This window comes from Rhopalosiphum padi, chromosome 1 (genome assembly GCF_020882245.1).
Source record: "Rhopalosiphum padi isolate XX-2018 chromosome 1, ASM2088224v1, whole genome shotgun sequence".
Lineage (NCBI taxonomy): Eukaryota > Metazoa > Arthropoda > Insecta > Hemiptera > Aphididae > Rhopalosiphum > Rhopalosiphum padi.
The window spans coordinates 10,098,982-10,243,160 of record NC_083597.1 but is presented as its reverse complement, the minus strand read 5'-3'; the positions used below and the strand labels follow the sequence as shown (position 1 = coordinate 10,243,160).

Sequence of the window (144,179 nt, the reverse complement as noted above, 5' to 3'; positions counted from 1 at the left end):
ATACATTCATCGATTCATCACTCCGTTCAGAATCTAATAAATTTTTTTTATAATTTTATAATTTAAATAAATAGCAAAGTCTGGTTATCAATCATCAGTATTGTATAAGGAAAAATTACTTGTCAATTTTTTTTTTGTTAGCACTTTAGCACCCCCCCCCCCCTCTGTATCTGCGCCTGATGATACCAAGAGCGAGAGCCAACATATTTTTAGATAACTATGATTGATAATTGTTTATAAATGTAAACCTAAAAATTTAAATACATAATAATACTATAATAAGTGATATGTCGTACACTTTAATTTTATAAATAAGACGAGAGCCGCATCTGACAATGACGAGAAAAAACCGCAAGTTGGCCACCCCTGGAATAGATTATAGACATTATAGAGACATATTAAAAAATAAAAATACTTATAATAGTACAATGTTTAAATTAATTGTACATAAGTACACTTTATACAGCGATTTGTTTAAAAGTAGAATATATGACAATTATATATTTATATGGAATTATATAGCATGACAAAATTTATAAGTACATACAACTAAAGTACAACTATTAACTTTTTGAAATTATCATTTAATATTGGTTAAAAAAAAAAAAAAATTATAAATTTAAGTAAAATTCGAAAATATTACTGAAACTTGTACTAAATAGTAAATATTATAATACATTTGTTAATATTTTTACTATAATATTCTAATTATAAAAAAAAAAAATCAAAAATATGATTTTAATAACAAACTTAAATGATTTATTTTATTGAAAATAATAAGTAAAGTGATCCCTAAACTTCAATAAAATTGTACATCTCACAGAATAGTCAACAATATTTTTTCGTTTTAAATATTATGATTTATGAGCGCTTATATTGTGAATTAATTTATACTGTGAAAAGTAAAAAAATAATAAATATCTATAAATACTAAATAATGCTTAATGATCGATTGTACCACGCAGCCATTAGTAATTATTTTTATACAAAATTAACTATGTAAATTAAAAATTTTAGTTCCTAAATAAATAAACGTTATTGCTAGCTTTCAAATTAACACTATACCGACATTTTGCCACCTACGTCATTACCTAACTAAATTGTTAAAAATAAAAGATAAAACAGATTTATTAATTAAATATGTTTGATATGTCTACGTTAATAAAATATGTAATAATTAATACGTTTACTTTTATTAATTATTATTATTATGTTGATCTAATTCAACTGACAAACACGCGATTTAATATCTAGTTTAAATTTATTATTTTTTACTGTTAAATGCTAAAAGAGCCAATCTCCGTGTATACCTACATTTTAACGGTACAATAGGTTTATATTATGCAAAATGTATTTTGCATGTCTTTCTCAAACACAAAGTTCATTATTTAATACGTTCACAGCACGAATCATATTGTAAATTACGACGCGCGTAAAATTGAAAGCGAAAGCTGTATTATTCGAGAGATTTTCTACATGAATTTAATAAACAAAAAAAAATCTAATACAATTTTAATCGATTCGATGTATAGCATTATACACACACTGGTGTAAATAAATAACTCGAATTTGCACGAACGTATAATATCCTGTAAGTACTTATGTAAGAGTAATTTCAAATTAAATTTTGTAGATTTATTATGGATATGTTATTTATTATACACAACTTCACAAGTAATATTTGAACGCATACTCTTTATTATTATATTATTTTTTTGATTTCTTGGAACATAATAGATCTTACGTCGGTAGGTATTTAATATAATATATATTAATATCATATATATGATAGTTTAAAACTGATGATGATTTGAACAAATAAGACATGTACATTATTACATCGCTGTGTTAAAAGATATAATATATTTGGAACTATATTATTTGTGTTTTGGCATATTGACACACGCTAAATATGGCGATTAAAATATTTAACTAAATATATATATATATACACTTCCTGCATTGATTATCTATATGTATAATATATATTAATTTGTATTTTGGTTAATTATTGCTTACGAGCTATTAAGAAATTCCAACACTTGAACTATTTACTATATCACCCGATGGTTTATATTATAAGGTGGGTACAAAAATTTCTTTATGGATCACAATTAGAGTTAAATAAAGTGAATTAAAAATATTTATTAAAAATAAAATTGCAGAAACTTCGTAGATTTCGTAGGTTTTTTGTTATTGAATAGGTTTTACATTAATACAATAGTCACTAATCATTGCATTACAAATATTATATAAATGCATAAAACGAAAAAAAAAAATATAGAAAATTTCAATCATAAATTAGGTTAAATTGATATCATGGCTAAAATTTGCTAATATTTGATCAAAACTTTTAAGTTTCTACCGCAGTGTTTCTTAAACTTTGTATTATGGACTATGGTGACACATAATTAAAATATTTTATACTTTGTGATACAAAAAAAAAAAAAAAATAAGAATAATGGAAAGTATTAATATTTAATTTTAATCGGTAATGTAAAATTAAAAATAACAAAGAAAAAATGTAATAAAAATAAATGTTAAAACTTATTATAACCATCATAGAAATTTATTAATACTATAATTTATTAACAAAAAAATAATTTTTTAAATCATATTAATAATGTTAACACATTTTATGTTATTTAATATACTTCACGATACATGTGGACTTATCTCATGGTGACAAAGTGGTTTAAAGAAACTGTTCTACAGTAATCTTATCTGAATTAAAAAAAAAAAAAATTTATTTTGTTAATAACTGCTGTAGTGTAAATATGATCGTTTCCAGTTGTTTTTTTATATTATTTTTTTCAAATTATTTACGAAAGTCTGGAGATTATTTTTTATTTTTGATCTTGAAATAAAGTACCCAATATAGATTCAAAACGCCACAGCCCACAGTTCCACCTATACCAAAAACTATTCTGGAATCTCGGTGTTTATGATCGGAGAACTTTTTTGTTCCAAAACGTGAAGACAAACGTAAACAAATATACCTAAAAAACACTTCACTGTCATATTAATGCATTTCTTGCTTTACTCAGAATTTAGTGCCCACCTAAAATATATATTATATTGTAATATTGTACCTATTTTATAGATGTAAAGATGATGAGAGGTCGGTTGATCAGGGATTCGGGGAGCACTGATCTGCGCACAAGATTATTATGTCAATGGACTTACATTAAGCCTGCACCTCGACTTTGTCTGGTTAAATTAAAATCCAAATACCAATAGTTACAACAATTTGAAATATTGGTTTTGGTTTCTTTATTTTTGACGGCGTAAGAAAAGTGTTAAAAATTGTTGCAAATAATATGTAAAACCCTGAACCAGTTTGGATTTGATCAGACAAAATCGGGTAACCAACTATATGGACGTTTATTTATGGAACATGCAGTGATTTTGTAATCGACAGTAGAATATAAATCATTGGATATGCGGTCATGCGGACAGCGGATTTTGACACTGTTGCTAACACTTTCTCGACGGTACAGTTTTTCCCAACGACAATAGAATGGTTGATGTGTCTTTGTAGAAAAAAAAATTATACTAAATTATATTTGGTACTTATAATAATATGACATATTAGTCATGGTTAGTACTTATAAGTTATAGTATACTTATCTAGAATAGGTATGAAACAAGTGAGATATTGGTATTTTGCAAGGAACGAAGTTAATTAGGTACACAGGATTTATTTAGATTCTATTTCCTGAAATGATTTTTTATACGCGTTTCTATGTCCTCGACCCATCCGTCTTGTCAACGACAAAAAATGGCATTTTCTGCGTCGAACCGAATGAAAAGAAATAAATTGTAAATATAAAGAGGAATATAACGCACGGTGGATTTATCTGGTGATAATAATAATACTATATACACTAATAATAATAATAATAATAATAATAACAACAACAACAACAACAACAATAAAGTTTTCGGGCACTTTTTGTCAAGTGCCTCCCCTCCACATATAAGAGGACTTTTCATGCGCGTCATATAATATAGTGGCTCGCTCATGGCTGCGTCGCGGTCGTCGTCATCGTCGTCGTCGTCGTCGTCGTCGTTACCCGTCACTGCCACCGCTGCTGCTGCACGAGTGTTGGAAATACTCGCTCTTGTTTGTTTAGGGTCTATGGCCCCATCCATCAGCCGAACGTAGGCGCGGCCCTGCCTGTTATGTTTACATTCTGTTTAATATTTGTTTTATAAACAAACATTTTTATTTACTTTTCTAGCGACAAATAATTGCTGGTACTGGTCGGCGGCGGCCACGGTTTTTATAGGTGGCTCTCTTTCTCCTACCCACACCCACCCACCCAATCACCCTTATCCCCCCTTCCCCATCACTACGCGCCCGCTAACGACCCTCCCTCGTCCGCGCGTCCTAGCAGTCTGCAGCAGAAGCGGCAAGCGCGTATAATATAATATACTCGTATATGTATATAATTCTTCTACGTGGCAAGCTAAACATTTACACGTAAATACGTACACGTACACACGTCGAAAACACCCGGTCCTTTGGCCTAAACCAAACATGCGCAGGGCAACGAACCCGCGAGAAGCTTTTTGAGAGAGATCATAAAATATTACAATTATTGCCGACAAACATACCATATATACACCAATATAATAGCTGCGCAGGTACAGAATAATTATTAAAAATAATAATCTACCTATAACATGTTATGAAATAACTCTTTTTGCTGATGATGATGACGATTTGTCCACAAAATGCGAACCAAAAGCGTTTTTTTATAATTTTTATATAGTTATAGTTATAAGTTATACAAAACTAACTCATGAACTTTATGGGTTGGTTAGTATTGGTGTATAGTCGTGAAGACTTTGGAAGGGGACATATAAGAATAATATAAGTAATAACACTTGTATATAGGTAGTATGTATCTACTCAAAAATATTGATTTGCTTTTATATTATGATCCCACCGTGCTTAAACTATTATATGTTTCTACTCTAACCAATAAGAGTTTCGACCAGAGGTGGTCCTATGCCTCTGTCCATGTTGACTCGTGCCTATTATATATATATATCTTATAGCTATGTACATAATACATTTATATATATACCGTATACGTTTATCTTAAAACATAATTCGCTCATCCCACGCCGTAATTATTCATTACCGGCTCGAAAATGTGTGCACTGAACATTTTTATTGAGATTAAAATATCAATTATTATAAATTAGTACATAATACTACAAGTACGAAATATTGTTTGCACTATACGGTGTACGCAACCAGAGGGATGACCCCAGGTCTGGCTAATTCGCCGTTGGTTATAGTAATTTAAATATTAAATTAAATTATAGCAACTAGCATTCATACGAGTATCTTTCAATACTTTAAAATTTATTGAATAATATATAATATAAGAAAAGGTCTGCAGGGACGCAGAATGCAACTGAAATAAATGATAATTCATTGTTGTTTCTCTAGCTTTTACAAATAAAATGCTAAATAATAATAATTTAAATTAATTCATTACATAAATTAACTAAATAGTTTTTTTTTTAATGCTACTAATACGAGTATAAAGTTATTTTTCGCTGGATAGACATTTTCACGCGTTCGCTTCCTTTCTCATGATCTATTTTATTTTATTTTATATCGCCGTTTTAACTACGCTTCTTCATGATTTCATGGCAATAATTAGTTGTTCTCCATTTCTTACTTTCGGGAGATTGAGATCTTTTCTGACTTGGTTACTCTACCCGTTTTTTTGGTCATCCTATCGGTATTTTTTTTTTCTAGTGTTTACATTGTGATCTCACGTATTCATTTATTCTTACTCGCCAGATATGCCTGTTCTAGCTTGTTCTTATGGGAAAATTGGTTAATTAAATATTGTTTTCTCATCTTCGTTTTTCAGACACCATTGATTTTATGTAAGATTTTTTTTTTAAATTCTATCAATTTCTTTTTGACTCGCTTAAAAGTTAAAACCATATTCCACTCGCGAACATATTATACAAGTCTAATGAGTTATTTATACAGTATATTATGTTTGTTAATTTTAACAGTAATTTTGATTTTAAATAATGATATTAATGAAAATTTCAAGTCGTTATTCTCTGGTTAATCATTTCCTCGTGGCTTATTGATTACCATATAAACTTTTAAGTACTTAAAATTTGATATACTTTTGATGATTATAAATTATCAACTTATCATAGTTGATATACTAGTAGTTAATTATATATAAAAAAAAATAAGTTTCCAACTATCTGAACATCTTGTATACTGTGTATAGGTATGCATTCTTTTCGATATATATATTGTATAATATATATTATAAAATACTTATCTTATATTTTGAAGGCTAACTAAGCTAATACTGCCCCTCTCATTTAATATTTATATATATATATATTATATCGAAGACCTTATATACACTCTCTAAAAATAGGCCAATGAATGTTACCGACCCATCTATAAAGCATCAATAATAATTGTCTTCACATTTGTACCTAATTATATGAATAGATATTATTATAATATATTGACATATTATTAGGAAGGAGGTATTTAGCTACAACCAATTAGGTATAATTCTATAACTATATGTGTTTGATTAAACCGTGTATCGTTGATTGTTTGGGTATATATACGTTTATACAATTTACACCTTATTCATGCTGCTGAACGTTCTACCGTCCATGTAGATAAGCAATGCCTATATAGTATAAGTAGTAACTAAAGTAGTTTTATATGTAAAAAAATTAAGTATTTTATACGAACGGATAATAAATTACTGCTACAGATTCTGATCTGCTATTTACTACATATATGTATATTGATAATTTTATTATTGGTAAATTAACTGTAGTTAGTTTTAGTTTAATTTTGGTTTCTTTCAGTCATTAAGACGTAGGTATGTAACCACTACAATTTTTTTTAAACTTTTTAAAACTGCTTAATATTTTCTATTACATAGCAGTTCTTAATTTTTTTAAAACAACGACCAATATTTTTAATTTTATGTCCTATGTAAAGAAGGTTAAGCTTAAATTTTATATGAGTAAGGTAGAATGTTGTGGTGATCGAGTAATACCCTACTTAACCAAACTTTAAATGATCATAAATAATTATAATCCAATATGCATGATACGTGCCAAAACTTTTGGAATATGAAATTAATAATATAGGTTACAAAATAAAAAACCTAAAAAAATTAAGAAAAATAAGTGTAAATAATTTATAAATTGTATAAATAATAATAGATAATTTATAGACATCTTAAATAATTATTTTGATTTGATTCAAATTTTTTTTTTTTAATTCATGTTTTTATTTGTTGGGTTATGGAAATAATTAATAACTGATCAAAAGTGATATTTTCATTTTAGTTCGTTATTATTATTACATTTTATATACTATATATCGAACGGTATGACGTGAATAGGTACAAAATAGATACCTACGTGATAGCTTCAAACAGTACAAAATTAAACATACGTGTTTGTTATCACCGAAAAAAATAAAACCAGAATTTATTACCGTTATCTTTATACTGTATTTACTCGTTTGTTGGAATCGGTTATTACTTATTATTCACACGTAGTCGACAGTCGTGTTTAATGTAAACCTATGCGTAGGTTACATGCATACAGTTTACCTACGATTTTTCGATAAACACTGATTACAAATAAAAAGTGAAAAAAATGTTTTTAAAAGCACTTGTAGACAAAAATATTAAAGTAGTATTAGTGGTATTGGTGTGGTCCATTACATATGTATTGAGCTAAAAATTATATAACTTTTATAATAGTTCGTTTCGTATACGAATAATTACTGCATGAACAATCAATAATGCAGTACCCATATACAACATTTAGTCTGTACTTATAGTGACTGACATTACTTTCTAACTACTAGGGAGGGAGGAAATTCTTAGTACTTTACAATCGGAAAAAAAACAGAAAAAAAAAAAATTAAGAAAAAATCTAGAATTTTTACTCATACCTGCAGTTGTAGATACAATTAATTTTTTTTGTCATTCAAAAATAAATAGCTATAGAGACTTGGAAATTTTCGCTATATATTCGTAGTATAATTTACTATTTTACTAGATATAATATAATTTTTAAATGTTTTGTAACTTTTGAGCTATTTACAAATATTTGAAAATGTTGACGTTTTTGATTTGACCTAACAATAAAGTGTTTGAGTTCTAATATTAATCTAGACAATTTTGATTTTGCGTAGTGTAATTTTTGATTTATTTCATTATATTCCCTATATATATACCAGAATTTTACAAGACTTGTACAAACTTTAAATAATTAAATGCGAGCTAAATACAATCGTACTTCTGGTTAGTATAACGATTTTACTATATTTTTAATAACAACTGTTATTTAATAATGACTGTTTGGTAAAAACAACTAATAATATTTACGAATCTATCATCGACAACAACATATTTATCTATAATGGTAAATGGTAATACCTACTGTAAATTAAATTTGAAAAAAATTGCATGCTTATATTTTAATCTCGTCAATAATCACTATCTGTTGACAATTTCCTCATTCCATTTATATAATAATTAATCATTATACATAGATATAATTTATTATTGTAGACTGCAGTATACATCAGAAACATTTTTAAGTTTTTACATTGATTTACCAACTTGTTTATAAAATCATTATTATTGTGCATTTGTTTAATATTTAGTTATCTATAAAAATATAAAATATTTATTCATTGACTAAAAAATAGTTTATTATTATAAAAGTAGTATATATTAATAAAAATATTTAATTGGTATAGGTACAAAGAAAAATAATTTAAAATGTATCTTTGTAAAAATGGTAAACAATTATGCATATCATAATTGCTTGGTAATTTTAGTTCTTAGCGAAGTTAGAAATCTATTGATTTTATAATGATATGTATTTTATTTGTCTTTTTTTTATAAGAAAATTGTTAGACTGCATTAGGTATTAGTTGTAATGCAGTACCAATTTTATTATAATTATTATAATTTTAAACATTTATTGTGCATAAAGAGGTTATTTTTCAATTTTCCTTATAATTAACAAAGAAACAACAAATACAACTGTTAGGAAACATATGTCATCTAGAAAAACTCTAAACAATATTTTTTTTAAGCTGAGTTATAATAATTGACACGTATAAATTATAAATTATATTACATGGTATAATATTGAGGTGTTTGTAAATTAATGTTTTTACTTTTTGATATAATTATACAGCTTTATATGTTATTGAATTTCTAATAACCTTATAACGTCGTACGAAAATTTTAATTTTAATAATTGGTATGGCAACCGCTGACTAACTCGGAGGGAAATGGAATATATTATTTCCTACATTACTATGTTATTATATTACACATATTTATGACCGCTGTACATAAATACATAATTATACCTATTACCTTTACATATATTCTGATATCTGAATATAATACTATAACTACGTGTAAAATTGAATGATTTAAATTTGGATTATTTATAAAAACATTTGTTTCATTTTATAAATACAAAAAAATAATATGTTGGGGTATTTAATACATTTTATTTTAGCTGCGGCGCGTTGATGATCACTCTAGTTGACTCATGTTAAGTACGTGATTATTTAGAAATGCAGAGAAAATGAAATTATTATTTATTTTACAGGTCCGATTCTAGTGTTTTTTTATATCTCCCTTTGCAAAAGTGGAAGAACCTCATAAGCATAGGAGAACGATGTCACAATGTCTAAATTGCCAAAAAAAATGGTCAGTGGTCACACTCAAACGTCCTGTGATTATTCTACCAACTATGTCCATTGCGATGACTCGCACTTATTGTGAGACTACTCCAGTACTCCAAGTCTAATGACTACCTAGTACCTAGTGCTCGGGACAAATGTGCTCTGTAGCCTGTACACTGCAGGGATGCAATATTTACAAAGAACTCCAACATCGTAAAAACTAATTATTATAAATAATTTTACCAGCTAATATTAATTCTATTACTAGTATTAATAGGAAATAAAATGTTAACGTGTAAAAGAAAGTCTCCCGTAAAACAAATCATTCTAATTTCCCTCCTTTAGGCTTTAATCATCATCAAGTATAAATGACCAAGTTACCTCTAATGAGATTAATGATATCAATTAACTCTCCTGCCACAACTGGATATAAGTTACTTTCTTTCAGGAATCTTTCACTAACTTAACCAAGTTGTTAAATTTTAACTCAAGTCTCTTAAATAAAAAAAATTAAAAAGTATATAATATAGGTACTAAAAATAGATTTAATAACCCTATACTCACTATAGTCTATAGTATGTCAATAATGGAAGGCTTAAAACTCATGCGTTCTCTATGTCTGTAATCTCAACTTCATAACGCATATATTTATTGTGCTAATTTGTACAGATTGTGTATTACAAATAAAGGGGAAAACAAGGTTACTATAGTAAGGGATAGGCTGCTGTATTATTCATTCAATTCTACGATCATTATTGGCGTTACTTAGATTTGATTATATTTGTATATCAATATTACATTACATATTTATTAGTTATACAATATTCAATGCACTGTACACATAGTCTACATACTTATATACTAAGATTAATATGTAGTTAAAACATGTTGTTAAAGAGTAGGTAGCATGTATATTGCTGTATGAATTATTTTATGTAGAATAATTAAATAACGCTCTTATTATAAAAAAATTAAGTATTTTAGTTGATTATCGTCGCTTCATTTATACCTTGTTATAGTTAATGGTTTGCTATGTTATATTAACATAATAACATATTGTAAAGTGTATCGTCATTCATCAAAATATATCGTTTGTATATTAAGTATATATGTAATATTTGTAAAATCCATGTAAAGCATATAATAAGTGAAATAGTTGCGTGATGCGTTTGTCGATTATTATAGAGGGAATATAATATGAAATAGAATTTAATAAATGTATAGTAAAATACAATAATAGTGTGAAAAAAATCCTTCTTCTGTTTATTACAGAAAATACACTATTATTAAATATTTCATAGGCACAATAGAGTACGTTAAAAAAATTAATTTATCTGCAATTACATTACATCTATCGTTGGTCGTCATCATAAGAAAAAAAACTACAAAAATTAGTATTAATTATCAAAACCAATATCCAGTATACATAGATTAGGCAAGGTTAGGTTAATTATAAGAAATATGTTAATTTTATAAGTAAAATCAGTGCATTATTGTTATTATAGCTACAACCCGCAGGCATACGTGTATAACATAATAATTTATAGTGTAAAATAATTAAAAATCACTGGAGAGTGAGCCCCATATCAAACGCTATATTATAATATATTGTATAGTGGCCCGGCGGTATAGGTATCCATACCTTCCTACTATATCTATCAGAATTTAGAATTTTCACGTTCATTGTTAATATTTTTGACACCACTACTTTAAATGCCATTTTGTTGACAAAAAAATTATAAACTCTATACGCCGTGTCTTGTGAGTAATGTTATGATTATAGAACAAACAAATCCGATAAAGAAAAAATATAGTTATTTATACTAAATAGTAATTTGATATAAATAAGTTCAATGTTTAATAGTTTTGAAACAATGAAAATGTATTTAATGGTTAGAAATTACTTCGTATCATAATCAAAATTATAAAATACATACTAGATAATTTTTATAATTATACATTTATACGTGTAATGTGTATTGTATTTAATGCAAACTCAATTTAATAATTTATTGATATAAAACAGTACCACCTAAAGAGATAACCCCCTCCCCTCAATATAGGCTATAGTTCTAACAATTTAACATTTTTTAATCTATTTAATACGAGTTATATCAATAGATTCCTTCTGACTCATCGAGTCTCGGGAGAACGTTTTAAATTTCTTTTTTCTACCCTTATAGGTTGCTATACGATGGCTCATGAAAATATATTCTTTTATTTATAAAATAAAGGGTTACAAATAAAAAAAAAAAAATTATAGACTAGCTGACTTACTATTTTTAAAAAAATAAAAAATTATACAATATTAAATGTATTGTTTGTTATTCAAATACACAACAGAAGACAATGTCTTTATGGTTGTATGTTATATGCGAGATAGATTCAAAATACTATATTTGATACATTTTTACGGAAGTTTCAGAGATTGTTCTTAGAGGTATTATGAATATTTAGAAAGTAATTTGAACAATGAACGAAAATATACCAAGTGATTTATCTAATCCATCATAGGTGAATTTTCCATCTTTAGTGATTAGTTCATAAAGTGAGGTATACTGATGCCGGTTGGCCCGTGAAAACCGTAACGTGTAAAACCGAGATACACCGATACAGCGCTGTATTTTATTTTTGTTAATTTTTTCCCGTAAACGACGAGTATATACATTACTGTCATATACAGTGGATATATTATACCTTTCATACTTTATAGTCCCGAACTCACAAATATTAAATTATTCTAAATAATTTTTTATTGTTTTTTTACCTTCGCAAGTAGTCTGCTATATTATTATTCAATACCTTCCTCTTTAATTTCTGTTTAGTAAATTTTCAATTTTTTTTTTTTTTAATGAAGCTGATAAATATTAAAGTAATTTAGTAATTAAGTTATTGTAACTAATATTTTAATAACTCTTAATGCTATAAGTTAAAGATTAATTTGTAGTAATAAATTCAATTTTTTTTATATACTATACAAGCCATTAGGCACCAAACTTCTCTATTCATTCCGGTCCATTGCATCATCTAATCGTTTTGACTCATCGGTATCTAAAATATCCTTCTTCACCCTATCTAACCATTTTCTTGGTTGTTTTTTTGTCGGATTTTTGATAAAGACAATTTCGCCTGTTCGCCAAATATAGACAACATTCCGACCGTTCGCCTTTAGGAAAAATCAAATATTTGGCTTGTTATATAAATATTTCCAGAACTTCTTTTTTTTTTATCTTTCCTATTCCCCATTTTGATTTCAAACAGGTCCGTGAATTTTCCGTAAAACTTTCCTTTCAAAAGATGAGTAGTTAGTGAGTCTCTTCGTAAATAATAATATAAATAAAATCAAATGTTTTAAAATATTATAAGATTATATTCTTTTTTAATTTTCTAAATTATCAAAGTAATATTATATGTATTATATACTAATATTATATTATTGATTTTTAGTGAAATATTTTTAGAAAGGTTAAATGGTATGTGTCTATACATGTATAATAACTACAAATATTATACACCGCATCTAAATGTATAACATTAACATACTCGTAGAATACAAAGAGATACCCACGAGGATTTAATAATTTAAATTAGTATAACAACAAATGGATAATGCGGATTACATTTTACACGTCCATATTCAATTAGTAAGTCTTTATATGACCTATAAGGCTACCTATATAAATGCATAAAGAAATATCTGATTCTACATGTTATTTTAGTGTCTTAATAAATGGATTATTAATTAGGAAGATTAATCATAGATAAAATACTGGTTAAAATAGATTTCTTGCGAAATACCGTTTTAATTATCTTTGGTGAACAATACCTATTATGGTGAATATTTAGCGGTTGTAATTTAATTTCTTTTTGAACATAATGTGTATAGAGTATAGACTATATTAGGTACCTGATCTTAGCGTACCTACCTATAATTATTTATAAAGTTGTTGGTGTCCAATTGTAGTCCATGGTAATTTTAGATCATAATATACAATATAGGTGATAGACTAAGATGGTAGGTAATAGGTAGTGTCAATGTGTAATTAAACATAAGCAAATACGATACCGTCAGTTGTAGTTGGGTGGGATGGAGTATCGTATGCCCAAAAGGCTATAACGTAATATAATATAAAGCACGCAACACTATAATTTCTGTATAGTTAGTGGTAGACGAATATTAATGAAAACAAAATGTATTCAAAATATTATAGTAATGTATAGCTACTACCTGAGAATTGGAAACTAGGGTAGGGTAAGTGGTAAGCAATTATTAAACACATGCATTAGTTGTATCATTAAATGATTAAATTAAACAATAATAAAAAATAAAAATGTATATATTTAAAAAATATATATAAATGACGTATGCAAAATTAACCTTATTATTTTATATTGAACGATTTTGAATATTTAACTTTTAATTTGTGCTGATAACAGTAATTTTCAAACTTCCCACGATTACCTACCTAAGATATTTTACTACGATGCGATATTTTTCTACAGCCATTCGCAAAAATTGCTGAATTATATTCTATGCCTACCTAATAAATACACTGTAAGTTATAGCTAACATTTATTTTACTATTTAGGTATTTATTTTTATTTTTATAATAATATTATGTCATAGGTCATTGATAAATATTGAAATTAATAAGTGAAACATTAACAATTATGAATATTATTATATTATTTAATTATCATTCATATTTTAGATTATGAACAGTAGTTTTTTTATTGTTAGAATAATTTGAATAAACACAATATAAAGATTACTTTAATAGTATTAACTTTCATATTAACATTTAACTTGAAATACTATATTCAAAATGTATTAAATACTTTGTTGATATAAGTACCTACTAAATAATAATACGTGTAATATTTGTTTTAATATATTAAGTGATGTACAATTTTTTTTCCAAAAGTTTTTTTATAATTTAATTTTTCTTCTTAGTGTTAAAAGGATATTCAGTAAAATAGAAACAGTGAAAGGTTATAATTTTGTTATCAACAATAGTTTTTCCTGATAAAAAATAAAAAAACTAAAAAAAATTTAAACAGAAAATTAAACCTGGTAGAATTTTAAGGAAAAAAGGTTTATACTAAAAGTAGTAAAAGTTGCTTTCTCTGTCCAAACATAATTAGGGATTGAAAGGGTTGAAAAATACAAAAATTGAAATATCTAATAGTTAAAAAGAATGATTAATTCTTAATATGGTACTAATTACTAAATGAGAAAAATTAGGCTTTATTTTTAATAATAACAAAATAAAATAAATAAATTCTTACATATTTTCATGTTCATTATTAAGACATTGAACTATATTGTTAAAATTAATGGTACTACAATTGATGATTGTTAGTTATTTTAAATTTCTAATGTAAATATCAAATGCGATCCAGAGAGACGAGAGTTATAGTTTAAAATAACGATTTCCTTTCCATTTCTTACATCATCATTTAATTCATTTAAATATATACAAGTGTATCTGTTCGCATTGTTTATTATTTTATTGTTCAGCTTTAGTCGTGATGGCATTGTTTATACTAAACTGTTTACTTGTTATAATTAAAAGAACAAAATAAAAAAAAAACATAGGCGTATTGACATAATAATATTTTTAAAATAGATTTTTATTTAGGAACGATAATAAACTATTTTAGATTTAGTATATAAGTATAAACAAGTTATTTACTATTTTAGTTGGCAATTTCGTTCAATATGTAGGTACTTTATTCTTCGTTGGATTTTGACTTTTAAGTAGATCTGTGGTTTTTTCCTTTGATTTAATAAGCCTTATAGAAGCACAATTGAACACTTGATTCATAATGAGTGTCACATATTCTACACAAAGGACTGTTTACAACATAGTTTAATTTTCTCGTTTGATCTTCTTTCTTTAAAGTATGAGTGTCATCAACTAATCCCTATATTTGTTTTCCTTTACTTATTGCACAAAAGAGAATAACATGTAATGCAAATGGGCATTTTATGTTACCTCTGAAGAATAAAAAAATGTTAGGGGCTTTAGAAACCACGTATGCAATTAATTCCCCTAACGATGAAGTAGTAAATTAAAACGTTTAATTTTAAGTAAATTTAAGAATGTACATTTATATTTAATAGTACATGTAATACGCTCTTACATATAAAATGTAATATACTATAATACCATATACGTTAAATAAACATTTTGTCGTACAATATGCAGGGGGAGACGAAATAATAAAGAATACTACGTTCTTTTGTTATAATAAAACTTGTGCATTTGTTTTACATAGTTTAATGATTTACATTATTTTTCAATAAGTTGATTTCTATTTTGTATTTAAATATTTTGGATGGTCTATACTCTATTGGTAAATTATTGTATTGTACCTACTATATTAGTATATATGATATTTGCTCAATACGCATCTGTACATGTGAATTTATAAATTAAAGTAAGTTATACTACATACTTTAAAAAAATTGATAGTATAATAACATAGGTTAATAACATTTATATATTAGAAAACACTGTCAACATCCAATTGAATGGTCCAAGGTCCAAGTGATTGGCCATTCATAAATTCAATTAAATTGGTATCTGTGTTTAATGTTTAATTAACTGTAGTTTTAATAGAGCGTTTAAACAATTAATTATTTCATATTAATTTCATAAACTTCAATAGTTATTACAAGGATATAGGTAACATAATATTATTTATTTATTTTTTTGGCTGGACACCCATTTTAACATAAACATGTACAGTTTGTAAATAGTTATAAACAGTAAATATCTTAAATATAGTACAAGGTAATGTTAACATTTGAAAATAGGATTCATTACTTATAGAATTATAATTTGAGTGACTTAATCTAAGGTACACAAAATAAAATTTAAAACTTAAAATTAGGGTCAACATAGGCGTTCTTCATTAATCTTCTTAACATAATATAGAAATATCATCTCTTAATTTACAACATTTATACATTTTAGTCTATATAGACCGTGGTATTCAACAAATACACCACTTATACCGTTATTCTGTATAATTTACATAATGTAGGTTACAATGTATTGTAGGTATAAACTACAAATTTTTTACAAATTTCGGCGATCTCAAATGTCTTATAATGATATAAAAATAAATAATAATAACATACCATTTCGTACTTACTAATAATTAATATAAATATATAATAATGTAATGTATGGCATACACAATTGTAAAATATAGGCAATCAAGTTTTTATGTAAGTACTCTAAATACATGTTTAAAAGAATATGTATTTTATTAATAATTTATCATATCTTTAATAGAACTGCTATTTTAATCGCTTCAAATTAAATATCACAATTGACAATATATATATTTACATATTTGTATTTATATTGAACCATTAGGTTATTAAAATTTCAAATCAATATATAATGAATCTGCATAGGAATTTCGATATAATATGGTAATTAGACTAATTTTAATTATATAAATCATGAAATCACTTCATAAGTTTAAAAATAAATATCATAAAAATATGTTCATTGTTCAATATGATGTTTATATTTTTTGTATCAAAGTATAATCTATACCTACATATTATTCACTTTGTAATATTATTATACATGATTTAAGCAATATTTTTTTATTTATAGGTATTTTATTAGCTATAAGGAGAGTACAAGCAAAGCAGTAGAAAGTACTTATAAAATACTTATAATAGTGATAAACCATAAATTTCTTGAGAAATATTGAATAAAATAAAAACGGTTCTGAAATCTTGATGAAGTTTGGTCGAACCAAGCTGAAAAACACTTTTCTCCGCTAGATAATTGTAATTCATTCAATGTTGCTATTAAATATATAAAAACACTCTGCCTCACCCACAGAATCACCGCTGATACCACAGACAATTTGTGTATTACATTTTGTACATATTTTTTAGCATCACATCGTTTCTTATACCTTCTATTAAAAGATGAATCAAAAGTGTATGTATACATTTTAATATTATCCTTGAACACAAGCTGAGTTTTTAGAGGATGTTTGTTCAATATTTGTTAACATGTATACTGTTTGAATTTCAACAAAAAATAAATAAATAGCGTTATCGTCGTTATTATTATACGCTATACGTATAAGTATTTTATAACATACATAATATTCATTCTGTATACACAGGAAAGTTAATGAAAACTCGTTTTCAGTTTGGATTATTTAGTTTTCACGGAGTTATAAATTTACGTAGTTATTCATTGTCTACATGCGAGCATATTATGAAATATACATTCGGTTCGCAAAAAACGACGCATTCACTCGCCGCCAAACGTTCATGTATCCGAGTATCTGATGCTTCATTTACGTCATGGCCATGCGCCACGGTTTCGCGCAAACTTTCAAAAGCATAGTAGCTTATAAGCTGCAGCGGAAGGACGTCAAATGTGGGACATATAAATACATTGCATATAAAAGGCCACATTAATAATAAGAACAGAAAAACGGAAGTAGATCCGTAATAATAAAAAATTTCACACGACCACATGACGCCTTCACGTGTAAACATGTGATACACATTATAATAATATGATTATAATATGAGGCGTTTGCGTTATAACGACGACGCCGAGCCGTAGATAACAATAATTATAATAATGCGACATAAAGTAATAGTAATTTAGGTTAGGGTGATCATATTAAAAAAAAAAGAACAAACAATTTTGGCATAACTTTAAAAAATACCTGTGAAAATTGTTTAATATTTTTATGTTTTAAAAGATAATTTGGAGATAATGTTTGCCTGTTAGACGAGGTTAGGCAGGGTGATGGTCGTGCGGGTCATTTTTTATGATATAATACGCCAATACGTTTCATGTTTATCTCTTACAATTGTTGGTCGTCAATCGACATTCAAAAACTATAGTTTATTATAACTATTAAATTTTATGTAAATAAATCAATATAAAACTGTGAAAATATTGTTTTATATTCATTTCACGTACAATTATACTTCAATTTTTTTCTTTGGATAATAATATGGAGACAACAGAAATATCTTTTATAAAAAATGGGACCAAAAGCGTCCCGTTTGGCCGTTTGAGGTTTGTCTAGACAAGAGAAAATAATACTAAAAAATAAGGACAGTTCGGTTTTAAACGACACGTATTTGGACATATGGATATCATATTATTATAATATATACAATGTACGTGAATCGTGTTATGCATGGGCGTGCTCGAGGGGGAGGGGGGTCACCCACCACCCTTTGGCTTATTTTTATTTATTGATTTCTCATCATGAATTGTTAAAATAAAAATTCATGTTTTCAATATGTTTTTCTGTGTTATTTTAATTTTAATTTAAGATAAGTTGATTAATAACAATAATGATAAAGCAATTAAAGCAATTAACACATATTTACCGCCACCAGTGTGTGATTTACACCAAAGTGATATTAATTATTAATTATATCATAATCGAATGTATATTTTATTAATAATTAAAATACAAATTTCCCTTACACTTTACATATACGCGATTAATTATAATATATATAACATATATTATAATTTATAGTTAACTATAGCATCTGCCGGTAAATGCAAGAGTATATACATTTTTTTAGTTATAACGTGGTCTGAGAATAGTCAAAAATTAATCCCCCCCCCCTTTTTACAAAAGCTGAGTACGCCACAGGCGATGTGTCTACTGGTCTACTGTGTATATTTGCCGTTATCGTTATCGTTTAACGTTAAAATTTCCACGACTTCAGACGGACAAGACAAACGTGTCGACAAAATTGTGTAACACCCCGTGCAACCGCGTCGGCGGCGGCAGCGAGTGACGGGGTGCAGCAAAATAATAATAATATACCACTGCACCGACGCTCGCAGAGAAGGGTGGCGGCGGCGGCGGCGGTGGCGGTGGCGGTTTAGATAAACACACACGCGCGCGGACGGATGCCCGCCGAGAGGAACCCGACAGACTCGAGAGTATAGACAGAGTAATGTATAGAAGAGAGAAATAGACGAGGAAAAGGACGACGGCGTATAGTGATGGTACAGTCGTAGTATCGCCGCGGTTGTACGACGACGACGACGACGACGACTGCGACTGCGACTGCGACGACGACGGTTACGGCGGCGGTGGTGGCGGCGGCGGCGGCGGCAGCGGAGAACACGAAAAGGAGGACGAAGCGGCATAAACAAATAAGACGAACGAATAATTCATAATTCCTAAATAAACACGTAAAAACGAAAACAATATGGCCGCCCCTCTGGATCGCTTGATGACGGTTCGCCGTTATTTTGTTTTAATATTTGAGCTGCAGACGTATACACAAACATAAATATAACACGCACGCACGCACGCACGCCACACACAAGCTGTGGTGCATATATTGTAACGAACGGCGGCGGTGGTGGTGGCGGCGGTGGTTATATACATTCGGCGTACAGACACGGTCTTAGCGACAAACTTTTATTCAGCTTTATGTTATTCGATGTACCGCGTGGCCACGGTAGCGCGACTAGAAATTTCCTGATACGTGTGCTGGTCGGCGGGTGGGAGGGTGAGGGGGTGAGGCGTGGACGGTCTATGATATGTGTATGTATTTTTATTTCGTTCCTCATATATTATATTATACATCAATGTGTTTATATGTTGTCATTATTATTATTGTTAAACATTATCATTGTTGATACCGAAAATACAGTTTATCACTATTCGCTACTAATATAAAGTATACTCTGCAAATACGGTTCAGATGAGGGACGACCCCTTCTAAACAGTATTGCCATTACCGCGTAGTATTTGTATAGCCGACGACGGCCGAGGCGATATAATGTCTTAATTCATCATTAATAGGTATATTATTATATTACATATTTGTATTGTGTCCATAGTATGTTATGCATATAGGCAATAAGTTAGGAGGTTACTATTATTAGAATATTCAACATCAGTGGCGTACAGAGGGGTAGGATACTGATGGGGTTCTAAGTCCCCCACTGAAATTTCATTTCATTCATCTTCCACATACATTTTATTTACCATCATAGGTGATCAATACACCACTTGTTTAAAACATCTTATACATAATAAATTAATAACGTTTTAAATGTCCAATCGATATTTAAAACGTTTCGATAAAGTTTAGAAAAAAAGAAGAAGTTAATTTAATTTGTGATGACGGTATATGTATACAACTATGATCTAGATAATATAAGAATGATAATACTTTATAATGTATTTAAAAATTACCCTTGAAATAAAGCATTTTTATAAATTAAAAAAAAAATACGTTAATTTAAAACATAAACTATGGTAAAAAAAGGGGGAGGGGAGAGTTTTCATTTTAAAAACAGAAATTTGTACCATCACAACACAGTACATATGCTATATGCCATAATAAAAGTGTTTTGTATAAAACAAATTAAAATTATTTAATCTATTATATTTATACAAGAGATTCGATCGATAGGATTATTGTGACCATAAGAAATATATGATGAATTAGAATTAAGAATGTTAGACAAGAACGCGGTTGGTATTGATGGACATAAAAATTCAATAATCTCTGTAAATACTAAATAAGGATATTAATCCATTTATAAGTTTGGACATAAAAGCATACATCTATAAACTTGCGTCTGGAGGCCGGGAAATAATATCTTATAAGTCTTAATTAATTTTAAAATATTTTTTCGGATTAAGTAAAATATATTAGAATTAAGATAAATATAAAAATAGGCATTTTAAAATAATTTTCGAATTTGAATGTTGGAGCTATTTATTGTTATAATTAATTTTTGAACAGGTTGGTTTGAGAAAGGTTTGAAAACCTTCAACATGTCTGTAATTTATCTTAAGTAAAACCCTAATAATTGAACTAAAATCCTGTGCTAATTAATAATTATTATTCAATAATATTATAGTATTATGCAATATTAGGATTGTCAGTGTGCGTATTATTGACGACAGTATATAAATGTCAATGTGATGGGTATATTATGGAAAATATTATGAGCAATATGAATAATAATGCTGTATATAGTTTAGACTACTCGTATTTCGATTCGATATACGAGTATATGCTATATATGCAGTTATCATAATTGTGTAAAATAATTCTCTTTATTTGACTCGGTCCCTGCGAAATCGCCCAAGTCATTCAGAAATCCTTTCATTTCGTTAAATAGCACAATATCTATTGATATCAAATTTTTATTGAACTATAATTTAGGAGACTTGACTTACGCTGACGTGCCTATGTATATATTTAATTAAAATCGTCAGTTAGTTCTCAAACGTATAGACTATAGGCAGTCGTCCAGTACTACGCGCATGGAAGACTTAAAAATCGTCTTCGGTGTTGTCGAGCCTGCAATTTTATTGTATACTGCTGTTCGTTTGTATACGTTTTGAAATCGTTGCAGTTCTTAAACCTAACAATTTACCAAAGTCTCTATTTTTGTTTGTTTGTTTATTATTATTATATTTTACTTAAACTTTTTATGCTGACTGTGTTTTAAAATAGGTATACTGTTAACTCTTTAATCTGTAATAAAATTTATAAAGACATAATATTCGTGTGATCAAATGAATATAAAAATAATAAAATCGTTCAAATTTGGAATGTACTCGTAAACATGATTTACTTTGTTTACAAATAAATAAAAGATACTAATATAAACGAGAATAATAAATTGTTATGTATAACTATTAATCGTTTTACTGCACAGTACTTGTTTAAGTAAATTATATAAAATAGAGCAATATAAAAATTGTAATATTCTTTGATAGTCATATGTAGAATCAATGCAACTATTATTGATAAAATATTTTTAAATAATACTTGTAATAAAATAAAGGTTTCTACTTTAAGAATGTTTTATTAAACCAACCCATAATAAATTGTTAAATTGAAATAAATACAGTATACACAGTACTTACAAATTACAATACATATGTTACAGCACGGCTTATTTGAATAAAAATGTAAAACATAAGTCACACCCATAACCTTCAACAATTTTCTTATCTACCTCATGTTTACTCCTCGAAATAAAATATATAATTTTTATACGTACAATATGTTTCATGATATTTTTATTTTTTTCCAAATAGTAGGGAACTATATTGAAACTCTAACTGATATCTTATATAGGTATTGGCACTTTAAAAATCTAATACATTGAGAAACACCTTGTGCTTAAACCAAAACTTGAGTATATTTAAAACGTTAAAACAATATACATTAAAATTTAAATAATTAAAATAATGATAGATAAACGTTAAATAGTTAACTATTTATATAATATTTTGAAAAAATAAATAAATTATACAATAATCATTTTAATCACTTTATTATCGTAATAATGTTTAATATTACTGTTTACATTAAATCAACAACAATTATTCTTGTAAAAGATTTGTACGATGTACTAGCATTCATGTAATTTAAATTTTAAATTCTATAATATTACTAGGTAGTTTTACAAAAAACAAATTTACTTATGATTTTTTACATGTTTTGTAGCATAATATGTTTTGTACATATTATTTAAATTAACGATTACATTTAGTGTATATACTTAATATTATTGAATATTGATAAAAAAAACTATTACACATTAAAATTGATTTTAATTTAAAATATTTTTATAGAATTAATTTATTGAGTATGGTTTTATTAATCTATGCTGAATTTGTTTTTCTCATCAAAATAATAATAATAATAATATTAATAATAACAATATAAATTAAACTAACTTCAAGTGGTAGATTTTTTTCAATGACACCAAGAATCCAAATCAATTATTAAAAAAGATTTGAAATCAGTACCGTTAATGCAAATAATAAACTGATTGATTCTGTTCATTGAAACATTGTTGACCAGAGTTGTTGAATTTTAAGACATTTTAATCCCGGGTGATTTTGTCATATTAAACATTCATTTTTGGTTTTAAATACATTTAAATATTATTTAATTAAAAAAATTATATTTTCTTGTTAAGAAATTATTATTTAACATTCATAATTTCAATCACGAATTTATTTTTAAAATGGAAAATGTTGAATGTATTTTTTTCTATTTCAATATCGATTTAAAATACATAATAGCTGAAATTAAATATGAAACCCTATTTTCACTTTTGTTTTATATAGTTATAATATTCAATTTAATTTTGAAAAAAAATATTGCAAATAAATACAATTTTGTAACAACGATTTTAATTTACTTTATTTTTGTTATAATACAGTTTAAGTGGCAATAAAGCTCATAAAGTAGGTATACTTACCTAATATTTGTTCATACAAAATAACATGTAACTAAAATATAAAGGTTATTAAAAGTAGTTATTTCTAATTGAGTTTTATTATTTGCTACATTTATAGAATTTTGTTTTTATATTAGTAGATATTTATTTGTTAAATTACATTTAATACTTATATTCATTATTATTGGAGTTTATACATAATCACAATGCTATAATTCAAACTATGTTGATTACTGATTTATTAATTTAACATTTGTAGAATATTACTATATGTGATACGTTTTATTTTTGCTATTAATAACATAATATGTTTGTAAACAATACTCATTTTTTATAAAATATTTCAAAATAATAATAAATTATTCAAAACATTTTACAATCCAATGTGTTCCTATACATTTTTCTCCATCACTTCTTCTTTACCAACTGTGAAAAGTCTGCAGGGTGTACATTTTTATGGTTACAAACTTATAGTAGTAATTTACGTGGTATTTTTTTTATATATATATAAATATACGGATAAAACTATAAATGTAATTTAATATCGAATGTTATTATCATTGTAATATTAAAAAAAAAAAAACATTGTAAGAAATTATTTTCTGCAATTTTGTGCGACCTGATTAGATAATTACTATCTTTGTTATTATTTTATTTTAAATGTTATTTTACTAAATATATACGATGAGACTATCAAACATTTTATTGTAAAATATAAAGATATTAAAGAATATAAAACCAATAGGGCATTTTTTTCTTCTATTGAAAAAAGTCATGTTCTTGCTTACTTTTTTCAAAATGTTTATACTTTTGAGAATTTTCTAAAAATTATATATGTTCGAGAAAATCTTAAAAGATTTCCGGAAAATACCTTCAGTATATTTTTATCAGAGCTGTTAATTTGTGGTTTATGCGAATGGCAAAATAAGATATTATAAATTATGAATATGTGTTAGATTTTGTTTTTTTTTTTTTACTAAAAATGAGTCAATAATATTATTCATCTGCAGATTCATTGCCATCGAACTACACACCCAATAGTTAAATTCTATTTTATATTATAATTTATAGCTATAATATTATTATGTTATTATTATCATGTAAAAATAATCTAATATTCTATATTAATTAAATAAAACATTTTATTAAGATATAATACTTGTAATTTCCATTTTGGTCCAAAAGAAACTAATGTACATTTAGCCATTAGCTTAACTTACTTAATTAAAAAAATACTTAAAATAATATACATAAATGTATAATATAATGTAATATAAACAAACTTTAGTAATAGAAAGACGATGGATCATGAATCTATTTATTTATATTTTCTAGTTTGCTCAGAATCATTGTTTCCTATGCAATGATTTATCGTTAAATTAAAATTTAGGAGATCCATGAGCAAATACATTTGAAACCTACTATATTAAATATGCGAGTTTTAAGTTTATTTTTTAGTTTAACATTACAATTGTGTTTAAAAAAATAGAAAAATTCAAAAATTAGATAGGTGCATTTAATTATTGAACACACTTCAGTAAAAGTTTATGTAACGTGATTGAACAATAAGAGCTAATTCATTAATTTATAAGACTACATAGGTTAGAATTTTGGGTAATCATTAAGCTAGCTTCAACATAATATGATTAATAGGCTCGTTCTTAATATTATAATGAGAGTAGCGATACTCGACGTTTTAGAACGTCAACTACGAAACTTAACTATGTATACGAGAGCAAGGCTATTTGTGAACTAATGGGGATCTGTAAAAATGATTGGTTAAGAGACTGTCGATTCAAGGGATAGAAAATTATGATTTTAAAGAACAGGATCATATTTATTTTAATAATAATTTTATCATTTATATTGTATAATATATATTTTTTTATATTTATAAACACAATATGATAAACAAGGTAATACTTTTATTTGTAATAGATATATACGTCACAGTTCACAGAGCTCATTCATTTCTCAGAACACGCTCGATCTTGTGACTAGCTACTCCGTATTCGTATAAATATATGTAAATTTAGTTATATCATAAGAATATTGTTTTATTGATTATGATTATACTTATTCATTTCCCATGTAATTTCACAGGGAAAAATAATATACTATAGACTATATACTGGTAGTAGACAAAATTGTTTCTCCGTCATAGTATATACCTTCATAATTGCGAGTATATAATATAACTGCATTAACAATATCTCTATCTAACAAAACACACAATAACTTCATGTATTCAAGAAATTATTATCATATTTAGATATGTTGTAATAAAATTAGTGGCATAAAAATAAAGACTCTAAGTGGTCTAACAACGTCCAACAAAACAGGCTCAACATTTGACATTTTAGACAACAAATATACGTATTATATTCACATATAAATGATTATAAATTACATTTAATTGTATTAGTATTATTTACATATAGGCATATACAATATATTATAACTAACCTCACTAAAATATTTAAAACTATACTTGATTACTTTGTATGCCAATATTACTTTAATTACCTACAAATGTCTACCACTTAGTACCCACACAGTACACACGCTTATTGTTGAAACTTTTAAAGTAAGTATAATAATTAATAAGTTATGAAATGTCTGTTGTTTAGTGGTAATATTATATTTAATGGTGTAATAAAAAGAATATGGGACAAAACGTCAAATCCCACCGTGTCTATATTAGGTGTATTAATTAGCTATGGATGTAATTTTTGTGTATGTACATTATTTATTTTCCAAATCAACCACTGATTATATTGACATATAATATATATTTGCAAGTATATAATTAATACTAAAATCTCAGTAATCTACAAACTAAACATTATTCTCTTGTATGCTGCAAAATTCTGTAATATTTTTTAATGTATTATTCTATAATATATTTTATATATGTTGTATTATGTCTAAAACCAAATCAGAAGGAATTTATACTTTTTAAAAACATCATTCCGATTTGAATCTTGTTATTTTAAAGGAAAGAACGTTTTTTTTTAATTTCAAACTACAATATTCTTTGTTTAACATCTCCAAATAAAAAATATTGAAAACTACCAAAGATAAAACACAGAAAATATTTACCTCTTTAAATGTTATAGTAGGTCAATGCATTAAAAACAAAAAACTTGGAAGCAACAGTTATGAAAATGCAGAGGTAGCATAATTTTACTATTTCTTGTATATACGATAAACAAAAACACATCGGTATACATATTTTATCTTATTCCAAAACAAACAAATATTGTAAAAATATGAATTTCTAACGTCCTCAACTTATTTGAGTTCATATACGTTTAGGTTAAAGCAATAAACTATTTTATAATTGATTTCTTATAATGTTATATTATTTATATTATAATGACATTTAACTATAAATTGATAAGTATTTTAATTAAATTTACCATACGACATTTTAATTTATTGAACAATATTAGTTATTTTATTATTTACTTTTTACATTTATACATTTATTTTTTTGTTTGATTCGATTAAAATTAAAAAAGTATAGTGAGTTAAAACGCATGTTTTATACAAGAAAATATTATGTGTATAAATAATTTAAGGAAAAATTCATTATTCATGAATGCCAAAAGTATTATAAATTCAATCAAAACTACTATAGTTATAGTTTCAGATTATCTTCGCAGATAATACTAATGATATATTTAAAAATAAACAGGTAATAAGTAATAATAATATAATAAATAAATAAAAACCTTAAAAAATAATAATTAACAAAAATACATAGCAATTTATATATTAGAAAATGTAATGCAAGAGTACGTTTGCCAATTTAAATTTTCCAAATTATATGATAGCTAAATGTCAAATTTATATTATACATTACTAAATAAATATGAGTGTGAGATAAGAAAGTATTGAAATGGAATACCTAGGTACAAACAGAATTTCCGAAACTATATTTATATGTTATATCTGTGTAATTTTTATAGTGTTATTCTGTTAAAATGTAAGTATAACAAAACAAAATGTATAGTATTACCTTTTTTACCAAGCGTTAATATTTTAAAGATATTACAGTTTGATTGGAGCAAAAAGTTTTGTGGAATTCAATACAAACACAATGCTAAATACTTTGTTTACAATTAAATTATTTTTAATTTTAATAAAAAAAACTTATCTCAAACAAAGTCAAACTATTATATTATAATATACCAGTTATACCTTAATGAGATATTAAAAACACGCCCTGTTAAAGTATTTTTTCGTTTTCTGAATCTCTATAATTTAGCCCCACTTGGCATTCTGCAGTTGATCTGTAGATTAAAATTCTATAAAACATAATATATATGCGTATCGTTGTCGACCGTCGCAAACACTGCTCGTGTACAGTACCTACCAACATTACTAGTAATAATAATAAACAGTGACGTAACCAGAATATCGGTTTGGAGGAGGGGAGCAAAATTATATTCTTCGGTCGAAAAGCTTTTAAGTTTAATACAATAAAGTTGTTCTTATGGCGATTTAAAATTATACCAAAAAAATGTAAGTAAAGGTAACATTGTTTTTCAAACGTCTCAAATCCGAATATTTAAAATTATGATAATTTGAAAATTATTTTTTGGCTCTAAATGCATACATGTAATTTTTTTTAATAACTAAAACTTAACTTAACCTTATCTTAACGCGTCTTCTTAAGTTTTTTTTACAGCAATTTAAAATTATTGAATACCTATACCATAAACACAATATTTTATAGACATTTTAAGTTCAAATTTCAACGAATTTGTATATTTAAACTAAAAAAATAACGATAAGTATTCTCCTAACGATTTTTGCCGTTTTATTGTAACTTAAAAAATATTAATCGAGAGGTTTGAAACTTTTTTTAAAATAATTTTAAGCTTATTATTATATACCATGAACCTATAATACTAACGTTATATTAATATTGTTTATAATTTATATAAGTTAATAACAATATTATAGGATATATATAATATAATATTAGAATTATTTATTAGTACAAATTCAACTTAACGTATTACTAATAGAATAACAAAACATTTTTAATTATTTAAATATATTATAAAATAATAAATATCATTAAAAATAAAAGCTGATGAATTGTATCTGCACTACTCAGAATCATTTTCGTATACTTATATCTACAAGCTACAATGATTTATCATTGAATTTAAATTAAATACATTCTTTACAGTAGAATGAGTTTCCAGATTTTTTAATAATTATTTTGCCCTGCAGTCGAATTCGGAATTACTGCAAAAACCTCTATGTGCTTTTTCCGTATAAAAACTTGATCTGAGATTTTTTACTTTAGATTTGTGTATATTTCTTGAGGCTGCAGTCATATTTGTTGATGGTAGAATTAAGGATTAATAACTTAAGAGTTTTCTTATGAACTTTTAAATTGTAATATACTAATGTATATTATGGTGTACCTACATTGTCTTGGAACTAAATAGTAAATATATATATTACCGGTAATTATGGTAATTCATAAAATAACTATATTTCTTTTAAAGTGCTCCGAGTTAAACTAAATGACTAAAATACATAATTTATTACAACATAATTTCTATAGTTTATTAAGAAATGTTATACCTAAAAATATTTGAATATTTCCTATTAGGATTTATAAGTCATAAATAGATTGTCTAAACTTATCGTAAGAAATTGTATACATTGTGATCCGGAAGGAAGCGACTGGCCGGTGTTGTATATGATAGTATATATATATATATATATATACCTTAAATTATCAAAAAACCACTTGAAAGACGGGATGTAACTCTTTTATTTTTTTAATTATGAGTTATTTAACTTTTTAAAAGAAAACCGAACTTATCGCTTGTTTGCTGGTATATCTTCAAAACTTTTTAAAGTTGTATCGTAATTTTTTTGAACTTTCAAGCTACTTTATTGTGCTATAAACTAACATACACAATTAAACCAAAAATGTACAAATTATTTTTATTAAATTGTAAAATTTTAAAATTAAGTGCAGGTGTTATGATGCATTAATAGTATAATAAGTTTATTCTGTAGTGTTGGTTCGTTGAAGTTTAGTTGTTCAGTTTTGTTAAAAAAAAAGTTAAATTGCCCGTAACCAGGCTCGCCGGCTCAGCATTAAACACACCTAGACAAACCTAAGTTTTTACGTTCCTCACAATGTTTGTATATACACTATTTTTTCCATTAAACATATGTATTAACAAAACGAAAATCAACATATATCTATGTAGGTACATTATATTTATTTATAAAAATTAACTAGATCAGTGTAGTTATAGACTAGTAAACCCTTACTGGTTTAAGTTAGTTATATGTTTGTATGTTAGTAAAAACGAATAGCGTCAGTTGACCAAATTATCAAATCGAATTCAATATGGATAAAATTAAAATTTGATTTGTTACTGAGGATATAATCCGATAATAGACAATAGTTTTTGTGTCGTCATAATAATACGACTATAATGACAAGAACAAAATCAATTAACAAACAATATATATTATATAATTAAAAAAAACTTATTCAACTAGCAAAAAATAAAATAAAATACATAGGTACTTAATATCTGTGGAGCACATTACGTTGAATTTTCTAAAAATATATTAATTAAATACGGAGATTACAAAAATCTTTTTGACACCAACATAATTCATCTGTTTCTACAAACATTATACGATTTAGGACGATGATATTTCATATTTATTTTTGAATTAATTTGAAATTTATTTTAAATGTTGTAGTATATTAAAATGTTTACGAAAGAATATGAATAGAAATAGCGGTCATGGGTACACAGGAAATATTAGAAACAAATTAAGTGTATTGTTATATAATTTAAAAAAATATATTATAATTATATATAGGTACTTGTAATCAGCAAGAGCATATAATTTAGAAATTATACAGTCTGAAAGTTAACGGTAAATAAAAATAAAAATAATAAATAATAAATATTAAATATTAATAATCGTTACTTGATTATTAGCCGATACTATTATTATATTTGTTTAGATCTAAAACACAGTGGTTGTAATATAAAAAATGCAGGTAGACTGATGACGTATCGTTTCAACCATCCCTCTATTTTCAACAATTTTATAATTTTACTAAATGTTTTATTATGGTATTAAACTCAAGGAAATTTACATTATTCATATTATACACTAATTAAAAGTATAGTTTGTTAAAAATCACAGCAAAATAATTAATATTTATTATTTCTTAATACACCATCACATAATATACGTAAGCATATTCAATCTTTATAAAAATGATTCATAGAATTAAAATTTTAAATGCCACCCCAGGTGTGTGCTTATGTCACCTACCTACCTCATAAGTTGAGCCTATCTATAACTAAAAAATAAAAGAGACTTCCCTTCAAAGAAATTTTCTTTTCATGACTCAAGTTATATTATCATATAACGCCAACCAATCACTTTCACTCTGGACACATGATATAGTAAGTTATATTTCAATGCAATTGCAATTAATTGTAAATTGTTATAATAATCATTTGGATCGCTCTGTGCAGTGCGCGCGCCTATAAAGCAGATACACGTATTATAAAATTATTTAAGTATAAAATGAGACAACTTTTACGTAGTTGTGAGTTTAGCCAGTATCACTGAACCACAGAGATTTAAACATGTATTTGTAAAATAAAATGTAAGACTATAACAAATAAATAGGCTATATAGTAACGAAATATATAACTCAAAATACTATAATCGGTTGCCACGTTAAGGAAATTTGAATGATAATTGATTTAGTTTGTATAGAAAAAAATGTACCCTTTTACCAACCATTTGATTGTCTTGAGAGCATCAGCCATTGCTGTCATAATGTCTAGTCATGTTTTTCGAAATCTTAACACAATTTACCGATGTACAATAAATCCTATGCACAATACACATATTAAATAGCGCCTAATACATATAATAGTTATGTCAAATGTTGCTATACAATATTTTTCTCAATATTATAATAATATAAGCATTAATGCATTATTACCAAGTACGGCGGCGGTTCGGCTCAACGAAATGGTGTAGATGGACGAAAAATAAACCCACAACGATGATAATAATAGCAAATACCTATACACCTATACAAAACGAATACAACTAATATACACACAAACGCGTGTGTATATATGCATGTGCCGTATACATTATTAGATATAATGTGTATTGGAGGAAATTACATAAAATAAGGTCTCGGTGGCGACGGCGTGGGGAGGGTGAGCGAGGGGCAAAAATAAAAAAGCTCGTCATTTCGGCGCACCCTATATATATATTACACACACACACACACATATATATATATACGAAGTGCATACACACGTTACATATATACGTGTGTTTGTGTGTTTATTACGGCATAAAGTTGGTGTTTGCGAGACCGTGTGTGTGTGTGTGTGTGTGTGTGTGCGGGTGTGCGCGCCGCGTGTGTACACTATATGTGTACATGTAATGTTTGTTTGTTTATTTTTCGTGTACAGAACCGAGGAATTTCGCGGTGGTGAGCGGTGTCGATCGTCGGGCGTTGGGGGGGCTCGCTCGACGGCGCGTCGTCGGAGGGGTGGTCGCGGTCGGGGGGGTCGGTGGGGGGGGGGGGGTCGGCGCGGAGCGAGGAGCAGTCGGTGGCGGCGGCCGAGCGAGAGGGTACCCCAAACACAACTCATATTTAAATAAACAAACCCTCCACCGCTGCCGCCTCGCCGCGGTGCAGACCAATTGTACGCTGGGGCCCCGGCACATGACCCCACCCACCCGCAGTCGCCTTTCCGCCGTCGCCTCCGCCGCCCGCGTCTCGACCGCCCCCCCGCCACCCGTCAACTGTGTCATCAACAATTCCATTTTCAAAGTGTTTACTTTGGACTAATGTTCCTCCGGTAGTGGTGCCTCGCCGCCGCCAGTGTTGTGTGCGCGTGTGTGTGTGTGTGTGTGTCTGTGTGCGTGTGCGTGTGCGTGTGTAGAGTAGTGTGTTGTTAATGTCGGTAAGAAGACAGAGCCGGTCGGTCGTGTGTATTGGTGGTGCGCTCACAGTAATAATAATATTATAAATCTTCTCGCGTCTTTCACACTCTCTTACCGTCGCTCGGTACACGCGGACCTCGCTCCGAGTCGAGCACGCGTCACGGTTTTTTTTATTTTCGTCTACGGCTCTATAATGTATTATTATCGCACATTAAATATATAATAAATAATAATAGACTGTACTGTACACGCAGACCGCGAGGATATATACCTATATAGAAAACAATTACTTATATAATTTCACAAAATATTGTATTTTTCTCAACTCGCGTACTCCAGTCGTAACACTGCGTAATCGTATAATATACGTATAACGCACATCGTCGCTGTTATATATACATAATATATTTATATATATTATATATATTATATTGTTGTACGATAAACATTTTTTTTTACACGTATCGTACTCGTTTTTTTTATTAACCGTTTATAAATACATATTATATAATATATATATATATATATATATATACGGTGGCCGTCCGGCGAACCGAACAACAATTATTGTTACGCGTACGCTCGCGCATGTGACTCGCACGCTTGCACCGGTTCGCGCGCCGCAAGCACGATCACACCAGTGTACCGGCGCTACCGTACCAATACACGACCGTTACCGTATACAATACACTCGCGCGTACCACGGCGGCAGTCGTAGCGTATCGCCGTGCCGTCGCATTACACCGGTGTGTGTGCGTGCCCGTCGTGTCACTCGAACCGGCGACGGTTGTTCCGGCGCGTTTTTCGCGAAACTTCAATATTATACGAAACGCGGCGATATTACACGCCGGTTGTCGGCCGCCGCCACCGTCGACGCCACCGCCGCCGCCGACACTCGGCGCCCGGGGTGTGCCCGCGCAAAATTTCGAACCCTCCGGTAAGTGCGGATTCAAATAATAATAACAACAACAACAACAACAACAGGTTTATACCAAAATATTATGTTTTGTACCGGGCGTGACGCGCGTGCTAAGCATGTGCGGTTCACGTACCTATATATGATATATAATAATAATATATACGTCGTCTGCTGTCGGGTATTATAGTGTCCTGCAAAAGCTCGACCCAACTCTGGACGTTTTCCGGCAGACCGCGGTTACCGGTATAATGATACCGACATTTTACCGGCCAATCGAAATATACGATAAACGCACCACCACATGACAGACGACGCATATAATATAATATATATATAGCCGCAGTGAACTTCCGACTTGACTTTAAACAAGTGCCTTTACGACCGCGGCCGTGATGGGATATTATATGGCGGGAGGTAGAAATCTAATTTACAGCAAAATTGTCAGCTTTTTTCTTTTTTCGTTCTGTTCGACAATTAGTTCTTCGGCACAGTATATATAATATTATTATTGTTGTACTGCGGGTATGGTTCTTGTTTTATTTTATTCCCACGAAAACGTGCTCTTTGACGACACATCTTAAAATAACGCGCCCGTTAATGTTTTCCACGTATAATAATATTTTTTACTGAGCTACATAAACGTAATAATATTCAGTGGTGATGCTGTTCACTTGTTTCTCGTCTTCGGCAACATCGGCGAACGCTATTATTATTGTTATTCAAGGAAATTCCCCCGACGAATTTTAATAAATTTGCAACGCGCGTTATTTTAGTTAATAACCGCGGCTTAGGTACCTACTCGCATAAATGTGTATAGAGATTGTAAAATATTTGTCCTAACTCAGGCGAGGAATAATTGATTATTATTATTATTATTATTAAAAAACGAAATAAAGCGGTTTTATTTTTATTGTACACAGAGCTATATCTTATATAATATGATGATAAATTATTATATATCATTGGAAAATTTGTGTATTTTTGTTATAGTCGTTTGTGATGGTTATTTTCAAAATGTAATCTGATTTATATACGTTTTTTTTCGATTAAATCGACAAAATTGTCTTTAAATCATTTTTATTTTATTTTATATAGAACATTCCATGATTAATCTATATAATTAAGGTGTAAGTTCTAACCTTGACATTGTGTTAATAAATGTCTGCAAATTATAATGAAGACGATGACGAAATATTGCTCACTCAAGTTTTCCTGATAAATATACATTTTATAGGTGTATTGTATTTGTATATTATACATAATATACCTATGTAAATATTATATTGTATATATATATATATATACAAATTACCACATTGTTTTACTTTAGTGTGTACTGCCTACTTATAAAGATAATGAATTTATAAAAATGCTTATAAATTATATATCAATGTTTTATTGATGACTTACTTTTGTAATTTTACACTTATTAATTTGATTCGAATTAATATATGTATGTACCATATAATTATTAATCTTATAGTTATAATCAATTTTATATCTTGGTACTCAGAAAGTACTCGGTTAATTGTTTTCGTTTTTAAAGTAAATACATTTGTATATTTATATCGTCATTATACAAACTTACATACATATTAGTATAACAACATTCATATGTACAGAAATATTTAGGTAGGTATATGATATATGTTCGAATAATTTTAATATTTCACATGTTATAATTATAAATAATTAATGGACACGTTTCAAAGCTCGTCTCACATAACTAAAAACTGAAAATTAAATAATTAAATCGAGTGATATCCGGTGAATTTAGTTTAATTCATGTGTCCATGATTCAGATCAACCAACGTGCGTATATGAAAATTTCGGGCAGGTCGTGTTTTCTGTTAACCTTAGATTTTCTTAGAAGGCATTAAGGTATAGCTTTAGAAGTATAGACTTAAAAATAATAAAAGACGTGGGTACTTGTAACATTATTCAGTAAGTCACTTTTAATTATTATCTCTTTTAAAATGGTCCTACAATAAGACCCATGTGTTTAAACGTGCTTAATATAATGTTGTACCTATAATTTTTTTATTTAATATTTAAAAAGTATATATTTTTGGCTAAAATAAAAGTGTAGAATGTATACAATTTTATGTATAATGAAAATTCCAAGTGTTTTATTATAAGTGTATTGTTTTTAATAATAAATAAAAATCAATATTTTACCTGATAAATACATTTTTCAGTGACCAATATTTAAAAAACTGTTGGAGAGTGCAGAATTGTTTTTATTTCCTATTTAGATGATTTGATTAAGTAGAATTATAATCGAATAACTTAACAATATTTTAGAATAAGTCTATACGCAGTATTTTAAGTTAATTTATACATTTATACATTTAAATATAAAAGCATAAGACATATCAGAGGGCAGAGGTACATTAATATTTAATTATACATATTTATTAAAGTGATGATTGATACCTATATATTATACACATTAATAAATTAACTAAATTAAAATTAAATTTTATGAGTAACTGATATAGATAAGAATGTATATAAAATATGACTGGTGTGACGTTTCGAATTTAAAGGGCTAGGAAATGATTGAGATATATCTATGTAATACATTGTATTATTAAATACCTGCAGAATTTATTGACTTTTATGTCTTATTTAATTAAAATTTTGAATTTCATATATCCCTTAAATTATATCTGTAACAATTTTATAATCTAGACTATGCGTAAAATGTGCGCACGTTTTTTCGAGTGTCTTCAATGTCATGTAAACGAATTTGCTCTTGGTAGTTGGTGATAAGATAATGAACAAATAATAATATTGAATATTGATAAAGAAACCAAAAGTAATATAACTTATTCCTACGTAGTCACATTATTACAATTATTATAAATTATTATACCTACTTATATTTAATTCAATTTGGACAACATAAAATATATGTTTTGGAATTCATCTAATTTTGACACTGAATATAGTTGTAGTATTTTACCTAACTTATTTTGATACAGTAATGATTAAAAGTTAAAAATTCCAAAACTATGTATAATGTATAAGCTTCAGAATATCTAAAAATATTGTAAGAATGTTTTATAATTTTAAAAACTAATGGTATTAAACCTTCCTATTAATCATGTTTTTTATATTAATTATTATAAGTACAATTATGCAAGTATGTAAGTATAAATTTCAAATGATATTTAATGATTAAAAAAAAAATAAATATTCACAATACACTACAGTAAAAATACTTTTATAGTCATAATAATATATATATATATATATTATGTAATATTAATTGTCTGCAAATTCAATTTTTATAATTATTATAATTTTCATAAAACATAATTTGACAATCCTTACAAGGGTTAGTATAATTTCTATTATTGTGTAATATATAGGAAAATTTCACAATTATTTTCCCAATTATTATATAAGGTAGTACTAAATAATTTAGTAAGCTATATAATATGTAAACTATACATTTTGAATAGAAAAATCTGTAATAATATGTGTTTGTTGTATAGTTGTGTAATTTTATTAAATGTACATTAAAAAAAAAAAATTAACAAATAAAATATTTATCGTACCTATATTATTAGAATTAAAATTTTAATTAGGATATTCATATATATATATATAATATATATATATATGTGATGTGTATGTGATATATTTGTATGGTAACACGTACACCACTATACACACTTAACACACGTATACATATTTATATAGCGTGAGTGTACAGTACAAATATGTGTCTCCTTATTTTAATTTTTATTATTTGATTTGATATTTTATATTTAGTCTGAAAAAACGTGTAAAATATAGTATTTAATTGTACGAAACATAGATTATGATATACAGTTTAATCGTTTTAATATTAACTTTAATTGTTATCTTAATTTTTTAATTAATTTTCAATACATTTCTTAAAATCTACATTATGACATATTATTATAGATAAGAAGTAACTACATACGTAATCTTCTAGCGAATAATATAAGTTGTTTCCACGACCTCTAAACCCGTTTACTGGGTACTGATTTAAATTCGGTAATGGGCTTTATCAGCTAAAATTATATATTATATTTATTTGTTTGTTTATCAAACACAAAATATTAACACAAATTATAAACTTAAACTAAGAAATAAAATGCAAATTTTAGAGGTGTTAACATTTTTCTTTTTTACAAACATTTTCCACGTATAAATTATTTTCTCACGCTTAAAAACCTTTTAAAGTTTCATAATTTTTTTTTGCATTTAAAATAATATAAATTTATAATTTATTCTTATAATGGTTATGGTTAAACATGTAGGTACATATCTATACATTTTTACATCTAATAGAAAATATGAAATAGTTTATGTTTTATAAGTTTTATTGTATTGTATTTTTATTTTTATCTAGATCTTATTAAATAATTTGTTTAAAGTAAGTTTATCAGCAGTACATGTATCAAAAATAATATTGTATCTCATTTATGTAAAACAGTTTTAAAATTACAATTAATATTCTACTCCAATGTACATATACTATAAATATGTGTAAAAAATAAAGTGATTAGAATATGTATTTAGACTTTATGTAAAAATTAAAAATAAGTTTAAATTAAAATAGCCTTATAGTTGCATAAATTGTATTTGATTAATAATAATAATAAAAAAAAAATAATTATATAATTATTTAACTTTAACATTACCAATATAATTTTTGCAATTCTTGTTACTATTATACTATTGATTAATCATAAATTATAATCTTCTTATTTTAAAGGTTTTCACTTTTCCAATTATAAAAACAAAAATAAAATAATTTATATTCGTATTGTGTATATCAGCACATATATATTGTAGAATGTATATGTATTTTTATGTGTTTCTTCGGTTTATTTCCTAATTTTATATGCATAATTTAATTTAAGCTTATTTTGATGACATAAAACAATTGTATGTAGGTATCTATTATAAATAATTAATTATTACAAAGGCCTTAAAATTTAAAAAAAAACTAAGCCAATAAATACCCAATCGTAAAAATTTAACATCTACAATTTCACCCTAAAATATAAATAAAAAAAATATAATAATATTATAATAAAATATAATATATTATTTATGTAATTAAGTATTTAACACCTATTAATATATTATATACATATATTTTGTCATCTATATTTACTTTCAATACAACTTCATATCATCATTTATATTGAAGTCTTTCAATTATCTTCCAAAGTAATTATTTATATATACAATTTTACAATATGTTAAAATTGCATATAAAATATTTTGTTTTAAAGCATATAAACGTCTCATACATATGTATAGGTAATAGATATATTATGGTACTAGATATAATACCTACTTGTTACTTTTTAAAAAAAAAAGATTTGTTATAGTTTTTTTCTTTTAAGACACTTTGCATACATAAATAAAATCATTGTTTATAATATATCATATTTAATTTTTGTGTAGGTACCCATTGGCCATTGCCCATTTCAATTTTCAAAAGTATTTATTAAAGAAGTTAAAAAAATGTTTTAAAGAAACATGTGCTCTTGACATTATATGAACTTTATAACTTAAATATTATTGTTTATATTATTTTTTGTTTATTTTATCCAGGGTAAAAATAACTTGTATAAAAAATATTTTACTTGTGAACTAGACGTTTATGTGGTATTTGTATATCAAACTCATAATTACAACCATAACACTTTTTTCTAACAACGTCTCTTTTTTTTAGTTATAAAAAAAACAGAAATCTAACTTTTAATTATAAAAATAAATATCTTTTGAGCAGATGAAATTTAAAAATAATAATATATTTGATTTAAAACTGTATTAACTTATTTAAATGTCATAAAATATAAATAGACAATTTGACAATTTGCAATAGTGTTTTACGAATAAAATCACTATAGTAAAAAATGCAATAATAGTAGTATGTATTGTATGTACAACAAGTAAAAACACTAATACTCCAGAATAAGCAATCGATATAAACTATTACAAATTGTATTAACTATTATTATAGCACTATTATATTTAGTATGTGTCTATATTATATGTATGTACTAAGTATATATTGTTGATATTATGTCGCATTATACTATATAATACTATCACAAACTTATTTACATTAGGCGCAGCAAAAAATATAACTGAAATTATTTTAGACAGTACCTACTCGTCCTACTCAGTAGACAACCATTAATTTTAAATGTGTTTCGTTGTTATGTTTAATAATAATGTATTAATACATATGTCCCGTTTGGCTTTATGTAAAATAATAATTTTAAAGCAAATCAGTCAATATCTGTCTTAGTATATAAACATTTGAATAAATATATAAAAATCAGATTCTCCTTGTATAGCCATATAAAATAACATTAGAAAAGCTAATGACCTCTGCCGACGAGCTTATACAATTAATGATAATAAAAAATAAAAAAAAACATAAAAATCAATAATTTAAAAACTATAAAACAATTCGTTTAAATTGTTGTTTATAATATGACATATAAATTATAATATTTGTCATTCCATAAAGAAAAAACATGATATAAAGTATATATATATATATAATATATATTTATTAGTTTATTACCAATTATGTATAATGAAATAAACATTAATTCATGTTATCATAATCGCTCTGTATAGTGTATAAATAATATTATATATAGCCATAGTACATAGAGGTCCTATATAGGTAGGTATTTGTCAATATGTGTTCACATTCGTATATTTTATAGGTAATATTAATACACAATCTACAGTATTTATTTATAATTCGTCATTATACAAGTGTTTCACGTTTCACTGTCCGACTTATTTCCCGTGTTAAAAATGTAATGATTAATACAATTTTGAATTTACATTACAATCGTTAAAAAAATCTAACTATTGGGTGCACGGTTTGCCGTGCCGTATATAACTATGCATTGGGGTGATCCATACTTTCGATTAAAGTTCGTGTTCATACTTCATGGCGTTAATGGTTAATGCTTAATAGTTTCAAAAGAGTTCGATCCGGTAGGGCTAATATATTATAACATAATAAATTGATAACAAAAGTTTGAATGTATCAAAATTATTTTATCGCAGCTATCATACACATATACTATATATACAATAAAATGCTGTCATATTATTTAAAACACAACTATTATTTTGAAAACTTGGGTACAATAATAATAATTTGTCACCAGTTACCACTTATAAAACTAATAATAATAAATATTATACCTACTGCCTAAAATGCGTTTATATATACTTTTATCGGTTGTATTCATCAGAATATTATGTTGACAATTGTTATTTACATATCGTCATATCGAATAACCATCGGTGTACCTATGCATATAGCATATATATATATACATTACACACCTGTGGGATATACCGGTGGAAAGACCTGGAGTCAACGATTCGAGTATACATATATTATTATATCCTATCTAAAAACATATTATTCATTGTTTTTTTTCCTAATATGTATTTTTTTTTTGCCAATAGCGTTCGAATTTTTAACCACAGAATTATTAATGAAAACACAACGCACCGCCGGTATATACAGTGATCGTTACTTTTGATTATTGTTTTACAAATAGGTTCGGCGATTTTGGTACGCGATCGAATGTTTTCGAATAAATTGTTTATGAAAAAACATAAATAATTATATTATTTATTATTATTTCATGTGGTCGAGCGTGTGTTATTTTTTATTTTTATTATTATTTTTTATTCACAAATGCATCAACGGCACATTTGTCAACAGCGTCTGTCTTTTATCGCGTATTGAAAAATATTAAACAATAACAATTATTCCCGTCTGAGGCGGGGAGGAGGACACGGCACACACGGCTACTGTGTAAATCGTTATCGTGAATAGATTAAATAACAATTTATTACGTTTGTCGTATGTAGTAGTAAAAATAATAATAATAATAATAAAATAAAATAAAACACCACGTCTATATAATAACGACTATAAATTGGATATTGCACTGGTGTTGTTATGAATTATTGTTACTATACTAATAATTAATATTGATGGAAAGTCATATGGTTTTAATAAAAGGCATATAGTATTAATTTCATTTTGTACATTTTCCTTCGTAGTTTGTTATTGAAAAATGTATATAACAAACATAATATGAAAAAAACTAGGAAATAATGCACAGTTGCTGTATTACATCAGATACTACAATAGATACCTATTTTAATTTATTTTTCAGAATATCCGGGTCCTACAAGTGTTTGACCAATCGGACGGCATCTTGCAGACTGCAGTTTGGTATCGGTAAGTTTCGATATTATATTTTTTTTTAACGGACAAACACAGATATGACAAAATTAAAAGATTTTTTAATTGAAAAAAAAAATGATTTTATCTCTGAACTCTTAAGTCAATAAAGGTAGTCTTTCTCTCGCACAAACATGCATGATTTTTTTATAGTTTAAATAAGACGAGACCCCGTTAACCAATAGCAAATGTGTTTAATCCGTTTTACAACGATACGTATTTCAACAACCTAAAAATGCTCAGTACATTGTTTGTTTCCACTAAATATTAGTATTGGATTAGGTATGCAGCATAAACAATAAATATTAACAGTTTTAAAAGAAAACAACTTAACGTAACCATATCTTATCTGTAATAAGGCGGGGTAAACTTGACAACTGATTGATGACAACCCAAACCTTTTTGTTGTGTAATATTTATAAAATTTTAATGAAATCATACCATTTATTTCGCCACCTAGCACTTAGCTATTACACGCGTGCCTATATGCATTAAATAGTCAGGGAAAAATAAGTGACCGGGTTTTAACATATTTATTCATTTGAATATAAATTGTATCATACTAACACGTAAACTATTACAACTCAAGTATGTAGTAAACTTGTGGCTTTTTAAATCATTTACCACGAGAGCAATCTTAATCATTAGAATATTATTTAAAAAAAACCACTCAAATATATTTTTATACATGAAGTATTTCGATAAGTATTGAATTAATTTTATTGTGTGGTAAAATATTAATTCTTAATTGTTATTATGTTTATTATTTTTACAAAATAAAATATAAGGTTATTTTTTTTTTTTTAATTTTATTGTATTTTAGTATCTGATCGGAGCGATGATAGATGTATTGATTTTACGATGTTTGTGTGTGTGTATAAGGCGGTTACTGACGCCTTTTATACCAGAAACAATGCTTCAATCTACAATGTTTAGGGTGGTTTCTAGTAAAAAATTGGATCTATTATAGTTTGTATCTTAAGAAATCAAAAGAAAAAATTCTTAGTACTTGTCAAAAAAACTACAGGAAAACTGTTTTTCAAAAATTGAAAAGTGTGACACGTAGGTGTCTATGTCTCCACTAAATTTATTACATTGAACCAAAGATTCAATATTGCAGATTCTGTTATAATAGTTTTATTAACAAGAATAAATTGTTCGTTTCGACATTAAGCCTTTTTTATCCATTTTTTTTTCAAATTTCATCTTAAAATATAAAACAACCACTAACCAGAATGATTTTTAATGCCGGTGTTCGGTATAAGATGCAAATATTGTTTGATAATTATTGATTAATTTAACGACTATACATACATACTATATAGTTACATACACTAGACATATAATTATTTGAAAACAAAGTATTCTTATTGTTATTAAGCAATAGCGTTAAGTGCTTAACATACGTATATTTCGTAGGTACTTCACGTTTTCACAACATTGATACAAAATACGAGTTTAGATATATATTTATAAACCGTAATTAATATTCTTGCAAATGTGTGATAGGTATGTACTTCAAAGTATATTTACGTTTCATTATCAATTCTCTGCTTAAAATTGTCCGATAAAAAATCCTTAACATTAAATATTGACCAATGGGAGCATTTTTTGCAGAACACATTATTATATTAATATCGGATGTCGATTAATATTTTATTTACTCATTTTAAAGACAATTGTTCAATTTAAAATACAGGCAGTAATAAATAATAATAATAATAATAACATTAATGAATATAATTAGTGATAATCAATTAATAAGTAACATTAACAAGTTAAGTACACGATGGTTTAATAATAAACGAGAACAAATAAAATAATAGAAGAAAAACAATATAATATGTATTATGTACATTATATACGTAAAAAGATAGTTAAGGCCTTAACGGACAATGACTATATTATGGACAAACAATATGTATATATTAATGTAATATTAACAATAAAATTTCAAATTAAAATACAAATAAAAGAGGGATAATTACTCACAATTAAATGGATTATTAACATTAAGATCATTGCAGCCGTGTGACATTGAAATATTATTAATATTAATGAGGGTCTATTTAACATGTGGGTTTGGGGGAAATTACGAATACAAAACAGATAATGATTACGACTAAATTGTGGTCAGTGACTTTAAAATTTATCAGACTTAACAGAAAAAATTCATCAAGATCACATTATTTAATAATTTTAAGAGAAAGGAGTTGTATAGTGTAATTCTACGCGCTAATAAAGAAGAATCCGTTATAATAATATAGTAATAATACGCAATATTACGGTTCTGTCCCGTCATTCTTAGCGTTGCTGTAGTTGCCACTAAATATACAATAATAATATATAATATTGTCGATCAAAAACAGCAGTCGTTCACATCCGACGACTGCGCGATAACCCCAACCGCGTATATGGTAATACTAACACCGCCGTATATTATGGTTATTGCAGATGAACCGCGGGGGCCAACCCCATTCACCGGAACAGCCAAGCCGTACCGCAGCCGCAGTGGACAGCATGAAGAACGAAGAGCCGACCATACCGAGTCATCACCAGCAGCGGAACATGTTGGCCGAGGCGATAGCGTCGCTGCCGCCCGTGCCGCAGAACTTGTCAGCCATCGCCCTGTTCCATCAGCTGCCCATACTGTACCAACAGCACTACCAGCACATGTTGCATTCTCGCATCCTGCCCTACCTACAGGAATCGCTGAGGTTGCAGAGTTCCGTCAACTTTGCGGACAAGCCACAAATGCCGACGGTAAGCCTATATACTCGTAATATGTGTTGTTATTGTCAGCTGACCCGCACATACGATACTAACTTTATTTTTACGTGATATTATATTTTTAAAGTTTAAAAATGGGGTGGCGCCAAACCATCTCATACCCGCGCCGTCCTGTCAGCCGTCCATTAGCCCATCATATTTCGCCATCACAATACGTGAAAACTAAAACACCCACCAAACACTACCTATAATCTCTCTCCGTCACCGCGTTGTCTGCCATCTCAAAAGAAGCTGCGGTACCTATTCAATTAGCACTACATAAAGTACTGGAATAATAACGATTAATAAACAAACAAATTCTATCCCGAAGAGTTCTATCAATATGGATGGCCTGAATGGGTTCCCTCGTTACGCGCGTTCTTCTAGTATTTTATGCATTATACGTGTGTAGGTAGTTATCCTATAATTACTGATTGTGTTAAAAATACAGCATCTACGTTTTTTCAAGGTAAAAAAATTTTAAAAAAATAAAACGTTTATCTTATCGATTACTATGATTTTGATAATAATGCACATATTTAGAATATTATATATAAATACGTAATAATTATTGTAGTATATTGATAGAGGAATTTTTATACTGATGGTATTTTAGAGACGAATGTATTTCTAAAAATTGTCGAGAATAAAACAATACTTTATTTTTATTCATTTATATGCGTTTAAATAGTTCAGACTATGAGCAGAGTCAAGTGGCGGCTAAATTATAGTTTTTACGAAAAATAATGATTATAATTTATATTCACGCGAAAAGATCATTAAATTTTCCGAAACGATTCAGACCAATTTTATGGTCAGAGATAAAATACATACAGGATTTATTGGTATAAACATTGAAACATATGTTACAATCCTCACCTATATGTAAATTATAGTGACTGATAAAACATTTAAGACTTTATTGATGCATAAATAAAACAACTTAGAGTGAGTCCACGTCCACTTGATCAAACGTGTTGAATCCATCATACGCATATATCACCTAATATTTAAGATAATTAAAAATAATTATTACTTTAGTACGATTAGGTACTAATCCTATAGGTAGTAACAAGACAAGTAATAAAGCGTTTTAATAATATCTATCGTGTTTTAATAACTATATATATATTTTTATATTACAATAACATTTTTTTTTTTTTTAATTGAATATATTTTTGTACGATATTCAAAGTATAAATATAACTAAGCCAAAAGCAACATTAAATAGATGGGCAAGTGCATACGGTTTTTCTGTATATTAGATGTCGAGTGGGTCATCACTATTATGGGTGTGTTAATTTTAAATTTAATATATCATTGTGTATGCACGAAAAACAATTTTGAGCGGAGGTGGTCTGTCAGCCTACATCACTTAGTATATTTCATAATACATTTTTGATATACGTAGTTATATGACTGTTATGAGTCATTTATTTTACTTTTAATATTACAGTAAGTTGATAACCTTTTTTGTGAAAATATTACATTTATTATATTATTAATATTTAATTATTATAATATGGGGAGCAATGCCAAAACCAGTTCCTCCCCTGGTTCTCGATAACACGGGAAAAAAATTATTATAATATAATATGTATTAATATCATATTATATCAACATTAAAACTCAAAATTTAATAAAATCTTTCTGTAAATACTGTAAAACAGTAAAAATAGATTCATACAATAAAAAGATAATAACATATTTAAACAAAATCAAAAATACCATTGCGTATAGTAAAATTCATAATAATATAATATTCCTACATAAAAGTTAAGAAGAATAATGTTTTTAAATTATAACAAATTAATTAACATCGTTATTTATCTTTAAATAAGTAATTTCGACCCAATTTTAAATTTAGACTAAATGTCTATAAAAAATAATTGCTTTTATATTATATTCATTAGATTGTATGATTAAGAGCTACTGAAGTTATGAACTACTTTTGAACTACTTAATTTTGTATTCAATTTTCAAAACTTAGCTATAAAAAGAAAAGTTTTTTATAAATTTTTAACTACAAAAAATGGTTTGCAAATTTTTGTCATTCTTATTATTAATTTCGACAAAATTCTAACTTCAAATGCATATAAAAATAAAGTTTGCCTAAGTATTTTTAATATTTTTATACAGATATAAAAACAACTTATGTGGGATCTTGTATTACATTTTCAAGTATTTTGGCCCAGTGAATAATTTTTATCAACATTAATAGAAAAAAAAAACTTAAAAAGTTGAAAATTTCTCACATACCTATAAAGTAACTCAAAAAGAGTTTAAAAAAAATACATTTTAACGTATAATGAAATTGATAATATAAACATTTGGGGAAAATTTCAAGTATGTACAGATTCGTTTTCGAATTAGACCAACAAAACAAAATCGATTTTATCAAAAATTGTATTTACGTAAAAATCCCGTCTTACATTATTTTTTTTTAACTTTTCTAAAATCTAAACCAGAAATCACTTCCATTTTCAAAAATCTAAGTATTTTATCGACTACCTACTTATTGTGTACATATAAAAAAAAAAAATTGTAAAATCAATGCATTTATCGCTCCACACAGATTCTAAAATACGAAGTTAACTGAACATATTGTATGGATATAAAAATCGTTTCATTAATAACTCATACTTCATTATTATACTAATTGATATATTATATATAGTTATAACTATTTATTTCAAACGTTTTGTTTATTGGTTATTGGTCACATAATTACATAGATTTTAGAACATACTGAAAATTTATATGTTTTTGGTGATTTGGAACCTTTTACTTTTACTTAACAAATTATATTAGATTCTCCACGATTATTCATTGGGTTATAAATTATGTGTAATTATTGTAAATATTAATTTATTTTTATTTCACCTTTTTATGCAGTACAAACTCATATATTTTCAATTTAAACGGTGGTCTTTGGTAGCAAATTAAACCTTTACTTTGGGAAAAATAACAAATTTTATGTAAACCCAGATTTTGACAAAATCGAATTCGTTTTTTGTAGTAATTCAAAGATGAAAAATTATAGTTTTGAAACTTTCAATAATTATTTAAATTGTTATTTCATACATGATTAAATTTAATAAATTTATCTATAGATTATTTATAGTTATTTATAGGCATTTGAAATTTTAGAATTTTTAATTTTTTTTCAATAAACTGTTATAAAACTTATAAAAAGTCTTAAAACTAGAAAATTTAATATATCTTACATAAGTTTTTAGTACTTATGACAATTTTATTATATTTAAAATTAATCGTCACAATTTATTTTTATATATGCAATTATTAAAATTAAAATTTTATAAAATTTTCAAGTTAAATAGCTAAAACTTGAAAATGTATAATATAATGTTTCTTATAAAATCTTAACCCATCGATTTCTTATAGAAACTTAAAAATCTTAAATATACATAGTACATACGTACAATTTGTTTTTATAAACATTCTCAGTTTAAATTTAAACAAAAATTTATGATTTTAGTAATTTATTTTTTAATTTCAAATAATATTATTTGGTGGACTTGAAACATTTTACCACTGCGTATATAATTATTTATTATACTCAATGAAATTTCCAAAAAAATTAGATTTATTTTAAGCTATTTATATACCATGAACCTATTTACACCGTTTTACTGCACATCTGTATTGACTTAAGTTAATAACAGCTATTAATATTGTATGAAATAATATTATAATAATTGCTATGAATAACATAATGTATGAATTTTTCCGGCAAAAAACAGTTTAACCTACCATATTACTAATAACAATATAAAGAATACATAATAAAACATTCTTATATAAATATAGACTAACTGACAATGATTTATGGTTAAATTAAAATTTAACACATCTATATCTATATAAGTAACCTAATATTTGATGGCACACTGATGATATATACTATATAGCTGATTAATTCCATTGGTGAATTTAATAGTGAGGGGGGGCTAATGATGGGGACGATTGTCATTTTCCCATAGTCTAAAACGTTTGTTTGAAAATACGATAAAAATACGATAAAATTACGAAAATTGAAAAAAAATGGTTATCAGTATATTATCAATGGTATTATTACACACGATAAAAATTATAAATATTTCAATTGTTTCCACAATTGAAGATATAAATCGTAACTGTGACGATGCGTGAGGTTGCAATATCATTAGTTTAGTCGTGATGTAAGATTATTTAATTGATAATACATATTATTATAATATTACCACAAATTAACAATATAATTTGTATAGGTAATGCTTAATTCTAAATGCATATACAGTATTATTAAAGTATTAACTATATTTAGGCTTCAGCTATTGTGATTTTAAAATTTTTACTAGACTTTACAGCAATTTGCCATCAAAATTCTGAATAAATTATTAAAGTTTATTTAAAAGTAGAATATTTATTGTTATAATACAAATATCATAAATTAATTTTGCTTAAAATATTTTCTAGTTCATAATAATTGAATAATTTCATCTGTTTTTATAAATCCATAAAGGTTTAGGTAATGTAGTTGACAATTGACATTAATAGTTATATAAGTTATATTTAAATTTTTCATTTATTATATGTAGATTAAAAACATGGCTTATAGATCTACAATGAGGCAAAAAATACTAACTGAATTGATTTTTTTGCATGTGCATAATTGTACATAGATCAATAAATATAAGTATTGTTTTACTGTTATTTGAGTTATATTGTTTCATTTAACTTTCCTAAGAAGTTGAAAATATGCAAGTACAAAATGGACCAATATCCAAGAACATAAGCGTATTTATAAAAAAAAAATCAGTTTACTTATAAAGTTCATAATAGTCGTAAATTTAGTAACCCCCCCACGGTTCATAGAAATAAGCCAAATACGTCACTTGCAACTTCCTTGGTTTTTAAAGACTCGTCACATTAAAATTGGATTATCTAATAATCGATTTCAAACTTTTTCATATGTAATATGTTAACTGTTTATATGATGATTAGAGCTCAAAAGTTCTTACATTGTTGAAGTAAAAAACTAAAAAGTGCCTGTGTTGAGTGTTCGTCCGCATAATTTTACTGCTGGCCTAGTATCTCACATTTATAGCAAAAACATATTATAGTTTATTATCAACTATTAATTTTCAATGTCATCACTTAAATGTTGACGACCGAAAGACGTAAGCACATTTCCTTTACTAATGATAATGACAGAGCTCGACGTCTGTGCCCTACATGCAACTACAATACCCTTAAGAAGATCTAATTTACGACATTATGTATAATAATGGTACTCGCCATGTTATAAGAATCTCATATCAAAAATCGCGATACACATTTTATATACACAATAGAAAAAAATATGACTTTTCAGAGTTTTGACTGTTCTATAATAAATTATTTTGGTATAATAATAAAAGGGAATAGGTTATAGGTAAACTACATATTATTGTATATTTTTGTCGTTAAAATTATATATTTATATTATTTAATATTTATTAATAGAGAACATGATTTTATATCTGTCTGATTAATTTATCTTCCATAGTTCCACCAATGAATTAGAACAGTTTAAATATCATCCTATATATGGTAATAATATATACTCCGTATTGTATTATTTATTGTATACTTGACAAACACACATATTAAAAAACATCGCTATAATTATATACTGTACGCAATAAATTATTTAATATATTATATACATATTTGATGAGTCAATCTGTTCTAATTAATTGCTATTTGTATAAATTATATAATATTATTCTGAAATCGTATATTTTTTTTTTTACTTGCCGCACCCTCTACCGGCAAACAACACATAAATCGTTAACACACATTTATATAGTGAATGATATATATATATAAGTGTCTACAAAATATAATTATTACAACACTTACATAATATTATAACGAGTAATAATAATTATAACTATCATATTTTGCTCACAGGTACCGGCCATCAGCCTGTTCGACCAACCCTCCGAACAGAATGCAGCGGCTGCGGCCGCTGTTGCGGCCGCGGACATGGCGGCAGTCGGGTGCAACGAGAAACCGCCTTACTCGTACATAGCGCTCATCGCCATGGCCATTACGTCCACTCCCAACCAGCGGATGACGCTTAGCGAAATATACAACTACATTACGGACAAGTTCCCGTACTACCGGCGCAACAGACAGGGCTGGCAGAACTCGATCAGGCACAACCTGAGCCTGAACGATTGTTTCATAAAGATCCCGAGAGGTCGGACCGGCATGGACGACAACATGGGCGGCGGCAAGGGCAGCTACTGGACGCTGGATCCGGTGGCCGCGGCCGACATGTTCGAGCGGGGCAACTACAGGCGGAGGCGGATGCGCCGGCACAGGCCGTACCAGCAGCAAAGCCACCACCAGACGGTAAGCATCGTCGTCGTTAGTTGCAGACAATCACAATGCGTATACGCGGAGTGATCAGTCAGAAATAACAATGTTTTTGGAAAAAAGTTATATTTGTTATCGTAATCATTGTTAACTCTTCGGAACTACAACATACGTTCTTAATTTCATATTCTGAAGCAGAATATTTTTTTGTGTTCCTATTCGGCTATTCATCCGTACACAAAAATCAGTTATAAGTATTTGAAATATCGGTGACCGGAGTGGTGTCATACAAGGTGGGAACCCCGCAAAATGTTTATTACTCCTCTAATCTAAACTTTAAATATTTATAATTGCTAAAATTACTTTAACTACTTATCCAAAATTTGATTTCTATATAGATAAAAAGACTCCAAGTAATATTGTGCTTTGAAATATGGAATATTTTGAAAAATTGTCATAGTCTTCTGAAATAATGAGTGTCTTACGTTAAATGAAATAGTATCTTGTATTTATATATTATATATAATATATATACAATAAAAGTGTTAAGTAAATGTGGACGTGCTCTACGATGTCAAATAAATTGGAACATTATTAAATTTTAATTTAATACGCTGCCTTTTAAGTACATACTTCAGTATTATCCCAATTTTTTGGTTGTCTATTTTTAATTTATTTTAGTTAGTGGGTTTGCATGAACTTGTCTCGTTCAGTCATTGAGAAACAATATAATTATAATTCATAAATATCACTATCTGATCATTATCATCATTTCCCATTTCATAACTTCATAAGAAATTTAAAATGACGCGCTGCAACAGAAATTAAAATGTTGTGTAGTACGATACACATTGTGTGTATCGTACGAAATGCTAATGTTTAATACGAATTTAAAAAGTGAATAATGACTTTACTGTTTTTTAGTTTTTTCTTCATTTTATTTTTGATTGATTAATTCATATAATATATCAAATGTGTTATGTACATTTTGTCATATTTAAAAAATATATTTTCTGTGAAATATATATTATATTACAATTTACAACAAAAGTTGAAATCTGGCAAACATCATCAGAAATGTCCAGGCTAAACGCGAACTGCCCACGATACTTGGGCAAAATGTCATATTTTGGTTTTTCCTGGGCAAACCTAGTTGTGACTTACTTTAATTAATTCATGATTGTGCACATGGTTTAAATACGTTTTGCCGTTTTGGGGAGTGTGGGGGCAAAGCTACACACGGTAATTCAAAGTTTAATGTAAATTGTGCAGTTCGAAAAAATGGATATATAATAATATCTACCCTGTACAATGCGCAGAAAAATAGGTCGACTAAGTAGGTAGGTACTTTGACGTGAAAAGGGTTTAATGACCCTTAGGCGTTATGGCGGGAAATAAGAAATAAAAATTTTATTTTTAGTAAACCAAGTCAATTATAACAGAAAATAAGGGACCCGGATGGGTATAGTCGTATAGATACTGAAATAAATATGTTGTGCATCATATAGTTAATAAATGTTCACCACGCCACTGGGCAGGTAGATACTTGGTATATTATGCTATATGTTATGCAATCATAGATAATATAGATGATGTAGTATCTATGCATGCAATATGATAGTTTGTGTGCGTGTGTATAACTATTGTAACAAATAAGTTGTCCGTTATCGCGATTTATATTATACACCCATACCTATAAAGATGACGTAACTGGTGGACGGCTATCTTTTACTTAATACTATAAGATCGTTGACATAACAGAGCCAAAAACTAACTAAGTTATATATAACTCTAGTCTATATATTAGACTTCAGAAATATGTGTATAATATAAATACAAATATGTTGCTCAAGTTTCACGTGTTAACTAACATCATTTCCTTAAATTTTTTTTAATTAAAAAATGGTATGTCATATTAAGCCAGTCTCCCCTATGGCATACAAGTATACAATTAGGACATTCCAATTTATGTTAATCTTTTTGGCATGCCATTTGGATGCACCGATTCGTGTATACCTATAATTATTTATTCACTTAGTCCATATACTTTGCACTTACCCACATCAATAAACTATGATATTATATTATTATTTATTATAAATCGTGTATATACAACTGCAGTTGAGTATAATATAATGTATAATGATGGTATGTCTCGTGTTTTTCATATATGATGTCCGCACACACAGAACCAACAGGACATCAAGTCGCTGCTGCAGCAACAGCAACAGCCGCTGGCCAGTCCTCACCACCATCACCACCACCACTTCGCGGTGTACCCCGAGTTCCAGTTGACCGGCAGGAACGCCGTAACCGCTGCGGCCGAGTCGCTGGCGGACAAGCAGCACGCCGTAGCCGCCGTGGCGGACACGGTGTCCTCGCACAACCTGGCGTTCCACATCGAGAACCTGATACAGAAGAAGCACCGCGGCGTCGAGATGTCTCAGGAAGAGATCGTGTCGTCCAGTGGCGTGCACAACAACAACAACGATCTGCAGCAGTACGCGGCCGGCGACGACCACCAAAACCTCCACCACCACCACCACCACAACAACCACCATCGCCACCAGCTCGCCGTCGAGTCCAAGCCCAAATTGATCATCATCAACGACGAGGACGACAGCAACATCAGTGGCGGCAGTGGCGGCAGACGTTGCTAAGACGTCGCAGTCATCGCGCACACACGCACACGCACAGTCATCTAATGTTATTCTAACGCGTCGATATATATATGAATCAATTGCGGCGTAACAATATTGTATATATAGTAATGTATAACGTACAAGCGTACTGTACTCGCACAAACGACGTTGACTCGTGTGCCCGCGCGTTTGTGCGTGTGCAGTAAAGCATACCCACGTATAATGGGTAATACTCACCTGCCACGGTTACCGAGTAATGAGTAATATAATATACCTATTTACAGCGCACGAAAAAGATATTCGACAGACCGTGTGTATCTGCGCGTGTGTGTGTGTGTGTGTGTGTGTGTACGACTTATGTTTTTTCGCGGCGCGATAGAAACGCAGTATCGCCCGAACGAAAGTATTATTTCATTTTCGAAAATATAAAACTTGTACATACCTACTACCTACCTATACATGATTATTATTATTATTATTATATCATTATTATTATAACTACTGTGCTATGAATCGTCTGTTGGTTTTTTTCACTTTACTTTTCAATACGACGAAATGTTTGTATCGAATTGCATTGTCTATACCTACTAATACCTACATGGCTATTATAAAATAACTTCGTGTAAAATATTTAGGTAAATAATGTTCATTCATAATTTTCAACTATTTTATTTATTGTTTAATTTATATAATTGCAATCATATTATGCGTAAAAATAGGGGTGGCGTTTAGCAATTCCAAACCCTACATGTATTCAAGTACAAAGTACCTACCTACCTATTTGATTTAGTTCAATATTTATTATTTATTTATGATTATTTTATAAATTTATTTCTAAGATAACATAGTATAAACCGTCCGCTCGTCTTGGCATTCAGCAACTGTCACGATTTAAAAAAAGAACAGTCTAAAAACTACCTATATTATATTGAACAAATTATCATAAATTCACATACTAAGATATAGAGAGTGAGATCGTGACATTTTTTCAGTATCATATAATTTTAGGGCTACTGTTTTTTTTTTTTAATTGTAACTTTTGAAGAGCTAAGATGCAATTGGCGACTTATACCTACATATTTATTGACTGTTTCTTAGTCGAATTGCAATAACTCGAATTTTTTTTTTATTCCTCTAGAAATATAAATTATTAATTTGAGTTAGATATCTCGAAGCGAATTTTTATCACCCTATAATTTCGAGTTATCGCGACTCGAGTACTCGACTGTATTTGGTACTCAATATGACAATATGGTATCAATATAATTGCTTTATATTGTAACATATTAAAAGGGCGGTAATTTTTTTTTTCGTTTTAAATAGAATATAGTAAAAAACCTCTCTTCGTATTTCATTCATTGTTATTACTTTTACCTACATATTGAAATTAAGGTATAATATATCTATTTAATAATATTCTAATTCTTTCATTAATTGCACTAACTTATTGTATATAAATGTATAATAAATTAATAAATAATATAAAAAAAATCTGCAGTTTTGTCTGATTTCTTTTTTTTTTTTTTAGGTATTTTAAATTATTTATAATTTTTTTGAAAATATAAATATATAAAACGTTTCTGATAATACATAGATAGGTAATTATTTAATTCTCGTTATACATTTATAATACTTTAATTTAAATTTAAAATTATATAATCACAATCAGTTATCAAAATGAGTCAAATACGAAGAGGTTTATACTACTACTACATAAGTATAAAACATGTAGAATGTAATCTATTCATGTAAAATATTGTAGATACTGATGTGGTATCCTCTTAATATTATTATTGTTAGAAAAATATGTAGATAAATACTGCTGCAAACTATAAAACATAGGTACCATTTTTGGACTTTATTTTTCTACAAAATTAGTATGGAACACTGAACTGTATAGTCATAGACATATATGTCTATGTGTATAGTAATAGTAGTATACATTCGGTGGTATGAAATCTATAAAATACAATATACGCTTAAATCTTAAATAGTATGTGGGTAAAATTCTGTAATTACTCATTACTTGGCTTTCATGAAAAAAAATTGATTATAACAAAATAAACGTTCAACATACCCTTTTGCACTATCCATAATCTATATAATACATAATTCATTAATACTTACCTATAAAATATATAGGTACACAGAAGTGAGGAATCATTATAATAATGACAAACATTCTATTCATTCTTAATTTATTTCATATATATCCTAGAAGATATACTAGGTACCTACTCATATAGACACCCAGAACTACAAAATCTATAGTTAATACATTTATTTTAATAGGTAATGATTAGGTATTTATTTTAAAAAAAAAATACTCACCTACTACAAGCTTTGAGATGAAAAAGTAAATATGTCTAAAACTCTAAAACAAAATTATATATTGTTCAATACTTATATTTATATAAATTATTAATGGAATATTATCTAGTAAAAAATGTTGCAAAATAACAGATCATAACCTAGGTATAATACAGAGTCAACTTTTCAAAATTGGTTTTTGGACATGATTCAAAGGCCATTTGCCTATTTGATAAACAGAAAATTCAAGAAAACAAATGTCCAGTTTAAATTTGTACCAATTCATTAAAAATATCAGTAAACTTTGTTCACATTTAAACTTTGCTTAAATTTTAAATACTGTTTATACATTTAAATAAATATGAACACAAATATAGAATATGTGTGCACAATTACCTACTAATGCAATTTTTCAAATACAGATAATTATTTCCTTATTCTTATCAAATATGGTATTAATCAATGACAAATAATAATTAAACACAAATATACTATATACATAATATTTAAAAAAAATTCTTTAAATATTATTCAAGACATTCTATTTGTATCAAGCATAATTTTTTTAAATTAACTGATAACAAATAATATAGGAAATATCAGTCAAAGTAGTAAATTATTTTTCTCTATAAATCATCAAATAAATAAAGTGCCATAGATATTCTACAATACATGAGAAAAATTAATTTTAATTTATGTTTTATAACCTATGCGATTCATATTAAAAGCAGTCAGTCACAAAATCTGTATTTTATGTCTCCATCTTACATAATATGTATAACATAGCAAAATTATATTCAGTTATGTTATTTTTTAATATTTCTTGACCCATTATTATCAAACTTGAAGGTCAACATTATTCATGGTTTTATGATACTAAAAACTTAAACAATTGATAATCTATAAAATATGTTTTGAAAATTCTCATCAAAACAAAATACAAAAAAATACCACCACCAAAACATAGCTATTATAACTATACTCCGTTCAACAAAAGAGCTCACATTGGCCCAACAAAAATAAGTTTTTCTACAAATTTCATGTGATACCCTGACGTAGTGAAATCAGTCCGATGGTAAGGTGTCATATGGATATGCTCTAAATTAGCATGTTTTCTTGCTGGATACATTATAATATTGTTAGTTTAATAATATGTAAACTCAATATAATATTAAAATTAACAAAGTTGAACATGAACTGCTAAACATAAATTTACTATGTTACAAACTTGTTAGAGGGAGCATAGGCACCAGGTTTTAAAAAACTTAATGGGTGTCTTAGTATCATAGGCATAAATGCACAATTTGGGGGATGGAGCCTAGCCCCTGGTCAAAACTATGTCCCTGTAAAATCCAATATTCTAATGAGTGCCTGAGGCCCCAGGTACCTTGTAAATAGAGCACTAAAAGAGGGAAACAAATAATATATGTACCCTATTCACTTTTAAAACGCTATTATTTTCAATAAACTAACTTTAAAATTTTAAATTATTAAGTATGATATAATAAAAATATAAAATGCAATAAGTTGATAAATTAAAGGAATTATCAAAACATAGACCTAGGGTTTACCAAATTTAACAACATATACTCTGTCCAGCAAAAGAATGCGCCGCAAACCGACCAAAATCAGTTTTTCTGTGCATTCCCATTATGATACACAGCCATAAGCAAACCAGTTTTGATAGCATGGTGACACGAGGGAATATGCAAAATCGGCGTGTTTCTCGCTGGACAGACTATAGAATATAGGTTATAGTAAGATAAATTTATAAAAAAAATTGGTATTAAATATTTTATTTTTATTTTTTAAATTATTAACACTAGCACTAAATTAAATAATCAATAATCGAATTTAAATTCTTTGTAAGATGGATCAAATGATTGTACCCTAATGAAACCATCTTCTCCGCCTGTACTGAAACTTTCACCATCTGGATGGAAAGCTAATGAATTTATTGGACCAAAATGACCTTTCACTCTTGCGAATTCTTCTTCAAAAATGACATGAAAAAATCTGGCATCAAATTTGCCTGCTTGTGCTGCTGTTGTTGTAACATCCATAGCATCTTGACCACCACCTAATACCACCTTAAATAAAAAAACAAAATAATATTGTTAAATTTCAAATTTAAAATATTGACAAAATTTATAAAATATAAACTATTAACTAACGTGATCGTATATTGGTGATAGGGAAGCACTATTGACAGGACGTTCAGTGACATAAACTTTGTGAACCGACAAATCATCTACATCAAATAGCTTTGAGGTTTTGTCTTTTGATGCAGTAACAAACATAGTACCTTGTCGGTTCTTTTGCATGTCATTGATTGATCCTTGATGATCTTTAACAGTTTCTATACTTTTTCCAGTCTAAAACACACATAAATATTATATACATAGGAAAATTTCAATAATTTAAAAACCTCAAATTGTATTTTGTCACTTGAAGTTAAATAAATTATAATATACAATGGAACCTTTATTTAACAAAACTCTCTATTTTGTGTTAATTTTCTACAGCAAATTTAAAAACTATTGTTATTTGAAAATTACACACATACCAATTAGATAAATGATAGTATGCTCAATTGTACGTAATCAGAACCCCTTTAAATTTTATTTTCTAGATTATTGTTATCGATTTTGATATGTAACAGATGAGTTATCAATAATAAAATCAGTTGTAGATTTAAGCACACCAAAAATGTAACAGGACATCAGAAAGTATTTTGACAACAAAGATTAAAAAAAATTATTTACATAATTTGTACTTAATATAATTTAAAACTATTTATTTTATTTTAGTTTATTTATTAATATTAGACACATATTATATTATTACTTATTGGGATAAATTTCATACACAAAAAATAAGTTTTTAAAAAAAAAGTGTTATTTCTTTTCAACAAAATTTTTTTATAGAACCTTCATTTCATTTAATAGAGGTTCCACTGTAGATAGATTTGAAAAATAAATATGTTGAATATATTGAATAAATATACATTCCTCTTTTCTATTTATATACAACTATAGGATATAGTAAACAATAAAATGTATTTTCTAAAAACTATACATACTCTCAAATCCCATTGAGTAATGGCACCATCTTCATGTCCAGTAAGGATTGTATGATCTAATGTACCCCAAATTAAAGAGGTCACTTTGGAATCAGGTACAGTCATTTTTAAAATTGGCGCACTGCTTTCTATAAACATAAATGACTAACCATTAGAATATTAAATATATATTATGTTTATTTAATAAATATATTTAAAAAGACAGATTCAGTATTTATAAAATACTGTATAATAATTACATTTAGAATTAATTGTTTTCAACTTATAAGAAATATATTATTTAAATTATCTACAAATAGGGAGATTTTGAATACATAAAAATAAAAATTAACTGAAAATATAAACGATAATTTTTCTTAAATAGTATAAATTTTTAATATGAGTCCTGTACTTATTTAAAATAAGTATGTTCATTATAAACTCAAAAAATATTCAAAATGAGTAGATTTTCGTATAACACTTAATGTTCATTTTTAATATGTAATTTGTCTTAAATTATAAATCGTCTAAATCTAAAATAATACATCTTTGTATAGTTGTATTCAAACTTAACTTATGTCTTACATAATAGATTAATACTACATGTAATTTATACCTAATCCTTTTATAAATTTATAAATTATCAAATTAGTTAGAGTGAACCCTTAAATACTCAACTTGGTATTAAAAATAAAAACTTTTAATTTTATTGTTATAATTTACCTATACATTTCAAATATTAAATGTTTAATTGGTAAAAATAATAGCTGAACGAATATAATAAACAAACTAACTTACTAAAAGATTCGTCATCTCGAGCATCAACTATAAAAATTTCACATTCTTGTTTCATAGCCTGATCTGTTGAGTAGCTGGCAAGATCAGCTGAGTAACTGAATGAGCATGTACGCACAGCTGAATTACTACTTATATTACCAATCTCCACACCTGCATAAACATTTAAAAATTATTACTTTAAAGGTATTAAATGAAAATTTCATTATTATTACCAGTTGCAACATCCCAAAGTCTTAAGGTGTTGTCAGCAGCTCCGGACAAAAACTTTGTGGTTTTCCAATCAACATCAATACACCATACAGCTCCAGTATGGCCAATGTATGTACCAAGACGCTCCCCATTCAATGAATACCATACGTTTGGTGTTACGTCCTTAGCAGACGAGAACAATAGATCACCCTCTCTGTTGTATTTAATTTGAGTAATGGCACGCTCGTGCCCTTGTAACATTAAAGGTTTCTGTATAACAATATAAAATTAACATCAAGACAAATATTTAAAATAAATATTTTTTAAAACATTGTAAATAATAGATAATAGCAATGAGCGCTAAACAAATAACAATGACTCACCATAGTGAACGAATGAGGAGAATTTCTATACTATTATTTAAAAAAATGTTAACTGTAAAGCCGGGTTCACAGCTACGTCGTCTGTCATGTAGTGTCCAAAAGTTGAGCTCGTCCCAACTCTGGAAATTTCCCGGTAGACCATGGTTAGTAAATGATACCATGATTGTAACGACCAATCAGAATACGATAAAAGGCACGCAACACGAAGCTGTAAACCCGGTTTAAATATTATAAGCTCATAAGCAATGTATATGTAAGAGTATTGACTGTTGAAGAAAACTGAGTTTTCAAAAGAGGTAAGAACCGGAAAATCACGCGATACCGCGTGTCAGCGTCAGAATAAGATAAGACGTGAATAAAACAGTCTCACCAATACATAAGACTATTAAGTATACATTTGTATATACGTCGACACTGATAATATATATATATATATATTTATATTTTACGTGTTTGACTTTGGAAGATTGATCAACACTTTCTAGCCGGTAACCCACGGGCCACGTTCATCAGTTCATTACTCACCATGAATTATTAAGAGTTAAGACTTAATATAAATAAATAATAATTTAACAGCCCGTCTAAGAAATCTGATTTTTAACTTCCGTCAAAAATATTAATACATTCTAGATGGCCAAGTTATATTATTATGGATTAACTTTTTACTACTCGACACTCGTTAACCGCACTTTTTACGTAGAAGTTGAAACTTCATAATAAACGGGATGTACAGGATACTGGTACATATTTGCATCGGAAAAATTAAGCAAGTGTGGTCACTGTGGAGCACGGTCTTAGAAGATATATATCTATATATATCTTCTAAGACCGTGCTGTGGAGGCAAATCGCTGAGAATTAATCCTTAGTATTTGGTGTTTTAAACGCTTTGATCATTACGAGCCCGACCGAAATCAGGCAATTTCAAAAATTGTATTTCTAGACTCCTTTGAGTGCTCCCCTCCACGGAAATCTTTAGTAAAAGGCGAAAGATTTTTTCGTATTGAAAGGGAACCGGAGTTGTAGATGTGCTGGAATCGACCAACTAAAGTAATCTTTACAAGTTATACAGCATAGGGAGAATATTCAAATTATGGATTACCTAAGTAGATTAGATTTGCTGTAAGTAAAACTGTGATTTAAGAATAAATTACTTGTTGGTATTAAAAATATGTATGATATATTCTAATTTAAGTTTTCTATTACTATTGTTGAAAAAAACACTGAACTTTTTAACAAAAAGGTTCATCTCTTTAGAGACGATATGTTTAAACGCCATCTACCGGATATAAAATTAACTACCGATTATCTACAACAAATTTACAGTAACTGTAATGCTGTTTTTGTCCACTTCGATAGAATCATACTAATCATTGTAATCATACTAAAGGAACTAAAAAATACTTACTCTTAGGTTAAGTACCTTACAATGGTGTCAATGGTGGTATACTTATAGCTGACTGTACCTAGCTGGCTGACTGTCAAAGTGTCAAGTGTCAACTGTCAATTAAAATATTAATTTTTACAATATTTATAACAAAGAACAGAAATACATATTAAAGGACCGCAACAACAACAACAACAACAACTCTATCTATCCCCACATGATACAGAAACAATGTATTCTCAATTCTGTATTTTCACGATTATGACTCTTTGGTTCAGTTCAAGGCAAAGGCACCTATTATGTATTTTATAAATCAGAATATTAATGTGCATTGATCGGATAGATTTTTAATATTTACATTTTTTATAAATATAAGCATGTTTTAATTTAAAATAATTTTGATTATTTTTAACCATTAATAACTTATTCAAAAATGTAAATATTAAAAAATCTATCCGATTAATGCACAAAAAGTATTCTTCTTTATAAAATATATATTAGGTGCCTTTGGCTTTGCCCTAAACTGAACCAGAGAGTCATAATCGTGAGAATACGGAATATCATCGTTCCTATAATATGCATTATGTGGGAAATAGACAGAGAAAACAAATGTTTGTGTAGCACTGTAGCAGCCCCTAGCTCCTTAATATAGTAGATAGTTATAATTGTATTAATTATAAGGTAATTTTGTGTTAATATTACATTACTAAACATGTTTGTAGAATAAATTATTATAATGACTAAATATCAATATGTAGCTATACTACTATATAGGTACTATATACTACTATACTATAAGTACCATAAAACGTAAGTATAGTCCTTACTTCTTACCTGTATATAATTTTAGTGCCAAATTTAGAAATTATTATTCATCTATTATAATTTTGAATGAAACAAAAATACATATAACAATATCTTATCGATTAACTGATTATTTTTCAATTGTTTTTTAAAATTTAAATTTAAAACTTTATCAAATTAAAACAATAAAAACAAATTAAAACCATTTACAAGTATTGGGCGTTGTTCAAAACCTTACCACTCATAAGTTCATAACCATTTACTGTATATTTTAGACCGTTTAATACCACACACATTTTTTTTACTATTAAAACGGGAAATTTGAAAGGTCGATATTTAAATTCTCGATAATTGAAAACTGCAAATATTTAATCAACAATTATTATTAAAAATTAAGCATTTATTATAAAAATAATTCAGATAAAATATAGTATATAATACTTAGTTTGGAATAAATATTTACATCCTATAGTATTTTCAAATATTCTATTAAATGATTTTCATTATTATGATTCTGCAATTTTACTTTTTCGAGTGTCGACCAATCTTATCTTAATTCGGCATTATAGACCTACAAATTGTAGTTTATAATGTTTATAATATGTACTTAACTTTAGTCTTAAATCTATGATCAGCTATAAGAAAAAAATTGTCTACCTACAAATATACAATAGATAATAGATAATATAAATGAAATAATCAGATAATGAAATAAAATATGATATGATATTAAGATGGCTTGTTATAAATATATCGCAGCAATTGAATTACGTCCTGAAAATATTCATCAACTACACTAATTGCGTCCAATATAAATACATTATTTTCATTTCCATTTAAAACAGACTTAGGACTGTCAGTAGCAACATTAAATATTATATTGCTAATGGTAGGTTAAAAATATTGTTTTTCATCGTTTCATAATTATGTACCTACATCAAAAATATGGTTTTCGTCGTTAATTTGTTAAACTACAAAATAAAATAAAACAATTTAAATAGGTTATTGTATTATTACCTATTTTATTAAAATGTTATTATATTATTATTTATGGATTGGTAAAAATTTGATATATATAATACGAGATACATATAATTCATGTTGTACCTATAGTAATAATTATATTTCATGAGCAAAAATTAAATTAGTAGGATGACATTTGTGATACACTTATATATAATATGAATTCTAGAATTCATCATCTGCTTAATAATAAATTATTTAGATTCAATTGTTTAATCAATTTATTACAATCCAAACAAAATATTTTTTCACAAACAATCATTGATAACAATCAATGTACAGTTAAATTAGTTTTGTTTTTGATTATATGCACGTGCTTATTGATGATGCATCATTAGGTATATCATTACAACTTTATCATTTACGTGCTATTTTTCTAATATAACTGTATTATAGCATATTCTATATTTCTATAATTTCTAAATAGAATTTCACATAAGCATAGATTAAAAACTTTACTGCGTAGTGCGTAGTAAAATGCCAATATGGCAATATCAATCCAATTATTTACAATTTAAATATTATATTGTATTATATTAATATTCATATTATTATATACTTTTGCATATAGGTGTCTATTTTTTTTAATCAATACCTATACCTACTAGTTTAAAAAATAATGTAATTATAAAACGGAGTTGGTAGTATTGTCATTTCTAAATTAAAAGTTGTGTGCGTGCATTGTTTGGGCTTAAAATTAATTTTCAAATACATATTGTTAAATAATTATAATTGAAGAACTAGCTCTGCTGACTGCTGTATGCATGTATATACGACTATACGAGTAGTATGTAGGCTTCGAGCGTGGGTAGGTATACTTCGTCTGGTGTCATAGAGTAGGTCACAATAATCATGTATGTGTTAAAATATATGAATTCATCAATAAGTTATTATTGTTTATGAAATAACGATTCTCAGTAAAGGTCCATTCCCACTGCTCCGGGACGTGTCCGGGCCGGGTTCGTGCCGGAATCCGTCCGGGTGCAAGAAAACAATTATCTATTGAGTTTTAAATACGACCGTTCTCACTTACCCGGGACGGGTCCGGGCCGGGCGTCCGTGCCAGATCCGGGCCCGAAAATTATCGTTTGAGACGATTCTCTTTCCGGGTTCCCGGACGGGTTTGAACCTAAGTTCTTTGTATAAAGTTTGAAATTCACCTTCAGTTTCACGCTTTTTCCATACTGGGTGTACCCAATACTTACGATGTGCTTGATCTTCCTTTTCCTCGTCGGCATCGAGCAGTAGCGCTATTACAGCAAGTTCTTCAGTTGAAAAATCCATTTCTTTTGATTAAAAAGTTCAACAATAAAAAACTCAACAATACTTAATAAACTAGCACGTGGTCGTACTTTCGATGCCCGACTTCAACTGATGACAAAATATTTTATTAACACGGACGGGGCACTGAATAGTGTGAATACCTGACCGGGCCGACCCGGACGTGCGAAAATCAGGCACGGACCCGGCCCGGACACGTCCCGGAGCAGTGGGAATGGAAAAGGAGACAGGGTAAATAATAGTTATATTTATATTTTTAATGTTAGTATATTCTATTAATTCGATAGGTAGATTTAATCAAGATAATTGAGCATCGACGTAGAGTATAGAATTATAAGAATATGTTCATGATTCACCAGTTCACCTGTTCACCACCCATAATATAAATAATTATAAATTACCTTATCTTTTTTTTTTTTAATATGTATTGTGTACAACAATTATTAGATTATGACTTATATAAATACCTAATATACCTATAGTAGCTATACATATTACCTACTAAAAACTTTGAGTCTTTCATGATTAATAATTGTTGAATACCTAACAACAAAGTATCTAAAACCGTTATCATCTGGGGAAAAAACGTTGTTTTTGGTTTAAATATTTCATGATATTTTTATAAACATTCAAACATTTAAAAAATAATTTGTAGTATATAATTAAATGTTTGATATTTTGTGGAGTTGGAACCTTAGTCTAATCAATCAATGTCTAAATAAAATAGCATTAGGTATTATAAAACTATAAGACTTATCCAATAAATAGATTATAGTAAATTTTAAATATTAGATAGTACTTAAAACTTAAGTAAGTACATACTATTTATCTGTAGTAGGGTTAAGCTACTGATGCATTCATTGCTTCAACTTATAAGGAATTTAATTTTGTTGGTGTGTCTACCATTAATTTTTGGGTAAAATAAAAATATATGATTCAATCTTCAATTTCGAATAATTTAATATAATAAAGGAGTAAGGACTGGTGGCCAAAAAAAAAAAAAATACTGAAAAACTTGAATATTTACGAATACCTACTACAATTTTCAACAAAATATAAATACAATTTTTTTTATTGGAATTATTATCATAAATACATAACCCCAGATATTTGAAATTTTCAGTAAATATTTATGTTAACGATATCATGATATGATATAATTTTCAAAATATTTTTGCTATTTTTGAGCTATTTAAATAGAAATTTGGATTCATAGAAATTTTTAGTTTTAAAATGGTTTACAGGGTTTCTCTTAAGTTTTCTTATGCAATACCTAGATAATAATCAATTTTTTTTATAATGGTTTAAAATTCAAATTTACCCTAATTATCTATTAAAGATGTAAAAACATTTTTGTTATTTTGTTTTTTAATCAAAAATCATTAATCGTACTAGCTTCTATACAGATTGTATTTTTGAAAATATTTTGATTATTATCAAGTTTCTTATTCCACAAACCTTTAATATAATTCACATATAAATATTCTTCACTGTGTTATACTATATATTATGTTGTTATTTAATTAAATTAACAGCAATATTTGATAAAAAAATGTATTTAATAATTTTAGCAAAATTGAAATAAAAATAAATTACTTTTGATACTGTGTATTAATATAAATATAATATAAATATTTTTAGAACCAGAAATATAAATCCAGTAACCGTGTCTCCGCTCAGACTTGTTTTTCGATATAGTCTATCAGTAAAAATACTAAATTCAAATTTAAAATATTCATAAAACTGATCTAATTAATGACGAGATGTATTTAAATCTACTATACATATATTACCTATGAGTATATGATAGTGACTTCTATGGTATTTGTTTTTTAATCTATTGTTCTACAGTAGTTATAAAAAGTATTGAGGAATTTAATAGTAGTTTATGTTTTGTATATTTGTATACTATATATTTCCATTATATATTATAAAATATAAATAATAAATACTGCGATTATATAAATGTATGTTTTTAATATATATATGCGAGTAAAATAGTAAAATATGTAATGTTTATCTGTGGAATTTCGTGTATAAAATGACTAATGTAAAATACATTACTTCATTTTATGATTTAATCAAACCTTACCTACATAATATAGTAGTGTAGTTCGTAGGTAGTAAACTGTATATTATGGAGTTTTAAAACAATGATTTAATCATAACTCATAGTTGTAATTGTTATAAAGATATAAAACTATAAGCCTACCTGACACTTGCATGTTCTTGTCTAAACACTAAATAATATTTATAGCTGGTGAATCATCGTGAATTTTCTTTTTTTTCAGTGCTATAGATTATAGAAAGAGCAATAGTAAATGTACTCAATTATACAATATATACGAGCAGTATGATAAAATTAATAAAATAATAATTAATAAGCCATATGTTTGTTAACTATATTTGATTGATGTAAAACATTTTCTGGAAATTGATTATTATCTTATTGAAATATATTTAACAAAATTATACAGATATTTTTGTATTTTAAAATAAAAATTAATAATATTATAGGTGACTAGAAGATGTCAAAAAATTCATATAATACTCACTCAAAAATGATTCATGTAAAATAAAATATAATCTTATTGTCATTGAGTATCGTTAAAAGACTGTTAAGAGGACACTACAGGTGCCTGTGTTGTTTCCGTCTTACAAATGTAAAACATTATTTGCTTTATAGCAAAAGCTGTTTTGTGCGTAATAAAACCACTCAGGCTGTAGACTGTAGTGATAGTTAAGTCTCCAAATTGATATATAATATAGTTAAAAACATTATCTGTAAAATATCGTTTTTATTTTTTTAATATCACTTATAGTACTTATACGAAAAAATTTCTTATTGTTTCAAAATCCATTATTTTTGATCTTTAATAACTTTTTTTTTTTAGTTACAATATCTAAAAATAAAAACGATAATTCACAACCAAAGTTCTCCTTTTTATGTGGTGAAAATTTTGTTTCTTAGTTATTATTGTAGCCTATTCACTATTTTTTTTTTTATCATGACTTAAAGACTAAAGTACCTGCTATTAATGAGATATCTAGTAGGTACTTTTATATTAGTACTTAATGACAAAGTATAAATAATACATACCCACTATACAATAGTTTATATATTTTTATACAGGAAAAACTCGAATAATTAGTTCCTCTATTTTTTTTATGTATGAGTATTAAGAACATACGTAATATATATAATTTATTTTGAAAATTATTTAGAAATTAAAATGTATTTATTTATCATTTAGTATAAAGTTATCGCATGATAATGTAAGAATAAGATTTTCTAAATTATATATTATGTTATTAGTTTTGAGGACATTAGACATACTATTTAATTAAATTAACTAAACAAGCTTAGTATATAAAAAACAAAAATTAAAAAACTATCATATAAATTATTATTATACCTAGTTAATTAATGCCACCAAAATCTGATGCATAGGTAGATATACTTGTTAATTAGGAATTATATTTTAAATAATATGATGCGTACATATTATAGGTACTAACAAAGATTGAAGAACCAGATAAATAAATAATGTATTTTTTTATTCGACTCTCAACAAAAGTATATGTTTAATCATTTATAAATACATATTAATATGGGTTATACTAACAATAATTTATTTTGAACTTGAAAATGTTTTTTATAAACTATGGGAGTATGAAATAGGTAATTTAAATTCAAAAACAAAATATTCAATATAGGAAAAATCGAAAAAAAATTAATTTTATAACTTGTATATTTATTTTTTTGATTGAATTCAAATTAAAAAAATTGAATTAAATATTTATTTTTAATAAATCTGATTTGTAGTCTAATATTTACAATTTTAAATTAATTTATTGTGCAATAAAAATTATTCTTGATATTTGTATAAACATATGCAGTATTCGAATATTTTCGAATTTCCGATTATTGACTGATGTTATATCAAATATTGTCCACATGTTCTGGAATGCATAGTTAATTCAATTGGCTGATTATGCTTATAAATTTTAATATAGAAATTTAAATAAAATTAAGTGTAAGACTGTAAGAACAATTATTATTAATACTTTAATAACACTTTTTCTATTACCCTAACTATAAAATCTCTTTATGATTGAAATTTTTAGAAATATCTATTATTTATATTATTATATTCTATATATATTTTTATAAAGAACTACAAATATTTCATGTTTTGATAAAAAAGTTAAAAATATATTTTTTTATTTAATTATTTTCAAAAAAATTGAAGATAGCCATTTTGTAGAGTTCATTTTTCTGAAAATATTGACGTTTCAACATTTTAATTTTATTTTTCTCCTAATCTTTAATGTTTTTTCAAACATTGCGAAAACGTTCGCCGTCCGTACGAGCACGCGGGCCACATGTTTGATACAATGATACCATTATCTTATTATTAATTCACAGTTTTTTTCGAAACTAGAAAAAATATTAAAATAAGGAGATTAATGAAATTAAAATGTTGAAACGTCAATATTTTCAGAAAAATCTCGTGTGTAAAAGTTTAAACTCTACAAAAATCATTCGAGGTTTGATTAAACTATTTAGGTTTTATTAAAATTTTACTAATATTACAATTTAAATATAGGTAATAATATAATATTATCTAGGACTAATTATCATAGGCTGACAAATCATCTCTGTTCAGAATCGTTTTTCGTATATATAATGATACTTGACATTGCATTCAAATTTAACACATCCATTATAGTGACCTACTCCCCATCTCTACTATACAGCAGAGCTGCAGAGCGATACCCACTTGCCCACCCTTTTTTAAAATACATTACTGACTGTACCCTATCTATTCCCAAATAGTGATTATATTATATAATATAATATATAATATTTAATATTTATATATATTATATATTATTTAAAGGTACTTAGTCGTATTTATTTATACAGTGGTTCTCGTTAATTTGCTTTATTACTGTTAACGTATTAAACCGTATGTTATGACATTTTTTTCAAAATGTATCAAAATATTTTAAGTTATAACTATGAAATTTGTAATAAAATACGGAAATATTGTTACGGTTTGGCTAATTCGGAGCCTCAGTGATCGACTCTTCTGACCCCAACCCTTTCAAGAGATTTATTGTGCCACTGGGGCTACGCATTACAGTATAATAGACTAATAGCAATAACAGCATATAATACCTAATAGAATTATTAAAATAAAATACAGCAGCAATGTAGTAGGTATATAGTTAATTAGCCAAGTAAAAATGATAGATGCATACGTCCACGCGCATCCGTTATTGTATATAAGAACGTTTTGTCACGTAAATTTAGGTTTACGTATCACCCATAATAATATATTTATGTTTTAGTATACTGCAATATACTATATATAATAGTTAAATAGAGTATAGGTCATAGGATTAAACCGCATTGTGTTTGTGTGTCATACTACATTACTACTATAGCAGTCAGGGGCGTATTTAGAAATGTCTTAAGGGGGGGGGGGCAGAAACAAAAAGTTCAAATTTGCGTACATGGAACATAGAATTGTAAAATTTCTCATATAATAAAAATTAGTATAAAATACGGTGAATGGGGGAGGCACGGGCCCCATGTGCCCCTCCCTTAAATATGCCCCTGATAGCAGTCGTTGCAGTGACGTATTTCACACGACAGGATGCTCGAAGAGTTAAAAGATTATTATATTTTGTTTCTTATCTATGATATATGGCCTGTATGGGTATTGCCGGTATTGGATACCAACAGATAATCTTATAAAAAAGAATAATTCAATAATCCACCATATTTGTCACAGGCTCACAGCACTTATTGCTAAATACTTATGCATATAGTAGATTAATAGATTATGCTATTATTGGATATTTTATAGCATTATTTTTCATATTAGCTTTTTGTAATTTTAACCTAAATTATAAGTCTTATATTATAAGTTTACACTTTACAAACCTTAGTTTTTGTTTTATGAATTTTGAGTATAGTTTATTGTAATTATATCAATCAAAAAAGATCTATCTTTTTAATTTACAGATAGTACATTTCTCAACACCCATTACCTAATTGTCCGGCATCTATTGCGGTTTTTTGGCTATTCAGTTGTACATAGGTACATATATCGATTTATAATATTTGTAGTCATAGTTATAGTTGTTAAGTACTTATAAGTCGACTGTGCATTCTGCATATAATTATAATATAATATGAGCTTGAAGAGTGATACGCGTATTACACCATCTGACCATCGTATCATATTATTATACCAATACCAATCATTTCCGGTTTCGTGAAATGAGTTCGTGTGGCGCTCGTGTCAGATGCGGTTTTTATTTTCGTACCAAGTTATTATTATTATTAATATCAATTAAATCGATGGGCGACGTCGCGCCGCCGGGAAGCTACCGATGCCGTCACCACTGCCTTTAGCGGAGGGAGATCGACGCGGCGGTCGTCGTGAACAGCTGATCATACGCACGCGCCTCAGCCGCCGCTCGTGCGACGGCGGGCAGTTAGTCGTCGTCGTGCCGTATTGACGTTTGTGTTTGTGAGCTCGGCTCGGTCGAAAACGCGATTGTTCATTATTCTCATTAGACTGTAATAATAATAATTTTTTAATAATGTTTTAATATTTATTTACCGTTTATTTATGTTTTAATTGTGGGGTGCTACATAATATTTTTATTCACTTGAACTGTTTATATATTTTATTTTATTGCATACAGTTGCATTTGTTTTTTTATCGGCGTTTTTAAATTATTCGATTTTTACTTATTGAAATATCAACGACAACTGTTCGTTACACAACACCTATATCAACGCGTTTCGGCGTCGACGGGAATTGGTTATTTGCGTAAACATAAGTATTTACATATTATCATACGACGACAACAACGACTGGCGGTTATGTGCGACCGGCTATGAGTTCGCCAAAGTCGTCGGACAGGAAATCAGGTAGGAAACAGTCGTTTTCGCACCAACGATCCTCCAACGAGGACATCTATCAGCAGGACGAATACGACACTCCGGTAAGCGAAATTGATTTTTGATGTTTTAATATTATTACCAGTTTCTTATATTAATATATTACCGTACATAACACATACTATAGTGTAATAAGTCGAGTTAGTAGCTATAATATGGTTTATGCAAGAGTTATAAGTGTGCGATGATTTGTCGACGCGCGTGCAAACTGCAAAATATAGTCTCTGTTTATAGTGTTTATACATTGCACTCGCGACGGTCGATAATCGTGACATGCCACAAAGTTGTCTATATTTAGGTGTAGATAAGCCGTTGATAACTTATCAATTATTGTCATATTACGTTCAATATGAATTGTTGCATTTGGGCCACAGCTGACGGTTTCGATTCTTACCGAAATAATATTTTAATAACTAGAGTTTAGACTTTCAGAGTTGACATAATAATAATATATTTTAATATTATCAACTATTTAGTATTGACTATTGAAGGTATACCTAGGCAGATGTTCGAAAACGTGAACATTATTATGCCATGTTTATTAATGCACTGTAACCTACGTTAAAACTTTATACTTAATAGGTACATATTATGTTATTCGAGTATTGAGAAAACGACAATAGACATCGTTTTACTAACATAGCTTTCCACCTGAATACATAATTTAAATATATCATAAATACATGTTAAATAAGGTTTTGCATGTTTTCCATTGTAAATAGAGATTTTTGTCGAACGTGTTAGGAAATTGTTAGTTTTAAAACAATAATAAGGATAATAAGAAAAGTGTATTAATTAATTAAGCTGAAAATGTAAGATAAAATATCAGAGCTATTAAAAACTTTTATTGAACTTATATAGTAGTATGGAGTTTGATGATTTAAATTTAGAGAGTACCTAATAAAATGCATAAACTATGCTACGATTAACAATATAAATATGTAAATTGTTTATAATACACATTCAATTTCAATTTTTTATGTTGGTTCTTTTAAATTCTCTAATTGAAAAGAATAATTATTAGTACATTTAATAGTTTAGTAAACAAAAAAATAGTTTTAATCAAGGGTTAAGCCTTTATGCTTCCTAGTCATAATTTATTGTGTAAATTAAAAATTATGCAATTTGTATTGCTTTATAGTTTTATTATTTATGTCGTAATAAAAAAGTTGCACATCGGTTGGTAAAACTATAAATTTATCTTTAGGTTCAAAATATATTGAAGATTTGTGTATATTAAGTTTTTTTATTTTTGATATGATAAAATTTTAGATTTAGAAAGTATCATGTTATAATCATATTATACAGCATTTTTTTAAATGGTTTTCAAGGTTTGAACGTGTTTTTTTTAATAAGGAATTAACAAAAAAATCATCTAATCAATTATAATATACTTTACTAGATTTTTGTTATATTTTCCTGGTATAAGTACTTCTTACATGAAATGTAATACATTAATTTTTTCTGTAAGGGTCTTGGTAAATTTGATGATACTTAAAGTATCATACTTTAAAACAAATCAGATTTGATACACATCATAAATGTCATAAATGTATATAATTATTGTAATTCCTGTGTAGTATAGGTATAATAATAATTGGTACCTATAACTTATATGGCTATTCAAAATATTTAATAAGTTTGGTAGTATTTAGAATTTTGATATTGGTATCCGGTATTTTTTTACCACTGGTATCTATGGTATTATCAATAATATGGTATTTTCAATCTTTTTAATTCAGAAAAATTAATATTTTTTAATACTGTGGCGGAAGGAGTTTTTAAAAAAATAAAAAGTACATCGAATAAAAAAGTTTCTAGTTGTACTAGTTAATATCTATTGAATATAACCTTTAAATTGAGGACAGACATATATATTTATATTGTATATGTTATTACGGTAATTACCAAATCACGGTATACCGGTATTTTTTAAATACTGAAAATACCGGATAGCCTTAACTACTATCTGTATACCAAAAATAAAGTTATATTTGTAATTGAACTTATAAAGTTATAAACTTATCGCAATGTTATCAGACGCTTAAAATAATTTTAAAACTCGTCATTGTCTTAACATTGATTAATATGATATTTTTTTTTATAATTATCAATATTACAAAATCATATTATATCCTAAATCATAATACATTAACTAAAAACAATAAAAACACTACATTAAATTTATTAAATGTAGAATTATAAATATATCATTACATACATTTTTTATTTTTCATGCTGAAATAAGGCTTTATTTTGTTGTGGTAGACTAAATATAGTGCTGCACTGCTGCTTCATGTAGTCATGTAGAGTTTTAGTTTAATAAAAGGGTGGTCTTAGGTCATTTTACATTTAATATGCACCCTGTGTATGACTCATTGACATGGTTTACTATAGACACCAATACAAACATCACAGACATTAGTTTTTACGCCAATGAAAATATTGTATAATATTTACGTGTAACTCAAATCATACAAACTTATACATAGGTTATAACCCATACAAGTAAGATATCGGAATATTCGGAATACAAAAACGACATTATAGTATCTATAATAAAATGTAATATTTTCTATTTACTGTAGCATTCGTGATTAATTAAGTTTGCTTTAATAGCTTATATAGTTATATAAATATTATTAATTTACAATTTAATATTGTAAAAACTTTTATATGTACAATAATACATTTTATATTTATATACATTATATTTTATCAGTACTATCAATAAATAGTAAAACTTATTTTTCAAACATTTTAATAAGAAATTAATCAATTTTTTATCTTAAGTAGTTTTATTTTAGTATTATAGATATTGAATTCCTAGTTTTAGATGAGTAATTATTATGGGAACAAAGATTTACTAAACAAATATACTCAAAAGTTAAATTAACATTAATTTTCATCTTTAATTTTGAAATACTGATATTTAATTATTTTTGTAGTATTTATTTATTGTGTTAATGTAAATAAAAATCTAATTAAAGTATTTTCTAAACATAAGCTGTAAAATATAGTTATTGTATGCATGAAAATGGTTGCGTTAGGCATATTATAATGAGTAGTTTAATTTCCAATTGTTACCATAGTGCATGTAATGACGTTCAGCAGACGTGAGTTCATTAAAAACAAAAATTGCAAAATAAATATTTTTTTCACCGTAACCATGTTAGCCAAACTATTAAGCATTGTCTTACTTTTTTTTTTTTTTTTGATAATCAGATTCTATTTTTTAACTCGTTTTTTTTTAGTTAATCTTTTATTAGTATATTTTAATTTTTAATGGTTAATCAATTTGAGGTTATAATTGCATAATATATATATATAAATGTATTATTATCTATGACATTTAACATTATTCAAATTGTCATTTCTGTAGTTTAAAATAATACTTTCAAGGTTATCGTAGATCCAAAGTTTTACGAGTTTTAATTTAACTTTCATTCATTTCTGAATTAATTTGATTGCTATATAAAATATTTAATAAAAATGTATGTGGAATTATTGATCATTTAATACTGCCATGCAGATATGAAATAATTGTATGAATGTGTTAAACCTTGATGGACATCATGACGTATAAAATATAAGTAATAAATACAAATATTTTTTTTATGATAAAATATTAAAACTTTTAATTAAAGTGTCTATTTGAAATTCTTAAATCTTAATAAGAAATAATTACAATTATTATAGGTACCTATAAGTTTATATTTTTTTTAATATTATATTATAAATTCTATCTGGAAGTTAACTAAATCTCGAATTGTATGTACGCATTGTATTTATTGAAAATATAACTATAAAAAATATAAAAACTTAAAAAGGTTAGCATATAATATGAAAATGAAGAAAAATGTAATATTCAGAAGTTTAGACGATAGGCGTTCGTCATATTCGAATGTTTTATTGGATTTTTCTTACAATTTATCTATAGCTAATATAAGTAAAAAATTAACATATATACTTTTTTATAATAAGTTATAAGTAGGGACTTGAATAATTTTCAATTTTAAAATTTAAAATTCATTTAACTCGTTTTAACATAATTAAAAAAAAAAACTCCTATAAATAAACTGAAGTCTGTAATAAAAATAATCCGGTACGTAGATTTGATATGTTATTACGCGCGTATCAGACAATGACACTTCGGACATACGGGTACTCTTGATGTATACAAGAAAATATATTATGCAAATTGTACAAAATTTGTTGTTTATACCATAAATATTATTATTATGTATTTCTTTTTATAAATGTGGAAACTGGAAACAATTAAAGCCACAAAAAGGATGATACAATGTTTAAATCTATAATGCTATATAATTATAAGTTATAACTTATCCAATAAACTCGAAAGCATTAAAATACTTGATTTTTCAAAAATAAAATTAGATTTTTGTGATGATACCTACATTTATTATTTGATATTGAATAAATATTATCATATTTTTTTTGCGTAATTTATTTTTAATTTAATCAGCCATGTGTTCATATACTAGGCATTTATTCTCACAATTTATAATTTCCATAGAGTTAAACAATAATAAATTATGTACCTACCTATCTACGTAAATCGAGGAATGTAACAAAATAGTATGTTCTCCACAGTCTTCTAACAAAAACACCCAAGTAACTAGAACTATAAAAGGCTATAAGCCCAATTTTAATGTATACATGAGGAAAATTACTATTCTCCTATTTACAGCCAATGTTTTACTTTCTATAAACTATAAAGGTATAAAATACATGTTTTTTACAAAAACCAAGAAGTAATAACTATTTTATATTATGAAACATCGGTGTACTATTTATACCTATTATATCTATTATTTAAATTTGTATTCAGGGTATAGATATCGGTTTATTAATTATTATTATGAGTAATTTTTAAGACGTAACATACATATTATATTGTGTCATATATATTTAATATTTATATTATTATTAGGATTCTGGGTGATTCTTAACTTAAAAAATTTGGAAATACTTGTTTTTACATAAAGTGAACTTTTAAGTTATTACTATACCACATATTTTTAATTAAAATTATATATTTTTTATATTATTATCATTACCTGAATTATTACCTATATAGAGCTATAACATTTTTAATTTTTTGAATGACAACATAATATATTGTAATTATTATATTCCGAAGAAGATTTTTTTTTTTTTTTAGAATTCAAAGCATAAAAATGCTGTGTAATGCATTGGTGTCCCGTGACAGCCCACTCCACTATATCCACTCATTATTCATCAATAAATAGTTTTCTACATTATAAATTATAATTAATTAACTATGCATCCGAATTTTAATTTTAGATTCTAAGCGGAGCTGATATCGCAGTCTGACAAAAGAAAGTGTTTTTACAATGATAGGTACATGTTTTATGTTTGTGTTTATGTACACTTTTTGTAATAGAAAAAAATGATGCGAGGGTAGTATAATCTGTTAGCAAATTGGATTTAGTTTGTATTTTAGGAGGTCAAAAGTATTTCTCAGTACTTTTTGAAATAATCGGACATTTTAGATTTCAATTAAGACAGAAAAAATACAAACATTTAAAATATTATTATTATAAAATTATATAGTGACCTTGGTTACTAAGAAGGTAGACCGTCTTTGCTCATTGTGTACAATGATTTATCATTGAATTCAAATTTAATACATTCATTATAATGACTTACTCAATGACGAGATACACTCACATCTAACGTAGGTACAACAGACCGGTTACCCATTTCATGGGTTTATTTTTATCAAAATTCTCAAAAAAATATTTTGTTTCTAAACTGTTTTAATTATTGAATTTTTTCTGCTAAAAGAATCATTTTGTTTAATACCAATAAGTAACAAATAAATATAAGATTTAAGATTTAAAATCGTTTTTTTTTATTAAGTTCTTGTACACTATTTAATTTTGGAATTATTTAAAAATTGTTAAATCCCTACTGATAATATAACAACATAATTTGATTTACTAGTCCAATCCCAATTCCCAAATACTGAAATATATGGAAAATTCAAAATAGTAAACATTAAATCTTATTTTGTTTATAATCAATTCATAAAGAGGGTGTTAGGGTGTATAGCTGAAAGATTCTATGAATACATTATGTATTTTATTATTTTTTTATGTAATTATATTTTACGTAATTTCAAGTAAATCCTAACAATGAATTTTTGGTCTATAGACTAAAATTATATAAACTAATGTGCATGTATATTAGGCAGTTAATTTATGAAATATTAATCACTAAGTCTATGTATAATAATAATTATATTGTATTATATAGTAAGCTATGTATAAGCACTATCATATTTATTACTTGTTCCTATCAGCCAACCCTCGCTCTTTTCCAGTCTGTGTAATTTATTAATATATCAAAACTCTAGATATGTGTACATCTATGGATCTATATAATACAACATAATTATACTATGAAATTATGGCCATTGATGTGACATATATATTATTCTCTATCTTAAACTATATCAAGTTAAATACTTAAATCTAGTTAAACTATAGGTCTACAGTTAATGTTGTATAATTAAATGCCATAACATAAAAATAGAGAGCTACTGAGTACTGAGAAACCTTGATTTGTTAATTTTCGGTTCTATTTGTGGGAAAATTAAGTTATAGTTCTTTTAGTCAATTGGCAAAATGACACACCCATATGTATTTATTTATATTTTGTATGTGCTTTCACTTACTTACAATCGTCTCTAACATACAATTGACGAAGCAATTAACAATATGCCAAGGACTTGATGGATTTTGGTCATTGCAGTTTTACTGGATTGTTTTCTTAAATCTTATAATGCTAAATGTTGCGTAATTGATGGTTTATTATTTTTTTCACGTCGAGCACTTTTTACATATATTTGGCGTAGTAATTTTAAATCTAAATAACTTTTTGTTGACGAGAAAATTGGAAACTATGTAAATAAAAATTTAAATACATATTATAATAGTACAATTAATATAAGTTAAAATATAAATAGGTAGGTACATTTTTTATTTGGTTCAAATAAAAATAAAAGCTGTACAATTATTGTTGTTAACCACGGACAATGACTCATAGTGTTTATAGTACCTAATTATTATCTTTATGATGAAAAATTAATGCTGTAATAGGTTTTTTTATTAATTGTTTAATACTTAATGATGTATGTTACCTATGGAATATCTATACCAATGGCATCAATTACAGTTAATATATGAATAACAAATAGAATATGTATATATATATATATATATATGTATACATAATATAGCTACAAGCTAATTTTAAATTTAACAACTATAGTACATTTTAGATTTTAAGAGAAGATAGATAAGTTATGATATTGTATTGGTTTTACTATTCAATGATGTGTTTATTTAATTTTTTTTTTAAATGTTGGTCATTACGTTTTGGAGCGAAAATTTTCTTTAATAGTCTAAAAATTGTATAGTGGTTTCTAGTAACTAATTTGATTTAACTGGTTATTTGGGAGATATAAAGTAGTAAAATCTAAATATTGTTCTCAATTGTTGGAAAAAAGCTAACAAAAAAAAAAAAAAAAACATTGTAAAACGGGATTATTTACACAATACAACAAATTACCTTGAAATTTTCAATATAGTATTTTTTAGACACAATAAAATTTTCAAAACACTGGCTGTTTTTGAACTATATAGTTTAGAAAGCTGACATTTTTGATTTTATTTGTTTTGTTTCGATCTATTTTGATACAATTTTTGGTTCTAGATTAAAAAGCTTAACAATATATAATATGAAGTTCTTTATAAGATGTTTTCGTATGAAGTTAATAATATCAAAAATATAGTGACAATTTTTTTTATAAATATTTCATTCAAATTTTTACGAAAATTGATACTTAAACAAAAAATAATGATTTTGTTACCTATTTTGTTAAAATGTCCGGTTATATTAACTTTAAGGGATTTCCATCATAACATTTTCAAAATATGAGTTTTTAGCTATTTACACCTTCGGTATATTGACTTATATTATATTATATTATATTCTTGATAAATATTATTCGAGATATTATTATTATCTATTAAATTAATAAAACTCAAATAATGTATAAAGATAATAAAACATCGATTAACCATCTATTTGTATCTCCTTCGATCATAATCTTCATTACTTATTTCGTATATTATAATTTATCAATTAATTAAAATTGAACACATTCGTTATTATGTCCTGTTCAATGACAATGTACACTCGAAATCTACCATGCAGCAGGTGTGAGATTATTATACTGGTTTTAATATGTGTGGAAAATATATTTCCGTGAATTAAAGTATAAGTACCTATAATACTAGCTATTACTACTTAAGAAATTATCTCACGTTAGTCTATTATAATTAACTAAAACATTGCATGAGAAGCTGCGTTACCTCATATAATCATATAGTATTATCTTAAAATAGGTCAATTAAAGTTTTACTAATTTATTTATTGTTGGTAATTATTTTTCTAAACTTTTGAAATATTAAAAATAATTCAACATATCTACCTAGTATTCCTCAGTACAAGAAACTTTTTACAATCAAAGATACGAGTATAATAATATATATATTTTATAGTAAGCCACCAAAATTTTTTCGGAAAATAAATGATTTTCAGAATAAAAAATTGTCTCATTGTAGGAACTTAGACATAAGTAGTAAAGCTATTTAATATTTACATAATATTATTATGTAATTATATTTAAATTATAAAAAAGGTGGTATTATATTATATTGTATATTGTTGCATACTATTAAGCAGGCAGGTCAACGCAGTACAGCTTTTTAGTGTTTTATTCAGGATTAACAGTTGATATTATATTTGTGGATGTAAGTCCTTTAATTAGATGATTTTTATATGATTTTGAATTTCAAATTGTATTTGTTTGTAATATGCTTTAGCTACATTATGACTAAAGAGATTGCGAGATTATCATGATCATTATGTGTGTGAAGTGTTTTGATACTTTCCAAATTGATTTGATAAAGATTTCATATACTGATGTATTAGTAGTTTGGTTGTTAATTTTGCATGATTTGAGTTGGCTTACATAAATGTAAACACAAGGTAAGACGTTAGTCGATAGTAATACCTAAGTAATGGATACATTGCTTAGTTAGAAAAATAAGTTAAGGTACTAAGAAATACGTGACGGTAAATATTTTTTTTGATGAAGAGTGAAGATAGAGTGTTTATCATTTATGGATTATGATTCATTTATTTACATATCCCATTTCTTGAGGATGAGATATTCTAAAATTAGTACTAGGAATCAGTGTCGAGGTCGTTGCTATTAGGCTATATCGTAATTATCGGCAAAGTCACCAAAAAGTGTAGTAGGTACTGTAAATACCTAGTCAAGTATATAGAGTGAATTGATCAGATATGAAGACAATAAAAGAGGAGCAGAGCCTGACGATCGCATCATGAAATTATAAAATATAAATATATTTATTATTTATCTAAGTACTTACAGTGAATTAAAAAACAGTTTTTTTTACATATTTTAATAATTTTAACTAAGAAACGAATTTATATTTGTTGTTTCAAAATAACAACTCTAAAATATTCAATAGCTTGTTTAATTATTTTAGTGCTTTGTATGACAGTAAATAATATAATTATTACTATAGTATCCATATAACATTTAATATTTAAAGTTATTTTATATTTCTATTATTGTTATTTATTATATTACTTTAAATTATAAATTATAATGAATAATAGTTTATTTTACAATAATAATAATTAATGAAAATAGATCATTTTCATTGTTAACATTGGAATAAAATAAATAATAATAGCAATGTACAACTTAACCTTTAGAAACCATAATTAAATAATTAATAGGTGCGCTTTTATCTACTATTATTATATATAATAAGTGGATCAATTATACAACATAATTATAACATATGAATTCAAGGAATTATATTCTTAATTTTAAAATAGAAATGTTATATAGATAGTATGTATTTTCACACAATGCATTAAAATAATTATGACTCAACTACTGAATCTTAATTTTTTTTTCAATTTTGTCTTGATTAAATAAAACGAATTGAATATACTGAAAATAGTTATCTTCGTATTTATTATGACTGCAGAATTAAAATTATTATTAATTATTAGAGCCATGTGTTCAAAACAATAAAAACTTTAATTATTTTTGAAATAGTTTACCCTTCTATGTTGTTGTAATAATTTTTTAATATTTGTTTTAATACATTCTAACTTCTTAGTTTTAATAATCGATCAAATATAATATCTTTACCAAGCAAATTTAATCTAGTCTTTAGAAAAAGTGGACAGCTATATTTGATTTCATTGTGGCGATTATTGTTATATTAAATTAAGTATTTTTCTATAATCTATATGATTTTTTTCGATGAATTATTTTTGTTGAAGGATAATTTTACAGACTGAATAGTATTTATAAAGTATAATTTTTTAATAAATGACCTAGATTTTTGCTAATAATAATTGTACCTTAACAACTGTTACCGGTATTTTTCCCGGAGAGAAAATTTCCTGAATAATAAAAATGTTTGAAATTTAAACATTATTTTATATAATATAAGATTATTTATATATTTACGATTTTGACAATTCATCCGAAGAACTTCTTCCTATACTGGAATATTTAGAGAAAAATTATGGCTTTGGCGTGACTATAGATTTGAAAGAAGAATAATGGTTCCTCTTGCATGGTTTCCATCAGACATTTGGGAATCAATTTCTAAACAACTCTTATGTGCTTATTTCACAACAATATATTCATTAAATAAAAAATACAACTATAAAATAATATATTTAAAATTTTAATTTTAATATTTAAAATATGGACCAAATTGTAATATAATAGTAATACGTAGTATCTATAAAATTAATTAAATGTTTTACTACACTGAAATAAAATAATTATTTTACAAAGTTTATCTGTACTTTACATAGTAAAAAAATAATTTAAATTCTTATAAGTTTATACGAATTTAATATATTAAATATGTTATCAAAAAATCTACCTTTTATGCATAAAAAACCAGCACTATCCGATTCCTTGTATACTTAGGTCTAAAAATATATATCTTATATGTTTTGGACGTTACAAATTCTTTTAAAATTTTTAAAAATATCATTTGAGTTTGTTTACTGAAAAAAACAAAAATATATAAATATTAACACGTTGTTTGTATAAAATACATATTTAAATTTTTTATTACTGCTATAGTTTTAGTACTGTAAATTAAGTATAGTTATTATATTTTAAATTATGTAATTTTAAAAATGTGTATATACTTACTTTCCTTGTAGTTTTAAAACTTCACATACGTAAATATATAAATATATAAGCAAATTTATAGGCCTTTTTCGAATTTGTTCATTGGGATCCATTATCTTCTAAATAAATAAATAAAATAAACTTATCTGATTGATTTACAAAAAACTACAATGTAAACGAAGGGTGAAAATTTAAAGTATACTTAAAATAACAATAAAAATGGTTGGATTACGCAAGAAGCATCCAACAATGAAATGCACTTTTTGTGGGTAGTGACACAAATATTTGTAAAATTATACATAAAATTATCTTTTGTGTAGTTTTAATAAATAATAATTTTTTTTAACTAAAAAATATTATTCAGGAAATATACCATATAGCAAAAAGTTGTTCAGAAATTTTGATTCGAGAAAAAAGGTCAGACGTTACAGTCTTACAATTTGATTTGATTTAAATTAATATTTTATTTTTCATTATAAAAAAAAAAATAATAGCCGTAATTTTTAAATCATATAGAAGATCGCAAAATCTATTTCCAAATATTCTGACACAAGGTTTTTTGAATATCGCATATATTAGCTTTATAATAATTCGTCTATATTGTTTGATAAGTGTTAGCTCAATTCATTGATTGATAATTAAAAATTAAATTATAGTAATACCTATAATTATTGTATAATAATTTCAATGTTATTAACATCCGACAAATTAACTTTTACTAAACATAAAACATTAGTAAAAAGTATTTTTTATCAATTTTTTACATAGAATATATTTGACATCACCTATTCGGAGTTGACTAAAAATGAAAGACACCGTGAACATGATCATTATATTGACGTGTGGTCTATAACTATAACTATCGGCTTAAAGCCATAAATTACCTTGTAGTGAATAATAATAAATTATGAATACATATTACACTCTTTATTTAAAGACTGAGATGAACATTTGTGAAGCTTATTTTTTTAGTAACATTTTAGCCTTCAATTTTGTTTACATATACGTAGTACCTACTATTATAGTAAATGTTTAAAATGTAGTGGAAATATGCGATTTGGTTAAGGTCACAATAAATGTGTATTCATTACTTTTATGTGCTCGGATTATTGTGAAAGAAACATTATAATGTGTAATACTATACTATTATATATATATATATATACAGAATATATATATATATATATATACACACACACAGAATATATATATAATATTTTTTTTTATCTAATATGAAACTATGCATATCAGTTAAATAATACTAAAATATTTTTACAAATAGAAAATATGTTTGGGTTTTTTATTTCATTTAATTGCAACGTAAAATTGAGTGTACTATTTGATTACTATATTTTTAATGTATTTTATATATTTTACACTCTACTATAATTTTGATCATGAATAGGTATTATAATAGTATTATTTTAACCTTCTAGTGTTGGTAAAACCATATATTATAACATTATTTCTATTTAGAAATTGATGATAATATACAGACATGCAGTCAGTACATCACAAACATTTAGAGCTCGAATATAAATGTTCTTAATTACATTATTTTAAAGTTACTACAGTACTATAGTAATAGATTTTTTTTTATTTAGGTATAATTTATTTAAATATCTAGAATTAAAAATAATTGATATTATATTTACAACGTTCCTAATATGGATATTATTTTGAAATATTATTATTATCATGTTTATTTCAATAATATTTTGCATAGAGGTACTAATAATTTTTAAACATTCGTTAAAATATTGTCGATAATAATAATAATCTTATATATTATATATTATCTTTATGATGCTATACTTAATTTATATTATATTATTATTAATTATTATTATTGTTGACAGTCATTGCCTATTGGTTTGGGTTATCACTGTAATATGTTGTATCAGTGTTTATAAAGCAAAGCTCAGATTTAAATTTTTTTCGAGTAATATTTGTACTGGGTTCAATACAGCCAATCAAAAAACGGTTTGATTTGGTAAAATAGCAGTACCGCCAATACCAATAACAATAAAAATACCTATGTTTTATAATCGCTGCGTATCGGTACCACGGAAACGGTTTGTTAAACACCGCAGCTGTGCCGTTATCACAGGGTATTTTTGCATAATAATATGCAGGCGTAATTATAAACCTCGTAGAAATTGAAATTTAACACTTTCTCTTCCGCGGTGGCTGACCGTGGCGAGTGTGACACTGCCTTCTATATTTACACACATATATAGTACTTACAATAAAAAAACAACAATACGAATATGACAATAATATATGATATACATTATACGTAGTATAAATGGCGTAGCTAGGGGTTGTTTTGGGTGTTTAAGACCTCCCTCTCCCATCAATCGTATTTGTGCAAAAAATATATTGTCTACCTATATGATTCAGATTTTTACAAAATATGTTGTCAAATAGTTCTATTTTTATTTTTTTAGTTTAATGTTAATGATGAAGATTGAGGACTACAATAGAAAGGCCTCAATTTTATATTTAAATTTTAAGTATAAGATTAAAATGCTTCCTTAAAAAATCCGGACTATTGCGTCCACGCGTATACTGCAATACTTCAGTATTATAAATAATCATGTTTATTATTTAATAAAATTAATGACTTATCTTGTTAAAATGATACATTTTCGGACCGGAATACCGGGTTGAGTGTATTACCGTATAATAATAACGATACGATTTCCGCAACTTGCGGGGACGTTTAAATTTAGACTACGTTATTATATTGGCGCCACACCAAAATACGCCGTGGAACTGTTAAGCATTCGTAATAATAATCTCGATCCCGTCATCATAAATTGATATAATATGGAATTATTATAAATTATAACGATCGATAATCTATAACGTATTAAACAATTATTTCGGTCTATCATCTTTTTACTCGCTTAATTTATAATATATGTGTATATACAATATTATTAAGGTATATTACACGAGCATACGTGATGAATGATAAAAAAATCTTATTACGCGTTGTCACCTGCTGCATATTGGCCCCATTGCTGTAGCTTATATCGTAATAATAATAATAATCATGTGCAGAGTTGCGGTTACGATATATTGTACATTTATTTTCAATATATATAGTTATTACTCATTAGTTATTAGTAGGTACTGCTTGGAATCCGGGATGGTGTTGAAAGATTGTAGTGGGTATGCGTTTTGTTTCCGGTGATAGTTTTTACTAAACCACAAAATCACGCATAAATGCATAATACACAGGACCTATTATAGCATCCCTTTGGCTAAAATAATATACAATTATGTAGAATTTAGTGAAATGTAATTGTCTACAACTACAATCGCCTCTCAAGACGTCTAAAACAAATAAACTTATACTAACTTACACAGTACACCTACTATAATCAGTTTGTTCAAATGGTTTTAAATATTTTCCTTTTTTTTTTTATACACATTTTAAACCATTCAGGCGTATAACCTGCATGTGCAAGTAAATAATATACGAGGCACGTCCAGAAAGTAAGAGTACTCGATTTTTCTTTTTTCTTTTTTTCGCGTTATATATTTTATTGACCGCAAGGGTTAACGTATTATTTATTTATATAAATATTGTCCAAATTTATTTCATAAATTATAATACAATTATGTATTCTTTCAAAATATAAAATCGAATTAAATTTTTTGAAGTAAAAATTCTTTAATAACCTAATCTACTTCAATGAAGTTAACCCATTTAGTATTAATATAAATTGTATTAACTTAACTTATCAAATTATTAAAATAGCTTATAATTGTATGATGTTATGAGTAATTTGTAATTACAGCATATAGTTGAAAAAGGGTAATCTAAATGCGGAGAACCATTTAAAATATCCTCTTCCTCCCGTAGAAACGTTCATGTGTTATTAGTTTCGTATATTATATCTTACATACGTATCATACCTACGTAGATGTACTTGAGTTTGATTTATTAACTAAATTGACAAGTTTTAGGATAAACTTTTGTAAAATAATGTTTGGTACTATCATTTAGTCTAAGTATTTTTTAATTTCATTAAGTTTCATTATACGTTATATTATTATCTCTGCTGCAATAGTATTATTGCTGGTATATGAATGAATAATATTTATTTTGCTAACCTTATTCAAAACGATTTATTATAATACTGTATAATTAGCTGTATATCAATGTATTTATTTACAACAAGAGGCATGATATTTGCTAAGTATTTATGTCATTATATTATGTTTTTGTTTTATTAAATCTATAATGTTTATTGAAAAGATGAACTTTATACCCACAACCCATATTAAATTATGCAATATATTTCGATTAAATGTTAAAGTATTGTATTTTTTTTCAAGTTAATTTATTGATAATTTATTTGTATGCAATCTATAATAAAGTATGTTATATATAGCATACAAGATATATATGAGTTGTATAAACTCATTTTACTGTAAAAAAATGAACGAACATAAAATATGGCACAATATGTAGGATATATTATATCGGGTATTCGGGTAGATATTTTGATTGACTGGTAAATCAGCGTTGGTGTACTTCACTTTGTGGACTATTTCCACTGAGATGAACCTCTGTCTGCCACGAATTAAACACAGTATATTTTCGAACGTAGTTCAAACTATTCTCTAAAATTTACTGATATCTTTAAGTACAATCTCTGAAATTTTTATCAAAATTTGTCAACTAGTTTTTAAGTATATAAGTAACCATAACATATATCAGGGGTCACCAACTGGCGGACCACAGTTACTTTTTTTACGGACCCTTATCCGCGGAGTAAATTTTAAAATTTTTATAATATAAATAAATACTAATTATAAGTGTGTCATATAAAATTTATAATACGAAAAAAAATTAAATTAATCTGTATTGAACAAATGCATAAATAAATCAATATAAATACTAATTAAAAAATAACGTGTGTAAATTATTAATACTGTTAGGGGACCGCGACCAGTATGGTAAGTTTCAAAACGGACTTCTATATAAATTAGTTGGTGATCCCTGACATATATGTTCATTTATATATAATAATAGCTGTCCCCATGCACTTCATCGCCCGTACAAAATGCACCCGTATTAAGTTTGGTTTCCTAACAATGCTTACATTTAGCGTAAGGATAAAATCTATTTTTGGTTTTCTGATTTATTGGTGTATATAATATAATATATGATATCTCTGATTTATCAATTTTACATAACTGTTCTAGTGGCGCCTAGAGTTGAATTTTTTCAATTGATTAATCGATTATATATCATTCGTTAAAAATAATCTATTATTCGAATAATCGTACAGCCCTAAACATAATAAAGAGGTCATTAATGGGGATAACAACTATCCTATCTTATGACGGAGATAAAATTACACACATTGATCATAATTTTATCAAAATCGTTTGAGTAGTTTCGAAATGCATCGAGAACATGTATATGAATATGTATATTTATAGGTATACAATGTATACGTTTATTTTAATTAGTAGATAACTCAGAGGATTTTTAACTTAGACAAATATTCTATTGTAATAGAAACCTCCTCCGTGATATACTCTTTCGTTAAAATAAAATCAAGGAGATCTGATAAGTAGTTCCAAAGTTTACCCTGTACAAAGATATTCATTTCACATTTATATAGGTAGATATAAGATATAATATTATAGTATTATATCTACTTATTTACTTATTTATTTACATTGACATTCGGAGGGAAAGTGCAGCAGAATTTGGCCTTCACCAATATATATTATTATTATTAGGCATTATATTATATACAATGTCCGGTTATATTTGTTTTCACCATACGTCGGAACTAACTATAAATAATATAAATATATGTATATATTCTTAATATAATATTGTATGTATGCACTTCGGTGACCATGTCGAATATATAATATAAACATAAATTGTAATAAATAATAAGCATCAGAATTCAGAAGTGATTGTTTCACCGACCACGTCCGACAATTCGTAATCATTGTTTTCCTTATGCAGACTGTTGTGAACCGTTTTATATTGTTTGCTAAACACACATGTACGCACCCAGAGGATGCGTATGTCTTCGTTTAAATATATAGGACGTGAATTACACATTTATACGTATAGTTTATTATATTATAAGCGATTTACCCGTCGACCGCCCGTCGCGACGAGTTGACGATCATTCTTTGGTTTATATAATATTTAATTGTTGAATAATTTTCTCACGCACGCTCTAGTGCACATATTTTTTTTAACGTCACCTTATTGCTGGAGAGGTTCTAAAATGTCCATTATTATTTCATGAAATATCTTTGTTGTTGTTTAAAATAACCTAAAGACTATCTAATGCATTAATTTGCTTGTCCGTCTATATAAGTACATTAAATTTAAATATTATTGTATGATTAAAATGTATGGTAAATGATAATATATTTATATAGTGTAATAACATAATATAATATTGTTATATTTTCATCTGTTCAAATTCCAACGAGTATTGATAGGCTATTGAAAATAATATAAATATCATGATGGGTAATACTATATTATGTATCTACTTCTTATTACTTATTTTTTTATTTCGATCGAAATAAATTTTTTTTATTCATTTATTTGGTATTCTCGCACAGAGAATATAATAATTTGTGAACAACAAAATTATACATTTTTTTCTTATAATTTAACTTTTGTTTTAATAATTACAGCTCATCGATTACAGTTATATTATAAATTATAATTAATTGTAGGTATAGAGATATAATTGATGGTTAGACGTTGCTTTACATTTTTAAAATATGAGTTTTATCTTTGTATATAATAGTATGATTAGCTATTGTATTTTATTATTGTTGACGAATATATAGTACTTACTATCATAATGATAACACTTTCATTTTAATAACGGAAAAATAATTTTCAACATAAATATTAGACATTAGACCTAACCTAACCTAAATGTACAACAATAATAATAATAATTGCGTATTCACGTTTAATATCATAGAATAGATTAAATATTTAATCTATTCTGTGGTAATATATTGGTTGATATTGACATTTATAATCTACTCGTTTAAGTCAGTGATTGGAAACTGGAAGTTCACGCGTTTATTGTGTACAACTCGCTTAAAATTCTAGAACAATGAATATTTTTTTTTTATACATTTTATTGTTTTAAAGTTATAGATAGTATTTTTTTTCATTGTAATTAATTTAAGAATATAAAATTTTTATTTTTGTCTGGCCTGCGAACTGTTTTATATTTTGTGAATGTGGCCCGAGAGTCCAAAAAGGTTGCCGACTACTGATCTAAGTCATACAAATTTACCTATACGCAGTACGCACTACGCAGTATATTTAGATTAAAATTCCGAATGTGTATAAAATATTGATTATGCTGATATAAAATTAGATAAAATCAAATGTATTATAAAGTATTAAAAGTAGGTATAAAATAGTTCAAATCCTAAAAAATTAGTATAAAATTGTTGAAATTTTTGAAGCTTGGGTTATGATTTAGGTACGAGTCATGGTGAGAATTTCCGTAAATACTAATGTTAGTTTTTTAAACCAATTGAAGTTATTTTAAATTTAAATATCTCAGTTCATTGTAAGAAGTCAAAAACAAGAAACAACAAGACTTGTTTTAAGTTAGACTCTGAAAAAGTGAAAAGTGTTCGAATTAGAAACGTCAGTGCTTATACAAAACTACTACCATATTACCGAAATTTTTTATTTTGTAAGTAATTATTAATTAATAATTACCTATTCACTAGTGATATGTTTCTAACAAAATTTTGTTGTATCTTAATTATGTTTTAAAAAACTTACCTATTAGTAATTTAGAAGGAAGACATTTAAGAAAATATTAAGCCATAATAAGTAATAACTCATATTTTAGCGTAGTTCTTGATAATTTCAAATGTTTGAATCGAATAAGTATAACAAATTTACATAAACCTTACAAATTTATTTAACCTTATTAATTTAATTAACCAATAAAAATATAATCTCTTTTAGATTTTTATTTTAATATTTTAATGCATTGATATTAATTACCAATTACCAATATTAATATTTAGATACTCCGTAGTGCCGTACACTTATTTAATATTTAAAAAATAAATTTTTTCTAAATATTCTATCACAAAAAAATTGAATACACATTTTTTAAGTTTAACGTTTAATTAACAAACTTAATAGCAATAGTTTGTCTTTAAATAGTAAAAACCTTAAAATGTATAGGATTGTATACAATATAAAAGAAGACGTGTTTTGTAATTCAATTTTGTCTCGGCTCAAATGTTAAAAACCTGAATGAGTGTACGAGGTCAATCAGAGCCAACTGTCTCAAATAAAAGCGTATTGTAGAGTAATTTCCTAGTTGGAGGGGAAGTAACACAAAGTTGTCGTTATGATTTATAATTTAAATCTAACGAATAAGCCCGTTTTTCATGACAACCTATTATATTATTATCAATATATATATATAAAATATATACTTATATAAGTATGTTATATGTGTGTAGTGTGTATTATATGTATTATGTATATCCCGGCGAAGGCCGTATGAAGGTGAAATTCAAATAAATTATAAATATTTCTTTTAAGAGTACTTAATAACGGTATTCACGTCATTTAGTGCGTGTATAATATAATATGTACGTAAAATGCTATTTATATTTTGTATAAACAAAAAAATTGTTTTAATATTTATTCTAAGTTTATACTTAGAATATAATATAGCTAATTATCTTTTAAGATTGTTATTTTCGTCTTTGAAAAAAGAGTTGAACTAATTTCTTTGTAAGTGTATTTAAAACATATAATTTTGCTTTTCAATAAAATCATAAAATTTCTAAATAGCTTTTTTATTTATAATTTCTACATTATTATAGTTTATATAGATTGATTATTATATAAATATTTATGTATTAATTACATTGAATGTGTTAGTTAATTATTCAAAATAAAATTGGTATTGAATATTTAATATTTTTAAACATACATACAGTTGATATATTATTTATTATTTAATCCTTAAAATAATAATGATAATAATATAATTTATATATTTACTAAAACCAATTGTTGAAATATTATAATAAAATTTGGATTTTTATTTTATTATTAATTTAACTATGTATTGATATGTAGTCATAATGGCTATTTTCAGTTCTTGTTTGTTGTGCCAATTATTATTTTTAAAAGTGAAAGATTCTTGAAATCCTCCAAACATTCGGCTTGCCTTAAACGGAATTACAGAGGTTGAAACTTTCAAAAAGTATATATTTTAAAATATTTTATATTTTTGAAATTCGTTATTTAATATTAAGATGCATTAAAATAATTTGTGTTGTTTTATTTATTGGTGCATAAAATTAAAAGTATAGTGTTTTTCTGCCAACGCTAAAATGGATGATGAGAGAAAACTAAGTGTACGTATTTGGAGAGTCCAGTTTGGTGTCATAATACTTTTTTCCTGTTATGCCTATAAGCCCAAAAGTGATTACTTATATGTGAAACACAGTTGTGTTAAACGCGTGGGAATATTATGTCTATAATCATATATTCGATTATTTTATAAAATATTTGAATTTACTTTCGCCGACAAAGTTATTATTTTCAATGACTAGTTTTAATATAATAATCATTGTTGTGGTGTAACTTATCGATATAATTTTGGAGGTTCTGCATAATTATAATATAATGTCAACAATAATTAAATATATTATATCATTGAAAACTTATAATAAGTAATGAACAAGGCTGTACATTTATTATTTAATGATATATTTTTTTTTTACTTTGTAGAAGCACTCAGTATACTTAATCAAGTTTGTTCAAAATTTGTCTCACTACTTAGCTTTTTAAAATATTTCTATATAATAAATATTTCATTATTTAACAACATACACTTAATAAGATTTTTAAACAGTCTGCCGATCGTGATTAAGGATTTTTTAACTCTTAATTTCATTAATTTGACTTTTATTTTAAAAATGAATTATTTTTAGATTCTTGTTATCAATAATATAATTAGTAATTGCTGTTGAATACTAATTTAAATAGAAAAATAATACGTAATATACTTTTACAATGCTGAAAACACCATAAAATGTACTATACAATATACAAATTTAAATAAATAATCGTATAAAACAATAACGACAATCATGATTATTTTTATAGTATTTTTGACAGAGATTTTGGTATCGAAGTTTTTTAATTTTTTTTTTTTAAAAGATTAAATATATTTTAAAGTACACTTGTTGGTATATTTAAAATTGTTATGTATATTTTGTTAATTTTTAGTATATTATTAGTGCATGAATAATTTGCAACAAATTGAATGTATTAAATGCATATCTATAGTTATAATGATTTATATATTAACATTATTCTAACGATATTACATAAATATTAATAAAATTTATTAATTTGAAATTTGAAATTAAACGCTTTGTACTTATAGAATACTAATGCAAACTTTTTATTTTACAAAACGTACTTTCCATCGTCCCATATTTTTCTACCACATATACTATACACATTTAAAAATTAATATTTAATTCACGTGTTGCATTGTGTGTAGAAATTTACAGTTGCATTATTTTTCCAATTCAATAATAATCATAGTTTTATAATATTATATAGGTATATCATTAAAAAAGTGATTATTTATGTTAAACAACTATTTATTTAGGTAAATTTTATTTTATAACAAGTATAGTCGATTACATTATATTCATTTAGTGAAGTAAAGAGTTTAAATTATATCATAATCGAGCATGTAATTTAATCTTAATAAATATTGGTTAAACTTGTATTTCACCAATTTTAATTCTTAATAATATACCTCATTCATTTCAGAATAATAAATATTATAGATTCGTGATTATTTTACTAGTAATGTTTTTACAGTTGTTTGCTCAAACTTAAAACTACAATTACTGATAAATGTATATTAAGCCGTACAACTAAACGCATAACTTATTTACGTATTTATTCATATAAATCATTCATTATTTTCGATTAAAATTTTATTATTAAGTGACAAGGGCATTTTTTAATGCCAAATAGATACATTAAATTATACATTTTTCTGTTTACACTCGCATAACAAAAATAACATGATAGTATACCGGTACATTGAAAATATAATAAATTAAAATCTTCATTTAAAATGTATACAATTTATTAAAGTAAAACAATATATTGTTATTTATTAAGTTATAAATTCCTATATAAAATATTCATTATAACTTTGGATTTTATATCTGACATTGAAACAATTGGGATATGTTTTTTTTATTTATTGTATTTAATACAAGTAGTATTTTCCATCTGGTATTTATGTGTAATATATTAAAATATTTAGTATAAATTGTGTGGTATATATCACAACGGCGATCGAATAAAACTCTCCATTGCTCACGTTGTGTTTTAACACATTACTATCTCTTACTAGAATCTACTTACATCTTAGATACTCGTAGGTAATGTATTATTATTAAGTAATATTCTTATGTGTAAATAGAATAATACTCATAATAGTATGATAATGATGATATAACATATCTACCTCTCTACGTATCGCAGTATTGTTACCGGGGGCGATTTCCTTTCAGGTCATCTCTCCTATTGTAGAAAAACGAGTTTGGCCTTATAGCTCCATCTGAAATCATCATATCATCATAATATAAAAGTCACCAATAACTAGTAGTATACCATCTAGTGTACGAACCTTATTTGTACGAGTGTTGAACATATTTTACTGACATTTTTATCAAATTATATTCGGCAGATCTTATGCATAATTTTTAAAGTATAATGTTCGACATTTTTAATAGGACCATGATTTATTATGTATATTGTAAATAATATATTATAAAACCTATACAATTGTTTGATGGTGGCACTAATTAATGTTCTATATTTTTTATATTTTTACATCTTTGCACAACGATAGCCTTTTAATACATTTTTATAACTTAATAGATTTATAATATAAATTAGGAATAATATCCAAGGATCTATGATTTATACATAGTATATGACATCTAACTGTTTTTTGAACAGCTGTTTTTTATTTAGACTGTAGTTTGAATTTCGTGTAAATTAACCTTAATATAAACATTATATAACAAAAGGCTGCTTTGTTAATATAAGAAGTAATAACATTGGAATATAAATGTATAATAACTATAAATGATTTATTTTTTAGAATCAAATACTCGACCGCGTGAAATGTGATCATGTAACTGTTACAAAACCAGAAGAAGATCGACGGAGAAGGACCATAATTGTCGAGAAAAAAAATGGAAGTTATGGCTTCATGCTTCAAGTAAATATTATTAAGTACCTACATTTTTAATACGAATTTCTGACTGTGAGTCTTTATAATCATTACTATTTGTAAAACAGTGTTGAAAAATTTCTATTTTTTTATCAATTCAATGAAATCGTTTTTTTCAATAACTATCTGCTTATTTAAACGATCAATTCTAAATTTTTAATATATTGTTCAACATCGGTATCGTTTGCCAATAATGCGTATGTGTAACTATATATTAAAATACCTATACTCTATAGTTAATGTTTAATATATTATATTTTCCTATATTATCATTAAATTCTAAGAATCGTATAGATAATGAATAAAGAACCACTACAAATAAAGTATTTACCTTTTGTTTTTCTATTTTACTGACAAGAAAGTGTAATATTTGTTCATTTATGACTTGTGCCTTGTATGTTTAAAATACTTTAAATTATAACAGTAGATTCATAAAAATATAATGATTTTTTTTTTTTTAAAGAGTTATGGCATTCATTATAAAAAAGAGCAGGAGATTGAAATGATAACATATGTGGATCACGTAGACTATGATGGGCCAGCATATAGAGCCGGGATGAGAGAAGGTAAATTGAATCGACTTTCGTTAATTCACGATATCATACTCGACATTGTATGGCTTGTTATAGGCGACGTAATACTATCAATAAATGGCGTCGACATGGAAAAAGCTGACCATAAAGCATTGGTAAACTTTATAAAAAGCTGTGATTCACGAATGAGAATGGTAGTACTATTTGAAGACTGCGTGCGAAAAGTGAGAATTGGAATAATTAAATATAAAATAATATAATTAATTAATTTCGCTCATACACAATATATACCTAAATATTTTAATGTACACGGAATAAATGAAGAATAACGCATTTTTTATAGGTTGACTTACACATGAGATATATACAACTCCAGCGTACACTTCAGGCCAAAGTTGAAGAGCTGGAAAAGGTCGAAATTAAAGAGAGAGAACTCATGGAAGGAAAATGGAAAACACACAGTTTGCCCGCAAGAAAAAAGTCTAGTCATTCTTCTAAGGACACTGCCAACCAAAAAATATTGACTGAAAACGGTAATTATATACGTTATTGATGTAATTAGTACATGTACCTCTACTTACTGTATATTGTCTTACCATACTATCGTATATTATACCTTCCTATGGTGATAATATTATGGTGGTTTGTTATTTATTTTATTCCATTAAATACGTTTTTACATTTTACTTTCGGATAGAGAATAACATTGTTTTTTTATACAGCTTTATCTGAAGTTCTATCGAATTGATTTGTATGATTTTTTTGTGTAACTTATGTGTTACGATGAGTAGTTTACTGAGAAAACTACAAATAATTAATTAATTAAGTAGTTTCAGCGTTACCGTATTGCGTATTGTAAAAGCGACATGCGTTTACGCATGCAGTGTGTACGACACTGTACGTACACGTCATGTTCATCGTTCATGGGTTATTACTTATTATGAACACAATAAAGCTACATCAACTGCTGTCATTGACATAGCTTTTTTTTTATCTATTATAAAATAATAAACGTTGAACGAAATAGTCGTCGACAGTGGCGCGGCAGCTGTACTGCCGGCATTGGTTTCAATATTCGCATAGCTGTAAATTTGTGATTGCATGGGTCAGCTAGAATTTTAAAACTTAAAATATTAAAAATACTGTGCAAACAAATGTTATATAAATATAGCTTAAAAATAGTCAATATTGATTTTAATTCTGTTTATTTTCTTAAAATTTTAATGTGAAAGTTGAAGTAGTGCTTGTAGTAATTGCAATTGGGTGTACAGCTCGAGTTCGAACCGGAACCTTGATGTGATATTTCAACCTGTCTGTAAATTGTAATTTTTAACAGTCCGATTACCATTGAATATTATTACTATAATACTTTATTATATGTCCCAAATAATAATGAATTGATATAAAGATAATTTTTCCTATTTTGAACTTTAAAATAATGTGTGTACGGACTACGGTTAACAAATCGCTGATGCTTTTAAGGCTTTACTGCATGTATTATAAGATATTTTATAACATATAACACTCTTGTCGCGTCCCAGATAACTATATTTTTTTAATATATTTAATTTATTCAGGTTATTTGCATTTCGAGATTTCAGATTTAAATAACCTACTAATATGGAATGTCTCATAATTTATTGTGATACATAGCTGATACAGGTAGCGGAATAATTTTAGTGTATTTGACATTTTCGTCGATAACGTGCCACGCATTACGTTATTAACAATTTTTAATTTTTAATAAAGTTTTGAGGAAAATAACAATCACTCTACATTTAAAATACAACTCAAATACTTATGCTATTTTTTCTAATTTTTAGCATAACTCATATCTATCAATTAATTATTTATGTATGACTTAACAATATTCCGAATTATAGTTAACTTATTTATCGCTGTTTGCAAGTGTACTTATTAAAAAGACTACTTTTAAATTTGTCGGGTATATTATTAGTGTTTATATTTGTCTGTGAATATAACTTACGCACAATAATGGTAATAGGAAGCTGAAAATAGAACCACCCAAGTAAGGTTATAGCCAAGTTTGATGAAACGCCCATTTCGGGGAATATTACATTTATTGTAATGTGTAAGTGTTATACAATTTGAATAAATAAATAATAAGGGTCTATATTTTTTTATCATTATTATTATATATAGCTAATTGTATTTTTTTTGTAGCTACTATTTCATGACAAAGTAATGGAGGTACTATATTAGGAATCTAATTTACTCTATTATTTTCACGATTTCATCAATTAAACTTATTTATCAGTTTCTATAATAAAAAGTCTAATGAAAAGTTGTGTAAAAAAAAATTAAATGTATACATTTCTTTTATACACTTCAAAAATATTTTAATATAAAATTAAAAAAATGACAAGTTAGTCGTCTATAACTTAATTTATATAAACATTTATTAGTAAGATAGAGTAAATTTATTATATATTAAATAGTATATTATTAATTAATAAATAAAAACTGCAAGATTTTTTAAAAATATTATTACATATTAAAATATTGTAGCTTAAATTGTATTTTAATTTAAACAATATATATTTATAAGCTAGATACCAGATATACATATTTATGAATTTTGTTTTATTCTTTGTAACAACAATTGTATTTCACTTTGAAACTTTAGATAAAAGATATAATATAAGTATATTTTCAATTTTGGTATTTTTTCTTTAGTCAGTTTTCTAGAATACGAATCTATCTATATAACCCGGGTCTGCCGAAATTTAAAATACCCACTCACAAAAAACTCGTGTTATTTATTTATTTTTTTTAAGACTTGCTGAACGGCTATATTTTAACAGCAACTAAACTTTATATTATAGATTAATAAATACTAAAATGTATTTTATTATTATAATGTCTTTTTATAAAAAAGTGTTTATAAAAATTATAATATTTAAATATAAAAGATTTTTTTTAAATAGTATGTAAAATTAAATTCAAATATATATTGTTGCAAATAACTTATATTATAAAGCATCATAGGTAATTCACACATTTTAGCTTAACTTTAATTTAAAAATTTGAAAATCTATATATTTGGAATAAAAATCGGGATTAACAATAATTGGCATAAAAATTTAAATTTTCGACTCTACGTTGCTATGTTTCATATATTAATTTTCACATTAATTATTAATCATTAATTGGTAAATTATATTTTCATAACATCTAACAAAATTAAAGAAAAATATTTTTTAAATCAATTTTATTAAAACCTACTTTCAAAATTTAAATTATTATACTGCTTAATGGCCTGTATAAGGTCTGCCGTATTTTTATTATTTTTATTTTCCAATAGGCACTGATTCAATGATTAACAAATTGCAGGTGAAAGTTCTATGTCTAGGCCTACATTATCGACTGAAGACGTGGCCAAAGCACAACCAATTTATGTGCCCAAACAAAATTTTATGTTGGCTTATCGACCACATCATTTTATTGATCAGCACGGACGTTCCTATTACTTGCATCAGCCTGCTACTGCCATAATTAATGGAGATTCAAGTTACGTCGGTTGGCAAAGGTAATTAAAATATATATATTTTATATTAAATACTACCCATTCCATCATAGATCATTAAAATATTTAGTAAACTTATACAATTAAGAACTATTATTCATTTCTCAAATATAAAATTCTGCCGCGATATTAGTATTGGTATAAAATACATTTGTTGTAATTTTGAATAACAGTTAACTTTTTAGTAAAGAAATTGGTACCAATTTAATATGAAACCTTACTACGATATTTACGTATACGAGTATACTTATATAAAAATTTACCTAAAAAAAAACACTAATTAGTAATTATTAGTTCTTAATTACCGACTTACCTACTTTTATGTTAATTTTAATGATATAATTTTAATTAGAAATCATGGAAATATATTAATGCAAATAGACTAAAATAGTATAATAAAATACTATAGTTTACCTTAAATGCGTAATATTTGTTTTTATGTTTATTACACTAATTAAGGAATCAAAAAAATGTAAATTCATTACTTTCACCCGTGTTAACGTTACAGTTGTTTAAGTTGTTATTCATAATGTGAAATAATTATTATCTATGTTTGAATTGTCTATGTTTAGACGAACCTAATTACTACAACTATTATTCAAGGAATATTATGTTATTTAGTTAGAACCTATGTACTATAAATGTTAACTTTTTTTATAAAAAATATAGATATATATACAGTCATATACAGATATATAGATCACCGATATAACAAACAATGAAACAAATAGGTGCAAATTATTGTGACAATTTGCAGCATAAATTTCTATAGTCATCAAATTTACTTTATTTGATAATACGAGTAATTGCATACGCAATCGTAAAAATGACAGTTATGCTTTATAAAAAAAAAAAAAAAAAAAAATGGCAACGTTATTCTAAAAAGAAAAATATGAAATTATAGGTCAAATATATACCAAAAATCATTTTAATAATTTAATCATGTTTTTATTATTCATTATTTTTATAACAATATTTAATTTAGAGTTATTCATAATGTTGGTGAAATTTAAACTCATTTTTATGACTAAAAATTGTATATGATCCTATTAGACAATTTTAAGTTTGAATGTTTAACCAGGAATTTGTCTATGTTTATTTTGATTTTCTATAATATCTAATGTAAATAAATATAATATTAGATGAGTATAACTACTACAGCTTTAAGTCGCAGTGTGTTCATTGAACAAGGCATGTAGTACTGTGATAAATGTGAGTCTGTTAGTTGGAATCAAGTCACCGGTAATCGGATGTCGAGTCTTTGTATAGTGATTAGTGGACGAATATTAGTTTTGCTTGTCGAACACACCACTACCGAACATAAATTGAAGTCGACCCATTTGCATTTTCTGTTTTCCATAGTTTTTCTCGTAAGTGATCTATTATATATCGTACAAATACGTATTATATATCTGTATGCATCAGCAATCAATAATGTTTTAGTGACTATCCTCTCACTATTATAGTGAGTATAGCCTACAGACTAACTTAACATAATACCATGATAATTCATTTTCACATTTAGCAAATCAATTAAATTTTGATTTCTGTATGTTTAATATAAAAATCAATTATTATCGTATTTATAGAAATATAGTATGATAATCATATATACACAATTGTTTGACGCTTATGTACGATCATTATTTTTGTTATGGTTTTTATGTATTCACTTTTGTGAGAACGATTTATATTCCCTGTGACGTATAGGTGAGATGATAATGCGTCCTATTTTAAAGTGGATAGTCCCATTTTCGGTTTCTTCCTCCACAGCTAAATTTTTGGGACACTAAAATCTCTTATTTTCTGAAAGTAAGCTAAAAATAACGAAAATTATTTTTTATCGATAAATAATTTTTACTACTTATATACATAACTATGGGAAAAATGTCTTCATTTTTATATTCATAGTGCACCAGAAAATATAACCAGAGAATAGGAAAAAATAAAAATAATATATAATATAACGCTGCAGTGGACGACATCATATTATTATCATCGCAGTGATATCAATATATTCAACGCAAATAAATTCGGCTGTTACTTTTCCCCCCGTTTTGACCTAAAATATATATTTTTAGTCACCTTTAAAATTCAACCTATGTATGTTATATCCAATATGTATCAATTATCAACGCGCACATACTAATCGTGTATCTTGTATTTTCAGCAATCGTTCAAATAACAGCAGCAAAAACTTCGACCAACAGGAAAACTGGGCGCCACCGGATCAACCGGTCCAGCAGAGGAGACGATCGCATTACGTGGTCGAAGTCAGCCGGCGGTGCAGCACGTCATCGGACGTGCCGAATCGTTCACAGCAACAGCAGCCTCACTGCAAACAGCACAACTTCACTAGCAGAGCATCGCAACGGTCATCGTCACAAGGTAAATATCGGATACCTATATCAGTCATATTACAACATGTACATACGTATCCGTATAATGTAATACGTATATATTAAAAATAATGCTTTTATTCTAATGTTTAAATCGCAATTAATTCATTTCATCGGAATAAAAATTACCGTGGAAATAATCGTATATTACTTTTCTACAAATTGCATTTATAACTATAAATTATATACTACCTTCACGTGCGCAATATGTTTTTTTACAAAAGGACCTATAGGTTTATAAGCTATTTTAGGATATATTCTATTATATTTCTAGGATATATTCTGTTTATTTTTATACTTGAAACCTTTTTAGTTTTTGGGGTGAATCTAATAATATACCCTACCTCACGAACACCCCGAATTGCGTCTTTGCGTGCCAATAATAATATAACAATAATTATGCGCTGCGCTATAATAACGATATGCGGGTAATGTACCTAATATAGTAGAACTTGCATTACTTGAAAACCATGTATAGTTACGTGTGTAATAATTCACCCGAAACGTTTTTTTTAAAAACAAAAAAAAAACAATTTAATTTTGCCAAACTTTGTGGTAACATTGGTTTTTGAGTTGTAGAAGATCTACTACAGTCGCTGCGTAAGTGCGTTATTTATATATATATATGAATTGCTTTGGAGCCGCTTTGCACCTTTACACTCGCTCATTCCTCGTATGTACTTAAATATAACACGCAGGCGGTGATATGTTTACTTTTTTTTTCTTCTTCTGCTTCTTCTTCTTCTTCTTCTTTTTCTCTTCATCATCTATTTCTTCTTCTTCTTCATCTATTTCTTCTTCTTCATCGTCTATTTCTTCTTCTTCCGTTTTTGTTTGTTTGTTGTTTCCTATATGCTTTCCGGTGTAGGCGATAATTGTCCGCGATGGGGTTGCATACGTACCGGTGGTGGATCGTCTGGTCGGCGGAGGAATGATGGAGGACACGACGCCGACGACGACGACGATGACAACGACGACGAAGACGACGACGGAGGCAGCGTGGAGGCGTACGATCTGGCGGCCGACGGCGGGGCTGCTTGCTGCCCGGGATCGCAGTGCGTGCCTACCAGGAGACATCGGCGCAGACGCAAGTCATCGTCGGCGCGTGGTGGCCGCGACAAAAGCCCAGGCAAGCTACGATTGCTGCTCCAGCGGCCCCGGGGACCTCGGTGTTGGCCGCGTTGCTTGTCGCTGTTGTTTGGCGGACGCCGACTTAGTGGTTGTTGTTGTGGTCGTGGTCGTCGCACCCGCACTTGAAATCGTATACACGATAATAAAACACGCACGCAACGATGACAAACACGCATTGTCGTATTGTTGTTGTTAATGTTGTTTTAACCTATATAGTTAGCGGTATTGTAGATAGTATGTGATATAGTCATGTTGTAGTGTTGTATAGCAAACAGTATGAAAAAAATTACGTTGTTATTACAGTAGATACACCTTAAGTATATAATATACCGCACACGCGTCCTCTGCCCACCCGCACTATATATTTTTTACTTTTAGAGCTGCACGTTTATACGCCTATACTATTGATAATATTATTATTGCGTATATGTATAGGTGTTATTGTTATTCGTCATTATTTTTTTTTATTTTACCTATAGATATTTTTTTTCATATTTTTCCGTCTTTTTTTTTGTTTTCTTAAATATATTTTATTCGGTTCGCATACGTCATAAATCATGCTATATAGATCATAATGTAAGCATTATATATATATGTATGTATATACGCGCATATGTATACGCATCATACACTGGAGTATCATTATTCGTTTGTTTATTTTTGAGTTTTCGTTATTGTTTTTTTTTTTTTTTTTTTTAATACGTATAAGCAAAGACTGCAGGGGTAGACTTTTAATGTTTCTCGATATTGTTACAAGCACGTTTCCAATGTTCCAAATGTTCCAATCGTTAAAATAATATAATAATAATATTATATAATGCCTATGAGATTACTACAATTAGGCTTATATACACAAGAACTAGTACTTAAATTTATTTTAACGTTTTTTGCACTTATCCAGTGGAAAACTGAAATCACTATCGAATTACAATAAAATATGTAATATATTATATTATATTATATTAACACTACTATCGACTTATGTAATACTATTATATTATTTATATTGCGTTTGACCGCATTAATATTTTTATTGTTTTCTTTTTGTATGTGTGTTTTATAATTATTTTATTATATCATTTTTTTTTATACACATATTTTACGCGTGGTTTTGTCATCGTAAACACGTTGTGTCTCACACATACTCTTGTGAGAAATATATTATTATTTTACCACTCAAAATAAATTATCATATTATCATAATGTATAATGATAGATATTAAACGCATGAACTTATACGTTTATTTATTATTACTTTTTAGCCTTATCTTGCATGTCAGTAGAGTTGACATTTTATGTAGTACATTAACAGTGGCATATCCGGGATTTTACTTTTAGGGACTGTGTTATATAAGGGAGACTTATAGAACCCCTCACAAATTTGATATGATTCTAATGCCATGGATAATGGGTATATAATATTTTATATACTTTCGTAGCAACCTTCATACAAATTACAGTTTTAATACATTTTTTTTTCATTGTTACGTCTTATACGTTTATAGAACACAGACAAATTTTAATTCCTCTTTCTGGTCACCTGGTCACAACACAGACTATAGGGAACTAGTAACTTTTATGTTTGTATATATATATACTATATAGGTTAGGTATATATTGTCCATGTAACATTATTTCATCGGAATGCCGGAGTTAAAAGAGTGATGACATGCTACCCATATTTAAAAAGGAATATAACTTCAAAATCATCAACTACGTATATAAAGTTGCACTTTGTCACGCGAAACATGGGAATTTGCAACATGCATTTTTAATTAGCACGTAAAGGGCAACAAAAATATTGTTTTCATGTGCTAAACATATCACGTGGTGGTGGGTACTATGGTGGATATTTTTAAACATTAGTTTGTTCGCTTATCCAGATTCTAGCTTGTAGAGCCAAAATACTTCGGTATAAAAGTATTGGCCACTTCTATAGCCAACAATCTATGATATTCGCATTTCGCGCATGTTGGTTCATTGACATCAAAACAGGATTTGTTTACGTTATTTTATTATAATTTAACTTAGAATATGTTTGCATGTACCTAACTAATCGATGTATATAGTAATTAAATATGACAACGGCTAAATAAAAATACGCTATTAGAGTGTAATATTTAAAACCAAAAACTCTTCGATTTAATTTATCAGTATATCAATTTAAAACAGTTCTTTTAACTTTTCAACTATCGAACTGTACTCGTGTATAATAGTTAGTAATGTTAGTATATACTATATTATCTATATTCTTTACAATTTTATGTATTGAGGATAAGAGATTATAGGTTAACTATTCATTAGAACAATCTGAATTACAACATAACATAACATTTAAATATTATAACTTTTAGTCTGATTTTTTTGCCTGAAAAATTCTTAATTTAACTATTAACTTAAAGATAATTTTATTTAATGACTTTACAATAACTGATGAAAAAAATATTTTTAATTCAATTGTATTTTACCATTTGCGTTTACACATTTCAATACACTTCGAAAAGATTTTTCTATTTTAGTAAGTTTTATTTTTACAAAATTCGATGTCTGAATTAATATAAAAAACAATATATTTTAATATTTTTAATTTTTTTATAATTATTTTTTAAGCTTCTATTTTTTTGAATAACATAAATTTCTTCTTTTATATCCTATTTCGAATCAAAATATTACGTTTTATCAAAAAATTTAAAACATAAAAATCGAAATTTTAACGATAACTATTTATAATAAATATTTAAAGTAACAATGAGTCACTTTACAGTCTATTCCACTCATCTTAACTTAAATAATATAAAATATTTGAATGAAATGTATGAAATTATAAATGTATTTCAAAAAAGTACAAAATTTAAAAATTGACGATTATTTAAAACTATAAAAACTATATTTATTTTTTAATGTTGATATACATTAATATCAAAATATTTTTAAAAAAGTTAAAATTTTGCGAAGACACTTAAATATTAATAACTTTGTATAATATGTACTTTTTGAAATCAAAAGCACACAATATACATGTTTATGGAGTGAACCACCAAGCAAGTTCATTATTTTTTTTTCTAATTTATGGCAATTATTCAAAAATTTTGAGATTGTTTGTATTACCTAATAGAAAATGTCATTTAGCTATTCAAATTTGTTTTTCAAATGAGATTCTATTTTATTTTGTAAATTATTTAGTGGATATAATCTTTTTAAGCATTTTGATGTAGGTGCCCAATTAAGGTTATAATTTGAAAACAGATAAAGTTCGTAATTATTTACAGGACCCTCTTCATGTATATGGTTTTAACGTATATTTGAAACTCCTATAACCGTTTTTCGAATAACTGCCATTGTTGAAGAAAAAAACGAGGTGAACTTGCTCAGTGAAGCAACACCAAGTCTACGAGTTCACATTATAATATCTATATGTCGCTATATCATTGATGTTTCTATACTATTTTTTTATATATATATATTGTCATGTACGACACGTTTATAATCGGGACAATCGGTATTGTGTGTGTGTGTTGTTCGCAGACTGCAAATCGGAAGGCTCATCGTACTGCCGGAAGGGACACGAAAAGCGACGCAACTCGGCCCGGAACGACGTGCCCGACGAACACAATCCGCCGCTGCAACACGCGAGCGGTGGTAACCACGGTTACACTAATCTGGTTAACGACCGGTACGCGTCGGACGAGCGGATGTGCCAGAGCACGTCGATCGGCTGCGGCCGACCATCGCAGAACAGCCTGACAGAGAACAGCCCGGCGTCGTACACGACGTCACTGAGCACGGACACACTGTACTGGGACGACGACTCGATGGCTGCTGGCCAGCAGGCGCCATCGGCCGCTTCCCGGCAGCACTCGGTCAAGTCGCAGTCGTCGTCGACGTACCGGCGTGACAACTGCGCCGTCAAACCCGTCAAGTCGTGGGACAACCTGACCACCAAGGCGTTCGGCGGCTACGGGTTCGGCTACGAGTATTTGGATCGCGACCAGATCGCCAACAACAACAACGGCGGCGGCGGTGGCAATGGTTCCGGACAACATCACATGGTGTACCTGCAACTGAAGAACGTCAAGGGTGGACAGAAACACCACGGCGGCCACCATCACCACCATCACCATCACCACCAACACCCGCAGCAGCATCACAACTCGCAGCACAACCATCACAATCAACAGCGCTCCAACCACAACGGCGGCGGCGGCCACCATCACCACCGCCACAACGCCGATGGCCGGATCCGTCACCCGACCAAGTCCACGGAGGCGCTGCTCTCGTTACCTCCGCAGTATCCGATCGCGGCCATCGAGTCGTCGGCCAGTTGCGAGTACTTGGACGCGTGTTCGTCGTCGTCGTCTTTGGCGGCCGGCGGCGGTTACTTCGCGGGCTACGTCAGAAATGACAAGGCCAGTCAGACGGACTGCCGGAGATACGCGGCACAGCATCAGCAGCAGATGCCGCCGGCAGAGGTGACCAGGCTCTGATGAGAATCTCTAATAGCATATATAATTTTTTTTTTAAACAATTTTTTTTATTCTTTACCGCATCGTCAATGCATTGTTCTCCTCGGGTTTCTTAACGCGACGAGAAATTTTATTATAAACAAATATTAGATATTATATTATAACCCGCCATTGTGATTTTTTTTCTTATGCGTACTATGCTTAAGTTATATTTAAAAATATTATTATTATATTATACATAATCTTTTCAGATTTATTTCTAGTCAATATTATAATATCATATTATTACTATCGGCCGAGTCTAAAGCTATACTCCTGTTATTATTAATCATATTATACATATTCTAATATCTTAGCCTTAAAAATATATAGTGTACCTGTATATCATAAAATACTATATGTATGTTTGAATTTTATTTAGACTGTGAAATAGTGGATCTTTTCGTCGGTTTATGTGTGTGTAGGTATAATGTTTTCGTCGTCGCTGTAACAGTTCCGGTTAGTTTTCTGCGATTAACTATATAGGTATTTTTTACTTGAGATCACTGGTTGTTAAATTATGTTAATGCATTTCACGATGTCCGCAACAGGTTGTTCTCTAAACTATCTCGTTCGAAACAAATGCAGTAACGTTTTCATTTCGACAAACATTAAAATATTTGTGTGCTATAAGAAATCATTATATTGGTAATAAATAATAATAAAAGATATTCACTATTATGAGCTATACCTACATAAAGTACCCGACTTATCGCGTTCATTACACAAGTTGATAATAATAATAATATACATTTAAAACGCATTTGTTTGTTTTGTTTCGGAGGGTCATTTTTTAAACGCGGAAAATCGTAACATCAGTTCCAAACCAGGTCCACCGTTTCACACGATTTAATGTGTTATTCTTTTTTATCTGCGCGTGAATGTATAGTAATTATTTGCTTTTTTAAACTGTAATATTTTCTTTTTTAATAATCAAGTCTCTTAATTGTACTTGTATATTCCGATATATTATATTATCTACATCAATAAATAAAATATAAGAGAAAAAGTTTTAAAACAAAAGAATCGTAAATATTTTGTAGATTATTATACCGTCTGTAAGTTATTTCGAACTATAAAATAAATAATATACAATAATATGTATTATTTTAATGTGCTAATATGGATAGGTATATATGAAAAAAATGGTTAGTTAATGTCCCATGGTGTTGACTGATAGTATCAGAGCCCAGAGGACATAACGTCTTCACGTTTAATTGGGTATTGTTAAAGTTTTAAATAATTCCCACTTTGGTTTCAAATTTAGAACTTTGTGAGTAGTATTATAGTACCTATTGAAATATTTTTTAATAATTATTAAAAAGCTGTGAGAAACGTCGTTCACCTACAATATTTAGGACGTCAATAATTTGAAGCTATACAAAACTGGAATTTGAGCAAACGTAGGTAACCAAGTCGTATGTATCTTTATTAATCATCAATGATTAGGAAGACGGTACATACTTAAATACTTATATGCATTATCTGGGTAATGATTGTTTTTTCATTATGTGAGAGAATATCATTATGTGTGTTAGTACTTATTGAGCACAGCACAAAAAGAAGTGCAAAAACCAAAATAAAATATGCCTGTATTATAATTATTATTAATTATGTAAATTTTATTTAGAATATGTGCAAAGTATTTATTCTATATGTATATTAAATATAAATGACTGATATGTCAAATAGGTATACAGAGAGATTGAAGTACAATTTATTTGTAGACCTTTTGTCTTATACGACCAATTTAGTTCAGGGCAATATATGAGTGTATAATAGACATATATTTTTGAGAGGGGGTTCTCGATTATTCTGACTATTTTGCAAATTTCTCTCCACTAATCCCTTTCTACAATTGCTACTCTCTATGGTGTAAAGTAGGTTACGTATTTTTCTCGTCGGTTTCAAACAGTTTTCCCGGTTTATTTTTAAAACTTAAAGTAGTGTTCCTCTCGATAGTTCTAACTACTAACTTTTGAACCTATTTCGTTGCCTCTTCTTTTATAACTCTCTTGCAATAATCTTTAAAAATATTTAAACGAATTTATAAGTCGTTAATTTTTAACATTTGATTTATATACTCAAAAATACAAAAAAAACAATGATTCATTATGTAAATACGATTTTAAATTTATTGATATTTTAATAACAAATCAAGGTATATTGATATAAATAGAAAAAAATCAATTATCTTAAAAAAAAGCTTACCTAAAAGGCTAACAATAACATTATAAATTTTGATTATAAAAAGTGTAAATGTATGAAACAAATTTGCCAACTTTTTAAAATAAAACAAATGTATATATGACAGTAACATTTCTTTTATTACAATTTCCTTAAGTACTAATGTTTTGACTATAATGTTTAATGGGTTAGAGTTATTGAGATGGGAGCAATGTCTGCGACAGAAGTCTATCAATTATTACACCTGGTGCGATTTGAATGCAGAATATAATTTTCACAAGACAAGTAAGCTATTTCTTATTCTTATTCGTTAATATTATTTTCAAATTCATGTATATAATATATGATATATATAAAATAATCCCATACAATTTAGAATTCAGACCAGTATAGAGCCATAGAGGTAACTGTATAGTATCTAAAACCAACTCAGTCATCAAATTCATTTATGTATTCAATAATGTATTGAAAAACACTTATAATAATACATTATTGAATACATAAATGCATTTGATGACTGAGTTGGTTTTAGATACTATACAGTTACCTCTATAGCTCTATACTGGTCTAAATTCTAAATTGTATGGGATTATTTTATAGGCATAAATTGATACAGGTAATATCACAAGATAATAATAATAGTTTATTATACTTAACCGAGTTTTGTTTTTATGTTAAACTTTCAATAACAAGTTAAAAAATCTAATATACAAGTGGCTCTTGTTGCATACTTCTAAGAGTAGCTCTATTCATGTATATTTACAAATTAACAAATTTACGAAAGTATAATAGTATTAAATATTAATACTCCAAATTCATTAAATATCATTAAATTCTTATGATTACAAAGTTTAAATACTATACTATAAATGTCGTTAAATTTCAAGTTTTTTATGTAGCATATAAATTGTTAATAATTTTAGTTTTCTCCAAGAAAATCAATTTTATCACAAAATCCATACAGGTTGATAAAATAATGTTAAAATTATACAATTGTTTTCACTCATTTTCATAATTTTAGAATGTATAAATCATATTAATACAATTAATTGACAAACATAAATATAAAATCATAAGTTCAAGAATTGTTCATTGTGTTTTGTGTATATGTTATATGTAGATATATTATATAGTATATGTATCTAGAAATCTTTTAGTACATTTTTAGTTTTTTTTTAATTGAGGTTAATATATAATATAATAAAAATTGAACTATGCCAAACGCTGTAATTGCTGTAGGCCAGTAGGGTATTTCCTTGTCTTTCATGACCACTGACCATATAAATTACCTACTTACATGTTATGCTTATAGTAAGGTGGACAAATTAATGAAAATAATTATCTCAAATTAAGTTAAGTGAACACAAGATTGTTTAGACAGTAATAAATAAGTAACACATAATAAAAGTAACTCGTTAAGTTATAAAATGAAAATAAATATTAATTTAACACACTTTAAAAAAAATGTATTTATTCTATTAATAAGCAGTGGATCATATTATATAAGTACAAATAGTATGTTTTGCTTATCTATCGCCTATGTATATTTTAACAAGAAACTATAGTATACAGAAATAATTATAGTATTAGGTTAATTATATTTAAAATCGTGTATGTGTGCGCAGTAATTAAATGTATGAAACCATTGGAACCATTTAAACTAAAAATTTCAAAAACATTTTAAATTTTATCTTAATAGATTACTTTTAAATCAACCGAGACAAAATTATGTTATTTCTATAGTATGCAAAATTAAATCAGTTAAGTTACAAAATTTGAAAAATATTTACTTTATAATTAGTGAATGCCTAGATAACAAAATGTATTTAAGATTAAATTATATTACAATGTCATAACTATTATCATAACCGTGTTCATTTTAATACTAATATAATATTTTTCTTTGAATAATACATTTTAACGATTCAGTCGCCGTTATGATGTTTTACGAGTTTCATGATTTCCGCCGAGATAACAATATAATAATAATTCAACGATGCCATTATCGATATCCTGACAACAATGTCCAATGATTACGATGAATTCAGTCGTCTTAAGTATAGATATATTTACTACTATTCGTCACAATAGTCAATAATAATTAACAATATTATGTATTATTGTCATGACCGAACTAATGTAACGTTACCTGCACGCAGGCAAGGTAACCTGCTATTACCTAGGTATATGCAACATCATGGAACACAGTTAACTGGTTATTAATCATATTATACATAGGTACGCATTGTCATGCGATTTACGATAGACATTTATGAACAACCTATATAGACGTATAAGGCATATTATAGTATAAAAATATATTATAATTGGCACGAGTACAACGACTTACTAAATGCCGTTTTAAATTTAAAAAAAAAAATGTATTTATAAATCTGTACAAATTATTATGATTTCGTGTTAATGTATTTATTTATATTGTATATATTTTAATTGAAACGCATAACGAAGCGTATACTATATGAGTGCATTAAACTGCGTATACATTATAATATATAATAATAATTATTAAGTATTGTACAATTGTTTATAATATTAGGTATGTATTGTGTTATTCTCCGGCTTCGTCTTCATTTGGAGTGTTTTCTTTGGTGGACAAATAGTTTTTGACCATATCTTTAGCCTGTAAAAATCAAAAAAAAATGAAATCACCACCGTAAACAAAAAAAAATAGGTACCAACCATCGGGGAATGTTCCAAGGCGCATTTCATGAACGCGTAACCGGCGACGCAGTGAGTGTTTACCTCTGCAATAGATAAATTGTACGTCACGTGTAAATATAATATATTATTAAAATATACAATGTAAACGTCGTTTAATAATATATTTAATGTGTGTGTAATATACAGGCTGTTTAACCCGACTCGGCTGGGGGAAAATGAACAAACACAATAAAATACGGCGCTATATATTGGCATTATATCTATAGGTTTTAGTGTATAAGCGCTCGGTTAACGAGCGAGCAAATTGGCATCGGTATGCCTAGCTTGCTGTCGACATCGATATCAAGTATTTTTTGAGTACTTATATGAGCTATACGCACACATGCGGACATTGCTATTTGTTGTACATTTGAATAAAAAACAATTCATTAAATATTATTTTATTTAAAAATTATCCTATAGAAACGTGTGAAGGATCGTCTGTAGTCTGTACAATTGTTTGCAAATTTTGTTTTTTTTAACTCAATACATAAAGCCATAAATTAAAATATTATTCGATTTCTGTGAGTTTAAATTAAATTCGCGAGTAAACTATCCTATTTAGAAGCCTATTGATGTTAAAAAAGAAATAAAAGAATACTCCCCGAGTTTCAATGTGTGCAAAGTTTGATGCCAATTAGTTCAGTAGTTTTCTAATCTAAAAGATCCAAATACAATCATGCATTCACTTATATATATATATACTTAGATAGTACTGCATCGGAATCGCGTGCCAAAAAAGAGTGGTATTCTAGTCGACAACCGAATTGTGACTATTGTGAGTGTGGTTTTTTGCGACAGAGCCGAATATTTTATTATGACAGGTTCTAACTGATGAGTGATGACTACGTAAAGGTTGATCAAATGACCATTATTTTTTCAACCTGCCCATAATAATATCATATTGAAAAATATAAGAATTTTATTATAATTTTTTGTCTTTTACAAATTTTTGAACCACAGTTTTCATAGAATAAATTATAACGCCTGATTATTTTATTCATAATATATACTTGTATTTTTTTTAACTTGAAATTTTTAATATTTATTAATTCGATCATTTTAACTGAATATTAAATTATATTATGCTGTTCGTATTTCGTGCAAATCAGCTCGGTCGCAAAACAACATCATAATTGCAATTTGACCTAGATAATGATTTTCGCACGCAATTCTGATTTATAGCTAAATTATAATAGTAAAAATTGTTTTAGGTTTTATTTTTTATACAATATGACAATATGTACTTTTATTTCTAGATCAAACAAAATAGTTTTGGATGGCGTGTGATTTACATAGCGTATAATGGGCGTTATACTTATTACATACGTGGTCATTATTATACAGTGCGCATAGAAAGGCTTTTGTCATTCGACAATATACGTCAATGTTATATTATTATCTATAGCTGCTTTACGTCACATCCGGACGACTTTCAGATTTTAAATATTCGTAAATCGGGAGAACAAAAATCGCTAGTTGTTGGAGTCATCTCGTATACTGCATGTATATACTGAATAGTTAAACGCGTATAATTTAGTGGGTATACGGTACTTATCATTATATTTTCGTGACGAGTACATGAAAACATTTATAATAAATAAATTAGAATTTTTGGCGATTTCCATTTTGTAAAACCGGTTTCTAAGATTAGGCGAGACTTTTTAAAAATATGTAAGCTATATTATTAATTTTAATTTGTCAATTTATCCTACAGAAGATTTTTATTATTTTGTTAGGTTTAGGTACACTTAATAATAATATTATAATAAGCACCGATCGTATAAAGGGATATCGTTTGATAATATGATATTATTTATTTAAGTTAAAATAAAATAATATTAAAATATCATAAGTTATCATCACCATCAAAGCAGTTTTTTTGCAATATATCTGCCTCATTTTTGAGCATTTCGTTATCCAACAAAGCCGATAACTGTTTCAATTTGGCCCAGTTCCATTTGCCGGTCTCCGTGTTCATCTAAAATAGTAACGAAATCGCAAATAAAATTTAAAAAAACATTGCAGTACACTATAATTATACACACTATATTATACAATAATATAACCATACCGTTCCCATTTTCTTTCCAACGCACGGGCCGAGGCACTAAAAAAAAAAATAGCATTATTATAATTTATCGATATTTTGGAACCATCGCGAAATTTAACTATATATATAAATAATAAATATATGCATCGGTGATCTGTGTCAGATCGTAAAAAGCCGAATTCACAGCTGCGTGTTGCCTGCCACGGCATTATTTCCAGTATTAGAAATCTGTCCAATAGGTACTAACTAGTCAGTATAGTCACTAGAAATTGTCTAGTATAGATTGTGTTTAGTAAATGATATATATTATTATTGTAAGGATCAATCAGAATACAATAAATGAGACCCGAAGTGGGTAAAGCTATGAACCCGGCTTAAGCAAGCAGCATGCGATCGATATGACCTAAATATAGGTTATAGATTATAATATTATAATAATTACAATAAAAATAGTAATTGTACACCACAGGTGATGCACATGTGTGTAGGAAGTTTTTGATAATAATTAAAATTAACCATTCGTATTATTTAACAGCGGACTTTTTATGCTTAGGATTATTTTACCAGAAGATTTTTATTATAAGTCTTTTTAATTCGCACTTTTTGAACACAAATTTTCTGACTGTTTTACGTAGACAAATTATATAGGAGTCTTAATGTGGAGGGAAGGCTATATAGGGTAGGCAGCTAGCCTCAGCGGAGATTATCCGTGAAAGTATTTTTTTAAATTGCATTATTTGATTCGACTGTAAATACACGTTGAGTAGGTAAGTACATAAAATACGTAGACGCTGCGAAAAATGTAATAATTATGCATTGGGTATTTATATATCTATTAATCTATTTTATTTTATTTCTCATTTTCTCGTTCTATTGCTTGCCTTACATAGCTCGAATAAACTCAAAATCATGGAAATTATAATACTTATAGATGCAATTTTGATGTGTACTTAATAACATTAGTGTATCTATGTAAAAAAATCATAATTGTATAAAAAAAACAGCACAATCCAATAATATATTATCAATTATTATTAAGTTAGACTAAAGTAATAAGTTCTATTGATTTAATAATAAACTAATTGAGTAATAGTCTAATTTTTAATCGATCGCATGTATAAGTTCCAAAAGATCTTTCTTCTCTAGTGAGTATCCTTGAGAAATATTAGTGCCTGTCCCTCTAGCCACGAAAGTAAAACACCCATAGCACGGCAAGATGTGATTTTAAGATCAATTTTATGATTATACCTACATTTATTATCGTTTCTATGTGGTACCTCTCCAAAAAGCGGTGTTATGAGAACGTTGGCTTTTAAATGAATACTCATAATATATAGGTACATAATATGATAATTCTATTCTATAAAACTGTCATATACGTTAAGCCAACTGCACTTTTGGTATTTGCTTGTGTCTCTTATAACTTATAAAAGGACGCCATACCATTATATTAAAGTTGTAATATTTTACATAACTATAACCACGGACTAAGATAGTAGGATCTATCTTAGTCTGAGCCTATAACCATATACCCTATAACTCACTTTAAAATGATAATATCAATAAAAGTATTTGCAATTTTCTAGATAATATTCCAACCTTTAAATTTGATAATAAGTAAATTTACTCTAATATTAAAGCTAACATCAAAAAATATGTTTTGCTGAACGAAAATTGTTTATAATGTACATTAGTAAGACGGAGACAACATATACGGGTATGGCGTCCTCTTATACTATAAATGTATGTATTACCACAAGTTTGATTACCTAAGATCTGCAGTCTCTATATACTTTATTATATTAGCGATTCAAGTCAACCCGCACCTCCATAGCTAGTTCAACTAATCGGCTAAATTCCTATCTTATGTGGTAGGTAAACCGTAACAAGTAAAATAACCGTAAAGACTAGAATAGTATATTTTTATACTAGTATGTGTATAAACTATAAACTGATTAAAACTTTATTATCTAATATTCGTGGGTATAGAATGCATTATAAATATCTTATTAACTATTTATATCTGTAGATATCACCTCGTTCGAAGAATTTGATAATATGATTATATTATTATATTATTAATATTAAATCTTGACGGCCAGGTCTAAAAATAAAATACTTGGAGATAATAATAATATAAATTTATAATACACTCATTTTCATTAAAATAACTGACTAATCTACTTAAACGTCCTAAACCTAACCTAACTGTAACTTACAATTTACATTAAATAATATTATAAAATAAATACCCTTAAAAAAATGAGATGATTGTACTCGTAGTTAGGTTTTATTTCCTTTTTTTTTCAAGCCTACTAGATATTTTTACAGAAAATATTTAGTGTAATAACAATTTTTTCACAAAAATAAAATACAAGTTATGTAGCAATTTTGTTATATCTATAGATTAATATTTTTTTAATTAATTTACGATTATTTTGGTCGATAATCTCGAAAATATTTGCAATAAAATAATATTCAAATAATTTGAATAATAATAAAAAATTATACATCTTCCTACACAGTAAAACATAATAAAACTAAACCTTTGATTAAATATTAAAAACTAACATTGCAAGTATAAATATTGATAAATTGGAAATTTTATGATATTTTGAAAATTGTTGACTTATTTTTAGATGTTTTAACTAATAAAATTGGGAATTTTTAGTATTAGGATCTGAAAATGTAATTAAATCTTTATTTTATAGTTAAATATTATTTATTATAAGTAGAATAGTACACATACGTATTTCTGGCTATTTTTGAATTTTTGAAAAATTGTGTTTTGATTTTGTATTTTAAGTACGTGAAACTCGTTTTTTCAATTCAGTTATAAATTCATGAAAATTAAAAATCGTACTTCGATTTTGTTTGCTACAAAATCAATTTGTATAAACTAAAAAAAAAAATACACCGAAATGTACAAGGTGCAACTTATGCCCAAAATAACTAAAATAATATTACACCTGGGGACGAATCACCGATTTTTCCACTTTAGATATGACTCTGTCTACATCAATATACTTATGCAACAAAAAGAATTCGAAAAAACTAAGGTTTTTGAAAATTATATCATATCTAAAAATGCTAATAAACATATTTGGTGAATATTTATATTTCAAGTAAGTACCTACACTACAATAATTCGTTTTTGAAATATTTTGTAAAATAGGTACTGGAAATTTGTTTACTTTTGACTCCCCTAAGTACCGACTTGTTAAAATTGCCTACTAAAACCGTTTTCAAATTTGAAGTAGTTTTCATCACATTAGGTAATGACAGACACAAAAAAAAAATTCGCAGACAACATAATAAAACTAATACTTTTATCAATTCACACAATCTAAAATATAGCTTAGGTAATTAGGTATTAGTTATATTTAGAATACTTAGAAGTTAAAATATACACACCTTGCAGTTATCGTACCTCTTATCGTCGTGGTTTTTGTCCTTTAACAACAATTCACCGCAAACGTCTATTGATCAGTAAATAAATAATATAACCGCTATACAAATATTGTTTTCTAAAATATTCTTTAATACAAATAATAATATAGTATTACCAGGATTTAAGTCCAGTTCTTGCATGCACTGAAACACGTTATCTAACATATCATCTATAAGTTCGCTTTGGTTGTTATATTTTTTTTCAGCACTTACCTGAAACACAAATCGTTTTTCATATATATATATATGTTATAAATTATAATATTATTATAAATTATAATATTACGCATTTATGTCGATATTTTTGATTTAGTAATCAGTATTATTTATCTTGAAAAAGAGATTGATATTTTGAGGAGAATTGTATTAATATAAAGTATAATTATACCCATATGTATAGATAGTAGATACACTTTATATTATACTAGGTAGAAGTAGTGGCGTGTTTAGAGGGTGGGCCTGGTAGGCAAGTGATGCCCACCCACATTTGTATATAAGTACTAGACTAGTATAAGTTCGATGCTTAATGAAAAATAAAAATATTATTTATAGTTAGAAAAAAAATTAGTTTTGATTAGATTAGGTATTTCAATAGAAATGAAAGATTTGAATATTTAAAGAGTTTATGTTTTAATAAAAGGTAAGCTACCATTCTTTATAATAATATAAAAATTAGTAATTTAGAATGAAAATACTAAAACTTAAATAGATCAAATTATAATATGAGAAGGGAGTAAAACCATTCTGAACTTAACTTTTGTGGTCCATCCAGAAAAAAAGTTCTGGACACGCCACTGGGTAGAAGTATAATAATAATAATAAAATTAGTTTTACATAAGTACGAAATTAATTAACCTTGTGTATATACAATAGTACATAGTAGATACCTATAGTAAATACTAAATATTATAATGAATTGATAAATTATATTGTGTATATTATTTATATTATATTGAACATATTGATACTTACAGGTATTATCACTGAAATAGCTGCAAAAAGACAAACCAATAGAGTCTTAGTAAACATATTTGAAATGAAATATTTTATTTCACACGAACAACAAATAATAAATATGTAAATTAAATTCCTAATAAATGGAAACTGCAAAATAATAATTCTCGTTTTATACTCAACGCATAACATTTGACAGGAAATACCACATTTTACAACAATTTTTTGATAAAATCAAAAAAATCTATATAGGTAATTACTAATTTAATATTATCTGTATAATATGTATATAACATTTAATTTATTTAATTTATTTACCGGATGTTTAATTCAACAATATCATTCGGTTTTTCGAAAAAATATATGACCAATATTAAATAGATACTAGTTAGTAGTTATCTTCATTATCCGCATTGAATAAAATGGTACATATTATAAATAAATATATAATATATATATCATTTATATTTATTTTGTTTATAACTAATATGTATATAAAAATAGTGTTAGATAGTTGTGTTGTTCTGTACTGAGTAGACTTTATGAGACTATAATCATTATATATATATAATATGTACAATATAATCCATATAATATAAGACACCACTAATTATTTAAGTAAACCTACGATTTAGAAAATATTTCTTTTACATAATTTAAGTCAATCTATGGAAATTAAATTTCTAATAAGTAGATTTTTAATTTAACTAGTTATAAGTATTTAAAGTTTATAGATGAGTGGAGTAGTGGACCTGTGTTTAACCTATTTATCCTTATTATAAAAAGTAAAACAAATCATAAATTAGTAATTACTTATAAGTTTTTAAATATATTTAAATTTTGATTTTAGTAAATAAAAAATTTCAGAAGAATTTATCCACTAAATAATTTACTGTAAAAAGGGTGTGGTTGTTATTTAGAAAAATAGAAGATTGTTTGTCCATATGACACTCTTTGAGTACCTATAGTAAAAAAAAATCTCAGGAACTTCATAGTATCCTATTTAAAAACTCTGTACAAGTATTTCTTCATGCTATAATTAGATGGATAATTTTATAATTTTAATTTTTTAGCCTTTCCGCTATTCGAAAATTCGGCTAAATATTTTCACTGGAAATGTATACACCTCTCTGAATAGACAACAACAGAGTTATAGTAGTTAGACTCACATGTTTGGTTTCTAAAGGTGTATTTCTTAGATACATATTTAGCTTAGGTAGGTAAGTTTTATAATTTTGTGCAAATTAAAATTTTAATAATATAATATAGTTACGTTTTACGTAAGTAAATTTTCCTGAAATTTCAGAAAGCGCTATCACCCCCAGTCTCTTTTGGCTAAGCTACTTATCTATGAACGCAAAAAACAAGTAAATAGGTACTTATAATAAATTGTATATTAAAACAATTTTTATGCAAATTTTTATTTAAAAAAAATATAGATAGTTTTATTTTATTATCTCTAATCCAGATCATGATCCTTGTACACACGCAGTACGCAGTAGTGATGATTATCATTGTATGTTATAAAAATATAAATAGGTTATTAACAGACAAATGAGATAACAAAATCAAGGAGAAACATAATATTCAAACGAAGGTCTGTCCTCTATACAATATAAACTACTTATCATTTTGTCATTATTTTCTATAATATCAAGTTTCATTGGTCATTGTTTAATATTTTTTGCATGATGTACTTAATTATTTTTTCATATTTTATAATATATTATGTTTGACATTTTGTCCATATTTCGGTGTATGAGTGTTGAATTAAATGTACACTGTACAATGTACATTATATATATATACATACTTATATATTTTAGGACAACTTTATTTAAAAAATATTATTTATTAATAAAAGTTTATTGAATCATTCGACTATTATTTGTTCATTAAATATTTAAATATAATTTTGATTTAATTATATGTAGAAATTATAATTATATATTATATACAAAAAAGTACCTATGATTTCTCCCATTCCTTCTTTTAAAATTAACGAGATTGATATTATAGTATATACAGTATAATTATTTAATAAAAGTACTTAATTATTAAATTGTTAAATTAGTTTTAATAGTTACTAATAGCTCCATCGTTTTAATAAATAAGTAACTTAACCTAGCTGAGAAGACTACAGTCATAACAAAAAAACAACATTTTTACTTCATAAAAAAGATAACATTGATTGTGAAATATCTTTTTTATTTTTTCCATATAGGAACTACAAAAAAGTTATTCAAGTTTGAAAAACAAAAAAATAATGGATTTTGAAACAATAAGAACTTTTTTCGTAAAGTGATATAAAAAATAAAAATGATATTCCACAGATAATGTTCTCAACTATATTGTATATCAATTGAACATTATTATACAACCCGAGTGAATATATCCTGTGCAAAACAGTTTTTGCTGTTTTACATTTGTAAGATGATACAACACATGCTGGTGTAGCGTCAAATTTGTTTGAAAATGTTTCAAATAAATGTTTTTGAATTTGTTTTTAAAATAATCATATTATAAAAATGAATCACACGTGTATTTAAGCTAAATTAAGTAAAAATAATTAAAGAAACAATTATTATTATCTACCCTAAAATTTGGAAGATCTATCCAAATCAATATGGATATGAGGAGAATATTCCACACAATAATTTAAAAAAAATAAATATTTTTATGCTTTAAAATTTATAATTTATTGTTTATGATATTACTTAAATAATAATTAAATATATATATTATACTATAGTATATTTACTATCTCGTATTATCAAAACTTAAAACACATAGAATCTGTAGGACTGTATAGGTTAGGTATTTTTGATTGTTTCTTAAGTATTAGAATACTTATTTATTAATTTAGACTTAGTCAGTAGAATTTTTTTTTTTTACATAATTCTATATAAGTTAAATATTCATATTAGTTTGTCAACTATACTAATAATTAAAATTCTTACATGAATTGTGAATATTGTGCATGAGAAATTAATGGACTTATTACTACTTATATAAATATATAGATACCTACTGGTAAAATAACATATTAGTATAATAGTATTTAATATTTATATCAAATGGTTTTTATATATTTTATGCCTCCCCCGCAGTTCATTATTATTTTTGTCTTACAAGTGCATATATTAGTGTGGACAAATTATAGTCAATGGTAGATAACGATTTAGAATTTATATTATAATAAATTAAAATATTATGATCATACTTAAATAGAACAATATTCTGTGTTTTAATGAAAGACGTAATGATCTATATTATAATTTAGCAACTAGTTGTGGATATTTTTAAAAGAAATAACTTTAACACAAGTATATTACATGCAGGCCCTCGGCTGATTATTACCTATAAATACACATGAAGTGTGTCTTAAGTGTCTAGGATATAGTATACATAATATATAATATACATGTATATCGTATATATAGGTATTAGGTATATTATAATAAATATAAATACTGTCAGTGGCGTCATTTGTGGGATGCAAGGGTCTACAAATGCATCCCATGAACAAAATTATTATTATTTGTTTTATACTATAATTTCTATAAAATGATCTACATTTACACAAAAAGTGTGTTGAAAAAAATTCATGGGATGACTCGACCATGCGAGTGACTGGTATTACTTTAGATTTTTAATATTGGTTTTGCATCCCATGAAAAATGTGAAATGACGCCCCTGAATACTGTGTAATATGATGTTTTTACTGTCACTGTAGTACTGCACACTTTTTAATTTTATACATTACACATAATGTGTGATGTACCGTAGTGTACATAATTTTAGTAGATATAATTAGATGTAAACATATTCAATGATTCGTTATCGAGTTTTCAAAAAAGTGTACTTGTCTTGAACATTGTATAAATATAGCTATATATATATATAGCTTAAAATATATACGCGTGAAATTATTTACGTCAATATAAGCCTGAAATATTATGTGTCATGTAAGCATACGCTTTAGTACACGCAATACATTATTAGTTATTGAATAATATTAGATAAAAAAACACTAATAATAATTATAAGCAACAAGTTTTATTTAGAAAAATTGAAAAATTATCATAACAATATTAAATGTTTGTATGTCAGAGAAAAAAGGTGTGTTTACACAAAACTAACAAGATTGTAATAATATTATAATATTACTATTATTACAGGGTTCAGAACTTATAGCACTAAAAAATATTAAAATATACGCTTATAATACATGACCCAATCACCCAATAAACTTACAAATATGCACTAAAAATGAAAAAAAAACACTTGAAAATAATTTATAAAAAATATTGATATTATTATTAGACATTTTAATATCATTATTAAAAATGTATACATCAAATTTCTTAAAAATTGATTTTTATATGTTCTGAAAAATATATATATGTTATATCACTTATTATATGTATACATAATAAAGGTACAAATTTACAAAAATTTGTAGTTGTTAATAACATGTTTACCTTTATGCATTGAAGTATTAGACTTTTTCAAATTTGTCAAATAGGAAAGCTCTCCTGATAAGATTAACTAACTTTGAGAACTATATTATTTTTGATCGTTTCAAATTGCTTTTGTTGAATATTTTTAGATCACGTTATTGTGCAACATTTTTATGACAGATAGCTACATAAATAGTATTACTAATGCTCAAAATAAACGTTTATAATTAATCGTCCAACATTTCAATTTTCAATTAATATATTTTGAACAGTAATTGTTATATTAACAATACGATCTACAGTCCGGGCAGATTCGTCACAACGATTTAAGTATTACCGTAGGAACTTACGTTGATTGTTTTGCATATCCAGTGATTGCCATAATACGCATCTGGGTAAACTCATTTTGCATTAAACATATATTATTTAAATTAATTTTAACTAAAGAATCAAATATTTTATAGTTGAGACGATAATGGGTCAGGTCAAGACACAAATCGGTAGACAATAATGCCATAAAACCATATATGTGTTTTGTTTAATAATAATTTTTATATGTTGAGTATCCTCAGTGTTTAAAGGATTTTGAAATAAATATACAGACATGATACATATAGGCTAACCTATCAACATTACAAGTATCAACATTTTTATTTATTTTGCTCTGGGAAAAATAGTATATGTATGACATATTAATGTACTTATCAAACAATTTTACAAATTAAATATACATTTATAAAATAACCTCTGTTTACAGTTATTCAATTCTATTTCATATTACACCTAAACATAAACTCGTGATTACCTATATTGATCAATGATCCTAACGCAACAATACAAATTATGGATGAATTGAACTTAATGAACTCGAGATTAATTTTATTGTCATACTTATACAACTATAAATCTCATTTAAACTTTTAAATTTTTTCGACCTTTTGATAATTCACAATAACAAATAACAGTGATAAAAAATGACTATTTGTTTTCTATTATTAGTAAGTCAATACTGTTTTACTAATTACCGCATAAAAATATGAATACATTTGTGATAAAAATAGTTAAAAATCAATCCAGATATTTTTTAAATGTTATTTAACATTGTGTATAATAAATAATAATATACATAATAGTGAAAAGTTATAAGTACATTCGAACACTATTTTTGGAATTACAACAAAATAACTAAAATAGTATGATTTTTTTTTAATATCCAATCCGTTTTACATTTACTCTGTTGTTTAAACTTTTCCGATTGTTTTGAAAATTATTAAAAATTGTTTACTTTGATTTAAAAAAAAAACTTAATCAAACTTTTGGTCAGAAATCAACTTTGAAGCGAAAGATCAAAGCGTTTTTCTTCAATAAAAACTAATAAATACTGATGAACTACACTTAAAAATAGTAAAAATAACATTGTAAAGCCGATTTTAAAATTCAAAATCATCTGCTGTATAGGGTTTGCACTCCCAAAAATTCCCAATAACGATCTCCGGAATATGTATGCTAAAAACTATCTAAAATAACAATTCATTTCAGTTATTATTCGTATTTTTAATAATATATTATTTTATTTATTTTAATAATATCAAAATGTATAATAAAATTATATTATAATATATAGTACAATGAAACCAAATAGTTAGGTATTTAATTTAAAAACATAATATATGTTATCACCATCTCATTTTAATCATATATTCAAATAATTAATTAAGATACATTATTATTACAAAATGTTGACGATTATTTACTGAATACATTTACAATAATATGCAGTATTATGTGGGTATTTGTGTATTTGTGCAGAGTCAAGAGTAATAATATATAAGTATACTAACAATTCATTTTATGTGACCCGATTATAGTTAATGTGTTGTTTGATTGTTTTGATCGTCATTTTCGTATTCAAAATTTGTAGCGTTCATAGCTTCAATATCTGCTTGTTTTTGAAGCATAAAATTCTTTGATATATTTTGAAGCTGAATAAGCAACACAAATAAAATTTAAATTATTCACTTTCAAAAAATTAAAAATAGATATTTTTTAAATATTTTAAGAACAATTACCATTTTAGAATGTTTTAACGCACACTGGAATAAAGGAAAACCAGCTGAACAATGTGTGTTTACACCTAAAACAAGTTATAAAATATCACTAAAATTTGTTTACAACTGTAATGTGTACGATATTAAAATAAGTATTATGTACAATTTTAGGCAGACATTATATTATTAATAATATATCCAATAAAAAAATCTCAAAACAATAATTTTGTATTACAACTATTATATTATATGGCGTATGAAAAGGATAAGCTGGATTAAATTTAAAACTAACAAGGTATAGTAAAAACCGTTGGTACGAAAAAGTTAGAAAGGAACGTTTCAATGAATGTCATTTGAGAGGTAGGAAAGACGATCGAAATCGGTTAGACAAGCGTACTCAGACATCTAAATGAATTGCAAAATGTATATTAATAAAAAAAATACCAAAATGGCATCACAATTCATCAATTAGATACATCGTGAATGATACAGCGCGTATTATCTATAAAGAACTGTAAAAATAAATGACCATACTAGGTAGCTGTTTATTAGAATTGAGAAGAAGAGATGTAAACCAAACTAAATTTATAAAAATATAAAAATAAATTTATTATAATTTATTATTATTAAAATGTATTATTATTTATTATATTTTCCAGAAATATTTTTTTATTTTTGGCGCTAATAATCGTGACTTCCCACGTCGCCGAAACCCAATTTGCCGAATCCCAATTCGCCGACTTATTAAAAAATAAAAGTAAATACAAATTTGTCACGTATAAATGGTTATTTATATATTGTCAGTAGATATATGTTATAAAATAAAAGTAGGTTATGATATATTATTATATACAGAGCACAGAGCTTAGGCACATATTCTTCGAACAGTTTTTTTTACTTCATCATTGTGTGTATAATCGTGCACTAATCCAACTTCTTGTATACTTGACGCCATATAGATTGCCCAAAATGAAAGAGGCATCATTTTATTTTTGTGTTATATCCAAATAAATCTCTATTGGCAACAATCATTCCTATTTCAATTTCAAGATCAATTTGAAATGTTTTTGGTTTAAAAGCTAAATCATTTCTCAATGCAACTTCTTTAATTATATTGAACATTCTCTTATAAGTATTATTGCTTTTATTCGGTAAAAGAGCATAAACCTAAATATAAATAAATATATTAATGTAATATATTATAATGTATAAAAATATGAATATATAATAGGCATATATTTATATAATATGTTAAAATATATATTAATTTTTGAAATGATAACATACCATAACCATTAAACAAATTACAATATCGACAAATAAAAACTATCGAAAAAAAAATTAAATTTTATAATTTAACGTTGAGATAAAGTGAACGGTATTCTTTTAGATTTAGTATACAAATATAATGATACAATAAAACGTATTTCACATGCGACCGTGTAGTTAAATCAAATCATTTCGATTTAAAACTACTAACGCGCAAGTACGAGTATTTATGTACCTCGCAGAACCTACTGTTAATTTAAGAAAACAGTGATCAAACTGGTCAACAAGCTAAATTTGTATAAGGTAATTATTTTTATAATTTATTTTATGTAAGTATTTATTAAATAATTATTTTGAAATATATAATTTTATTTTGAGTATTTCATGTATTACAAAAATATGTCAACATTTACAAAACATCGACTTGGAACACTAACTGTTCAATATTACTGTAAATAATTAAATTAAATTAAAATATAATATTTCATTATATATAAACATAGTATATCTATTTAACTGACAATTATCGGAAAAATTCTATGTACTATGCGCATTGCAGTATATTATATAGTTATCCAAACTTATAGGCACAAATTCACTATCCTATATTTTATTTTATTTATATATATATGTCATATAATTATTTTATTTATTTAAATAAAATAAAATAATATTTATTTGATTTGATTTAATTTGTCGATATAATGACCGGTCAACATTTTGTACTTGTCGATATTTTCATTGTCGACGTTTCAACTGGCTCCCTTACAAAACAGTGTAATGTGTATATTTGCATAAATAATATGGAGACTGATTTAAATGTACCATTCACTGTATTAATAATTTGTCGGTGAACCAAGACGTCGGCAAACTAGACTGTCGGCGAAAAGAGAATATTTTAAAACTAGTATATTTGTCGGGCGTCGCCCGTTAACGCACAAACGCGCAAAATATGCATGGGACAAAACCGCACACAGATTTTAAAATACTGCCGCACACTTATATTTTGGACGATTATCGTCACTTATCGACAAATTATCTATAACAACATTATTAAGCTTTATCTGTAAAAGATTGTATTCACAGTGTACAAATTGGTTTACATTTTAAACCAATATATATAGGTATCTACAATAATATTTATGTTTAAATTATTACATTTGTATTACTATTATTACTAATACTACTACAAATTATGACTAAAAATTATTTTTAACTATATAATTCTATGTAACATTTTTTTAAATTTTTATATTTAATAAATTTATGTGGTATCGTACCATTTGTTGTATGCGGAATTAGGCTATACCTTTCTATAAATCTGTGCGGTATCGTACTATTTTTATGTGCGGTATTGGGTCATGTTTGAGCGGTAATGGAAAGCACCGTATTTGTCAGCAAACTGAGTTGTTCGCGAATTGGGATTCGGCAAAATTACCCATTTTGAACCCTAATAATATCTATATTATAGTAATTATTAGGTACATTTTACACATATAATAACTTAAATAATACAGTACATACAATATACTATTGTGTTCTATTAATTTGTAACGTGTATTATGATTATCATTTTTACCATAGGCGGTAAATATTACGGTTAGGTATGCATAGGCATGACCTGCGAAATTTGATTTAACTTAAATTATAAATTGTGTTGCATAATATAACCTTATTTTTTTCTCAGTTTCTGATTTCATATTTTTTTTTTTTAATTTTCATCATCTGGACCTGTAGCGTTTATATTTATAAGACTATAAAATTGATAATTCTACTCGGGGGTAACCTCGTCCTCCTAGATATGCGACTGTTGTGCATGACCTGCGAATGAGGTTTAGACACGCCTATGATTTTTATTATAACTAGCCAATTGCCTTATGAAAAATAAAAAATTTAAACTTATACTATAAATGAAAAAATAGACATTTTTTGTGTAACTTTAAAATTTAACAAGTGACGATGAAATCGGAGATCAGATCTATTGTCCATAGATATCTTAAACATAATGTTATATTAAATATATCATATTATAATAGTTGTAATACAATTATACTAGACAGCAAATTTGTATAAATTTCCGCAATGTATAGGTATTTTGTATAATATATAAAATATTTAATTTATTATGTATAGGTGTCGGATACCTATAATGAAATTATTACTACATTTTTTATGAATACGAAGAACAATAGTTTTGAATTAAAGAGAAAATTAATTTTAATAATACCTAAATAAGTTTAAATTTAGCTATCAAAATATTCTCTAAAATTAATTTAAACGATTCAAATGTACTAAACGAAGATGCAGAGATTATTTGAGAATTTCTAACAACGAAAAAATTACTATAAAATGTAATATTTGTATTTTAAATTATTTTAATGTATAATTAAATATTAAATATATTTTTAAACAGTTTTGATAACCAATAGATTTATAATATAAATCAAAAAAATTGTTAAAAATCGTATAATTGTAATTTTTTCATGCTATAATTTAGAACGTCATTGTTTGAATTCGCTTGATAGGTTACATTTTTTTGACATTTCAAAAGTATAAAATATTTAAAGAAAAAGTTTCGGACTCCTCTATTTAGGAGTTGTAAATATTTTAGCGCTGTGTTGCTTGAATAATTTGTTATTAAATGTTGTTAGTGTTGTGTTATATTAGAATAGTTGTTCTATTATTTTATTGAATTGCCCGATAAGACAATTATTATCTACCTAATTTATTAAATAAAATGCTAGAAAATGTAATGAAAATCAGACTTAATAGTGACTGATAATAGAGTATTAGAGTATTGACTTTATACTATGTGTTGACTTATTTAAAGACATAAAGCTATAATATAATTAATATTTAAATACTATAAAATGTCTAAATAAATCAAATTCCATACTGTCTCCGCAATTTTTTCCAATTATTTCTGCTTCTTGTTTCCACTCCGGTACTTCGACCAACGCCGTAATTTCCCAATATCGTTTTTCATTCCACTTGCCGTCACTGACGTTCATCTAAATAGACCAAAATAAACAAAAAGATATATTATGTGATATCATTATATCATAAAATAATTATTTAAATCTATATGCATAATTTTTTGAGGTTACTTACCGTTCCGATTATTTTAGCTATGCATGGTAATAAACACTGAAACAAATATATTATGTTTATACATAAATCACATTTGGGAATGTTTTTTTGAGAACTTTGATGTATAATAATTGAATATTAAATGAGTAATTATAATTACATAGTTATAATTTGTAAGCACCTAGCTACCTAACTATTTAAAGTTTCAATGAGTGGGAATTAAGTGCCATACAAATAATCTTCAAATCTTCACTTGATAATTTATATACTCGTATTTATTAATAATTAATTTCAAGTTCAAAGTAAAATTTCAGATTCTGAATGGATCGATAAACGTATTAGTTTAACAACGGTGTGCTTTTTTTGTGTGTCTAACACAATTACGAGCAGTAAAAATATTTTATTTATTAACTTTAGGGGTAGTTTCTGGTAAGAAATTAAATCTACTAGGAGTTATAAAGCCTTAAAGGTTAGGTTAAGTATCAAATGCTTTTCGAAAAAATAAAAACAAATAAAATTTAGAGAGTCCGCTCTGCTGTATAGTATATATAGATACTGCATAGATATTGTCGTTGGTGATGTATTACAGAGGCTACGATAAACATTTTTTATAAAAGTGCTACGGTATTATTACTTCATCAATAACAAAAACAATTATAAATACTAAAATTTCTTATCGAATAAAAATAAAAAATAAAAATTCAATACTTTTCATATTTTTAATGAGCTAATATTTTACTGTTTAGAAAATCTAGTAATAATCATTAGTTTTTATCCTAAAAAAATTTATATTATATTCGTAAGAAAACATTTACAAAATTTGATTTTTTGACTCATATAACACTCGTATTTATTAAGATTAATTAAGTACTTATATTTATAAATAGCGCTACAATAGTATACAGTTGAATTATTTTTTAAAACTATAAAACGTAGGAAATACAATATGTATACCTTTTTATTAGGTAGATAAATACCATATATATATAATATAATTATATTGTCTATTATGTATAGCCTGTTTAGTGCTCTATATCAGTGGTGACCAAGTACGGCCCGCGAACATTTATTAACTGGCCCGTCAAAGTAAAAAAATATGTATATAATCTAAAAATGTAACGTTTGTAAAATAGTTCCTATGTCTTATCATATTATCGTCAACTACGTATATTTATACTTCATATTTATATTTAATTTTTATAACAAGCAATATATAATAAATAATTAAATTTATTAATATACCCATATTAAGATAAGATGTGCCTAAAAAATATATCATTCAATTCAAAAATTAGTTTTGAATTCTCGGCCCGTCGAGAATTTTTAAATTTTTTTATGGTCCTCGGTCAAAAAAAGGTTGGTTACCACTGCTCTATATTTATAAATTATAATTTTTCATATTTTCGTGACGTTATGTGTTGTATATTTAAATTAGGTTATTTATTTTATAGTATAATTATGTAAGTATAAGTACTTACTTTACAACCGTCATATTTGGTATCGTTACTATTAAATTTGTCGTCCAATAAATCGCCGCACGTTTCTATAGATAGTTATTACTTTATTAATGCACAAAATACAAATAATATAGTCAGTATACCTAACCTCAGCACCGGATCTAGGGGGGGACGATCCGGGGCCCCGGGCGCTTATCATAGAGGGGCGCAAATTTAAAATTTTAAACTTATAATTTTTATTACATTTTAATTTTTTTTTAATACAAATTGAATCTTTTTGTTTCGAATAACACAAGTATTTCAAATTAAATAGTTTTAATTCAATATAGTCACACTGGTAATGATTAAGAAAAAACATTCTTCAAAAAATTATCTGGTTATGAGTTCCAGAAAAAAGCTCTCGAAAAAAAAAAAGAAAATGAGCGCACTTCGGCGTATTTTCATAATTGACTGGGTAATACTAATACACAATATAGCAGTGGTTAGAAATTATTTATAATTATTATTCTATATTAGTTTATTACTATTTACTATCGATATTATAATACATACTATTTTAGAATTTAATACCTAACCGCGAATTTGAAACAGGTATAACTTCTAAAATAATAGTTTTCGGAAAATGTTGTGAATTAATTTTAATAATATATTACTATATTTTATTGTAATAATATAGTACAATAAATATTTAATATTTTATAGAAAAATGAAGAGAATGGGACAGATTTTGAAGAGGATGAGAATATTGATAAATGTAGTTCTGGGGTAATTGTCGAGGAGATTAATTCTGATCATAACAAAGATAAAAATCGAAATGTGTCCGAATTTATGTCATTGAAATTAAGTGAAAATGAAACTTTGGATTTCAAAAATTGTGATAAATGGCCTGAAAAAATAATAGATTCTCAAAGAACTCATATTGTGAGAATGAGAATGAACTATATTAAAAAGTTGGATCTTACTAGATCTGAAAGAAAAGGGCGATCTATTATTGTTTTCTTGGTTTTTCAAAAATATTTTTAATGGAAATCAATGTCATCAAACTTGGCTTGGCTACTCCAAATCAAAAAATGCATTATTTTGTGTACCGTGCAAATTGGTTTTAAATTCAAAATTAACATTAGATGGGTTTATTAATTGGAAAAAAGTGTCAGAAAGAATACCAGAACATGAAAATTCTAATATTCATAAAAAGTATTTTTGTTCATGGAAAATGCTTGAAATGTCAATTTGTGAAGGTAAAGGAATTGATATAATTACAAAATGAAATAAAATTAGAAGAAAATCATTGGAGATTAATTTAATCGCCTATAATAATCCGTATTTTGACACACTTTAAGACACATGCATTTTTATTGTTGACTTTTAAGGGTGCTAATATTATGTTGTGCCCCGGGTTATATAATTTGTAGATCCGGTACCGCCTAACCTACCTATATAGACTATATAGTATACCTAGCCATTAATATATAATTCAAATATTTTAATAAGGTGATAATTATGTATAATAATTACCAATACTTAGACCTAATTGTGACACGCAAGTTAAGAAACCATTAAACCCTTCGTCCATCAATTCCTTATGATTTGTTATTCGGACTTCTGCATACGTCAATCCCTGTGAACATAGAGATGCACTTAACACTAATACTTAAGGCTACGATATACAGGCGTGACACGATTGCGCACTTTTTACAATATTATGAATTATTATAAATTTATATTAAAATGTATGACAATATCATCAGATTGATAACTTATAAATTATTATAATATTATATAAAATGTAGGATATTTTTTTACAATTGTTGAATAATTATATTTAATAATATATCCAGTGTAGAACCTTTTTCGCACTCTTTTTTATCGAGTAGGAATTAACATACATAAATACCTTTTTTTACTATATTTCAAGTTTTTGTTGACTTATTTTTTTTTTGGACTAAGTCTTATCTTTCAATACTAACTTTTATATTCTAAAACTTAGTACATAATTATATAAGTACATGAAATATAAACATTGTATTATATTACAATTTTATTTAAAAAAATAATATTCATCTACAAAACTAAAAATATAGAATAATATATTCATAATAATGATGTAATACGCGTATAATCAGAGATATTGATGCACGTCAAACAAAAAACAAATAGTAGTATATATTAAGTTATTTAAAAAATTTACTAACATTAATAATATTGTAATACTCATAGTCAAAAATAAATATTTTTTTAATATTTTGTTATTTTATATTATGTAAAATGTTAAAATAAAATTCACTTTGAATATTTAAAAAAAATATGTATAACTTGGTAATTATGGATAAGATGTATACAATTGCATATTATAGTGGCTATATGGAAAGATTCTGACCCATTGGTTGTTCTAGTCTCTGGTCAAGGTTTAACTGCCAATAAAATTAGTAGAAAAGCGGCATCAGTTTATGTATAATTGTACAGTATATAAAAAGCGAATTCAAAATTATCAAAAAAGCTATTTTCAATTAAATAATTAAAAGCATCTAAATCTTCTAAATCTTCTAAGGGTAAAAATCCAAATGTAAAAAATTGTTTCAACCAAATACCTAGTTCAGATTTTTAATTATATTTTTTTAATAAATTATAGTCACTTTGAATTTTCCTAAATCAAGATTGGGCTAAATAAAATCTACAGTCCATAATTTTGCAGTTTGGGGAAAAATGTCAAACAACATTGTGATCATTAATTTCAATATAAAAATGAAAAATCGAAAGTTGTAATGAACTTTGTTTATCTATGTCAATTAATTTTAGACATAAATTAATAATTGATTGCCACATTTGTTTATAAGTTTCAGTTGATTTTGAAATTAAAAAACAGTAAACAATACGGAACAATGGGAATGTAAACCATTTTGTAATATATGGTATTATGTATCGTATATTTTAGAATTTTAAATTCACTATTTAAATATTCAATATTTTTCGTATTTATACAATAATACTCATCAACTATAATACGTGGCTTATTTTTTTCTGTTAAATTTTTTTTCTCTATTTTCCCAAAACAAAATTGTAAACAAAAATGGACATATACACATTGCGCAATATGAGACAGCACACTATATATATTACGTTAACATAAAATCATTAACAATAAAATCAGGTGCAATAAATTATTATCTGATGTGAATACGTCGGAAAAGTCATACATTAAATTAAAAAATGCACAATTATGTTTTATTTTTCAGTAAAAAGGTAAAAAGTTCGCAATCGTATAGCACCGCGATGTATACATGTATATTTACCTACTTATTATGGTCTCATTATTTAATACAATTTGTTAGTAATATAATTAGTAATGAATAATAATACAAATAGTTATAAATTATAATACTACCCTGAAATTGTACCAAGCGTGATATTTATTGAATATTATTTCCAACACATTAATTATAATTATGTATATATTACCTTACAAGCTACAACAACATCGTTAGGTATATACTTAATTCTACCGTCACGCAGATTGGACAGGAATCATAATTAATAAAAAATATGATTTCGTTAGGTAGGTACCTATTAAATGTTGTATACGACACGTTTTAATAATATAATATGTATTCATTTAGTCAGTTCAGCCATCTAATTACAAATTAGCTGCAGTTTACATATTAGTGTATAACTTAAATTTTATGACATGAGTATTGGGACATAAAAATATACATATACGAATACAATAATATTAGTGACAACATAAAATTAAATACCTATGTATCTCAATGGAAGACTGGGTATGTCGACTGTGTTTTCGATTTGTTAAATTTATTTAGCCAAAACACAAATAGCAAATTTTATATCAGTATATAAATAAAAATAATGCAAATCATAGTAATTTAATTTAGTTCTTAGGTAATAGCATTGAGTACTAAATACTCAATGGTAATAGTAGTTCGATTTTAAAAGTTTATGGTATCAATATATCGTTAAACGTTAAACTGGTTTAGCAGTATTATAGTTCTTGACCAAAGATATTAATTTATGTGTTAAAACAAAATAATAATTTTCTATGAACATTTATATTAAGTTGTATTTGTATTTTAGATTATACTTTATTTTGATTTGTATTGAAATCCAGAAATAATGTATTAAACACTTCAATAGAATAAATAAAAAAAAATGAGTACTCATATAACATATTATATACCTAAATAAAATTATTTTTTTTTTAATTTATAGTCTAAGAACAAAAATATTAAATCAATTTTTAACTTGTTAATGCCCAGACTTGTCTAAATGTATAACAAGTATCACGTGATTATGTTATTTATGTCTGAGAATATAAACCACAACTTTAAATAAACATCAATAAATAATAACAGAAATAATGGCTAGTATAAATGATTTATTGTAATTTGTAATCACATTAATATTACATTCTACACTCATGTGGTCACATATAAAAAAAGTATACATACTTACGATTAAAACTAAACAAATTCCGAAAACAAATGACATATTTGACAAGGGTTTTGCGGATGATAATAAATATATTAAAAATGAGTTGAGTTGTGAAACTGGATGATACTTAGACGTTATAATATGCGTAATATGTTTTATAAAATTATCAAACGAGAATTTATGACTTTTATATGTTTTATTAACATAATCAGGAAGTAAAAGTCGCAATATAAATCTAGGCACTATATACATTTACATTTATATATTATGATACGTCTAATTACCTATATAATTGTTTTATTATTATAATGTAGGTAGATAATCAGATTTTGGCGTAAACTATAACAGCTTAATGATATTATTATGGAATATTCGAATAAATTACAGGCAGGATAATAAAGGATTAACATGATTGCACAAATTTTATATTTTTACATCATTAAAAAAGTGAAAAAACACAACACGATTGTTCACAGATCGCCAACAATTGCATTGATATTGATAATTATTGTTAATTTCAAAAAAATTTTAATACTGTCCTCTAATTTCTATAATGATGTACATACATTACCATAATTTGATACTTTGTACATAATATACCTATCATGAAATATGCTTATTATATTACAATACTAGCTGTGTAATCCGATTTAAAAAAAAAAAAAAAATGAACAAACTTATAGTTTGTTTATAACATTAATTAATTAATATAAATAAAATAGCACAGCATTATTTGAGCTTATATTACAGTATATTACATTTATTTTTCAGCATAGATGGATTAATATTTCGGTTTTAGTGTACCTCACTCCACGAGCAAATCAGCGTCGGTTTACCTCGCTACGTATGAAATAATTCGACAGGTGTGGTGAATCTATTACCTGCAGTGGATTGCTATATTTTAATTGCTGGAGTCTAGACATCATAATTCATAAGTTACCACCATAATAAGTGGGTAAAGAGTTGAAAGTAGAATTTTTAGACAAAAAAGATATCCCTCCCAGAAGACAAATCAAATTGGCGCTACTGCACATATATACATATATCAATGTATGTATCGCACTATATATATATACACAAACACCCCTAACATTCGAATCTCAAGTTCTCGTCTATAGATCGATTAGCCATAATAAATGATGTTAATTAAATGTGCCGTTAAAAGTAATATATTTTTATCATACCTTGTCCACTTATAGTTAGCCGTTAGGTCAAGTTATATTCAAATTATGCGTATTATGGCTATTCAGTTTCGAATTGATAATATACATTTTTAATAAAATTAATGGTAACATATGAGTGTCTCGTGCTTTAAAATCATTTCAATAGCAGATTTTCGAAAAAAATTTCTTTAACATTCATATAATAATATATCTATCGATTTTTTTAGGGGGGATTTTTTTAGTAATAAAATAAAATAAATCTACTACCGTGTTAAAATAATAAAATAATTGAATGATAATGATTATTATCACCAGTGCAGTCGATAACGTGAATACGGCATAACAGAATACATTTCACCACGAATAAATGATTGTATTCCTATATTATAAACATTATATTTTTGATAAAAATACGGCCGAAGGGGGGGTCAACTCCCAACCCCCTCCCCTGGCTACGCCACTGTCTCTATACGAACAAACCTACTTTACTAAATATCAATAGCATCGTCAATTGGTCAATCAATTTTAATTTTCCGCTTCCCGTGTAGGTGGTTTATTGAGGACCGTGGATTTTAACATTTCCTCTATAACGCGTATATGTGTATACATTTTATCACCAGCGACTAAATGGAAAAGAGGCGTTTTCTTGGACGCGGTGAAAAATATAGAATTGCCGAATGTCTTTAAATGCGGAGGCCCCTAAACCAGCGGTGCTGGCTGAGCATTGGAGGATACGATAATCGGTGCTGTACTGCTGTATAATCGTGGGCAATAGCCAATGGGTACACCCGGATTTCCTAACTAAAGAAAAGTACTATGAGAATTTATTTATTTTGATCTCCTAAAGTACCTATACTATTTACTAAATCAGTGTTTCTTAACCTTTTTGATTTCACAGAACATCAAACGATATTAAAATAAAAGCATTTTTTTTTACTATAAATCGTAAACAGAAAAAATACACATTTATATATTAATACATTATTACATTCATCGTTCCGCTTAAAATCCAAAAATGGTTATAACTATGTGATAATTATATTATTGTTATTATATTGAATAATTTTATCGATTGTAAAAATTGAATATCGATACAGAAAATGTTCGATATATACCGTTACCATCACTACGACAAACACCTTCAGATATTTATAGTAAATATACATAAAGCTAGGAATACAAAACATTTTTTAACTTTTAAAAATTTAGTTACATAAACACATTGTTAACACAATGATTAAAATATGCAGAGACAACGGCGCCAGACGTAAGAAGTCACACAACAATCCTCTGAAGGCACAGTGACCGAAACTATTGTACCCGACCGGACGGTGCCCGCGGTGTCTAAAGTTACCGTGTCCAGAAAGGTAAGGTGGCGCGTGACCAAGGCCGTGGTCGAGCCACTCGGGCTGACGTTTCGGAGACGACGGTCGAGTCCTCGATGCCAACCTGCAATAAGTCGTACGCAGGGTCGGCTTGGGTACCCGAGGGCCCAGGCAGGAATTATTTTCTTGGGCCCAATAATTGTCTACTGTATTTTTGGGTAAAGAGTACAAGGGTCCAGGAACTATAATAGGGCAAGGGCCCAGGCAGGAATCTCGGCGATCCGGCCTTGGACAGGCCGATCCTGGTCTAACGCTCCGCCGGTGCACCGTAACTGCGCATGCATCGGGGCCATTTTGTAATATATCACCCTAACTCCGCATACAAGGTTTTTTTTGAACACCCTAACTCCGCATACAAGGTTTTTTTAAAACGCCCGAACTCCGCATATACAAGGTTTTTGTTTTTAACACTGTAACTCCGCACATAATTTTTTTTTATTGTTTAAATACAAAACACAATATATGATATTATAGTTAAATAAAAATAATATGAATAATAATAATTAATAATACAGGTAACTATGAAATAAAATAGTATAGGGTATAAATTAAATGCAAAGTTAAAATAAATTAAAATAAAATATTATTAAATGAAGCCAAACTTTTTACAAAATTGTATCTATTAATTTGGTTGTTATTATATAATTCAATTTTTTTATTTGTAAGTAGTATATTATTTTTTTGTTGATTTATAATTATCCTACTTTCGTTATTATTGGCAGAATTCATTCTTATATAAGAATCCGTCTGCATAGCTAATAAATTTTTAATGAATACAGCAATATTGGGATGTGCCGATGTAAATAAATCACCAAATTTGGCGTGAAAAGACTCACAGTTGTATAAAATAAAACAAATTTTAGAGATGATTATACTATGATGATGATAATAAGACAACTGATCAGTGATCACTGTCAATTAATTGAGTCACAAAGACATGGAAAACGAATCGGTATACAATTATGATTAGATATTGCTTTGCAGATATAATAGTTTAATTTCAACATGGTTTTACACTTTTACGCCGACATAGCGCTATCTTTATTAATTTTATGGCATGTGGACTTTAGGTTTTAAAATTATTTTTAGAATGCGGAGCTACGGCACGTTCATTTTTTCAACCGTGCGGAAATACGGTGCATGCGGAGCTACGGATTCACAAAATATTTTTATTCATGCGGAGCTGTGGTGCGTCCCGCGGCAACCACTCGCAGCATTATATGACTGTATCAAGTATCCTTGTTGGAGCGACGATAACTTCCAAATTTGCATGGAGTTGATGAACGCGAAGGAGGTGCCGGATAAACTGCTCTCGCGTACGAAAAATTCAAAGACGATTGTCAGAACGTCCGAAAAACACGATCTAAGTATGCAGCCTAAAACCGCCATATTCGCTTAAAAGTGTTAAGTAAACGCAAGACGAAAATCGCGCCGGAGCAAAAGATTTTTAAGTCCCTCAACCACCAAAACCGCGGTAATAAGAAAGGGGGTCTAGTGCAAGGTATCTCTCTACTGTACACTATAGGTGTCGAGTGGGTCCGCTATAAAGGAGTATCGTATTTTTGAATTCAATAATTTATATCATTGTGTATGAAAAACTATTCTGAACAGTCAACCTATTATACTACTATAAGTATATAATATTATTTCATGATGTGTGTTTTTTTTTTATATTGTTGTCGAAGTAATTTATTTTAATTCAATTTTTGCCGAAAACATTGCATTTATCATAATATTATTGATACTTAACTATTAGTTATTTAGTTATTATAATAGTATTTATTTATATCATATTATATATATTTTATTAACTTTTGACTTAATATCACCTTATTGTAAAACAATGTGAATAGGTTCATGGTTTAAATATATAGGCAATAGCTTAAAATTAATCTGCATATTTTGAAAATTGCCATTGTGTATATCTTACATATATAAAAATGGCTGTTGGTATATCTGTCCTAGATGATTAACATAGGCTCACGAACTATTATATCGATTTTTCTCGGTTTGTTTGCAAAATGGTTCGCATTGTCCGGAAAACGTTTATAGCCATTGTAATTTGTAATTCTTCAATTGCCCATTGCGATCAAAATATGGTTTTTACGTACCTATTAAAATAAATATAAACACAATTAGTCTTTTTGATTTGTATAGGTTACCTTGGTAACACAGATGAAAAAAAACAATTATTAATAATTATTATTAGAAATTAGTATTTAAATTAATTATATATATGTTTCGAGTGTAGATGAAATTTGTACTACACCAAAATACAACTAACCTATCTATCTATGGGCGCCACATTTCATCTAGAATTATTGTTTATACACTCGGATTACACTAAATGTTTAGCATTACTGCATTAGGCAACAATTTTGAACACAAGGTTAGGTTAGGTATATTATACCCATACATGTATTTACTAAGTGTAAAGACCACATGGTAACCATAAAATACATATACATATAAATACATATAGTTATACAAAAATGGTAACAATTATGATATTTTCATAATAATATAAGTGGCATTATATTAAATAAATTATACAGATATCCTATAATTTTAGTCACCACATGGCCTCACCCCCCCCCCCCACCCCCCAAAAAAATTAATGACTCCTACTCTTAAGTCAGATTCTACATTTAATTTCATCCGATAATTGTTACATTATTATAGATATACAACAAAATAAAAAATTATAACTTTATTTTATTTTTAAATAATATGGAAAAATCATTTCGTCTATTGTTTTTGGCGACCCCCAGGTTGAAAATCACTGATATAAACGACCTACTACGAGTAGATTATGATTTATGGCTAATATAATAGGGATCTGGAAGTTTTCGGTTTAGTATAAAATATATACGTAAAAATCGTAAAATAATATTAATAGTTTTACTGGGCATAAGGACGATAATGTATACACAATAAGTCAATATACATCATTAGAGGTATAGGCTAGAAATGTATTTTTAACTTAAGTTTTGCTTAAGCTAATATATCACAGTCGAACTAGTCAAAAAATTTCATTGTACTTTGATTAAAAAGCTCACAAATTTATAAGTAATTCGCATAACAGTCGTCATCAAACTGACAATAATAATATTTATTTAATTATATTAATTATAATTTACAAGTATGATACACATCTTAAAATCATAAATGCCTCCTGATCAGGGTACAACTCGAATTTAACACAACCTGTACCGCATATCGCGGATTAGACTTTTTTTTGTACTGTCTTTGGGATGCAATTAAAATTAAGGACAGTCCCCTTTTCGGCTAGCAATGCAGTTTTGTTTCAAATTTACAATTATAACAACTAAACTTGACAGTGTTTTTAATCATAAAAATTATTACAAACAATTGTATATGAAAAAAATATGCTTTCATGAATATGTCAAAAATTAATATTAAGTTTTATTTTTTATAATTAAACGATATTTGTTTGACAATTTATTTATTTATAAATGAAAATATATATAAATATATGATAATAGGTAATAAAATAGGTAAAATGTTAAATGTTTTAATAATTTAAATAATATATATATATATTGATGACCAATGTTATTAGATATATTCGGATTTCATATAACAACGTTGTATAAAAAAACAACGTAAAATAAAAAATTACTGAATATTATATTATATAATATAGACACTTAACCCCTTAAACTATCTATATTTGTTTCAGCTTTAATAGTTACCTATACGTACTAAATAGTAAAAATTAAGCAACACAGAGCATTAACAATGAGTTATAACACATTCTTACGTTTTATAGGTACCCACGACTCATCTACCTACCTACTTATTTAAGTTTCGATATATTTTAATACCTATATTATTATACCAACATAATAATTATGGCGTTGTATAATTGTCCTACGATATCATAAATTTCGTTCTGAATAATTGCATTCTCGGCATATGATGCACTATTAAAATAATCACACAATTATATGCTAAAAAAAACCCATAATACTGTCGCTGGCATTGAAGGTCGTCATCATCATTTACCGTGGATTATTTTAGCTATTTATGTACTTTTGATAGATTGTACACGTTGATTTAAAAATATTCGTTTCCATAGAATAAACCCTACGTTCGGAATACAATAATAAATACATAAAACCGGACAACATTTATCTATTCTTTTAATACGTTCGTCAGTACTTAAAAGTGATGCCGCGTGGACAATAATCTCATGAAGACAGTGGCGTGCTCAGATTTTTTGAAAGGGGGAGGGATATTCATTTTTGACTTGTCATAGACCCTAAATTTTTTTTCATGTAGATTACAAAAAAATCCAAAGGAGGGGATATGACACCCTGATCCCTCTTGTGATCACACCACTGGGTGAAGACTAACACAGGTTTAGCCCCCTAACATCCAAAAAAAAAAAAATAAATAAATACCTATTTTACATGATAAATGTACATCAAATTATCATTAATATTATTAAATCATTATTTTAGTTATTGACTACTGGGGTACATATAAATTCCACCGGTACGTTTTTTTACCTGGAAAAAATTTAAATTTCACTGTTTTTATACAAATTTAAAACATATATATATAATAATTATCACTAGTTATTTTAGTTACCTAGTTGAAAAAAAGATAAAAATACAATTAATAGAATATATATATATATATAATTATTAATTATCAATAATAAATAGCTAGTTAATAGTAAAATAAATAAATAACTTAAATACAATTTAAAATTTGGATTGATAATGATTCGATGCAGATTTAACGAAAAATAGGTGTAATCTATGGATTTTATCATTGGTAGATTTTATGTGTTTTTCGGGTTAAAATAAAACTATCAGTGGAATTTACATACATTTTTAAATAGAACCCAAAAAATCCGATTTCTACTTATAAATCGTAGACTTTACCATTACCTGACTACTAAGTGATGTGATCTATACCTAACCTAACTTATAGGTCTTACAATTATTATTATTCTGTGCACACATTTTTAGTTCTACAAGATTACCTCTTTCTTTTTCGGATAAAAAAAATCACCTCAACTTATTGGTATTTTAAGGAATTAATTTTCTATAAATTTTAATAATTTGAAAAAAAAAACTATCGAAAATATTGAACAAAAAAAGGTTTAGAGCTGCTGTCTTAAATAATTGAATTAAGATCAACTATTAAAATTCGACTAAAAACGGTAAATTCATCAAATTATGAAATTTATTATTTTAATTATTTATTCTAACTCCAAAAATAAAGGTGTATAGATTACCTAGATTTAAAATTTTAGGTGAAAGTATAATTTTTTGGATTTTATTGAATTTTAATCGGATAATTGGAATTTTGAACTGGACTGGACTTCAAATATTAAGTTTAGATCTAAGACTTGATGGAAAAAATCTAATTTAACTTTTGATTCTTAAGTACACATAGAACGATAGAACAATTCATTATTAAAATGTATTATTAATTTTAATACGAA

The 144,179-nt window shown here is 26.7% G+C and overlaps 5 protein-coding genes and 1 non-coding gene across 8 annotated transcripts; 2 read left to right on the top strand and 4 right to left on the bottom strand.

Moving 5' to 3' along the window:
* The first annotated feature begins 32,990 nt into the window (after positions 1-32,990).
* Positions 32,991-54,520, top strand: LOC132929006 (forkhead box protein D5-C-like). The gene is made up of 5 exons (XM_060994024.1): positions 32,991-33,952; positions 42,160-42,224; positions 44,682-44,990; positions 50,955-51,401; positions 53,555-54,520. Exons 3-5 carry the CDS (start codon positions 44,682-44,684, stop codon positions 54,023-54,025), a joined length of 1,227 nt encoding a protein of 408 aa, XP_060850007.1. The 5' UTR covers positions 32,991-33,952; positions 42,160-42,224; the 3' UTR covers positions 54,026-54,520.
* Positions 54,521-58,097: 3,577 nt separating this feature from the next.
* LOC132917576 (eukaryotic translation initiation factor 3 subunit I-like) lies at positions 58,098-61,067 on the bottom strand. Its single transcript, XM_060978371.1, has 6 exons — positions 60,749-61,067; positions 60,389-60,635; positions 60,177-60,326; positions 59,400-59,527; positions 58,492-58,692; positions 58,098-58,407 (listed from the first exon to the last, which is right to left on the bottom strand). Exons 1-6 carry the CDS (start codon positions 60,749-60,751, stop codon positions 58,159-58,161), a joined length of 978 nt encoding a protein of 325 aa, XP_060834354.1. The 5' UTR covers positions 60,752-61,067; the 3' UTR covers positions 58,098-58,158.
* Positions 61,068-61,647: 580 nt separating this feature from the next.
* Positions 61,648-61,769, bottom strand: LOC132918768 (U5 spliceosomal RNA). Its single transcript, XR_009660561.1, has one exon. It is a non-coding gene; the product is annotated as a U5 spliceosomal RNA (small nuclear RNA).
* Positions 61,770-71,747: 9,978 nt separating this feature from the next.
* LOC132924321 (Na(+)/H(+) exchange regulatory cofactor-like protein nrfl-1) lies at positions 71,748-109,114 on the top strand. 2 transcript variants are annotated; one of them, XM_060988553.1, is made up of 9 exons: positions 71,748-72,270; positions 95,771-95,890; positions 96,366-96,468; positions 96,532-96,659; positions 96,779-96,968; positions 99,790-99,985; positions 102,153-102,370; positions 103,250-103,510; positions 107,038-109,114. In XM_060988553.1, exons 1-9 carry the CDS (start codon positions 72,163-72,165, stop codon positions 107,994-107,996), a joined length of 2,283 nt encoding a protein of 760 aa, XP_060844536.1. In that variant the 5' UTR covers positions 71,748-72,162; the 3' UTR covers positions 107,997-109,114. The 2 variants fall into 2 exon arrangements, with proteins under 2 accessions (XP_060844536.1, XP_060844541.1); XM_060988558.1 differs by lacking the exon at positions 103,250-103,510.
* Positions 109,115-112,562: 3,448 nt separating this feature from the next.
* Positions 112,563-125,810, bottom strand: LOC132932414 (uncharacterized). Of its 2 annotated transcripts, XM_060998785.1 has the most exons (8): positions 125,684-125,810; positions 119,398-119,417; positions 118,542-118,638; positions 118,390-118,454; positions 114,997-115,032; positions 114,789-114,903; positions 112,902-112,966; positions 112,563-112,842 (listed from the first exon to the last, which is right to left on the bottom strand). In XM_060998785.1, exons 1-8 carry the CDS (start codon positions 125,688-125,690, stop codon positions 112,771-112,773), a joined length of 477 nt encoding a protein of 158 aa, XP_060854768.1. In that variant the 5' UTR covers positions 125,691-125,810; the 3' UTR covers positions 112,563-112,770. The 2 variants fall into 2 exon arrangements, with proteins under 2 accessions (XP_060854768.1, XP_060854767.1); XM_060998784.1 differs by lacking the exon at positions 125,684-125,810 and having other exon boundaries at positions 119,398-119,517.
* LOC132932413 (uncharacterized) lies at positions 125,510-136,366 on the bottom strand. Its single transcript, XM_060998783.1, has 7 exons — positions 136,171-136,366; positions 133,222-133,324; positions 131,728-131,792; positions 130,271-130,306; positions 130,056-130,170; positions 125,912-125,976; positions 125,510-125,824 (listed from the first exon to the last, which is right to left on the bottom strand). The coding sequence occupies exons 1-7, from the start codon at positions 136,204-136,206 to the stop codon at positions 125,711-125,713; spliced, it is 534 nt and encodes a 177-aa protein (XP_060854766.1). The 5' UTR covers positions 136,207-136,366; the 3' UTR covers positions 125,510-125,710.
* Positions 136,367-144,179: the final 7,813 nt, after the last annotated feature.

Coding starts and splice junctions, on each gene's coding strand:
- LOC132929006 (XM_060994024.1), top strand. CDS start 44,682: ATGAACCGCGGGGGCCAACCCCATTCACCGGAACAGCCAAGCCGTACC. Junction 44,991..50,954: donor ACAAGCCACAAATGCCGACG/GTAAGCCTATAT, acceptor TTTTGCTCACAG/GTACCGGCCATCAGCCTGTT. Junction 51,402..53,554: donor AGCAAAGCCACCACCAGACG/GTAAGCATCGTC, acceptor CCGCACACACAG/AACCAACAGGACATCAAGTC.
- LOC132917576 (XM_060978371.1), bottom strand. Junction 59,528..60,176: donor TCGAGATGACGAATCTTTTA/GTAAGTTAGTTT, acceptor TTATGTTTATAG/AAAGCAGTGCGCCAATTTTA. Junction 58,408..58,491: donor TATCACCAATATACGATCAC/GTTAGTTAATAG, acceptor TTTTTATTTAAG/GTGGTATTAGGTGGTGGTCA.
- LOC132924321 (XM_060988553.1), top strand. CDS start 72,163: ATGAGTTCGCCAAAGTCGTCGGACAGGAAATCAGGTAGGAAACAGTCG. Junction 95,891..96,365: donor GTTATGGCTTCATGCTTCAA/GTAAATATTATT, acceptor TTTTTTTTAAAG/AGTTATGGCATTCATTATAA. Junction 103,511..107,037: donor TGGCCGCGACAAAAGCCCAG/GCAAGCTACGAT, acceptor TGTTGTTCGCAG/ACTGCAAATCGGAAGGCTCA.
- LOC132932414 (XM_060998784.1), bottom strand. CDS start 119,454: ATGTTTACTAAGACTCTATTGGTTTGTCTTTTTGCAGCTATTTCAGTG. Junction 118,455..118,541: donor AGAACTGGACTTAAATCCTG/GTAATACTATAT, acceptor ACTGATCAATAG/ACGTTTGCGGTGAATTGTTG. Junction 112,843..112,901: donor CCTTGGAACATTCCCCGATG/GTTGGTACCTAT, acceptor TGATTTTTACAG/GCTAAAGATATGGTCAAAAA.
- LOC132932413 (XM_060998783.1), bottom strand. CDS start 136,206: ATGTCATTTGTTTTCGGAATTTGTTTAGTTTTAATC. Junction 131,793..133,221: donor ACAATTAGGTCTAAGTATTG/GTAATTATTATA, acceptor AACTATCTATAG/AAACGTGCGGCGATTTATTG. Junction 125,977..130,055: donor TGGAAAAAATTGCGGAGACA/GTATGGAATTTG, acceptor AACTTGTTTTAG/GTGTAAACACACATTGTTCA.